Below are 144,179 nucleotides of genomic sequence, written 5' to 3' on the forward strand. Positions count from 1 at the left end.
TGGACCCTTTGCCCATACTCTCTCTACCCCAAACCCCACATCTTCCCAGGCCCCCCTAACCACTATTCTATTCTCTTGTTCTTTCAGTTCAACTTTTTAGCTTACATATACAGATAAGAACATACAGTATTTCTCTCTCTGTGCCTTATTTCACTTAACATTATGTCCTCCAGTTTCATCTATATTACTGCAAATGATAAAATTTATTGTTTTTTAACAATTGAATAATATCTCTTATGTTTATGCACCCCATTTTCCTTATTCACTCATCCATCAATAAATAGTCACCTAGTTTGATTTCATATATTGGCTGTTCTGAACAGTGCTACAATAAACATTGGAATACAGGTGTCTCTTTAAAATAATGATTGCTGTTCCTCTGGACAGATACCTGGTAGTAGGATTGCTAAATCATATAATAATTCTAGTTCTTGTTTTTGAGGAAACTTTATACTGTTTCTGTAATAACTCTACTAATTTATGTTCCCATCAACAGTACATAAGAGTTCCCCTTTCTCCATATCCACTCCAGTGCTTGTTATATTTTTGTCTTTTTGATAATAGCTATTCTACCTAGTATGAGATATTTCATCGTAGTTTTGATTTGCATTTTCCTGATGATTTGTGATGTTGAATATATGCTCTTTTGAAAAATGTCTAGTCAGCTCATGCATCCATTTTAATTTGCTTATTTGTGTTGTTATTATTCTGTTGTTGAGTTGTTACAATTCCTTATATATTTTAGGTATTAATCTCATGATGAGTGAATAGTTTGCAAATATTTTCTCTCATCCTGAAAGTTGTCTTTTTATTCCATTGATTTTTTTTGATAAAAGAAGGTTTTTAGTTTTGTTGTATTCCTTTGTCAATTTTTGCCTCCTTCCCTGTAAACTGGGGACATAGCCAAAAAATCTTTGCCCAGATCTATGACTTGAAATAGTCTCTCTGTTTTATTTTTGTACTTGCATAGTTTCAGATCTCCCCCGTTTAAGTTTTTCATCTGTGTTGAATTGATCTTTGAATATGGCGAGAGATAGGAATCAAAAGTTTCTTTATCCTGCATATAGACATCCAGCTTTCCCAGCACCACTCATGACTTTCCTTTCTCCAATGTAGGTTCTTATTGACTTTGTCAAAAATCAGTTGGCTATAAAACATGGATTTATTTCCTTATTCTTCATTCTGTATCTTTAGTATACATGTCTGCTTTTATGCCAGTACCATAGTTACTTTTGATTTGTTGTGTGTTTTGAAGTCAACTATTATAAAGACTCCAAGTTTCATCTTTTTTTTTTTCAGGTTTAATCATGTAAAAGCTTAGGATTGCTTTGGCTGTTTGGGATTCTTTCATAGTGCCACAGAAATTTTAGGAGTACTTTTTCTATTTATTGTGGTGGGTTTTCAATAGTATTTTTAAGGAGTTGCTTTGAATCTGTAACTTTGGAGGCAACTTTATTGAATTTATCATTGCCAACAGTTTTTGTTTGTTTTTGAAATCTAGGCTTTTCTATATAAAAAATCATGTCATATGCAAAGAAAATTTGTTTGGATGCCCTTTCTTTCTTCTTTTCTTTTTTTTTTCCTTTTGTCTTAAACTCTAGCTAAGACTTCCAATCCTCTATGGAATAAAAGTGATGAAAGTGAGCATAATTGTCTTGTTCCTTAGAGAAAGCAATTTCAGGTTGTCTTCCTTTAGTATGATGTATGTTGTGGGTTTGTCACATATAGCCCTTATTGTGTTGTGCTACATTCCTTCTATACATAATTTTTAGAGTTTTTATTCATTCAGGGATGTGGGATTTTTATCAAATGCTTTTTTTCCCTGTATGTATTGAGGTGATCATTCTATTGGTGTGATGTACTATATTTTTCAATTGGTTTATATTGAACTATTCTTGCATCCCTGAGATAAATCCCACTTAATAATGATGTATAATCTATTTTATGTACTGTTGAATTTAATTTGCTTACATTTTGTTAATTCTTTTTTGCATCTCTGTTCATCAGGTATATTGGTCTATGGTTTTCATTTTTTGTTGTGTACTTACCTGTTTGGGGTATCATGGTAACACTGGCCACATAGAATGATTTTGTCAGCATTTTCTACCTTTTAATATCCTAGGGTAGTTTTAGAAGAATTGGCAATGGATCCTCTCTAAAATTTTAATACAAAACTTAGCAGTGAAGTCATCTGGTCCTGGGTTTTCTTGGAAACCTTTCACTGCTTCAATCCCATTACTTTTTTTTTTTTGAAATGTTTAGTTTTTCTTTTTTTTTTTCATGGTTTAATTTTGGTAAGTTATATGAATCCATATACATACACATATGTATACACAAACATATACATGCATACACATCAATCCAAAAAACTCTTTCTAAAATTTGTTTTTATTTGATTGCTTCATAATTGCTTAACAAAATGGTATGTTCAAAGGTAAAATCAACCCTTTCAACCTTCCTTCCAACATCCCACCTTTGTTCTCATCCCACTTCAGTAAAAAAAAAAAAAAAATCTGGGTGAATCTTTCTGAATTTTTCTTATAGTTGATACAAGACTATACACATCTAAATATTTCTAGCTTCTTTTTTAACCAAAACAAATTCCATTATGATCATTTCTCTGCAATGATCTTTCATCATTTAACAGTATATGATGATCTCTGACAAGCAAAATGATCTAATAATTATTATTCAATATGTTTATGCATGCATCATTTACACACATATAATTTTACTGAAATGGAAGCTAGTCGTGTAGGTTTTGTTTCATTGTTGTCATTTTTAAACTTCCTCTAATTCAGTCCCATAACTTGCCATTCATTTCACTCCCAAGCTCAGAGAAGATTCCACTAAAATTTGCTGATATAATTATCCACAGATGTGAAGGGGTTTATTAGCTTTTTGAAAATGTAATACTTATGTGCCCTGATTTGTACGTTACTTTTATTGCTTAATACAACTTTCTGGTACACTTAAAGTCAGCTATGCTAATTCAGCCTTTTTAATGAGAACCTGATATTCCAAGTTGTTGATAGACCAAAAGTATCCTAACAATTCCTCTGTAACATTCTTTTTATGTTTATGTAGTCAACATCCCTTAGTATTTATCCCAGTGAATTGATTCCTGATTTGTGATGGGATATATTTACAAACATGACATTAGCAAATCTAAGAATATATGTTAAAATAGTAACAGATTATTCTTCCTTTAACAAAAGCTATAAGAATGTACAGTTTTATGATCAATAATCAGAATATATTTTCCTAACAGTCCTTCTATAAATAAGGATTACTGCCAGTCTGATAGATATGAAATGGTATTTTGTTACTACTTTCATGTGTATTCCCCTGATGAATGAGTTTTATCATATTTTATGATTATTCGCCTTTGAATTTATTCTAGTGTGAAGTTATTATCCATAATTTTCCAGTGTAGCTTTCTGTTGTCTTTTGTCTTTATCTTGTCAATTTGCTAATCACTTTTATGAGATTTTAGCCTGTAATCTACCATCCTCATTGCAAAATTTATACCAAGAGTTCCCCTAATTTGTGCATTTCTGCTCGTTTAAAAAGATTTCTCTATCTAAGGCTTTTTTTATCTGTAGCCTCCAAGGTTTACTTCTAAAAGTGTTATTACTTGAAACATCTGGAATTTATTATGTGAAGTAGAGATTCAATGTAGCTCCATCCTAATACCCACATATTTATTAATTAAACCACATTTTCTTCACCAAATTGATACTGTGTGCATAATTCTGCAAATAATTTGTAAATTTTTATTCTATTTTATTGCTCTCTTTTATCCCTCTAATACCACAATAATATGATCTGTTTTTCATATAGGCTATTTGCTAAGGCAAATCCTCTCTTAATAATTTTCATTTTAATGAGGCTGTTCTTTTTTTTTTTTTTTTTTTTTTTTTTGCAGATTTTAAAAGGCCGCCCAACAAGGCTTTATTTTTTTTTTAATTTTTGTTGGTTGTTCAAAACATTACATAGTTCTTGACATATCATATTTCACACTTTGATTCAAGTGGGTTATGAACTCCCATTTTTACCCCGTATACAGATTACAGAATCACATCGGTTACATATCCACTGATTTACATATTGCCATACTAGTGTCTGTTGTATTCTGCTGCCTTTCCTATCCTCTACTATCCCCCCTCCCCCCCTCCCCTCCCCTCTTCTCTCTCTACCCCATCTACTGTAATTCATTTCTCCCCCTTGTTTTTTTTTCCCCTTCCCCTCACTTCCTCTTGTTTGTAATTTTGTATAACCCTGAGGGTCTCCTTCCATTTCCATGCAATTTCCCTTCTCTCTCCCTTTCCCTCCCACCTCTCATCCCTGTTTAATGTTAATCTTCTTCTCATGCTCTTCCTCCCTACTCTGTTCTTAGTTACTCTCCTTATATCAAAGAAGACATTTGGCATTTGTTTTTTAGGGATTGGCTAGCTTCACTTAGCATAATCTGCTCTAATGCCATCCATTTCCCTGCAAATTCTATGATTTTGTCATTTTTTAATGCAGAGTAATACTCCATTGTGTATAAATGTTAATGAGGCTGTTCTTAAACAATTGTTTGTTTTAGGAGTTTCAAGGTTAAAAAAAAGTAAATTAGAATGGATAATTTAGAGGTAGGAGTCAGGGAGATTGATTCTTATGAGTTAATTTTTATCCTGATAAAAACTATTTTTAAAAGTACTTTGCAACTAGAATTTTATAGTAAACATGTTAACAATGGTTTCAAAGAAAGTAAAGTTAACATTGTAGATTCTTTCTTTGGGGTGCATTTCACATTATTTTTTAACTTAGTGGTATAAAGTAGGAAGAAGATTGTATGGAATTCAAAAGACTGGATCATGAAGGACCCAAAATGACATTTTTAAGAGAGAAGCTATGGTTTGTTAAGACTGCAGGTAAGCATCTTAGGCCAGAATGGATTTTTATTTGAAGCTTTAATTACTTTGGGTGGGTTCTCTCTTCCCTGTTGCATACCCTCATTCCTAATATATGATATTTAGAATCAAATAGTTCTTGCTTTTTTAATAAAAATTTGTTGGGCAATTATGATTTAAATCCTGATTCTGCCATGACATTTTTTTCTCAGAAATAAGCATGTGTGAACATACCAAAATAGGATAGCTTCCCCCTACTTTTCACGACTCTGTGAACAAATAAAATATCAAAGTAACAGTAAATGAACTTAAATTCTCCATCTGGTTTATTTACCAAAAATGTACACTTTTTTCCCCTTTAATTATCAAAACAGATGACTTGTAGGAATATGTTTACACTATATATTTTTTACTTAAAGTAAATGTCTTGATGTTATTCCTTGTAATTCATTGCTTACCCACCTGGTGGTACAAGGATGAGCTGTTGATGGATTATAGTCTAGTGGAGAGTAGGATTGTTGATTAACAGCAGATCCTTTTCTTCTTCTGAAAGGGTGTTTGTGCTTTTTATTATGGAAGATCCTGCATATATTCTGAGGTTAGGTGTTCTATGTCTCCTTAAACAGCCCTATTTCATTAGGACATCTGTTCTCTTTCTCTCCCTCTCTCTATCATTTTTGCTGTTCCCCTCCTTAGACATGTTGCTACTTTTTCTTTATGTATTCTGTGGGCTTCCACTTCATCTGCTGGAATTCCTTCAATATGGAATCTCAGATAATCAGTGATGGACGATGCTTTGTTGTCTCCCTTGTGGGCAATAGTACTCTGATCCCCTGTTCACTTGTGCTCTTCAAACCTTAGGGACAAAAAGAATTTAGCTCAGGTATTTAGTTACTTCTCGTCCCTTTGGGAAAAAAACATGGAGATCTAATGAATTCTTACTATAAATATCAATTCTCTACTTTTCCTGATGTTGCAGGATCAGTAATTCTAGGACCTAGCTCTTCCTAGAATTACTTTGTAATTTTTTTTCAGATATTCACCTGGACCCTTTCTCCAAAAAGTAGAGTACAAGCCCTCTAGTGAATTTTTCTCTAAATCTTCCATCCAGTCTAAATGGCACACTCACAAAAGATAACTAATTTATTTTTATATTGAGTCTAGAAGAAAATTGGGGTATATTAGGCTACTACATTTCTAGAAACCTTTTTATTCATTCATTCTATTATTTGGAATAAAATAACATTGTAATATGTATGGGAGACAGAATGGAGGGAATTTCTATACCTTATGCTCAATTTTGCTAAAAATCTTCAACCTCTCTAAAATAATAAAGTCTGTCATTTAAAATTAGGAATGAATAAGTAAACATATTTAAACATGATTTAAAAGTATAAAATGTCCAAGGGACTACCTGTATTTAATTGACTTGCATACATAGATTTGATATCTATACCTGTTCTTGATGGCATACACAAAACTGCTTTCTGCAAAGGATTTCTTCCAACATTACTGAAAAAGATAAACCTCAAATCAATTGCTAACACATAATTATTAAACTAAAAAGATATTTTTTTTAAAAAAATTATAGTATGCAACTAGACAGTTTTCTCTTAAATATGTGCCTAGGCAAATGTGTTCGTTCATACAAACATAATATAGAACAAAATAGTGCATCCTGAGACTATACTTCTAAGAATTTATAAATAAAAAATAAATAAATGAATTTTAAAAATAAAAAAGAATGGTAAAAAGGCACAAAAACTGCTTTTATAAAATTTATATGCAATCTGTATGACCCCATGTTAAGTTTTTACTCGATGAAGCCCTCAGAACACAGACCTCAGGTATTATTAGTAAAAAATTATTTGTCTATGCTCTGCTGATTCTGACAGTACTCTAGTGGAAGAACAGCCTTAGTTACCCCTTTATTTCTCCATGATCATTTGCATTTTATGTCTTTCTTTGTGATGTTGCTCTACCTAGGAGTATTTTTTGAAACCAAGAAACTTATTCATCATGTACTCTATTGTTTCTTGAAGAACACAATGAACATTGGGCAGATTAGAGAAAAGCAGAAGAAAATTATCTCTGGATTTTTAGAAATATAATTTGGCAAATATATGTATGATGTACCAACTTAAAATGTTTTCCAATAAAGAAAGAAACGTCTAGACAAAATTGTCTCATTATTGTGAATAGTGAATACAGATTACTGAATCATGATAATTTGTGTTCTAAATGCTGACTATGATGAATCAGATGAATAACAAATATGTAATCCGGGTTTTTAGAATTAATGTCCCTATCTAAAGCCATTCAAACAGATTTATGATACATGCCAAATACCTTCCAAAAGATAGAATGTGCTTAGAGATATTTTTCCTTAAAAAACAGATCAAAATAGAAAAATTAAAAATAATTAGTTTTTAAAAAGGTACTTTATATCTTTCAAATGTCCATTGTTTCCATTAGAATTTTTTAAAATCTACCAAAAGTGTGCTTTAATAGAGTAAGACACCTTGAATTTTGGATTTTAGAGTAATACATACTTTGTTATGAACTTTGACTCTCAGTGGCTCTGAACCTTGGTTAGTTCCTCATCCCCAGATGCTTATTGTTGGAATGGGTTCCTCAAGGTTCTAGCACAGGCACCTTTCTTTCTCCCCAGACTTCTTTATTTGCCAGTGATTCCCAAATGTGTTTCTTAAACCCAGGCCTGTCTCTGGAGTTCCAGATCCACAAGAGTAAATGGCAACTCAGGGTCCATGGTTGCATGTCTCAAAGAAATCTCAAATCCAACGTGTCCCATAGAACTCAAAACCTTTCTTCTGAAATGAGCATCTCTTGGAACATTGCACTGCACAATGGATATCATGTTCCCATTTTTCATAGCAAAATTTTAACTATTATCTGTCTTCTGCAGTTGTGTCTTCACAAATATTTTTTCCCAGTCTCATACTCTTTATACTGTCATTTGTGTAGCAGAAGACTTTAATTTTAATGAAGTCCATCCAGCTTATCAATTCTTTCTTTCATGGACAAGGATCTTAGTGTTGTATCTAAAAATAAACATTTGCCATATTCCAAATAATGAAGGTTTTCTCCCACATTATTGTATATAAATTTTCTAGTTCTGAATTTTAAGTATAATTATGTTGTCTGTTTTGAGTTTGATTTTGTGAAGTGTATGTATAAGGTTGATATGTGGATTGATTTTTTTAACATGCAGATTTATCAGCACCATTTGTTGAAGACCGTATTTGCTCAATTGTATTTCATTTGCTCCTTTATCAGTGATCAGAAGACTAACTAGTTCCATGTTTTGTTTTGTTTTGTTTTGTTTTGTTTTCTTATTTTGTTCCATTAATCTACTTGTCTGTTCTTCACCACACTATCTTTATTGCTGTAATTTTACAGTACGTTTTGAATTCAGGTAGTATCAGTCCTTCAACTTTGCTCTTCCCATTCAAAATTCTGTTGTCTTTCCACATAAACTTTAGAGTCAGTTTGTGAATATCCATAAAATAAATTTATGGGATTTTGATTATAATTGGGCTGCATTTTTAGATCAATTTGGGATGCATTCATATATTAAAAATAGAGAATCTTCCTACCCACAAACACAGTGTATTTCTCCCTCATTTAATTTTCTTGATCAGAGTTTTATATTTTACTTTATCTACATCTTATCCATATTATTTAGATTTGTACCAAAATATTTAATTTCTCAGTGCTAATGTAAATGGCATTGTATTTTAAATTTCAAATGTAACTTGTTCATTGCTGGTATATAGGAAAGTAATTCATTTTTGTATGTTGATATTGTTTCCTACGATTTTGTTATAATTGCTTATTAGTTTCTGTAGTCTTTCAGATGTTTTTCTGTTCATTCTTTCAGATTTTCTACAATCACAAATGTCATTTATAAACAAAGAGTTTTATTTCTTCCTTCAGAATACATATACTTTTATTTCCTTTTCTTGTCTTTTCATTATGTGTTCAATGACTTTCTTTTCCAGCAAAATATAGTGGCAATGACTGAACGAATTAGGTCAGTTCTGTTCTTTTTGTCACTGTGTAACAATACAAAATCTCACATATTATACATTAATAATATTTTTAAAATATTTTAAAATGTTGATCTATTCCATGATAAGAAACCAGGCTCCCTCCTGCAGATTACCTGATGAGTGTCATTTTTACTCCCAATTATTGGAGGGGACACCTGTAACTGAAACATTGTGGAAGTGGCTGTCAGCTGTTCACATGACAAATGGCCTGGAGAAAGAGGGCCATGTATCAATTGCCATGTATTCTGACACTGCTCACTGCTATAAACACAATAGTGGCCTCAAATTAGGCCTATTTCATGTCCCTAATTATGTGTTCTTAGTCTGTCATGTCAATCATCTTTGATCTCTACTGTTACCAAGCTGTGTACCTAAGATGTTGGCCTCATGAGGTGCCCTGACCTCTGCGGAGGCAGGGAGGGGAGACCTAAGTCACAGCTCATTCCCATGTGCCTGATGTCATCCTGGATGCTGGGTTCTGGGATCTAAGAACCAATTAATATTCTAAACTAGAAAACAATTATTTGTATTCACATTTGGCTCCAAGGATTTGGAACTTTAGTGGAATATAGGACAGGCCAACAGAGAGAAGTTACATGTATTTATTTTCCTCATGAGTTTCTGCAGATGGTCATGTAGAGTGACTGAATCTCTCACACAGGATGGAAAGAAATCAGCCAGATTCCCATGCCTGTATAAATTCCATACATCCATGACTTTGACAGGCTTTCTTTATTGAAGATGGCCATCCCATACATCCAGGTCAGAGTTCTGAACTGTGAGTCAGAGCAACATAGGCATAGGTCCCTTCCGTGAGAATGCATCATGGAGACTTGCACCAGCACTCCCAGAGACACAGACAGACAGGAAAGGCAGTGGAAGTTGCCCTAGGAAGACAGGGTTGCTGTGCTGAGGTCAACCTCATACTTCTGTGACACAAATGATACTTTGTTCTATAAGCTTAGGACACATTAATATTTTATAGAGAGAATGAAGAAGTGATGAAAGTCAGACAAATTATTAACATGTGTCTTTTCACCTTTAAATTGGGAATATCAATCCATATCTCATAGGTCATTATAAAAGATCAGTGTAAAGTGTAGGGTTGAGGTAATACAGTTTTGTAAATGATATCAGTTTATTTTCTTCCCAGACTTTGTATATGGGAAGAAGAAAGTTTTAGGATTTTAGTTACTACAAACTTAGCCTAAACTTCCAAAGTTATTATTTTACAATTCTGTAGAATAGAAGTTCAATACAGGTGTCGTTAAGCTGAGACATAGGTGTTGGCAGGGCTGTTTTCCACAGGAAGTCTCCAGGGCCTGCTGTATTCCCTTACCTTTTCCAACATCCAAAGGCCAACCCCGTTCCCTGGTTTATGTACTTCTTCCTTCATTTTCAAACAGAAGACTGACTCCTTCTCACACTTTTACTCTTATTTTTATCTCATCATTCTTACCCAGACAAGAAAGTTCCCTACTTTTAAGGACTCATTTTATTAGATTAGGCCTATTTGGATAATCCAAGATAATCTTCCCATTTCAAAGGCTTAATGGCTTCTCCAAATTCCTTTTTGCCAGTAATATATTTACACTAATATATTAGGATATATTTACACTAATAAATTAGGATCTGGGCATTTTTAAGTGTGAGTAATAATCTCCTAAATAAATAAAAATGATGTCAAAATTATTATTATTAGCCAACTAAATTTCTTCAATATTCTAATTTTTACAGTAAAAAATTAATAATAGCAAAGAAAGAAAAATGGATTTCAGACCCAGTGGCACACACCTGTAATTCCAGTGAGTCAGGATCTTGAGACAGGATGATTGAAAGTTCAAGGCCAGCCTCAGCAACTTTCTTAAATATCAATACCTATATTTTGGAACAAAAATATAATGAAACATTTTTTAATATAGTTTAGTTATCACAAGCACCTGCATTTATTTTTAAGAATAATTTTTATCTGAGAAATTTGGATATTTTGTGGTTTTTAATAATGATTAGCTTTTGAACGTTTTCCTTAATCTTTTCTTTTACTAAAACTAGGCATAATATTAAACTGCTTCTAGATCCTTTGCAAACCCAGGCTACAAAAATCACAGACCTGAGGCAAGTGATTATAATACATAGTATGAATTATTAATTTCCCTCTCCAACAGTGCATTCCCTTCATTGAGTTTAAAAAACTTCAGCACAAGAATGTATTATTGCAGCTTATCACTGTGGCATATGAGTCTCAAGTCATTCATTCTGAAAGAGTATTGCATACTACTACATTGTCCTGACTCAGGTTTCTGGAGAAAGGCCAAGCAGACCATGTGGTTTCTTAGTGTACAGTATGTCGATTCACAGACAACAACAGGATTGCGGTACTAATAGAGCCACAAAGAAATGTCATCCTTACAGCCATATGACATTGATTGGATTTTATAGCTAAAATTCTAAGGAATCACTGGGGCTACAAATTAAAAGAGGCAAACATTCTTTTTCTCATATTCTGCAGATAAGGAACTGTATCATCTACTGTTTTTATATTTACCCCTCAAGGGTAAGTTCCTGCCTAAAGCAATATCATGATTATATTACAGATAGCAACATGAATCTAATTTCTGAGTTAGGTAATTAGTATATACAGTTGACATAGTTGCCTTACAATGTGTTTAAATGCACCCTGGTTTTAAAATTCCCTTGTAACAAATTTCTTAATACTACTATGCATAATTCTCATGGTTTAGAAGCTACTTAGGATGGCTTATATAATTTTATCTTTGATTAATCCAGATGTTTTGCCCTTGATAAGGCAATTAATATTTACCAAATCAATTTTTTTACAAACAGAATAAAAGCACATTAACAAAATCATAACCATCTCAGGAAATTAATTTATATCACCTTTATGTCCTTGGAGCAGCTTGGCATACTGCTTGTGATTCAGCAATGCTCAATGAGTTTAAAAAGGTGCTGAAGATGCAACATCCAGTGTGGCAAGAAGCACAGGATTTCCTGGGCAGAGCACACTTACTATCCGCACTGTGGCTCTGCTTGCCTCTCCCTGCATGTCCACAGGCACACACTACTATGCTTTACGTAATTCATCTTGCCTAGTCCATGTCTTCATAAAAGCAAACTAACACTGGTCTTTGATTTAGATGAACTAAATCCTCATTCAGATGCCAAGTCTGGTCCTTAATAAAGCTGAGGAAAAAAAAAAACAATTGTACTTTCTGTGTATTTTCACCCGGAGACCAAAATCATGAATATTTATGATTTAGCCTATCTTCATAACTCATTAGAAAGTCAAGAGATTCTAAGTAAAAGAAAACAACAATAATAAGAGAAGAATATAAATACTGAATTTTCACTAAAAGTTTGACTCTTAAGGAAGCAGTCTTTCCAAAGTAACCACTTAGGGAAAATATACACATTGAAGACAACTTAAAATTTTTCAAACTGCACCTACATAGACATAGAACTTTACTGAGAAATGTGTAACATATTATTTTGAATTTATTATTTTACATTAATAATACTTTATCATACATACTTTATAGGGGAGAATGGATAATTTCAAATGGAATTCAGGCAGTTTTAAAATAAGCTCTTGTCTAGATTGAAAACAATAACCATGTTTTAATTTACCATTCCAATTGATACATACAAAAGTTCTTCTAAATTACATAAATGTATGTATGCCAAATGCAACTCAAAGTACTAGGTTGTAGTTTTCGTTGTTGTTGTTTTAAGGATTATACAGAGTTTATTGAATTAGATTTTTCTATGTACAACTGAGATTACATCTACATATTATTTTGCTGGTCTGTGTGGGTACATTATCTCTAATGAGTTTAAGATTTATGATGAATAGGCTCAATCATAAAAAACACACTAATTGTTTAAAACAGTAGTGACTACATTAATCTCCTCTTATAAAGCCAGCTTTGATTACAAACCACTAGTTTCAAAGATCAGACTCTGATTTTGAAGATGAACAAAGATACACTTTGTATGATTCTAAAATCTATTTTAGCCATTTTTTATAGTTTCAGTCTTATCAAACTACAGTGTATGGTCTTCAAAAGGACACTGATGAGGGGCACCATCTGGTGTCAGCTAAAACCAGACAGCTGGCTTCCTCCTCCTTTCCACCAAAACCTTTGGCCAAGAATTCTCCACATTAAAGACTGAAAGGACCTGGTGATACTATGACATCAGTCCCATCACTATTTGGAGGCAACAAAAGCGGCATATGTCCTCATTTAATTCTATGGCACTATGCATATTGCAAGTAGTTCTGAAATTAAAATATTTACCACTGAACTTAAGCATTAAGGGGCATGGATTGTCAGCTGAAATAAAGTCAGAGGTGTATAGGTAAATGGGTAGGTACATGAAAAGCCAAGCTGTTCCATCCAGCACCAGTGTATGTGTCTTTAACTAGATGAACTCAAGAGGCCAACTGCAGCAGACCTGCTCATTTCACCTTCCAAATCAAAACAAGACTAACAAGCTCAAGCTTGAGATATCTACTATGCCTAAGTTCTGCCAGTAATGAGGAGCTTATAAGCAAGCTCTCTACTCCCTCTGCACAACATGATGCATGCACCCTGCATGCCCAGCATCTGCACAGCTATAAAGGCCCGCACTGCCCAGATAACATGCATCAGGATTTCTTGTAGCTTCTTCACAACTAGAGCCTCACACCCCTCAGGATAAAGGTGAGAGGGATTGGCCAGGCTGCCATTGCATCTAATAGCAGACTCTCTGGAGCAATTAACAGGGATAGTCTAGTTTTGGGTTTGTTTGAACCAACCTGTATTCTCTCAGTCTGAGTAGTTACGAATTCCACAATAGCACAGCTGTTTCTGTACATAATCAATAGCCATGCTAGCAGCATCAGGGTTTGATTTCATTGTAGGTCTTATAAACTTTCTGCATCAACCTCATTTTCCACCTCTGCTTTGTAAGCATATTTGAAAATCATTACAATAACTTCCATGACAAAAAACAAGAGCAGGATGAGACAACAGTGGTAAGTCCACAGAGATTTTCCAGATTGTGGCACAGAAGGCAATTAGCACATGATGAAAAGCAGGGCTCCTACCTCTGTGATCACTACAGCAGGTATGAGAATGTACATATCTTCAAAGAAGTGTTCATAGTCATCATAAGTGATGAAGACATAGGCTCCCACATAGCATAAAATGCCTGCTGCTCCCCCAGAAGATAGGGGTTGAGAAAGACCATCAAGGTCTTGGAGGAGGCAATGCAGCACTGGGCCAATGTGGCTGCTCAGGGAGGCCCTGCTGATTGAGCAGAACAGTACTTACTGAGCCTTGTGGCAATCCTGGTGGCTTCTCCAGGCTAGGAACTGCTTGACCTGCTTCCTGTAGACTCCTTCCTATTTTTATTTAATTGAGATATAACTATACTGGATTGTAGTCTTTGGAGAACATGATGTTGAGTTAGGAATTCTTTTCCTGTCCTTCCTTTGTTGGACTCTGACACCAGACCATATCTGTAATCAGACATGCATCCTTCTTTGACATTTGCCTTCTTTTTTTTTTGTCCTACATGGACTGTTATTACTTCCTAGATTTAAAGTCATTCTTGGTTGTTTTTTAAAAAAAAGGAACCTATAGATTGAATTTTATATTAAAAATTGCCGCAGCCCGGCTGGCTGGGCAAAATAACCGGGGGGTGACGAACAACTTGTGTACATTGATACAGCAGGAGCAGGAGCTGTTAATTGTAGGACAACAGAGGTATTTATACATTCCACATAGCTTATCTAATTAACATAAACTCCATACAGCAGTCAACCAATAAGGAATCTCCACACTTAATGGCTCGCTGGTGTTACTTCACAAACCACTCCCTCTGGCAAAATGCCAGGCGCCATCCAGACTTGTTTACAGACTCTAACAAAAAAATTACCCCTCTCATCACGAGTCATATAATAAACAGAGGGAGATAACCACATTTTCAGTTTTACTAAGGTTCAGAGTTAGAATCAGAAAGGATGTTGAGTTTATCTTAATAGCAGATCAACGTGTGTTTGCTTGCATAAGAAAATGGCATAATAATTAAAATATTTTAAGTTTTTGTGCTCAGAAAAATTTAGACTCAGTGAGAATGTGAATAAATAACTTCAGAAGTCCAAAGTGACTTACATACAAATACTATTATCAATTCAGAACACATTGTACCTAAGTAAGTATGAAATTTTGGCTTTTGTTCACACACACACAAAAATATTGATAGTGGATTGACTGGTTTTATTAAGAATCAGACACTCTTCTTTTATTATAATATAAAATCAATTTTTAGGGAAACAAACAATTAAATTATGAAATGGAGCCCCACAAGAAAGGATGAAGAAAAAGAAACTTTGAAAATGATTGTCACATTTATTCTGTGGCTTTAGAAGAACTATATTCCCATATAAAAACTAATAATAATCTGCCCTTGTATAGACTGGCACTATTTAACATGCCTTTTAGTCTTTATTATATTAGATTTGAATTTTGCCATATAGTTCCTAAATTTTAGAAAAATTAAATAAAGAGTTTATTTTCATTGCACTTTGAAAATTTAGATAGCAGAGTGCTTTCCAAAGGTCTTATACATAAATGAATGTGGGTGTTTCTAAGCTTTTGTTGATATTAACCTTTATTTATTGTTTTTTATGTATTTCCTTGAATTACTTTAGGTGAGTGCTCTAGGGACTACATTCTCAACTTAAACATTCTAGTCACAGTTAACATTGTACTATTGCACATGAAATTTCAAAACTATATAGCCACATGGGGTTACTTATTTCTCCTATATTACACACACACACACACACACACACACACACGTGTGTGTAATGAAAGTGGGGTACATATTAGTTTTCCATGACTTTTATAATAAAGTACTGCAAATTTTGTAAATTAAAGAAATGCTAATTTGCTTTTGAATTTTGATCATCAGAAGTATGAAATGGTTTTCCCTGGGCTAAAAGCAAGGTCACAGTCCTTTCTGGAGGCCTCTAAGAGAGAATTCATTGTTTTGCATTTTCATCTTCTAGAAGCTACACTCATTCTCTTTGACTCATGCCCACTTCAACCTTCAAAGCCAGCCAATAGCTGTTCTAGTCTTTCTCAAATTGCACTACCCTGAAACCTACTTTACTGCCTCCCTCTGACACACTGAAGGAGCTTTATGATTAGGTTTGGATTCGACACCCTTATGATCCAAGAAAAAACAAAAATTCTTTTTCATGGTCTGATGATTAGTAACCCTAATTGAATCTCTTTCCTCAATTCTCCTTTGGCACATAATTTAACATATTCAAAGATTCTAATAATTGGGACATTGACATCTTTGGAAGGTCATTATTCAGCCTACAAGGACAGCTTAAAGTGCAAACTACCTTCCTTGCAATGTAGGCAGCCCAAATCTCAGTTAGCTCTTTTTAGCATCAGATAGACTTAAAGGAGTTTTCCCCACACATGTTGTTCAGACCAATCAAAGAATTGGTCAGGGTTTATGTATAGAATTCAGCACTCCTGCTCACAGGTTCTCCCACTTCTATGATCTCACTTGACTTTATCCTCTAAGTATAGTTGACCCAAACTCTGTGCTCACTTTCTTCAAGCTAGTAAAATTGTGCATTTGCTATTGAGATTATAGCTGCCCTACCTGTCAGTTCAGTTGATGAGCCACGACATATGGGAAATTCACCTAGTGTAATTGCTTCTACTGAGTGTCAGTTTCTTTCCAGTATCTGCTTTTGAACATTCTAGTGCTTTCAGGTATGTTTTCATTTTTGTCTCTGGAAATTAAATACAGTTGTTATCTACATAAGTTTGACCTGAGCTATTTAGCCCAACCAGAATCCTTGATAATCATTTTTAAATTTGTCAATGACCTTATTTACTTGCTTCAACATGTTAAAATTTCATTAGAACGATGTTTCCTTCTTACCTTACATCACCGCTTTAACACTCTATTTTGCATCATAGTAAATCTATCTCTCAATACCTGATGAATTTCTCCTGCTGCTAGATGTTTTTTAGGAAAATATTTTCATTGAAGTTCTACATATATAGTGAAATATTCACAAATCAAAAGTATATCATTTGAATATTTCTTCTCAAAATAAACAGATCTTGGTAGACAGCACCCAGATCAGGAAATAGGATGTTATCAGTACCACAATAACATATGTCACCTTCCAATCACTGTAAACCCACTTCCTTAAAGCTAATAATTATCTTGATTTCTATCACTATCACTTCTATTAATGGATTTTGATGTGGCACTTCCATACAAGTATATATTGTGCACTGGTCATGTCTATTCTGCCTTCTATCTTTTCTCACCCTCCTTTCTCTGCTCTCTTCCTCCACGACTTCTCAGTCCCTAATAGTTTCTCTTCTACTTTTGGGTCCTTTTTTTATTATTCTTTTAGTTTCCACATATGAGATAAATGTTTTCTCATCTTTCTGTGTTTGATTTATTTCACTCAACATTAATTCCTCCAGTTCCATCCAAAAACTTCACATTTGGATTTGATTTCATGGCTTCTGTTTTCTCATGTCTAAATCATTAGATAAAGGTTTGCATTTAAACAGTGATTTTACTGCCCAAATGGCACAGGTCTAAGTAAATATAGATTGTTTAGTTATGGTTTGTGATCTGGTTGGCCTCAAAAGTTCCATTAGCTGTTTCATTAAGTGTTTTTCTTCCCTGTTGTTTCTTATATCACTGCTAATGTTTTGCTCTTTCTCCCCTCCTACAATGTTAATTAGCCATATTAATTCATCAAATAAATTATGAATAATTTCTGACATTTTCTTTAGTAGATGATTTTGTTGCCATGGTGCTTTTAGCTTGGAAATTTCTGACATATTTTGGATTTCCTTATATTTTCTAGACTTTTAATTTTTCCTAAATAATGAAATGAGTTTCACTAAGATTAACATTTTAAAAATTCATTAAATATTATAAAGAACTAATCAAATTAATTAGATAATTTTTGTCTTATTGAAATTTGGCTTGACATGTGATTTTCCTTTACACATAGTAGTGAACCTTATTAAAGATAATTCTCAGAGAAAGAAACACCTGACTAACTAGAATATTCTTAGGTAGATAGAGGTGTGCAATACAAATCTTGGTAACAGGCTTTCTTAAAATTTTTTTGTCCTTATTGGCATTCGATATCTCTGATTATATTCTGTTTTCTTAGGTGAAAGTTTACTTATCTAAATTATTATTAAGTAGTTAAGATTTTTGAATGTTTCAGAAAAAAATAAATTATATAATTTTGCTAAGGACTAAATAACATGAAGCTCTAAAATATTACCAAAGAATTAGAAAAAAGACTCTGCTACTAAGCCTGTGACTATAAAATGTACAAAAGAAAAAAAGATGTTATTTTTTAATCAGTATTTTCTATTCTATGTAGTGAAGAATTCAATTAAATGCTTCTAAATTATACTATTTTTCATGAAGTTAGCTTTATTGCACTGAATATCAAGGTGAACTTACTTGTAAGGATTCTGATCAGACATCTGAAATCATATAGTCTAAAATACTAAAATATCACTTACCCTAAATAAATGTTAATATTTTCTGGGCAATTTCAATAAGTCCTACTCTTATTATCACAAGTATTCTTTTAGAGGTTTTATGAGACTAGAACTTTTAGATAATTTATCTAAGTCCTAGTCTGAGTATCAGAAATATTTTTATACTACATGATAGGTGAATTCCTTAATAAATTGCCTCTAAAGAAATAGAACCAATAAGACAGATATATAGATGATGTTAGATAGATAGATAGATAGATAGATAGAATTTATTATAAGGTACTATTTCAAGCCATTGTAACGACTAAGAAGTCCAAAGATCTCCAGGATAAGTCACCCTCCAGGGTGAGTCAGCAAACTACAAATCCAGGAAAACTGTTCAAAGTCTAGCAGAATTGAGACACAGAAAGAGCCAGAATTTCAGTTTAAGTCTCAGTTCAAAAGAAATCAGTTAGAAGGAATTCTCTTCCTCAAGGAAGACGTCAGCCTTTTGGATCTATTCAGGCTTTTAACTAATTGAGTGAACCAATCTAGATCAGGGAGGACCATCATTATTTACTCAGTCTAATGAGTTAAATGTTAATTGCATCCAAAAGTAACCTCACAGAAACATGTAGAACAGTGTTTGTCCAAACATCTGGGCATGGTGTGGCCCAGTGAGGTTGACACATAATTTAAGCATCATAGGTGAGAATGAAAATTTCATATTCTAATTCATATAGCACTTGATAAAATCAGTGCTAAAAGTGAATTCAATTCTTCATCTTCTAACCTATCATAAGTAAATGAATAGTAAAGGTATTTTTAAGTGTCTTCAGTGATTCTATATATAAAAAGCAATGAAACTATGTTTACATTGAAACATTTTATACTTAAAGGAAAAGGAATTGAATATTTGCTGAGCACCTTCTATGTGACAAGTTTTGTACATTAGTTCATAACTGAAACACATGTTTGAGTTTTGCATAATTATTTTAATAATTAAACAAAATCTGTATTCCAAGTAAGGATTTATAAGATTCCTTGTCAAAATTTTCCTGACAAGTTATCAAAAAATATTCAAGAAACATTCTTAGATTGCTCCAGCTTTTGTGTAAATAAATCAAACTATTAGAGTGATGGCAGCAAGATGGTGAAACAGGAAGCCTCAGAATTCATTCCTCTGATAAAATACTAACTTAATAACAATATATTATACAAAAAGTCAATGAGAACTCTAGAAACCAGTTAAGAAGTTGTCATGCCCTAGGCAAGCACCAAGCTCAAAACAACCATATTGAAACAGGGAAAACTCAATGAGCTAAAAGAGAACACAAATTTTTAAAACTAAGCAAAATCAGAGAAATGACAAATATACAAAATGAGAATATCAGCAGAGATAGAAACTATTTTTAAAAATGGAAATTCTGGAACTGAAAAATAATGTAACTGAATTTAAAAATTCACTGGAGATGTTTAATAGCTGAATTGATCAAGGAGAGGGAAGAATGAATGAATTCATCAAAGACATCATTTGAGCCAGGCGCAATGGCACATGCCTGTAATCCCGGAACTTCTGGAGGCTGAGACAGTAGGATCAAGAATTCAAAGCCAGCCTCAGCAAAAAGCGAGGCACAAAACAACTCAGTGAGACCCTGTCTCGAAATAAAATACAAAAAATAGGGCTGGGATGTGGCTCAGTGGTTAAGTGACCCTGAGTTCTATTCATGATACACGCCCCCCCAACCAAGAAGACATATTATTTGATATCATCAAGCAAGTGAATCAAAAAGAAAAAAGAATGAGGAAAACTAAAGAAGCCTAAGGAATTTGTGGGACATCTCAAGCAGTAAAATATAGGTATTACAGAAATTCCAACAGAACAGAAAGAGAGAGGGGCATAGAGATCATTAAAAAAAATGAAAATATCTGAAATATGAAGAAGAAAATGGAAATGTAGATTCAATATGCTTAATGGATTCCATATAGATGCCATTCTGTAGGAGGAACACAAAAGTCTATGCCTGGACACATTATAATTTAACTGTCAGCAGACAAAAAGAGAATCATGAAAGCAGTCAAAAGGTTAGGGGTAGGGTGTAAAAAAGCAGAGAAACAAAAGATAAAAGAAATAAATCATTTCATCAAGTACAAGGGAATGTACATGAATATCAATAGATATTTCAACAGAAAACTTATAGGCCGAATGGAAGCACCCAAGTATATGAAGCACCCAAATATATGAAGTATATCTTGTATTGGAAGGAGAAATAGAAAATAGCACAATAATAGTAGGAGATGTTGTTGTAGGGACAAGCAAGGCAGGGCATCGAAGATAGCAGGAAACAGTTTTATTTGGCTGCAGCCAGGTTTAGAGGGCACAGCTTTTGCTGTAATCAATTAATCCCCTGAACCCCGAGTTCAGGTAGTTTCAGAGTTTTATACCCAGCATGTAAGGGGAGAGGCTTAGAAGTTCACAGTCTGCAGAAGTTCATATAAAAGCAGCTTTTTCTTTCATTGTTTTGGGCAAGTTAACCCTTCAAGGACAACACCTGAGAAGGGGAGAGCTTCTTCTCCCCTCTTTTTCCTCCCCTGCCAACTGTTACCATGGAGCCCAATTGATAACTTATTTTAAAAATGTAGACATCTCTATGAAGCCCAGCTCAAGACCAGAGGCCTTGTTTGCACATTTCTACAAACTACTATACTGGATATGTTTGTGAAAAACTGGTAAGGGGGTGTCCAGCACTTGGAGTGCTGATATCTTCTCCGCCAGTGGCCAAGTAAAACAGGGCAACACGAAAATAGGAAGTTTATCTACATTGAACTCTTTTACAGAGACTCTTTTGCTGACAGTCCTAAAATCAGTCATGGTGAAGATTTGTGGAGAAGCCCAATTAAGACTTTTCTGTGGAGAAAGGGGGTGCCTCTTCAATTTCAGTGCTCCACTTTCAATAATGAATGGAACAACTAGAGAAATGATTAATAGAGAAACAGGGGACTTGAATATTGTGATCTAGTAAAACTAATAAACATATACAGAACATTCTATCCATTGGCAGAAAAATAAACATTCTTCTCAATGGCACACAGAACATTCTCTAGAATAGGTTATGTATTAAGTCACAAAGTAAGTTTTAAGTTTTAATAATTTTTTGGGGGGAGGGTGTGCAGGGCCTCACATATGTTAAGCAAGTTGCTTACCACTGGACCACATCCCAAGCCCAGTTCTTTTTTTTTAAGAGCTTTATGGTTATACATAGTAATTGAGTTCATTCCGATAAACTCATACTTGCATGAAAAAACATTTCAATTCTCAGCCCAAGTCCTAACAAATTTTACAAGACTAGAATTGTGCTAATTATCTTTTCTGACCACAGTTAAGTGAAACTAGAAATCGAAAAGAAAAGGAAAATTAGAAAATTTGCAAAGATGTGGGAATTTAATAACATACACTTGAACAACCCTATGGGCCAACGGAAAAAACTCACAATGCAAATCAGGAAATATCCGGAGATCAATGAAATAGAAAATATAATATATCAAAACTTGCACATAAAGCAAAATCAACACACAAACAAAGCAATTTATAGTGGTAAACATCTATATTTTAAAAATTCTCTAATAATCAACAAAGTTTACAACAAAAGTAACAAGAAGAAACAAAGCCCAAAGTTAACTGAAGAAAGAAAATAACATATAGAGGGTAGAAATGAACAAAATTAAGAATATAATAAAATGAAAGCAATCAATAGAAATTCATTTTTAAGAAGATCAATGAAATTGATAAACCCATAAGTAGTCTAAGAAAAAAATAATAAAATTAGAATGAAGAACAAGTGAGGAAATGCAAAAGGGTATGAAGAAACTTTGGGAAGTGACAGAAAATTCCATATCTTGATTATGGTAAGGTTTTCAGATACATTTTACTATTAAAATGCATCAAACTGTATACTTTAAACAGATGGCATTCATTACATATAGATGAAATTCAATAAATTGATTTAAAAAGGAAGATACACTTTTCACCAAGATTAATCAACTCTTCAAAAAATAACAATAAAGATACAACACAATGTGCAAAATATAAGTTACAGTGAAAAAAAAAAACATTTTCCTTAGATAAATAGTGGGTATTGGAAACCTGGTATGATCAAATGCTGTTTTATAAGTAAATTAACTGGGTTACTTAATACATAAGAATAAACTCTATCAAAAAATATTTCTACAACCTTTTCATTGGTACCCAAAACTAAAATTTGCAACAAGTCTTAAATGGCTCAGCTACATACAAAGTGTGTGTGTGTGTGTGTGTGTGTGTGTGTACATACATTGCAGAGGACCACCACATATGGAGGGCCAGAAAGACTGAGAGACAGAGTCAAAAATAGAAAGCAAATGTAGCAAAAACAGATAAGCTTATACGGGTTTTTGTTTTACTATTCCTCCAATTTCCCTTTAGTTTTAAAATATTCAGAAGTAAACTTTTGAGGTAAACCTTAATAAATAACTTACCAAATTTAATCAGTTTCCCACTGAAACCATAATGTGTAAGGGAAGGTTATACTGTGATATGGGTACATATTTTATAAAGCATTAAAGTAGAAGTATGAAATGTAGCAAGAATGAGGAAAAAAACATTGTGAAATAAGGAATATGGACTTAACAGATTATCAGCAAATTCCATGTGATCTCTAAATTTTCAAACCAGGAAATCTGATTATTAAATTATTTAAAAATATAATATTAAATAGTGACTATAAGCTTCGGCTCCACTGTCTCTTCCTTCTTATCCCTTACTAACTTCCTTGAAACTCAGTATCCATTATATAAAATGGAAAGAATAAAAGTACTTATACTTTAGGATTTTTGTAAAGATTAAATAAGATAATGAGCTTAAAGCGTTTAGCACAGTACTTAGTACAAAATAAGCATTCAAGAAATGTTGGCATCTTTGATTACTATTATTTTAGAAAGAACAGAAGGATGTATATTCATAAAATCGTGACTAAATTTATACTACAAAAAAAATCAGATTTTCCATCTTACCACCTGCCATTTCCCAATTATAATGAAAGACTCTTTCACTTTTAGATTTTAGGTTGTTCAAAAAAGACTTTGAGATTTCTAAAATACAAAAGATCTAATCTTATCAATGTAAGCCTAGAGAACAGCTCCCCCCACTCACACTCCAAATTAGGATGTTTTTAAACTAAGAAGATTTGGAGGTTTAAAAAAAATCTCATATATCAAGATTAGAAACACTATAAGGAAAATGCTAGGCAGTTGAAATGTTCTTTGAAAAAAGATTGTGCTCTTGATAATTCAGACTATAGAAAATTTGATTTTCATCTGTTTTGCTCAAGTGAGCCATGTTTGACAATCTGACATTTACCATTTGATTATTTAATGACTGGAAATATATTGTGCTCAGTAATTGCCAACCTGCTATCTGACAAGAGAAAATGAAACAAATGATGTAACATTATTGACTTAGATATGGTAGCCTTTGAATTTAAATCACTGGTCTTGTAGGGCATCTCTGTTGAAAATGTAATTTAGATTTTAGTGAAGTAATGAACATATCTTAAAATATCATAAAAATACTCTATAAAAATGTTCTGGTACCAAATTGTCAAAACACAACAATAACAAAATGATCTTATGATTTAATCGGAAGTCTAGATCTCTGTACTATGTATTTGTACACCCAGATTTGTACCTTATATTTATCTACATAATATGATGTTATCATTGAGACTACCTATTCAGGGTGATTCTTTTAAAGAGTTTTGGCATCCAAGTCAGTAATCCAAAATTTTCATTTCATTGATGCTCTTTGCAGCATCTGAAGGAAGCAAAAGCAATTCAAGATGATACTCAGTATTAACACACATAAAATTTACTACTTCTAAAATATATGCATTTATAATTAACCTTAAAACATAAGTGTTGGAAGAACATTTGAGAGAACATAAATTATTTACAACTTTGCAGATTTTATAAAACTTTCATATCTGTTATAGATCATTATAACAATCCTTTTGAGGATCATAAGATGACCTTTGTTATAAGTGTGTTTTCACAAGTTTGTAGAAGGAAAATATAAAGTATTTCTATGTTGTTTTAAAATATGTCTATTAGTTCACTGAAATGCAAATCATAATTTCAACAGAGATTCTTGATAACAATATTTGTGATCTAAACTTCAAAGACTATCATATCTAAAATTGATGTTAAATTATGTCAAGTAAGTAGAGAGACTAGAATTTTTGAGAGCTTTAATTAATAATTGGGAAAGAAGAGACAGATCTTCTTTACAGTAGAATTCCAAAGAATATCAGGAGATAGCTCCCTCCTCCAGAAGGTGGAATTCAGCTGCCAACATCTGCTTCAGGATGTGGTCTCACCTTTATTCTAATTAAAGGAGAAAATATTAAAAGGGAAAGATAGGAAATATACAATGGAGAAACCTGCAAAAACACTCTAAGTAATCAAGATAGCTCACCAGTAATGTCATCTGGATACCATGTACCTACTAAAATGATAGGATGAGAGAGGTACTTCTCTTGATTCTAAGTTATTCCAAAATAAATTTGTTTCAAAACACACACACACACACACACACACACACACATTGATCCTGGTGTGGGGGGCTACCCAACTCTACCAAAAATGAATAACTTTTTGAAATCTAAGAATACAACTTTGTGCATAAATACAAAAAAAAGGAATGCTTACAGTTGCTGATACTTTAATTTGTATTTAATTTGTTAAAATTATAATTTGAAGTAATTATTCTCAAAAATGTATAGCAAAAATCACATCTAATAAACTCTCCTATAAATCTAGTATTTTTGTTAAAATAAAAAAATATGCATTTCTCCCTTCTTTGAACAAGTGTTCAATTAATTTATGAATTTGACTGATTACTTTCTCCAATTAATTTAATTTATTAATTAATTTAATAAACCCAATTAATTTCATTTCTTTGACACTTTAAATTTCAGTTCTGAATTTTAATAGATTGTAATCCTTCAAGCATTTCAAACACTTAAGATGAATGATTTATTAAATCAAATAAACAACAACCTCTTAAATTCTGGTCCACTACTTATGAACCCCCAAAAGGCTGAATTTCTAGAGTATTAAAGTGTTATTTTAAACGTTACTTACAACAACTTCTCTTTCCTTACAGTTATCCATTTAAAATTATAAGTACAAAATATATGTCATTTAATCAATTTATCCTAAAATCAAAATTCTAATATTTATCAAACAAAACTTAAAAATTCAAATTGAAAAAAATCACAAGTTTAACATCAATCTCATTTCTTAAACACTTAAAACAATCTATCCAACACAACGGATTCTCTAATGTCAAATTCAACATTTACAAATTTAGTAAACAAAAACCACACACAAGTTATCATGAGGATTATACAACTATTATGGTCTAAATGTAGGGTATCCCCCAAAGGCTCATGTGTGAGACAATGCAAGAAGGTTTAGAGGTGAGTTATTGAGTTATGAGATCCTTAATCTAATTAGTGAATTAATCCTCTGATAGATTAACTAAGTGGTAACTGAAGACAAATAGGATGTGGCTGGCAGAGATAGGTCATTGGGGGCATGACTTTGAGACATATATTTGTATCTGGTGAGTGAAGTCTCTCCTATGCTTTCTGTTTCCATGTCCTGACCTACTTTCCTCCTCTCTACCCTTCCATGATGATGTTCTGCCTCATCTCAGGACTAGAGGAATGAAGTTGACCATGTATGTAGACTGAGACCTCTGAAACCTTGAGCCCCAAAATAAATGTTTCCTCCTCTAAAATTGTTCTTGTCAGGTTTTTTGGTCGCAGCAGTGGAAAAGCTGACTAAAACAACCACCTATTCCTAAACTTAATGTATGTGTGTTATATACCTGACTTCTATATTTTTTCTATGCTAATATATTAACATTTCATTATTGCAAATGGCTTGGGGAGTCATTTTCTCACAGGAAGTGGAGTGCCATCTCAGGCCAGATTCAGGATTCATGAGTAAAGAAATTAGCATATGAGAATTCGAATTCATCTGTCAGGATTATTTAGCCAGAACCTTTTTTAAATGAGCCATTTCTTATAATAATGAAACTTTCTAAATACCCTCTTTTTATTGCAAAAGTCTTCCATGACTTTTATTTGCCTGAATAGAATTGAGATTCAGTGTCCCCATGCACACTGCAATAAATCTGCTTAGTACCTTATTTGGTTTCTGAATCCTCTTTATGTTTTACTTTCTTATCTTGACAGACATCATTTTAGGTCATTTGACTGACATTTCACTGTTTCTCAATGTTTCACCCACTTATTTCATTTTCATGAAGGAATACCCACAAAATTAGCTGTTCCACTCTTCAATTATTCATTTTGCAATGTGTGTCAAATTCTTTGTTCTATTCATTAAGTTCATTAAGACATAATTATTTCAGGAATACTGAAGTAATAATCCTGTTATCAACTATACTTTTATCATTATTTATAATTAATCTCTTTAACTACTGTACAATTCCAGGAGGCAGTAGAATCACAGGCCATTTAAGTAAAGTTCACCTTCTTGTTAAGTTGCCAGTTCAACATGTATTTTCACTATCCCACTCAATATCTTTTATTTCCTGGATCTTGTAGGAACCTAATGGGAAAGAATCACTCTAACTCACATGAGTGCATTAGCCCCATCTTTGTTTTTCTTTTTCAGTTGTCAATGGATCTTTATTTTATATATGTATATGCAGTGCTGAGAACAAACCCAATGCCTCACACATGCTAGGCAAGCGCTCTACCACTGAGCCACAACTCCAGCCCTTAGCCCCATCTTTTGACAACAGCATCATTTTCTCTTACCAGAGATCATCAATAGCTCTGTGACTTCAGTTCTGATGATTGATGATCGGAGATGAATTGTCTCACTTATACAATTTTATTTAATTAAATAATAAGCCTAAGAGCAAGCATCAGAGAAATGATGTTATGATACATTAAAGGCATTGATTTGAAAAAAAAAGGTGGTGAAAAATATAAAATAAAATATGCTGCAAAATAGCCAGTTTAATTCTGTTATTGACATTTTCCCTAGAAGATTTAAATGACTGACTCCTTTTCATTTAGCATTTCTATTCCTTATGACCACTACAATGTTTCATTTTAATAGCTAGAACCATTGTAATGTTTGCTTGCTTCATGATTACCTTAAAGACAGCAAGACATAGCTGAAAAAACTTGAGCTACAAAGTCAGAGAAACCTAAGTTCAAATTGCAGAAATTTTTAATTAACTTTTTTAACCTTCGGTTTCTTATCTTTTTTTTTCACTGTTTGTTCTAATTAGTTATACATGACAGCAGAATGTATTTCTACTCATTGTACACAAATGTAGCACAACTTTTTATTTCTCTGATTGTACATGATTGCAGAGTCACATCATTCGTGCGATCAAACATGTACACAGGATAATAATGCCCATCTCATTCCACCATTGGTTTCTTATCTTTAACAAGAAGATAAAATCTAGCTTGAAGTAAGACCTCCATAAAGCTACCTAGTACAGTTACTGTTCTTCAAATGTCAGTACTGTTTTTTATGACCTTGCTTTTTGGCTTAAATTTGCTTTGGTTTTAATTATAAACAAAATGTTCTTTATTTAAGTGCAACATTTTTAAATAAATCAAATTAATCATATTATTGCATACTCAGCTTTATTGTGCTTTCATGTACACTGTGATGAAGAACACTTTGTTTAATCTGGGTCTTTGGGGCACAATTACAAATATTTTTGTGATGTAGCTGATATCACAATTGTTTAATAAAGAACAATTTGCTTAACAACACCTGTCAGGACGATTTTTAACAAAAGGATTTTTATGAATAATTGACCAGATTTCTAAAGGTAGAATGATCACTAACATGTTAAAAATGTGTTTGTGCACATACTTTTTATAATACACAGAGTTATTAGAATACACAGAGTTACAGAGCATTGGCTTCAGTACCTCCCATAGAAACCAATATCTTAAGATGCTCAATTCCCTCATAACCTATGCAACCCTCTCATATACTTTAAAACATCTCAAGGATGCTTACAGTAAATAATGTGATATAAATGCTGTATAAATGCTTGTCACACTGCATTTGTTTGGGGAATAATGACAATAAAAATATCTATTCAGTACAGATGTAGTATGGCTTTCCTAATGTTTTCCATTCACAGTTGAATCCACAGAAAAAGAACTCACAGATATGGAGGGTTGACTGCCTATGTATATCTGAAGAAGTCTCTTTCAACTTATAGATTTCACTGGAGATAATACGAAACCAAAATATGGCACAACTCTGTTTAGATGTCAAACCAGTGATTAAACCCAGATCTCTTGAATCCAGTTTGACTATTACATTATAATGATGTGGAATGTATATGCGTTAAGCCTTGCAGCCTTGATGTTTTTCTCATACATAGTTTCCTCAACCAGAATCATGCTGAGCAATATTTAATTAGTCAAATTTATAACTCCACTTATTAAATCTGAATTTTCTCTTTTTGGTATCCATTTACTCAAGTACAGAATTCAATTATAATTTGGATTTATATTTATTTGATTTAACTATCTTTTCAATAAAATTATGAAACAAAGACACAAATGCAAAGTGATAATAGACTGAGCTGAAAAAGTCATTTTACTTTCTTATTTTTATTATTATTTTTTATGTCTCAGGAGATATTTTTCTGCTATGAGAAGTGAATAATGTTTTGGCACCATTTGGCCTAAGTAATCTGGCACCAGCTCTGCACTACAGTGACCAGCTATATCAGTCTGGTCATTGATTCATCTTGTCATATCTTGTTCAATCTTCCTTGCAGACTGTTCCCATAGCTCATCTGAGTGGACCAGATGACAAAACTCAGGCCCAACTAATGAAATCAGATTTTCTCTTCTCTGTATTTGAATTTAGAATACAAAATTGTATTGGAATGTATTTGACCTGGCAGGTGATAAGTCTCAAGGGCTAGAACACTACTATTTTTATACATGTTAAAAAAAAAAACAAGACAGTAGAGTGGAAAGTAAGCCAATGTGCGCGGCAGAAACAGAATCAAGAGACAATACTGATTGGGGAGGGATGTGAGGAGCTGGCTCCTGTCCTGTATGTAGCTGCTCCTCAGTTGCTGATTCCTAAAACCCTCAAACTAGAATTTTATTTGTGCATGCCAGGAAATTGCCTTGACCTTCCTAATGTGTGTCTTTCATTATTCCAATTTGTTCTCTTTTATGCTTAATCTTATATGTTCACATGCACTTTTGGTTTTTGAAATTAAATGATTTCTGGAACAGACAGTATTTTGTTATATCACCTTGGAAAAGTTATAATCCTCTATCACCCTTAATTCTCTAAACTGCCTCAATGAAAAACCTATTTGTAGATATATTAGAGCAATTTATGTAAATAAGTAGATTATTATATATTTTTGTATATGTCATATACAGTGTAATTTATACTATATATAGTATAATTTTTAAAATAAATATTGTGTTAATAAAAAAACTGCTTGGGGGGCTGGGGATGTGGCTCAGGAGGCACGCTCACCTGGCATGCACGGGGCGCTGGGTTCAATCCTCAGCACCACATAAAAATAAAATAAAGATGTTGTGTCCACCGAAAACTAAAAAATAAATATTTAAAAATTCTCTCTCTCTCTCTCTCTCTCTCTCTCTCTCTCTCTCTCTCTCTCTCTCCCCTTGGCATTCAAAAGTGTAGTTCAGATACCAGCAGCATAAACATCAACTGGAGTTTAGTAGAAACAGGAAATCTTAAGACCACCCCAGACCTAAAAGATAGATAGATAGATAGATAGATAGATAGATAGATAGATAGATAGATATACGAGTGCATGTAATATATAAGATTATATTACATGCACTTTTGGTTTTTGCAATTAAATTACTTCTGGAATAGACAGTATCTTGTTATATCAGCTTGGAAAAGTTATTATCTTCTATCACCCTTAATTCTCTAAACTGCCTCAATGAAAAACCTATTTGTAGATATATTAGAGCAATTTTATGTAAATATATCTTCACATGATTTATATTCACCTAAAGCTTTAAAATTATGGGTAATTTTCAAACATTGTGTGAATGATTCTGTGTGTGTGTGATATATATGTGACCATACTATATGATAACCGAAAAATTTGCCCAGAACTCACTCTATACTGATTTACTCTAGTTAATTATTGACTATTAGTCTGACAATTAGTTAAAAACAAATAGAATTCTTTTTTATTTTAAATTTTTTTTCTAATTAGTAGAATGCATTTTGACACATCATACATAAATGGAGTATAACTTCTCATTCTTCTAGTTGTACATGATGTAGAATTACATGGGTCATGTATTTATATGTGTACATAGGGTAATAATATCCAATTCATTCTAGTACCATTCCTACCCTAATGCCCCTTCCCTTCCCTTCACTTCCCTCTGTCTAGTCCAAAATATCCCTATTCTTCCCTAACCTTATTGTGAATTAGCATCTGCATATCAGAGAAAATATTCGGCTTTTGGTTCTTTGGGATTGGCTTATTTTGCCTGGCATAATATTCTCTAATTCCATCTATTTACCAGAAAATGCCATAATTTTATTCTTCTTTAAGGCTGAGTAATATTTCATTGTGTATATATACCACAGCTTCTTTATCCATCCATCTGTTGAAGGGCACCTAGATTGGTTCCATAGTTCAGCTATTGTGAATTGAGCAGCTATAAACATTGATGTTGTTGTGTCATTGTAGTATGCTGATTTAAAGTCCTTTGGGTATAAACCTAGGATGACTGAATCAAATGGTGGTTCCATTCAAAGTTTTCTTAGATATAGCCATACTGTTTTCCATAGTGGTTACACCAATTTTTAGTCCCACCAGGAAAGTACAAGTGTACTGTTTTCTCTACATCCTCGCCCACATTTATTGTTGCTTGTATTCTTGATGATTGCCATTCTGAATGGAGTGAGATGGAATCTCAGTATATTTGGAAATAAATCTAACAAAAGAAGTGAAAGAACTCTACAATGAAAACTACAGAACACTAAAGAAAGAAATTGAAGAAGACCGTAGAAGATGAAAGATCTCCCATGCTTTTGGATAGGCAGATACCAAATAAATTAACATTGTCAAAATGGCCATACTACCAAAAGTGTTACACAGATTTAATGCAATTCCTATTAAAATCCCAATGACATTCTTCATAGAACTTGAAAAAGCAATCATGAAATTCATTTGGAAAAATACTCTTATTTCCCAAATAAGAATAGCCAAAGCAATCCTTAGCAAGAAAAGTAAAGCAGGAGGTATCACAATATCAGACCTTAAATTATACTACAGAGCCATATAACAAAAACAAAATAACTTTGGCCCCAAAGCACATTCACAGACCAATGGTATAGAAGAGAAGCCACAGAGACAAACCCACACCAATACAGTTATCTCATATTAGAAAAAGGTGCCAAAAACATGCATTGGAGAAAAGATAGCCTCTTCAGCAAAAAAAAAAAAAAAAAAATGCTGGGAAAACTGGAAATCCATATATAACAAAATGACATTAAACCCCTATCTCTCACCCTGCACAAAAATCAACTCAAAGTGGACCAAAGACTTTGCACTAGAGGGAGACCCTGTGCCTAACAGAAAACCAAAATCTCCACCATGCTAGCTTAGGAAGTGACTTCCATTATAAGACTCCTAAAGCGCAGGAAGTAAAATCAGAATCAATAAATAGGATGGATTCAAACTACAAAGCTTTTTCACAGTAAAGGAAACAATCAATAACATGAAGAGAGAGCCTACAGAAGGGGAAAAAAATTTACCATGCGCAACTCAGATACAACATTAATCTCCAGGACGTATAAAGAACTCAAAACACTTAACACCAAAAAACAAATAACCAAATCAGTAAATGGGCAAAGGAACTGAGCAGACACTTCACAGAAGAAGAAATACAATCGATCAGCAAAAAATATGAAAAAGAGTTCAACATCTCGAGCAATTAGAGAAATGAAAATCAAGAGCAAACAGAATTCTGAAAAGAGAATTGCAAAACTTTTTGAAGTAGGATTTTTTTTTAACTTGACTGCATTGATACATAATTTGACTAACATCTACTTATATCAAATATTTTTTGCAGCCTGGCTATTTTCTAATTACTATAAGCTCATGACTACAATTATATTTTCTGAATAACAATTTAATTTTCAGTTGCTCAGTGTCAATAATATAAGTATTTCTTGTCATATGCTTACATTAAAATCATTTCAGTTTGGGAGTTGCATATTTGCATAGATTTATCTAAACCTCATCTGTGCAACATAAATTTAATGAGTCATTAAAGGGAGCCAGAATAAATTAAACAGGTTGACTAAGTTCTATTTATGCAACATTGTTATTTCTCTGTAGCCAAAACTAAACATTTAAGAGCATTGCTGAGCTTAGAGATTTAGGTTAAGTATAATTAGTTAAATGCATGTATATATAGTGTATGGATTAAAAAGATGTGTACTATAGTTGGTACATTTTTTAATAGATGAGATAGTTGGCTAAAAGTATAAAGGGATCTGGTCCTGATGCTTTTACTTCTTGTCCAGTGATGGTGTACCTATGAAGATACAGTTATTAATCTAGAAGTCACTTATTTGGAACCCCCAAGCTGTCAAGCATGACCAAAGTATATAGGATCTCTGAATATCCAAATTGTTGATACCAAATCCAAAAATCAACTCTAGTACTTGTATACTATTCACATTGTTCATCATTACCCAAAAAACATTTTCAAGCAGTTTTATGTGTTTAATGCTTAACTTTGGACAATCCATTAACTTTTTTTAAAGAAAAAAACCCTCAAAGAATCTTTATTCATCCCTAGATGCCACAATTTTTCAGGCTATTATTTGAGCAGCAATTGGCTACTAAAATATCTGACTACAAAAAAAAAAAAAAGTGTTTTAGTGACCTGAAATCATTTAGTGATAGTACAAATAACCATACCCACACCAATGGCCCTCGAGGGAATTAATGCTTTGTAATATGTGACAGTAACCAGTGCTCTCTCCTGAGATTCCTCCTGACATTGCAGAAGAGACCCCCCCCCCCCTGTAGAACCCAAGTGAGGCAGCCATGGGTGTGCCCCCCTGGATTCCTGTGTTCTTGCTCAAGAGGATTCCAGGCAAGACACAAGAATTAGCCAAAGAATGGCAAAGTTTATTAAAGGTATAGGAAATGGGAAGGCGGGGGGGGCGGGGGGAGTACTCTCAAGGGAGAGAGTAGGTCCTCAGATGGAAGGACAGCCTGACCCTCCTGCTCTTCAGTTTTGTTGAAGTTTCCAGAGACTTCCATCCAGGTTCACCTCTTGACATTTGACTGACAGCAGAATTGCTGCAGACTTTCAAGTCCCAATTATACATGGTAAATGTCCAAGGCAAGGTCCAAGGCAATTCTGGGTCACTTTGACCCATGCTGACAGGTTTTATGAGGGACTTGTTCTTACCAATTTTACAATTAGAGGGCATTATCTTTATTTCTCTGACTTCTGGAAGCTGGAGTGTATAAGGATCATAAAAGGGCCCACCCTTCAGGGTAACTATTCTTCTGACATACATGTAGAGACTGCATTCCTGTTGCCAATAATAGGTTGTTTGCTGAGGAATTTGACATAACCTGTGGACCTAAATCAGGCAGGGCTAAAGGTAAGTTGCTTTTTAAAAGAAAGCATTTGGGGATCAGCACAGTGATCCCAATTTATAGTATTATTTCCTTAGCCTGATTCTATTTTTCCACCTTTCATGTCTGTTACCTATCTCTGAGTCACCTCAGAAAGTGAGTTAATATATAAAAAGTGCAAAGAAAAATCACTAGCACATAGCATGTAAGAAGGGCCACAGGAATGCTGGTCATTATAACTATTCCTAAGAGTTCGAAGAAGCTAGAGTGGAATGCTGTGTACAGCACTACAGGTATAGTGTCCAGCTCATGATTAAGGCTCAGTGCATGGTGGTCTTACTACTGTCACTGCTATAGAGATAAAAAGTGAATTAGGTATCAGTCCTGAAAGACTAAAAGGCTTTAAATTGTTTGCAAAATTCAAAATTCGTTTTAGAGTGTCTACTCAGAGGCAGCAGCACTGGTGAAAAGCCACAAATGTGGGTGACAGACTTGAAGTCACTGATGTGGGTTTACCTTTCACTGGTTAAAGAGCTGAACAAGATATTTGACTTCTGTATTGATAAAATATAGTGGAAATAATTAAATAAGTTAACATATACAAATATCAGACAGAGTAAGTACTCCACCAATATTAATCCTTACTCTTTTCTTAGAAATTGTTATTGGGACTGATTCCCCCACAATACAAAGTACGTTTTTCAATTTTACCCAATTAATATCAAAGTTCATTTTATAGGCAAAAGGGAACTGAGTTCAACTGAGTAATTTCTGTTCCTTATAGTTTTCAAACAATTATAATCCTTAAATTATTCATTATCTTGCAGATGAAGTGGGTGCATATACCATCTTACAGGTATTATTTAGAAAGCATTCATCATTTAAAGATTCCTTAAAATGAAGTTAAGACTTTAGTGAATTTTGGGCATTTTTCTAACAGTTGATAAAATTTGTACAAGTAGGATAAGGGTTAACAGTGCTGGCATCAAAACATATAGAGAGAAACAGACAGGTGGTGTGATGATTTAAGTGATTTATAGTAGTAATCAATTGAAGTCCTTCCAAAAGATGTATTTATAAGAAGAGCTTTCAAAATGTCACCTATATTGCTAAACTATAAATTCTTTTTTTTAAATAAAATGGGAAAGACAAACTGTTGTGAATCATTGATTCCCTCCTCTTTGGGACACTAATACTATGAAGGGAGAACAAGCTCTACTTGTCTTTCTGCTTTTTCCCAGGGCTGCTCTGCAGGGACCCCTATGACTATGTACTAGTCAATCTATTTTGCTTCAGGGACATTAACTGAAAGGGGCTCTACCTGTCCTATGCATATGCTAATATTAACAGCAGCAGCCTTGACATCCTCCCGAAGAGAGAAAAGAGTTCTAGAACCTAATCAGATTTCAGGGGAAGGATTTTTGGAGTTCATCTGCTATTTTATATAAAGGCCTAATGTGTGCCAGGCATTGTGCTAGACGTTTATCTTCATCTCATTATATTATATAGCCCAAGATAGAACATTCTTTCTATCTTTATTCAAATTGATTAGCTAAAAGAACACAAGTGATTTAAATTTTAAATAGGTCTATCTATCATGCGTGGCAATGATTTCTTAAATATTAAATCAAGAGTTCAGACTACAAAAATCAAGAATAAATAAATGAACCTACATCAAACTAAAAAGCTTTTACACAGCAAAGAAAACAATGAATGGAATGAAATGGCAATTTATGGATTGAGAAAAATATTTGCAAATCATATATCTGATAAAAGGTTAATATCCAAAATTTATAAAGAACTCATAAACTCAGTAGCAAGTAAACATGACCCAATTAGAAAAAGGGTAAAGGACCTTAATAGATGTGTCTCCAAAGATCACATAAAAATGGCCAACAAGTATAGGAAAAGATACTCATTCCTAATCATCAGGGAAATGCAAATCAAAACCACTCTGACCTCTTACCTCACAACCATTAGGATAGCTAAGTGTTGGTAAAGGTGTGGAGAAAAAAAGAACCACTGCACATTGTTGGAGGGAATGTACATTGGCTCAGACATTATGGAAAACACTATGGTGATTCCTAAAGAAATTAAAATTAGAATTACCACGTGATCCAGCAATCCCTCTTCTGACTGTATATTCCAAAGAAATGACATTAATGTCTGGAAGAGATATCTATACTCTTCATTTTCATGACATCATTATTCACAATAGCCAAGGTACGGAAATTACCTACATGTTCATCAATGAATGAATGGGAAACAAATTGTGATATACACATGTGCATGCACATATGCCCAAACACAATGGAATACTATTCAGCCCCCCAAAGGAGGAGAATGGTGAATGTGAAAACCACACATGAATGGGCAAGAAGGACAGTATGCAAAGAGTCATAAGCCAGACAAATATATATATTACATGATCACACTTATATGTGAAATCTTTTAAAAAAAAAAGTGGCAAAGATACAGAAATAAGTAGGTGGGAAGAAACAGAAATGTAGGTCAAAGGATATAAAATAGCAGATATATAAGATTAACAAGTCTAAAGATATAACATACAAAATGAGGACTATAGTTAATAATAGTACATTATATTCACAATTTTTCCTAAGTGACTATCTTTTGCCTAATGGATAACAACGTAATAAAAGTTTCACTATAATAACCATATTACAACATATGTATCTTATAACATCTTGTTGTATACCTCAAATACACATAATTAAGATTTATTTTTTAAAAAATAAGCCTTACTGTAGAATTGAAAAAAAAATGTCTATCTCATCTAACTTTGGGACTCTATAAATGAAGTGAAAATATTCCTGGCATCAAAATTGTAACTTTAATATTTTATCTGTTCTTCACTTTCTGTTTTACATCTCTTTCTTATGCACTTGTTTTAGAATATCTTGTCACAGAAATAGTTTGTTCATCTGAAAAGGATTTTGAAAGCAGTTTTGATTATTTTTCCATGAAACTAACAAGAGTTTTGCCTAAATCTGTTCATCTGTGCTAGTTCATAATATTGGTGGATATTTACTCTTGTCGTTTTAATTAAGCAAAGGATTTGTGTAGTGCCTTCTTCATATTTTCAAGTTCTTATTTCTATAGCAAATAATATTAAGCACTCTCTAAGGTGAATTTTAATCAAAACTGTTATGGATCTAGCTCTGTCATGCAGAGGAATCCTTATGAACACAGCGCTGAGAAACTGATAAAGGCTGCAAAGATTTCATCAAATAACCAGAAAAACAACAAATTCTTTGAAATTTAGTTAAGCTAAGGTTTCTGCTTTTAGAATACCCCACTGTGGTAATTAATATTTTTCTTGAAACTTTCTCTCAAATTGAAAATAATTATTTTGGGGGGGTACCAGGGATTGATTGAACACAGGAGCCCTTTTTAATTTTTTAACCACTGAGCCACATCCCCAGACCTTTTTATTTTTGATTTGAGACAGTTGAGACAGTTTCCCTAAGTTGCTTAAGGCCCTGCTAAGTCACTAAGGTTGGCTTTGAACTTATGATCCTCCTGTCTCAGTCTCCCCCAGCCACTGGAAATACAGATGTGCATCACCATGCCCAGCTAGTTTTACTTTTTCTGATTACTAAATCAATATAATATTATGGGCATAAAAATATGAGTGCTATAGGGATGTGTAAATAAGAATACAAAGTCCCTTATAGATCACCTCCTGAGAAATAGTCATTATTAACCGAACTTTTTGACTTAATATTCAGGTTATTTCTATAACTTAAGTTCCTCAACTTAGAATGGGGACTTTGTGTGGATCATTTTTTACAATTTTCACATTTTAAATAACTTACTTAATTTTCTTCAATTAACACATATCAACTGGACCTTGTCAGACAAGGTTATTCAATTTTGTCTGAAAACAAAAACTAAAAACCATCTTTAATTTCTTAATGGATATAGTGATCCCATGAAAATATTAGCTTATTACCTTTAGTTTATTAACTCATGTCAGTCCTGCAAGGATTTTATTTTAATTAGTATGACATATGGAACCTTTGATGAACTAGAGGGCACCAAATTTTCTAGCCTCAGTTCCCATTACTCTCTTCTTTCCTTCCTCACATTGAAAGCACACATATGGACTTTCGCAGAAGCAACAATTTTGCTTTTTTCACTCCTTATGTGTTCTTACACTCCTGCTTATGTTATTTCTTATTTTTCATTCTACCTTTCCATACCATCTTTCACCATCCTGAAATTCTTACTTGTATCTCATATTGAAAATTTTTCCTATTCATCCCTAACCAACTTTGTGATACAAATAATTTTATGTAATCTTTTTATGGCTTACTTTAGTCTGCTAAAATTGAATTATATAATATATATATATACATATATACACACACACACACATATATATATATATATATAATGTTTTCAAATATATACATATATTTTATATATATATGATTTATATATAAAATATGATATATATATAATTACTATAAGTCTAACATAGATTAAATGTTTTAGCAGTTTAAAAATGAATGAGTAGATGGACAGATCAATAGACAGATGATGGGTATATGGTTTGATAGATGAATAATGCATGAAAATGGATACAAATATGATTAGAAATATAGTTGAATGGGTTCAGATAAGACAGAGTGGAACTCCCTTTAAGTTTTCATTAGAGAACAAGGAGGCAAAAAATAAAATAACAAATGTAAGTGACCAAATTACAGTACAGTGTGACAAGAGCTCCAAGAGATTTCTATACAACTTTATACGTTATTTGTGGAATCTTAGAGTTATGGAATAGCAAAGCATGGAATTTATCTTAGTTCTTACAGTCCTAGCCCACCATTTTACAGAAGTTGAAAATGATACCTAGAAATATAAATTTACTTGAGGCCTAAGGTAAGACATTTAACCTTTAAATCCTTCAGATCATGCTGACAATTTTCCTACAGACAGAAAAAATGAAAGGAATACATTGGCATGTGACGTAAAGCTGAATCATAATTTATGTCTCAGGAGATTAACTGTTACTAAGATTAAGGTAGTATGTTGTTGTAATATGATTCAGTTCTTCTCTAGCATCCTAGATTTATTAGAAAAATTAATTTTGCATGGAAAATGACTATATTTTTTATTTACAAATATTTTATCAGTATTTACCATATGCTAGGCTTGTTGATATAGCTAGTTAGATATGGTATTTGACCACTTTCTTTTTTTTTTTCTCTTAAGGACTATTTCTTTTTAGCTTTCTTTAGATGCTCTTGATTTATATAAATATTTTATTTGTTATTCTTCATTATTTGCCTACTGAACTTATTCCTGTAAGAAATGGTGCTTATTAATAACATGGGGAGATTTTAGCTATATTTTAAAATAGATGTTTGGACATTAAGAGTTTGATTTAGAAGTTATTTCTGAGGCAAAACATTTTTTCTTGTGTATGTTTTTTTCTTTTTGACAAATACAGTTTCTTCAAACAGAAACTATTTACCCTTTGTTCTGAAATTGTAACAATATTCTATGGTAAGAAATAAAACATAGAGTATATGTAACATGTTACAGGAAGTGAGTGAGCATTGACATTAATTTCTGTAAGGGAATCAATTTGTATTTTCTATGCCTTTTTTTTTTTTTTTTTTTTTTTGAGAGAGAGAGAGAGAGAGAATTTTTTTTAATATTTATTTTTTAGTTTTCGGCGGACACAACATCTTTGTTTGTATGTGGTGCTGAGGATAGAACCCGGGCCGCACGCATGCAAGGCAAGCGCGCTACCGCATGAGCCACATCCCCAGCCCTCTGTGCCTTCTTTAAGCCTTCTAAACATTTCATTTCTTAAAATTAATATGAACAACTTCAGTAAACATCGCCCTTCACCAGTGCTAATCAAGCCAAATAATGTATTAAGAAAACCAAAACTATTTATTTTTTCAGTCTCGGACACAAAGGAGAAACTGTCCTCAAACTTTTATGTCATCTGCAGTGTTAATATACCACAATGTATTTTAAGTTTGTGTTCCTTTCACCACACTCAATACTGTTATAAGTCTTTCATTGATACAGCTTTTCAAAATACTTACTTGCCTCTTGGTAATGAGTTTCTTAATGTTTAGTTTTGTTTTTGTTTTCTTTTTATAGTACTGGGAATTGAACTTGGGGCACTCTACCACTGAGCTACATCCCTGGCCCATTTTTAGTTTAATTTTGAGAAAGGATCTGACTGTATTGCCAAGGCAGGCCTGGAGCGTGCAATCCTCCTGCCTCATCCGCCCAAGCGGATTATATGTGTACATCACTGCATCAGAATTTGCTTTCCTACATTTATAAAAATGAAAGCTCACGTAGGAAAAATAAATCATTTTATAATTTTCTTTAACATATTTCACATTTTAGTCTATATTTGGACTAAAACAGCATATCATTTCAAAGTGCAGAGAATGCATCATTGAATCAAAGAAATGAACGCTCCTACCCACATAAGCTCTGTGTGTGCACAAAAAGACAAATATAAGTCAAAATAAAAATGTTATTGTGTAGTACTTTAAACCGTATAAAAAAAAGGAAATATGGAGGATAAGGAAGAGCATACTGTTATAATTTTAAATAGCACAATAAGAGAAAGTCTCATGGATGGGGTGGCATTTAAACAAAGACCTAAAGGATGCTATAAAAATTAACCCCTGTGAATCCAGGGAAGGAACTTCTAAGGCAGAGGCATCAAAAAGTGCATTCTCTGTCTTTGTTAAGGTAATAGTAAGGAGGCCTATGTAGCTGGAGCATAGTGTGAGGAGTGAGAGGTGTTAGAAATAAACTCAGGTATTTGAGGGTCAGGTCTTATAAAAGAACAACTAAAAACTATTCTAAATAGTTGTCTTATTTAGTTGTCCTAACTAAAATGGGAATACTTGTGAGGTTCTGCCACAATGGATAGGCATCACTTGTGTTTCAGCAGGATCACCCTGACTCCAAGTCAATGAAGGTGTCAGAGGTGCTAGCAGGGAAACAATGAGAAGGACATAGCCACAGCCTGGATGCAAGGGACAATGGAGGACACTAGAGAGTTGCTAAAAGAGGCAGGAGGGATTAACACTGGTTATATTTTAAAAATTAGAGAAAATAACATTTACTGATAGACTAAATGCAAAAGGAAAGGAAGTACAGAGGGTCTCCAAGGGTTTTAGCCCAAGTAACTAGAAAGATAGCATTGCCACTAACTGAAAGAGAACAAGAGAAAAGGGGCAGGAATTTGGTTTTGGATGTGTTAAATTCAGACGCATGTTCAAGACCCATGGAGAAATTTTGAGTGGACAGCTGTGTTTATAAGTAGAGGATCCAAGGAAAAGATCTGGAGATACAAATTTGGAAGTCATCAGAACATATATACACACAGTGAGAAAAGCCAGGAGAGCACACATAAAGAAAGACATCCAAAAACTGGAACTGGGACAGGCAACAAATGGAAAAGCACAATATCAAGTATGACTTTGCCATAAACAATACTTACCCCTACAGCATACACAAAAGTCAATTCTGTATGGATCATAATTCCAAATATGTGGCTCATAATCCTAGATTCATCAAGAAAGTTAAAGCTGAACCATAGATAACTAGAAAGTTGTAAGACATCTATCTGATGAACAGCTTTTATTCTAAATTATCAATAAATCCCACAAAGAAATAGAAAAAAATAGATAATTTAATTGAACACATAATAAGCAAAGGACATGAACCAGTATTTCACAAAAAGGACTATTCCAATGGCCAATAGGTATAAGACAGGGTATTTAATCACATTAAAAAGCAGGGGGGCTGGGAATGTGGCTCAAGCGGTAGCGCGCTCGCCTGGCATGCATTCGGCCCAGGTTCAATCCTCAGCACCACATACAAACAAAGATGTTGTGTCCGCTGAAAACTAAAAAATCAATATTAAAAAATTCTCTCTCTCTCTCTCAAAAGAAAAAAAAAGAAGAAGAAGCCAGGTTGGGGGCTGGGGCTCAGCGGTAGAGTGCTCGCCTAGGAAGTTCCAGGCCCTGGGTTCGATACTTGGCACCACATAAATAAATAGAATAAAGATATTGTGTCCAATTACAACTAAAAAAATAATTTTAAAAAAAAGTAGGGGGGGAAAACAAGTTAAAATGACAATGTGATACCACTGCACATTTAATAAAAATGCTAAAATTTTAAAAGCTGATGACAGGAAGTATTAGGATGATGAGTGACTGGATATTTTGCACATTTCTGGTGAGAGTGCAAAAAGATTCAATCATTTTAGAAAACTGTTTGGCGGTATCCTTACTCTCTCAGTAAGCAATGTCTTCCCTGGTTATTTACTGTACAGAAACATGTACATCTGTATACTCTCCAAACGACAAATAGTTAAAGGTCCCTCCAGCAATATTTTTAATAGACCCAAACTGAAAACAATCCAAATTCTCATCAGGAATAGAACGGATAAATAAACTGTAGTATACTCATACTATAGAATACTATACATTTATATCATGAAAAGAATTAACTATGGTTGCATACAATAACATGAATCTTACAATCATCATGTTGAGCAAAAAGAAGCCAAGCACAACGGAACATACACATATCACATGATTGCATGCATATAAATTGAAATATCAGCAAGATAAGCTAGGTTGATGGAATTTAGTATAGCGGTCATCTTTTGAAAGGGTTGGGAGCAATAGTACTTAGGGGTCTCCAAAGTACTTCTCAGGTACCCAAAGAGTCTTGCAGCCAGATCTAAGAAGTGGCTTATGATATGTTCCCTTTATAAAAATTCATAAAGCTATGTAATGACAAGTTGTCTACTTTTCCATGCATTCTTATTCTCCAGTAAGAATGTTCAAAAACAGGGCTGGGGCTGTAGCTCACTAGTAGAGCATTTGCCTTGCATGCGTGAGGCACTGGGTTCGAACCTCAACACCACATAAAAATATATTTTGTCTATCTACAGCTAAATATATATATGTGTATATATATATATATATATATATATATATACACACACACACACACACACATATATATATATATATATATATATATATATATATATATATATATATACACACATATATATATTTAAAAAAGAAGAAGAAGAATGTTCAAAAACAAAGAAAAACACATTGGTACCATTTATATTAATTGTTGTCCTCTACTCATCCAACATTCTCTAATGAAAATCTGCCTTTTTCTTCCTGATTTCTCCACTGTTCTTTAATTAACTTTTTTTTCTTTTTCCTTGTGGCTATATAGATTGAGCCAACTTATAGTGAAAAAAAAATTGTGTTGTCTGCACAAAGAAATAAATAATATAATAATAAATTATAAAAAGGTTGTATGCCTCCTATGACAATACTGACAGCCATTTAAACAGCTTTTTTGAAATGGATTCCTTCTAAAGAATGGTGTTACTAATTGTCTATATTTTATGTGAATATGAGAACAATATAAATTTCATTCATTCTTCTTTCCTTAAGAAGGACTCAAAGGCAAAATCTTTTCTATTTTAAAAGCTTTCTGTTTAGCAAAATGGAAAAGGTCCTTCTACTCCTTCCTCTGAGGGAATTGGCAAAAAGATAGCACTTTAAAAAATTTAAAGTAAAGTTCTTAAAGTGTAAATGATGGTGCCTAGGGATATACATTTGGGTGATAAACTCCAGGGAAACAGGGATATGATACATAAGTCAAGATAATGTTTACTGTTGGAGTGAGATTGAGGGTGACAGAACAGGAACAGAGGGGCTTTGGGATGACTCGAAATGTCTAATTTATCCTGGGTGATGGCTACAAGAGTGTTTACCTTATAAAAATGTATTGAACTGCACATTTGGTTTGTGTTTTCTTTTAAAATAAAAAGAAAAATGCATAAAATGTTTAAATTCTCACTTGGAAAAATTATAGGAAAAAATGCCAAGATTGAGGATTTAGAATAACTTTTCAAAATCAGTCTTCTATAACTAGCGTTCTTGAATTTGTTTATTTGTAGGGTCTTATGAAACTGACCTACCATCCTGTTCTTCATCTTTGTTGACATTGTTCCATATGTGCTGTAAAAAGCAATCACTCTTAGGGAACTGGAAACAACAGGATTTAACAAATCATTAGAAGAATGCTATGCCAAAGTTGTTTTATCATATTCAATTTTGAAATAAAAATCATTTTATATTGACAGTCTGCTGGTAAATAATGCTGTCTACCAAAATGAATTATTATAGTTTTAATTAATAGGAATGAAGTTAATGACATTTTTAATCAAATAGCTTGTAAACGACAGAAAATGCATGAATTAAATTTAATTATGTTTTTCATAATTTTTTTAAAGTAGTTGTCTGAAATAAAATTGATTTGGAAAATCTTGTTAAGCCTTAGAAAATTCATCAGAAATTTTAAAGATGAAAACTACCATGGTAACCATTTATTCTAGAAACAATCATCACATCTGTCATGAGAATGGTATTCTAGTTTAAAAAGTGTGCAGGACATACCCACAAGAAGAATGAAGTAATTCAGACTTGGGGATGGTTCAGAAGACCTCAGAAATGTCTGTCTCCCAAATTAACAAATGAATTACAATTCCCAACAGAGAATATATGAAATGTAGCTTTTGAATCACCTCTTTAAAATCCCCTCTTCTCCCTGATGAGAAGAATCACAGCCTCTCGGAGAGGTGTTTCTCCTTTGCTAGAAAAGCAATAAAACTTCTTTTCCCTTTTAAAAAAAATGTGTGCAGAATAGCTTTTATTCTCAAAAAGCCTCTTTTAAGGAATAAAGAAAATATTAATTATTAAATTAAAGGCAAATTAAAACAAAAATTATTATAACAGAGTTAAAGATATGATTTAACTCTAAATCATTTCATATGATTCCTGAATAGAAAAATACTTTCTTAGCAAGAAGCAATCAAATAGCAAAGAAAGACAATAGTTTTTGATAAGGGTTTTAAACCAAAAGAAAAAAGTATCAAGTTACTATATATTGGAGTACAAATTCATAAGTTTCTGGAAGCAATTTGAAGTATGCACTGAACTTATTCTTTTGAATTTATGTTCATATCATTTCAACTAATACTTGCATTTCAAGGCATCTATCCTGAGGAAATAATCAGAATTGGGAAAAGTGCTTTTTCAAATATTTCCAGAAGTGTTATCTAATACATTGAGAAGATAAAAGCATAATAAAAGCATAATATCCTCTCTATTGAGAGATTTCCCATTAGAGATATTTTTCCAAGTTACTTGAAATTTTGCATTTTCTGTTGTAATACTTCTGGTACAGTGATACTTCATATAGAATATCTCAATAGATACCATTATAAGGAGACAAAAAGAATTAGATGTCTCTAATTAAAATGCCAGTACATTTTCAGGTTTGTGGCGGGGGAAGCCATATTTTTAAGTTATTGTTACAAAATGTTTATGCAGTTGACTAGAGTTGGCTCATCAGGAAAGTTTTCTCAGTATCTCATCCCCAGAAAAATCCAGTTTCTTTACTCAGATATATTCTTTTAAAAATTCCCCAGTTAGGATAAATGTTGCAGCAATATCTGAAACATGATGATAAACAATTAATTTCCAAGAACTATCTGGTAACTTAAATGTATTTGGAAGCTGTAGTGCTGTTGCTGTATTTTGAATTAAGTTAATTTTGAGAGAGAATTTTAGAAATATTTAGAGTCATGTCCATTTCCCCTTCTGAAATCCCATTCCCTGACTTCCATGGGTCTTATCTAAATTGCACCTAGCAGACGCTCAATCAGTGTCTGCAGAATGAATGGATGAATAAACTAGTGTGGATGTTTGTGAATCTTTAAGATTGAGTGCTCATTTTTTCAAGCAGAGACTTATTTTTCAGTTAAATTACCTTTCACCTGCAAAAGAGAGATTAGTCTTAAAGAAACTCTCATATGGAATTGTTTTACTTCGTCCTTTCTAGGGAAATTAAACTAATTAAAGTAGAACTTCATGTCCCTAAATAAGAACATTAATATGCATTGAAAATGTTCACATAGATTCTTCTACAATTCAGTGGAGTAGTGCACACTATTAATGTTCTCAAATATCCAGTTCTCTTCTGCTTCTAGGTATGAGGAAGACTATTCTTCCCAAGCCCTTGAAGTTAGTATAGTCACATAACTAATTCCTTCAAATTAAAGGTAAGCAGTAACTAGCAGGAAATACTGGTGCTCAAGTACCCTGCTCTTCAGCACTACAAAAGAGATATCATATGAAAATGGAGTGGTTACATGGAAAAGAGCCCCCAGGGAACTCATATTAAACCTGGACCATGAGCTAGAAATAAGTTTTGTTGCTATAAGCTATTAAAATTTTGGTGCTGATTGTTGCCACACTTTGACCTAGCCCATTTGCTTCAAGATACCTCTGTTCAGTCTCTATATATAAAATCTTCAATATCACACATACTTTCACTAACGGTGGTCAAAAAATACGTGTTAATGATATGCTTTATTTGCCTAATGTTAAAGTTGAACAATGCATTGATATGTCTTTAAATAGTCCAATGCATCAAGTAATAACTTCCCTGTTTCCCTTTAGAGGCCTACTAGTGGCAGATGCTTTGCAGAAATTCAAGGGCCCTGGAGATACAGAATCAGTCTCTATCTGAAGGATAAGCTGCATAAGACAGAATTAAAAATTAAGATTTCCCTAAACGTGATAGAAAGTTTTTGTTGTTGTTTGTTTGTTTGTTTTGTGTATGTGTAATGAAGCTGAGCTTGGAATGTAGGGCTAATATGGTAGCTCCATGGTGTCTTCAGAATCCAAGTCCTATCTTTCTGCTCTGTTTTCTTTGGTTTATGACTTTATCTTCAGTACCAATTTATTTGTCTAAAAAAAGGTGCTGTAGTTCCAGGCCTGAAGTAGAAGAAAATTACAAGAGTATACTATCCAACTTTCTCTAAGCAGCTTTCTGGTTCTTCCTGGAAATTCCCCATGACACTTCCTGTGCTGCATCTTATTAATCAGAACTTGATCATATGAACATACTGAATTGCAAATGTGCTATAGAAATGTGGTCTTTTATCTAGAATTAAAAGGGGGATGGATATTAGGTGGCAACTAGAATCTGTGTCATATTCCTGCCACGGTTTCTATCCTATGTTGACTATCCTAATTATCTATATAAATATTCTTTTAACTCATTAAAATTTTAACTTCTATTCTTCTCATCTTTCACTAAATATTGATATTATTTTCTTAAAAATGTTTACATTTTCTCTTTTCTTGATCAATCAAATGATCCTTTTTTCATTTCAAATCTTTTTAGCATCTACCACAACTTGAAACTTGTCCAAAAAGAAATATTATTCCCTCTTGCTTCTTCTCTTCTTTTTTGATTAGATCTTTTCTTGGGTTTTTAATTTATTCTCTTACTACCTCACACAGGATCCTCTGTAGCTCAATGATTTTGATATAATTCTACATATTATAAATGCAACTAATTTTTAATTGCCAATAAAAAAAGTGAACTTAACCTTTCACATTTGAAAATAAGCTACAAACAAATGGCTGTTGCCAGGGGATGGGAAGGAGTCGTTAAAATTCAGAATATACCATTATCAAAATATACCATATATCAGAATACATTTTTGTATTTTTGTTAACAGCCTATATCAAAATAGAAAATGACACTGAAGGTGTTAAAAAAAAAAAAGCAGAACCCCTACAGACCCTTGGTAAGAATGTTAATTAGTTCAGCCATTATGGAAAACAGTATGTAGATTCCTCGAAAAACTGAAAAAAGAACTACCATATGATTCAGCAGTCCCACTACTGGGTATATATCCAAAGGAAATGAAATTAATATGTCAAAGAGACATTTGCACCCTCACAATTTTGCAAGACTGAAAAGAGATGAAAACAACCTAACTGTCCAACTGATGAACAGAAAAAGAAAATGCGGTACATATACACAATGGAATACTATTCAGCATAAAAAGAATGAAACTCTGTAATTTACAGAAACACAGATGAAACTGGAGATCCTTATGTTGAGAAAAATCAAACAGGCACAAAAAGACAAGCACCATGTGATCTCTCTCATTTGTGGAGACTACAAAAGTTGTCCTCATAGAAGTTGAAAGCAGAATGATAGTGACCAGAGCCTAGAAAAGTAGAGAAGGGTGGGAAAGGGAAATGCTGATGAATGAGTACTTATAGCCAGGAGCCGGAAGTTCTGGAGTGCCATTGGGCAATAGGATGACTATAGATAATGGTAATGTACTGTGTATTTCTAAAAGCTCTAAGAAAGGAGTTTCAATGTTTTTACTACAAGGAATTGATAACTGAGGAGATAAGTATGTTTAACCTAATTTAAACATTACACAATGGATACATGTATCACAATATCATATGGTATTCCATTAATATATAATAAAAGTTAAGTTTTTATATTTCAGTTAAAAATTCAATTTCATCTAAATTTTTAAAATATTTATTAAATTAAAGCAGGAATTACTAGCGTTAATACCACTTGAAAATAATGCCTTTCAAATTAAACTTGTTATGTCTGAAAAAAATGTACAAAGATAAACAAATAACAGAGCATCTAGAGTTTAAGTATATGAAAAGTTAACTGTTGCTACCCATGCCTGTCCAACAATCTTCTTCTAAAGATTGCTCAGTAATATACTTTATTTCAGGATCTACTGGGAAACACCGATTAGTTAAAGTTGACCAAAATACTTGGAATGCAACCACCATTTGACCCAGCTATCCCACTCCTAAGTCTATACCCAAAGGACTTAGAAATCAGCATACTACAGTGACACAGCCACATTAATGTTTACAACAGCAAAATTCACAATAGCTAAACTGTAGAACCAAACTATATGCCCTTCAACAGATGAGTTGATAAAGAAACAGTGGTATATATATACAATGGAATATTACTCAGCTTTAAAGAAGAATGAAATTATGGCATTCACAGGTAAATGGATGGAGCTAGAGAATCTCATGCTAAGCAAAATAAGCCAATCCCAAAAAAAACAAAGGCCAAATGTTTTCTGATAAGCTGATGCTGATTCAAAATGGAAGTGGGGCAAGGGAAGAATGGAGGGACTTTGGATTGGGCAGATGGGATTGAGGGGAGGGGAAAGGGTATGGGGGTGGGAAAGGTGGTGGAATGAAATGGACATTATTACCCTACATACATGTATTATTGCACAAATTGTGTGACTCTGCAGCATGTACAACCAAGGATATGAAAATTTGTGATCCATTTGTGTACTATGAATCAAAATACATTCTACTGTCATGTATAACTAATTAGAACAAATGAAAAATAAAATAAAAAAATAAAGTTTACCAAAGTCTAAGAATGGGAAAAAGAGACAATAGGGCGATGGTTATTGTTTCAGTGACTTCTGCTGTCACTGCTTTTGCTAGAAGATAAAAGAGAAAAATGACAAGGGAGTGGAGCAGTAGTTCTGGGCCTTCTAGAGAACACTCCGAAATCTTACCTAAACTCTCCCCTATCAACAAAAAGCTGGTCCCATGTGTATATGCCACAACTCTACGTGGAAACAATCACCAGCAAGTGCACAAAGGATGTAGTTGCATGAAGTGTTTGAAAGAGAGCTGACCTGCATTTCTCTGACTGCTAGAGATGGTGAGCATTTTTTCATGTGTTTGTTGATTGATTGTATGTCCTCCTCTGAGAAGTGTCTGTTCAGGTCCTTGGCCCATTTGTTGATTGGGTTATTTGTTATCTTATTGTTTAATTTTTTGAGTTCTTTGTATACTCTGGATATTAGGGCTCTATCTGAAGTGTGAGGAGTAAAGATTTGTTCCCAGGATGTAGGCTCCCTATTTACCTCTCTTATTGTTTCTCTTGCTGAGAAAAAAACTTTTTAGTTTAAGTAAGTCCCATTTGTTGATTCTTGTTATTAACTCTTGTGCTATGGGTGTCCTATTAAGGAATTTGGAGCCCAACCCCACAGTATGTAGATCGGAGCCAACTTTTTCTTCTATCAGACGCAGAGTCTCTGATTTGATATCAAGCTCCTTGATCCATTTTGAGTTAACTTTTGTGCATGGCGAGAGAAGGGGATTCAATTTCATTTGGTTGCATATGGATTTCCAGTTTTCCCAGCACCATTTGTTGAAGATGCTATCCTTCCTCCATTGCATGCTTTTAGCCCCTTTATCAAATATAAGATAGTTGTAATTTGGTGGCTTAGTCTTTGTGTCCTCTATTCTGTACCATTGGTCCACCCGCCTGTTTTGGTACCAGTACCATGCTGTTTTTGTTACTATTGCTCTGTAGTATAGTTTGAAATCCACCCTAAGATACCATCTCACTCCAGTAAGATTAGCAGCCATTATGAAGTCAAACAACAACAAGTGCTGGCGAGGATGTGAGGAAAAGGGTACTCTTGTACATTGCTGGTGGGAGTGCAAATTGGTGTGGCCAATTTGTAAAGCAGTATGGAGATTCCTGGGAAAGCTGGGAATGGAACCACCATTTGACCCAGCTATTGCCCTTCTCGGACTATTCCCTAAAGACCTTAAAAGAGGGATACTGCCACATCGATGTTCATAGCAGCACAATTCACAATTGCTAGACTGTGGAACCAACCCAGATGCCCTTCAATAGATGAATGGATTTAAAAAATGTGGCATTTATACACAATGGAGTATTACTCTGCATTAAAAAATGACAAAATCATGGAATTTGCAGGGAAATGGATGGCATTAGAGCAGATTATGCTAAGTGAAGCTAGCCAATCCCTAAAAAACAAATGCCAAATGTCTTCTTTGATATAATGAGAGCAACTAAGAACAGAGCAGGGAGGAAGAGCAGGAGGATAAGATTAACATTAAACAGAGACATGAGGTGGGAGGGAAAGGGAGAGAAAAGGGAAATTGCATGGAAATGGAAGGAGACCCTCATTGTTATACAAAATTACATATAAGAGGTTGTGAGGGGAATGGGAAAAAAAAACAAGGAGAGAAATGAATTACAGTAGATGGGGTAGAGAGAGAAGATGGGAGGGGAGGGGAGGGGGGATAGTAGAGGATAGGAAAGGTAGCAGAATACAACAGTTACTCATATGGCATTATGTAAAAATGTGGATGTGTAACCGATGTGACTCTGCAATCTGTATTTGGGGTAAAAATGGGAGTTCATAACCCACTTGAATCTAATGTATGAAATATGATATGTCAAGAGCTTTGTAATGTTTTGAACAACCAATAAAAAAAAGGAAAAAGAAAGAAAGAGAGCTGACCGCTGAAGAGAAAGCTATCTCCTAGAACAAAAGAAGCCTGAAAGAAAGGGAAACATAAAACACTCCATGTTGATTACAGAAAAACATTAATTCTTCTCTGTTCTAAATAGAAAAATAGCTTGATTACATATTTAAACTTAGCGGTCCATATCATGAGTGTTCCCAATGAACAGAAGTTCATGAAAGGTAGACAAAATAATGTGTCTTACAAAAATCAGGCCTTGGGCTGGGATTGTAGGTCAATAGAAGAACACTTGCCTAGTACATGCAAGGTCCTGGGTTCGATCCCAGGAAGTGCAGTGGAAAAAAAAGAGAGACTTATATGATCCCTATAGTTATACACACACACACAGTATATGTACATTTTAGAAACCCCAAGTGGTAAATTACATTTTGAAACCTTAATATCACTCCATGCAGAATTATCTGCTCTTTTAACAAGAAAACAATGAATATGAACATTTTTAGTACACTATTGATTTGCCTTTCTAACCATTTCCGCACATACTAAGGTTTTCAAATACCTCAACGGAATTATTGCATTTATTCATTTATGTATGAAACAAATATTTACTGAAGTCTACTGAAGTGTACCTAGTGTAAAGTATAATGCTAGCTACTTAAGATATAAAAAAGAAGTTTATATAATTGTTCTTCTCACATGTAGCAGTAAAATCACAATAAGTTGAATACACATTAGTGTATCAGTTATATAATCTTATTGATGATTCATTTTATTGATCATGAAATGTATAAATAATCTCCACTAATGTCTTAATAAATAATTTTGTAAATCATTTTCTGTGCCTTAAATTATATGTGCAATTATCAGTAGTTCTGATAATCTTCATTTATTTCTGATTGAAAAACATATAAGGATTATTCAGCTGTATAGCGAAATTTGTGTATTGAATATGCTTTATTGGATGACTCTATCAGTTCTAAGCAATAATATATGTGGCTTTTTGGATCACTTATTCATATACTATTTTATATTTTTTGTTTCTTGACCATGTATGATTACCTGTATCTCTAAAATTAATGTTTTCACTTGTGCAAATACATTAGCTCATAGTCAATTTATGTACCAGAATCAACTGCTGCTATTTTCCATGGTGCAATGAAATCACCCTACCCTCTGACAACAGTGCTGAAAGGAAGCACCTTCCACAGATTTAGATTCACCTCATTTTATGTTTGGATTTTGGAATATTCATTCTCTAATTTACCCATTCACCTTTTATGAACTTACTTTTCCTCCTGCAAGATAATAACAAGGAAAAATCCTTGTTCAACTTGAGAAGAAAAGAAAAACCCTAACTTGTAAAGAGGGAGAGAGTAATAATCACTCCATGTGTGAAGGAACATGTCAGTCCCACTGTAATCCATATGCTGCTAAGAAAGTCATGAGGGAAAAAGAGCTGCCCCAGTCCAGTGGCTCCTCAGGGCCGCTCTATTGGTAATAATATAGTGAACACACATGCATTTTGTTGGCAAGACAGCAATGTCTAAATTCAGAGAAGGAGGACTGCTTACTTTTTATATCACCTTGTCAACTTAGGAGGTAAGCAGGGACATATGGCATGATGGATTTAAAAAGTAAGGACTTGGGTTGAACACGAATCACCCAAGGGGTGGGGAAACAAAGGTGAACAGTGAAGGTGCTTCCCGTTCAGGTGATGTTGGCAGCTGCATGAACATCATAATGACCAACCCTAGGAGTAGGACACCCTTGCCACCTGGCATGTCAGTGACAGAGAAAGTGTTGTGGTTCTCAGCAAAACAGTGATGAAGTTTAGTCATCAGGGCAAAGCTTCCTCCTGCTACTGACTCCATAACAATATAATTACAGGCAACTGCCATAACACATAGTGGCAATCAGGTTATCTGTAACTAAAAATCGTCTTCAATGTTTACTACAGTTTGACCTTGAATGTTCAAGCCATTTAATTTCTCTGTTTCAGGAATAATAATGGTAGTATTTATTTCATAGGCTCAGTGAGTTTAAATGAATTAATCGTATATGTAAAGTATTCAGAACAGTGCCAGGTACAGAACTATTTCTGTATACATATGAACGACTAATACTATCAATTTATATGCATACCAATACATATATGAAGCTTTTTGTTCATGTTTTATAAGAACAGAGTCATGTCATACACATTTCTATGCCTTTATGTTTTTCTTTGTAGAGAATAAGATCTTCTAGAAATTCTTCTTAGTCAAGTAGCTTCAACATCTTACATTTAATAAAAATACCATGCCTTGATCTCTCTTTAAATAATACTTTCCCTCTGCTTGAAAGGCATGAGCAAGTCCTTTTCTCTGCCAAGGTATTTTCTGCCTTATAGTGAGAAAACATTATTTCCTGGGGCCAGCCACACATGACCTTACTGTCATCAGTTTCTATATTTTCACCTTAAATTTCTACTGGTCAGCTCCCACAGTCTCAGGGAAAATTATCCCTGCTATAGGTCATGTAATAAGAGCTCCTTAATCTTTTACCCACTGTCATGGCCTTCATCTCCATACTACTTTCTGATCCACAAGCTATTCTTCAGTGAGTTATCTTGACCTACTTAAACCCTGTCAAGTTACTATCACATCACATCAAGAGAATAAATGGGAGGGAGAGATAATGTAGCAACAGTAAGAGCTAACACATATTGGGAGCTTCCTACCTGCCAAGACCACATAGAATTGTACCTGCTACTGTTGTACCTCCAACAGACATTGTTGGTGTTCCACCTGGATCCCCTAGGATCACAAATGCCCTGTCCTCTATTCCCATCCCAGCCTCTGTTTGCAGGCCTGCCATGGAACACCCAGAGCTGCTTTGTCTCTGTGGAGAGAACCGGAAGTCCTCCTCACCCCAAAGCAAAAGACAGTGACTGAACCAGGCAGGGTCATGCAGCCCCAGCTCCTGTGCCTAGACCAGGATGACTCTAGGATGACATTTACACCATGGCCTGGCTTATGAGATTGGGCAGAAGCTCCCTTCAGTGGAATTTTACAGGAAGTTGTATCTTTGGTTTCTTCCCTGAACCCCCGACCCACACTTGCTTTATCTAGGAATAACTTCTCAATATTATCACTTGCATACAAATCTTCCCCTCAGGGTCTGTTTCTGAGAAACACACTATGAACCTAAATCACTTCACAGTTTCTTATCTATTTTAATTTTCACATCAGCTCTAAGAGGGAAGTTAAGCAATTTAGCCATGGCCTTCCCTAAGAAGTACAGAGTTGGGCTAAAGATTCAGTATGTCTGAATTTAAAGCTTATGCTCTAAATTATGACTTCTTGAAATGATTATTGATAAGGACTTGAAAACTCAGGAGGTAAAAGAAAGGGTGTGTGGGTAGCATATTATCTCTTCCAAACTGTGGTGAATGAGCTATATCACTAACAAAACAAACATGTTTGTGTCCTTCCACAATGTCAGAATTCATTGAATAACAACAAATTCACAAGCTACACCACTTTCATCAGGGGCAGTTCACAGAATACTGTGGGTCAGCTGACAGTCATAAGTAGGACACACACAAGTTCTTTTATTTCAATATTAATTTATAAAATCTATAACACTGAAGTCACACATCATACTTCACATAATAATGCATGAATAGGTCACAGAAAGACTTAAGAAAGGGTTACAGGATGCTGTGCCAAGAGAACAGGCAAAGAGAGATATGAATGCAGAGTCAAAAAGTCACTGTAGGTTGTCAGATAAGGATTTTAAAGAACCACTTCCACAGAGTTACCAAAGCTAAGAGTTCAGAGTGAGGAAGTTTCAGTCCCAGACTGTCAGCTTGAGGTGTCAACTTGGAGAAAACCATGTGTGGTCATCACGGGCAAGACAAACTGCACTCTGCTGAAGCTGAATGAAGACAGTAAGTCAGAGGTTTGTCACTGTGACAATTTACCTGGGCAAGGCTCCTCCTGATGGGTGACCAGGTGACAGGGTCAGCACACTACTATGTTCAGTCTTGGGGAGGCTCCTTCTTTTATGGGTCTTGAGTGAAGACTTCACATCTGATGAGATCTGATCATACTGGGAAGATGTGGTTGTTTACTTGTACCAACAAGGTATGTAATCATTCTTCCTTGGCATTTGTACTCAAAATGCAATAATTTACGGCAAACTACTGCTTTATAAATGGAGTAACTCAGGTTTAGGCACAGCCTGAAAACTGCTATTCTACTTATCTTGGAGTAACTCAGAGAAGGGCTCTCTATGCAAACCCATGTCCCCATCTCTCACTTACAAGCTCCATCATTGTGGGAATTCTGCATTGCACTGACTATTCCTCAAGAGTCAACTTCACTCTACTGTCCTCTCATAGAAAAACCTAAAGGAGGACAGGCAGTTAAATAATTCCATCAGGATGAGACTCTTGTAATTGGCCTATCCACATTATGAATTTTCCACTAAGTCAAATTGCTTCACTCAGGAAAGAGACATATACTGGAATTGGGAATTTACAACTTAAAAATTCCTGTGTTAAAGTATTCTACTATATGTACTCAAAACTAAAATTTAGAACTACCAAATAAACTAAGAACAAACTCTTGTACTGTTTCATTAATTTTCTATTTGTTGAAAAATCATGAGTGTGAGAGATTTCATTAAATTTCATTAGAATTTGATTTAATGGACTGCAAATGAAATGCTTAGGGCAAAGAAATAACTGTCTTTAAGAAAGTTAGACTTCATAACATTTCCCCACATTTTAGGAATTTTTGATTTTTTCAGGTGTCCATTACTTACTCAAAATAATGTATTAATATTTTGATGAGTTTAACACATGAAAGATTTTTAATTCAGTATGGTAAAAATTAGTTTACTGTCATAACTTTTTAATGTATAAAATTAAGCAAATAAAAGTGAATAATTTTGAAGAAACACTATAATATACACTATTTTATCTAAAAGGCTAATTATTTTTTCTGTCTTCCTTTCTAATCTGAGTCTCCATGACTGCTTGAATTTCAACTTTGGAATTACTCTTCCAAAAAAACATCGTCTAGTCACTGACCCCAATAGACAATATAATAGGGTTTATTTTTTAAACAAATTAATTTTAAATTAATATTTTATTCTTTTTTATAATATTTCAGTGAGATCATGACCACAAACTGGAGGTGAAATCTGTGATGTTTCTGACCATTTTTGCAGCAAAACTTCCAAAAAGATGGTAAGTTACAAAATACTGTATAAAACGGAAAACTAGAGTGAATTTCAGAGCCTTAAAAATATATAATTTAAAGTAGATTTCATGCATGAAATCATAAAGCATAAAGCATAAGTTTTATTTATCTAAACCATACAAGTTCATTCATTTGACCAACATGCTCACCTTGCTTAAAAACAAATCATAGTGCTAATTACAAAGATTTTATTTATTCTTCCTAATAATCTGTGGTCAGTTTTTGTAATAAAGGTATCTTTAATAATCAGATCTCCAGCACAATATGAAAATAAATAAATAAAGCAAGCAAACAAAAAGATTCTAAAGAAATATGAAATAAGATAGGTTTATTCACAAAACTTTTTTAAAGAGAATTATGGAATCTTAATTTATTAATATTTGTGAAGGTATTGGTATATATTAGTTAATATAAATTATGTAAATATTGACATTTGAATAACAATCTGAGAAATAAAACTTGAAATCAGCACCAGTGGGAGTCAAAGGATTAAACTTTATCTTCTGTAATAAAATTTGTTATCATTGTAAAAAAATCATTTATACCACACACACACACACAAAAAAAAAATCTGTTGTATCTTTCAATATAGGCCTTATGGTTGTATTTTTTGTGTGATATAGAAGGTAAAGAGATAAAGCTAAAACTGCAATGTCCATAATTTTTCCTAGTCCATTAATGTATTTTGTTTTTAAGTTCCAAGAAAAATTTTAAGAAGTAATAAAGAAATATAACCACAAGAAACTGTAACCTTTCCACAAAGAATGTAACAAAAATAATCAAAAGTAGTTTTCTGTTTATAAGTGCAAAATGACCCAATACAGACCTCAACAGATTCAGGGAAGCTGTTTATTCATTCACAGACTCAGACATCACAGGGGCTCATTTTCTGGATGCGAAAATGACTGTGGGTTACAGAAGGGGATTTCAGTTTTATAGGGTACAATTAGGGTAGTTTAATCATTCGAAACTGTGGATGTGCCATTTGGACCTTCAGGGGCTAGTTGTGTAGTTTAAAACTTTAACTCAGAAAGGCAGTTGCAAAAAAGTTGAAACTCATTGATTCTTGGAGAGATGGGAGCCCAGATCCCAAGAGATGAATACTTAAATTTTGCCCATTGCTTTTCTTTCTCCGGATTCATTGTCTCCCAGAATTTTAGTATTTACTGTGTCCCCATTTAGGACTAATTTGCAACAGGGGAAGATCAAAGTCCAGAGCCCAGCATTCAGTATCTCCCTGTTCCTGCAGGGCCCATGGGTATTGGGAAAGAATTTATTGGGAGGTTACTGCTTGCCTAGTTTTCCTCCCTCCTCCCAGTTTGGTCTCTTTGCTTTTTTTTTTTTTTTTTTTTTTTTTGGGGGGGGGGGGAGGCTGCTTTGTTTTTCATAACACTTCAATAAGAATAAAACAAACAGATTTTTCTAAACCTTTCTAAAACCAACTGTTGATTCACACCAAGAAAGTGGTAGGAATATACCTACTATGTATAAATGAAAATATAAGTGATAATTCACATACACATGTTTTTAAATCTGAGGAAAATGTGAAGAAGAAACAATAGGTCTCATCCTTAAATATTAAGTAGTTAGTTTTATGATTCAATGGCTATGCTGAAAATGATTATGAATATTTTGGCTTTAGGAACACATTTTACCTTTCTCTTCAAGTTTTTCTTTCAATGAGTAGCTTCAAACCCCTTTTAAAATGAACTCTGTACTTAGAAATCAGCAATCTATAGTATTATTTAATACTGGTGGCCCCAAATTTAGGGTGGTATGACATGATTTTTTTTTTACTTTACAATAGTGCAAAAGGAATATGTATTTAGTAGAAATCATATTCTGAATTTTCATCTTGTTCCATATGCAGTACAATACTTTCTTGTGATGATAGATGGCAACTGTGAACAGGAGCCTCCAATATGACAGTCAACACAGATTAAATGAGAAATACTCTTATGGCATACTGTGTTGCTAAGCTACAAAGTTCAGTAGTGTTTTAGTCAGCTTTTGCATGCCTGTGACCAAAACACCCAACAAGAGCAACTTAGAGGAGAAAAGTTATTGCTCATGATTTAAGAGTCCATGATCATCTGGTTCCATTGCTTTGAGGCTGAGGTGAGGCAAAACATCATGGTGGAAGGGTGTGACTGAGGAAGGCAGCTTGGGACCTGTAAACAGGAAGCAGAGAAAACTCTGCTCACCAAGGACAAAATAGAAACCCCCAAAGCACTCCAGTGACCTATTTCTCTAGCCACACCCTTCCTATCCAAAGTTACCACCGGGTTAATCCTTATCAGGTTACAGCTCTCAAAATCTAATCATTTCATCTCTGAATATTCATGCATTGTTTCCCACAAGAGCTTTTGAGAGACAATTAATATCTAAACCACAAGTAGGTTACACACAGGAGTATATTTTCAACTTAACAATAGGTTTACCAGGACATGACTGTCTCCCCACCCCCACCCCACAGAAGTCATGAAGCAGAGTTTCTGGGAGTAGGGGGTGATGCTGCTGAGGATGTAACCAGGGTCTTCTTCATGTTAGGTGAGTACTCTACCACTGAGCTATACTCTTAGTTATACAATTATTTTTGCCTTTGAGGTAATATTAATGTCATCATAATATTTTCTCTTTGTCATTCATTCAATTTGCAATTTGTATTACTAGAAGGACTATGCTAAATGGAGATCTTTTGCTTTCAAATTGCCTTAAAATTAGATGCTTCAGTACAGGGAAAATTTGGCTTCAATACATAATTAAAGATAATGCAATTATATATAGAATGCTAAAATAGTTCTCTTCTAATTGACAAATGAAAAATAAATGCATCCTCTCAAAGCCTTAAGTTGTGATTGTAAGACTAAAAGGAAATTGATACTTTGTTTTTATTCAATAACTTTAGAATTATTGTCATATATCCTATTACATAAAATGATAACATTTAGAAAATTAGGAACATTTATGTTAGCTATAGCCATATATGTCAAATGCACAGGAAAATATGAGAGAAGCTTTATAATTTGCTGCTTAAAAACTTGAGTTCCTGGAGTTCAACCAGCCAACAACAGTCACTCTCTGGTTGCAGGTTCTTGGTAAAATGAGATAATAATAAAACACCTGCTCACTAGAATTTTGGTGGAGATTATTTGAGGTGCTGTGTATGAGAACTAAAGTGCTTGACACAAAGTAACTGCTCAAAAAATATTAGCCATAATCATATTATTATAGTTTGTTTATTAATAAGTCTAGTTACTATTGAATTTGAGTATTGAAATGCTATATTTTCCCCCAATTAACCCAAATAGAATTATGTGAGGTATTCCCTTAAATTTGGATTATCAGGATCAAACCTGCCATTAAAAAAATTTATTAAACCTCTCATATGCATGACTTTGTCAAAGAATGCGCAGAAAAAAGATTTCTATATGGTATTACTAAGCTTCTCAGAGTCTTACTTCCCTGAAAAGCTCCATTTAGAAAAGCATTATAAAACACTAAGACTCATCCTGTCATCCTAGAGGAATAAAGAAGAGTAAATATAGGAACTTTCTATTCTAAAGCTTTTGAATTTTATGGTTAAATTTTAGTTTGACCAATTTCACTATTTTACTCATTTTGACTGGACTGTCCCCAATTTTCAGAGCAGCCTAGTTGGTTATTATCATACTGTCTGAAAACTAAGTGAATTTAAAAGACCAAAAGTCAGCGATCCTTGCTTAAAAAGGAAAAGGTTATAGAATAAAGAGGCTTCAAGACATTATAGCCTCCAAAAATTGATTTCTTTGTCCTGTTAAATTACTTCTCATTATATCCATTTATGCATACATTTATAGCCCTAAGTAAGATAAAGATTTGGAGAAAGCTGTATTTTGGCTCTCCTGGCAGTTAATATCCTTTTTAATATACTGTTCACTTAATATTTTTATTTTGGAACTGTCCTGTGAACGTTTTAGTGTCTAATGTTATGTTTGCTTTTTGATAGCAATACCAATAGCCACGTTATAGAATCTCACTTTAGAAGTATTAAACAGACCTCAATAATCACACTCTTAAAGCTGGGAAGCACTAAAACACTAGTCTGGGTATATTTACTAAGGTCTGCAAAAAAGAAAGTATATTTGTTTCCAGATTAGTTTTATATATTATTCTGTTTCAAACCAAATTGTGTTTCTCTTAAAATTCCATCAGTATTTATCTTAGCACCGCTATTAGGCATGAGAAATGATAGTTATTATTAAATAGAAATCTCTTTAAAAACGGGATTCCCAACTTGATAAGACATGTTTGTATATTTGTACTTCAGAGACAAGTTTGTGGACACACACACATACACACAACAGAAGTCAATGATATTGTCAAGAAAACAAAAAGATCTTTTATGAGGTCATTTTTAGCACTGTCCTACAAATAATTCCATTCTAATTGCTAAGACATGACTCATTACTTAAGTGCTTCTACCTCTGACAGCTCAGTCAGTTACTAATGGTGGCTTCAGAGTTGAGTCTACATCTTAAGAGGATCATTTTAAGATACAAACCCATGCCTCTTCTGTTCAATCCTTAAGGAACCTGTTCTCTTTCATAAATCTAGGCTCCTGTGAAGGCCTTCAAATTCCTTCAAGCCTCATAGAGATGAAACGGGGATGGGGAGGGTGTAATGTGGAAAATGAAATAGTTCCATGGCAGGTTAAGAAGCCTGGATGAAAGCCAGAGTCATCTCTCTTCTGTGCCATGGAACCAGGAGGACAGCTGGTTCTCTTCCTTTCTTATGACAACTTGTAGACTTTTGCCCTCTATGACTTCAAAATCCCTTCCCTCTTGAAATCTGTACCATTTTCTTTATAGCAACTTTCCGGAAACCATGCTATCTATAGACCTAAAATTCAAAGGCCAAGGGTCATAAGCTTTTTTTTCCTTTCCTCCCATTGCTTATCAATTTTGCTGGGAATTCAAAATATAAGGCAGTATAGCCTCACAGTGCCCAATTGTAACAACTTTCATGAAATTCCATTTATCTTTTCCCAAAGTCTGCCACACCTGGGACTTCTCATGCTCCAATCTAAACCATTGAAAATCTAACTCCAAAAGCTCATGTTCTAAAACCAACTTTTATTTCCTTCTTTGAACTCCTCATTCATATATATATCCTACCATTGACTCCTGGTCTTTCAGTTCATCAGGATGTCTCTGATTACACTTTCCTCCAGGTTGATCCTAGACCTTAAAACCAAGAATGTCAGTTGAACATGCTCAAACCCTCATTGTCTTCAGTTCCCCTTGATCAGGATTCAGCCTTGAAAATCATGGGAAACCCTACCAATTATATTTTTTTTCACTCCTGTGCCAATATCTCTGAGTGTAAGAGGAATCAATTATACAGCAATCTATAAATTCAGACTATACACTTTTCATACCATTTTTACATAGTACCAAGTTCATATTATTTATAACCACCTTAGTTAGCATCAAGAACAACAAAAATGATGAATTAGAGTATATTACATGACAGCCACTCTATGGTTTAGATGTTCCATTTTATTAATTCTCTCAACAACCCTCTGTGACAGACAATGTTTCTATCCTCATGGTAAAAATGGGCAGTGTACACCCAAGGAAGTCAAGACCACCCAATAATAAACACTTACCAAAAAGTATCAGTTACTTACATTGAATTTTTTTTAAACAGCTTTTATTTTTAGAGCTAACCTACACTGACACCTCATTGTCACCAAAGAAAAAAAACACTGTTTACATTAAGGTTCATTCTTGCTATTGTACATTCTGTGGATTTAGATCAATGTACAATGAGTGTGTTCCACCAATATAGTTTCATGCACGGCAGTTTCACTGCCCCCCAAAAAATTCTCTGTACTCATCTATTCATTCCTCATTCTCCCTTCAATCTGAGAAATCATCATCTTTTTACTATCTCAATTGTTTTGTGTTTTCCGGATGTCATAGAGTTTGAATCATATAGTATGTATTCTTTTCAGACATGCTTCTTTAGTTTGTAATATTAATTTAAGGCTCTTTCACATTTTTTCATGACTTGATAACTTACTTCGTTTTAGTGATGAATACATGTCCATTGTCTGGATGTGCCATAGTTTATCCATTCATTTACTTAAGGGCATGTGGTTAATAATTTTTTTTTTTTTTTTTTTTTTACAGTGGGTAACCTAAAAAACAAAAAGCCCTGGGTTCAATCCCCAATATGGTGGAGGGGAAAGTGCTATCAACCTCAATAATGTAAAAGTAAAAATTCTGAAATACAGGCAAAAAGGAATCTAGCAGATTAACAGATATGTAAATATCCTCATTTTACATAGTGGAGAGTCCAAAAAGGTTTTTGTTGTTAATGAAACAAAAGAGAAAATTGATAGGATATTACTAAAAGCCTCAAAACTAACCAATGAAAATTTTTAAATACTAAAATATGCAGGCAATCTGGGACTTAGGAGCTGAGATAATGGAGTGAATAGACTAAATCATCTTATAATAAAAAATCGACAATTTATTTCTGAATTTATTTTTTTTAAATTAGAGAAACTTATTAAGCTTTCAATTCCTTTTCATGTTTTTAACTCCATCCTAGATCATGCCTATATTTGTGGATCTTCAGTTTTTTTTATGTTCTCCAAGATAACCTGGCTCTATTCCATGCTATTTTCTGCTTGATGAATATTCTGGATGTGGGTACCTCTGCTTTATTTTATGCCTAACTCTGTTTTGTGTGGAAAGGGGCCTTACTTTATCTTCTTAATAATTTACATAAGATAATTATATCAATTTAAAATGCAAAATTGTTTGCATTTTAATACTTGTATACACCCTGAATCTATTACTATGATCAAAATATACATTGAAATGAGCATTAGAAAATTCCCTGGGTCTCCTTGCAGTTCTTTCCTATGTTTATCCCTGGAGAGAAACACTGATCTGCTTTTTGGCATCTATACTACTCAGCATTTTATGAAAATCTTAGACAAAATGTTGTAAGAAAAATAAAAACAGAGACACAGAGACAAGATGCAGAGGCAGGAAAGATGGCAGAATGGCCGAGAGGCAAGCTGCCAAGCTTTATTTATATCAATAAGTTACTTTAGGTCATTGGTATCATTAGTACATATTGTTCATTATATCACTAGGCAAGTTACAAACCTAGCAACATTATGCAGCTTATTCCTCCGTTACATACTAAGTTGCAATATTGCAATGTTAGAAGCTTTGTGTAGCTCTCAAGAAAGTCCATTGTATAAAGTTACTGTTATATGGACAGGTTTAGGCTCAGTAAAACATTGTGATTGTCTAACAAGAGAATTCCTCTATTCCCAGGAGCAGTGTGCCTGAGATCAAGGTCAAAGCTGATAAGACTCTAGTGGCATTGCCACAGCAGCTAGACATAGCACACGGATTAGTTATCTTACTAGTTCCTAGGAGAAACTGCAGGGCATTCTAAAGGTAGGAAACAGAGTGTCAGTTGCCTCCTGGGAGTTTGCTCACCAGAGGAACACTCCCTGTATATTTCCATGGTCAGAATCCCTACACAATGTAACCCTTTTTATGTCTGACTTCTTTAACTCAGAATAAAGCGATTCACCCATGTTGCATGTACCTGGTTTACTGCTCTGAATAATCAGTAGTATTCATTTGCATGAATGACTTGTCTTGTTTACCCATTCACCTATTGATGAACATTCAGATTGTTTCTGGTATAAGGCTATTATGAATAAACTAGATTGTATATTCATGTACATAGCTTTTTGTGGAAATATATTTTTCATTTCTCATTGGTATAGATCTAGAAATTAAATGGCTGGTTCATATGACATGTGTATGTTTAATTTTTTATTAATGCTAAATAATTTTCCAAAGTAGTTGTACTATTTTATACTTTCATACTTAGTGCATGAGAATTTCATTTGCTTCATATCCTCACTAGCAACTTGTATTTTCATCTTCTTTGTGTTAGCCATTCTAATAAGTATGATCTGGTATTTCCTTATCATTTTAAATTAGATTTCCCTGATGACTTTGATGTTGAACCATATACCTGGGATTTGTGCTATTCAAATGTCTTCTTTTATAAAGTATCTATGTTTTTTGTTCCCCTTGAAAAAAATAAGTTATTTATCTCCTTGAGTTGTGAGCAATCTACATAAAGTCTGCATACACATATTTTGAAAATTTTGTCTTATAATTATTCTTTCCCATTCTGTGCCTTGAGTTTCTTAATAGTATTTTTCTGAAATCAAAAAGCTAAATCCTTGATAAAGTTCAACTTAATGATTTCATTCTGCTAAGTACTCGGTTTTTATCCTAGGAAAGTTTTGCTTAATTTAAATTGCCTAAGGTTTTCTCCTTTGCTTTATTGAACCCATTTTGTAGTTTTAACTTTTATGGGTGTGATAAATTTCATGTTTGTTTTGGTATCTATGAAGGGTCAATATTCATTATTTTTCACATGGATAGCCAAGTGTTTTAAATACATGCCTTTCCCTCAATTGATTAACTTTACACTTTTAAAAAAATGAAAGATATACGTGGGTTTATTTTTAGGCCCTTAATAGTATTCCTGTGACTTACATGTCTAACGTTTTAACAATACCACTGTGTCTTCATTACAATAAGTTTAGAATAAATCTTGAACTCAAGAATTATACATCCCTAAACTCTGTGATTTTTAAAAACAGCGTTAGCTTTCCATATAAATTTTAGAGTCAGCTTGCCAATTTCTAAAAACAATCTCACTTGAATTTTTCTGGGACTATATTGATCGGATAAATTTGGGTATAACTGACATCTAAATTTTACTACTCTTCAAATACATGTCTTTCTATTTTTTTTAAGATCTTCTTTAAATTTCTCTTAGCCATATTCTATAATTTTCAGAACAGATGGTTTGAATATTTTTTGTAAAATTATTTCCCAAGTTTTTTTTTCAGTGTTCTTACATGTGACTTTTTAAAATTTCATTTACCAATTGTTGGTAGTATATAAAACTACAAGAGCTGTTATTAACATCTACCCTGTAACATGGAAAAATTGGCTTATAATACTTGTTGATTTTCAGATTCTTGTAGATTTTCTAAGTAAACTGATATATCATCTGCAAATAATGACAGCTCTAACTCTTCCTTCCAATACTTATGAATTTGCTGCTCTTGTTGTTTGGATTTTTTTTTTTTTGGGGGGGGGGGATGTTATTTGGCTCTTTTTTGTTTGATTGGTTGGTTTTGATTTGGTTGTTTTGCTTTGCTTTTTTGCAAGGTCTTTGGCATATATTGTTGAAAATGAATGGTGAAAGCAAGCATCTTTCCCTATTTCTAGTCTCAGGAAAGTAGCACTAAGACTTTCTCAAGGAAGTGTGATATTAGGTATAGATTTAAAAAAAAATAGATGTCTCTGTCTAATGGAAGAAATTCCCTTCTCTTCCTACTTTCCTGAGAGTTTTCAGTATGAACGAATTTAAATTCTGTTAAATGTTTACTTCTGAATCTATTAAAATTTTTCTTTTCTCCTTTATTCTGTCAGTATGTTAGATATATTACATTGATTGATTTGAAAATGTTAATGCAATTTTGCACTCTTGAGATAAATCTCACTTTGTCATGATGTGTTATCTTTTTTAAATATTGCAGGATTCAGTTGCTTACATTTTGGCAAGGATTCTAACATCTGGGTTGATATTGGGCCTTTTAGTTTTGTGTGTCTTTTCTAGTTTGTGTATGAGATATTGTTGAATTCACAATTTAGTTTGAAATGTTTATTTTATATTTACTGAAAAGTTTGTATTAAATCTATTTTTAAATTTATATTTTTTTCTTTTTTAAGTGTCTGGTAGAATTTACTTGTGAAATCATATGGAATTAAGAGTTTTCCTTATGGGAAAATGTTAAATAACTCAACTTCTCTGGTTGATTTAAGGTACCTCAGGTTATTTATTTTAATTTTTTTAGTGAGGTATGGTGATTTGGGGCATTTGAGGAAATTGTTTATTTTATCTAAATTGTCTAGTTGGTTGAAATGTTCCTAATATTCTCCTATTACCCTTTTGATACCTATATGATTTGTATATAAATTCCAACATTCATTTCTGATATTGATAAATTGGTTTCATCTTTTATTTTTTTGTGACCAATATTAGAATTTTATCACTTTTCCTGATCTTTTTCAAAAAATTTGGACTCTATTAGTTCTCTTTATTTTTACCTTTTTTTCATACTAATGTCTGCTCTTTGTTATTAACTTCCATTTTCTTAGATTTAGTTTATCCTTTCTAGTTTGTGAGAATAAAACCTTAGTTCTTTGATTTCTAATATAAGCAGTAAGCCCTAAATTTTCCTCTAAGAACTGTTTAGTTATCTCCAGAAATTTTGATATGTAGTATTTTTTTTCTCATTCTCTTCAAATATTTTTAATTTCCCTTGCAATTCCTTCTATGGCCAATGTGTTGTTTAGAAGTATGTTGTTAATTTCCAAAGACAGGATTTTACTAAGCATCTCGTATATATTCTATAATTGAGTGTTCTGCCAAAGCCAATTAAACCAAGATGGCCTTTCCTCCTATTTATTTATTTATTTAATCTACTGTCCCATCATTGCTAAGAGAGAGGGGATGATTGCATTCTTCCTCCCTAATGCACTTGTGTCCCAACTGCTCGACAATTAGAGGTGTTCCCCCAGAATTCAGTAATAAAACTCTTCTTAGGGCTGGTGTTGTGGCTCAAGCGGTAGCGCGTTCGCCTGGCATGCGTGAGGCCCAGGTTCGATCCTCAGCACCACATACAAACAAAGATGTTGTGTCCACTGAAAACTAATAAATAAATATTAAAAAATTCTCTATCTATAAAAAAAAAAAACTCTTCTTAGTTTATGCTTTTTCCCTTGGCTATTTTATCCACTGTCATATTCTGCACTGCCACCTCCATGCATTTGATATATGGATCTTCTTTTTCAGCTCTGAATCTTCTTCTAAATTACATATCCATATTTGTAACTACAAGTTAGCTCAAAGTCATTCACACTGAAACTACTGACTTGGGTTAAAAATGTACATATTGTATTATAGTTGGACATGTTGGACACTCAAACTGAAAACAATCTCTCACTCAAACTGAAAACACTGATATTTGAGGAAGGCTGTAGCACTTAGTGGTTGGACTGCAGATTCTAGAGTAGAACTCATTTCAATGCCTGCAGAGTCACAATTTTTTCATATGTATGGTTAAGACAGTAAGAGTGCCTAAATTCTACTATTATAGGAGAATTGAGTGAGTCTATAATGCTATTCATTTAAACTTTGTTATTTTTAATTCTTCTTGCTTCCTGCATCTATTCAGTGCCACAGCCTGGCACTTGGAGTCCTTTGTGTTTGCAACCCAATGTTAGTGTCACTGCTGTGACTTTAGTATTTGCTTTTAAAATAAGAACCTTTATATTTTGTTTTTATAACAAATCTAATAAATTATCTTCCTCTAATTTTGCATGTTAACAAAAAGTTCACATCCAAAATTTAAAAATAGTTTGAAAAATATTCTAGTTATATCAAGAAAGTGGTAGTTTATGAGACTTCCAACAGTGTAGTAAGAAACAAGTATGAGATATATAAAAAAAAATGCATTGATCAAAAGATTTAAGATATTGATTTGTAGATATTTCATGCTGTTTTGATAATGTGATTTTCTAATGTGATTTTCTAATGGAATAATTAAATCACTGGGATGTGATGTGAGACCACCATGGTTTCTGCAAAGATTATGAATTTTACAGACTAAATAGGAATGACTCAGTAAGCTAACTAATGAAATAAGTACATATTTTACCCCACATATTTCACCTCAATTGAATACAAATATCATTCAAATAGGAAGAGAGCAAGTTTTAACTTGCTCATGTTTTATCTCAAAAAAAAATTCTACTTGGCAGAGATTTTTAAAAATTGGCTTTGTTAAACAAAAAGCAACATTAACACATTTTCTTGACTTTATTTTTTGTTTGTTTGTTTTTTGGTACTGGGAATTGAATCCAGGGGTGTTTAACCACTGAACCACATCCCCAGTCCTTTTTATATTTATTTTAGAGACAGGGCCTCCCCAAGTTGTGTAGGGCCTTGCTAAATTGCTGAGGCTGCCTTTGAATGCACAATCCTCGTTCCTCAGACTTCTGAGCCACTGGGACCACAGATATGTACCAGGGCTTTTTCTTGACTTCTTTACAAACATTTTTATGCTTTCCTTGATCCCTGAAAACAATGGTTCTTAACTTGGCTGCACATTAGAATCACTTGGGTAGTGTTTTAAAATCCCAATGTCCATGACACACTTCAGGTCAATTAAATCAGAATTTCTGGTGCTGAAAGCAGGATTCAGTATTTTTTAGAGGTCCCTAGATAGCTCAATGTCAGGCAGCAAATGGAGAATGGCTGCTTTGTCACCACTTGATAAGCTTTCATTTATCTCTTTGGATGGTTATCAACTGACAATTGGAAAACATCCTAGATGAATCACCAAAAGAAGCAATCATTGAAGTATCAGAAAATAGTAGCTGTTCAGGTGATTAATACAGAAAAGAATCAACTCTATTTTAGAATAGTAAATGAAACTGAATTCAAATGGATTCTTGTGGGTTAGAAAAGAATATGAATTTGAAGCCTACAGAACAACTTCCCTGTGTGGCTATATATGTATATGAATTCAGTATTTTCTCATTTTGTAATCTGAAAAATCAAAAAGTAAAGGAAATAGTATAAAAGAGAGGAGATAGAACTGGAAGAGAATTGAGAAGTTTACACAAAAATTCTACCGATTATGGTAAAATGTGCTAAGGTTGCCAAATAAAATAGAGAATACCAAGCTAACTTTGAATTTCAGATGAACAATATATATTTTATCAGTTCAAGCATGACCCATGCAATAACATAGATAAACTAAAAAAAAAATATTGTCTATATAAAATTCAATTTTAAGTATTCCATTTCTCTTTTTGTCTGCTTTGGCTAAATCTGGCAATCTCAAAGAGCCAAATATCTAAATTGCATAAAAAATAACACATTGAATATAAGCAACAAAAATATATAACATTTTACCATTAAAATGTTGATATAGAATGAATAAGGAAAAAAAGAGAAAGAGGCAATCTGAATTTTTGCAAAGAGTTGATAAAAATTAAGGGTCTCTTTGGGAATTCAGAATAGTTGATTTGGCAGCAACTTAGAATGGTAATGTTTAAGGGAAAACAGAAAACTAATAAGCACATCCTAGATATAGTTTGCATTATCTATTCATGGAAATGGAGCTTGATAGTATGCTAAGTAAAGTAGCTAAAAAAGCTATTTTAAACTACAATTTATTTTTAAGTCATAACACACAAACAACTTGTATTTGAATAAATGTAAATTTTCTTTAGCATAAAACTATAGGCAAGCTAAAAGAAAAATTCATGTGCAAAAACAAAATATGAAATTTCATTACTTTTAAGTCAGCATATGGGAATTATAGTCAAATAGCTATTCTAAATTTAAGAAAGGAAACTAAATGTATATCCATTTTGTTAACTAATTCATTAAAATGTAATAGTTTTTTTAATACATAATAGTTTTTTTAATGATTCTTTTCTGTATTAATCACCTGGACATTAGCAGAATATAAAGTCTGAAATACTTTTGAAGACTAAGTAATGTAAATGGAAAGCATAGCTCAACATCTTACTTTATTATCTGTACCCCTCAGTTTTATCTATACTGAATTCTGGAGTATCTACTGAGAATAAAAGTCATAAATACAGAACACAACTGACAATTTACTTATTTTTTGCTTGGAAAGATTGCTTAAAAATAATTTTAAAAATTAAATCAATTGATAAAATAATTAAATTATTAATAAAAACGATGTAAAAATCAAATTGTTTCCAAATACCTCTATAGATGGAAATGTGTGATTTTGTAGTTCAGAACAAGAACTTCTGGGTATATGATCTTTCAACCTCCATGGAGTTGAAATGACTTGAGAGAAAGCATCTATGCTTGCTCCTCAGAGTCAGGGATCTTAACCATCTCTAAATTTGTGTCACAGTTTTACCAACCCTATTAATAATGCATGTGTTTTATCTTCCCAACTGAGTCATAACCCCTTTGGAAAAAAGGACTGTGCTTGGTTCTTCTTTTTCATAGCCCCAAAGCACCAGGTTTCCTACTTGGTAGGACTTCTTTAAATATTCAGAGATTAATACTGAGAAATCCAGTGAATTTTTCTTGTTTTAACTTTGGGCCTACAGCGTAGGCCCATTTTCTTCCATCCCTTCCCTTTCTTACAGCAGTACAGTAGTTGGGTACCCAAACCAATTTCTTTTCCCCCAATACCCACACAAGTCACTTGAAGTTGTTTCACCCTAATATTGATTACATCGTAGGCCCATTTTCTTCCATCCCTTCCCTTTCTTACAGCAGTACAGTAGTTGGGTACCCAAACCAATTTCTTTTCCCCCAATACCCACACAAGTCACTTGAAGTTGTTTCACCCTAATATTGATTACATCGTCGAACATAATGATTACAGTTCTCTACTTACTTCTACTTAAAGATTTATATCAATTCTCATAAAAGAAGCAAGACAGGGGGAAGAAAGGCCTGTAAAAAGACTGGCATGATAAAAAGCAGATTAATTAGAGTAATTTCCTCTGGGAAATTATAGTGCCCTGGTATAGACTGACCAATACAAAATGACCATGAGATGAAAAATCAGCCACATTCCAAAGATATTAGCAAAACAGTGGTGCTTGCCCCCAAAATCATGGCCACTGAGTATTGATTTGATATAGTTTTCTTCCTACCTTAGAAGAATGCCAAGACACTCAGACTTTTTTTCAGGAAGCTGCTAATTACAAATATGGATTAAAAGATATTTATAGAATTTTATAATACAAACATGAAAATGCAGCATAGCCCTTATCCTTTCATCTGGTCCTTTCATCTTTAATTGGGTCTATAAGCTAAAGTAAGTATTCTACTAACTCTGATGTCATTTATTTACTCTGGCTATAAACATAGTATTAAAAATCATCAACAAGGAGAATCAATAATATAATAATTTAATACTATAAATTCGGCACTTAGATTTACTTGACTAGTTTGGAATAATTGCCCCTTTTCTGAAATCTTTTTATGGTCCCTCTCCTCTCTGCCATAGTTCCTAACTCCAGTATCCTAACAATGTCTGACAACATCTTCCTAAAACCACACCAAACTCTCTCCTCAGAACAGTCAGGGAAATTCTGAGTGAATTAGCTACTAGAGAACAGAAAGGTTATAAAACTCTGAGGCCAGTATTTCATATGGTTTGGTATGCAAGCAGAGACAATTAGTAAAGGGAAAAACAAGCCAAGAAAAAAATGTGCATGAGAGAAATCACTGCACTGCAAAGATACTGAGGCAATCCCCCTTTTCTGTTCCCTTCCCAGTGTCCTGAGTGACCTGCCATGGCCTCACATCCTGTCTCTACAATACAAGATCACCTGTTGATGACCTCCCTTTCTTAGACTAGTTTCATTGGATTTTCTTTTGGATAAGCAATCATTTACTTCATAAACCCATATTAATTCAGTTAATAACATGAATTGCAACAAGTTTGGATTAGTGACATGCATTTCTATGCAAATATGATACATTATACTGTCTTCTAAAAAGTTCCAAAATCTGTTTGATTGTCATTTCCTATGAGTTTTTGTACTATTCACTTATTTTTTCACATGTATTACAAAACTAATCTTCTGTCCAAGAGAGATGAGCAATGTTAAATTATGTAATAAAAGAATGGAAATTAGAAGATAGAACCAGTTCATATAAAAGTAAGCAAGATTTGGAAAAAGACATGTCATTTCATTTTGAACTTTTCATACAGCCAAAAAGCATTTTCATAATATGTTAGTTTCTTAAAAATGAAGTTTAGACAAACTCCAAGGATGTTAAACAATGATGTCTTTAGAATAACTTGTATAGCGCACTATGAGTAATAACTTTTGCAAGACATTTTGAGGATATTAAATGAGGACAGAAGGATCTTTTACTCAACACTAATTTTAGATGACTTGTGTAAAATTTAGCCTGGGGATATTAAGGCAAGTGATATCCATACACCCATGAATTATTTTTCAAATACATACCAAACATTGATAACTAAGGCTATCTCTACTCAGGTTAGAGCCACATCTGCTGAAATTGCCAACATAGCAGCCTCTTTCCTTAGCTTCCCTGCATCTCAGATGATCTACTGAATTCTTTACTAGAATGTTCTCTGAGACTCTTTATTATGTCTTCCTCCTCCCTGGTATGGTAGGACTAAGGAGAGTATCTTTGTTCATTAAGGATGCTTTAACAAAATAACACAAACAGTACAAATTTATTTCTCACAGAAGGTCCAAGATCAAAGCAAAGCAGATTTGGAGTCTGGTGAGAACCTATTTCTTTAAAGATAGTCATATTCTCACTCCAAGTACACATGGTGGAAGAGCCAGGAGGTCTTTTTACCTTTTTTTATTTTTAAGTGATACATTAAAAACATAAATAATATACATATTAATGGAGTACCATATAATGTTTCAAAATCCTTGCTTCTAGTTCTTTATTACTTACCTAATAATTAAAATAATTATACACATTGTATAATATTTAAATTAGGTTAATCATATTTATCTTCTCAAATATTTCATCATTTTTATGGTGAAAATTTCCAAAATCCTTTCTTCTTGTTCTTTGAAGTATACAATACATTGTTATTATCAGTAGTCACCCCATTAGGCAATAGCACACCAAAACATCTTGCTCTTATCTGATTTCAACTTAATACCGGTAGCTCAATCCTCCTTCCCAGGCTTTGATACCACCTTTCTACTCTCAAGTTCTATGAGATCAATTTTTTTATATTCCACATGAGTGAGACAATGTGGTACTTGTCTTTCCATGTCTAATTTATTTCACTTAACATGATGTTGAAGGGTTTTGAATCTCTTTTATAAGGGTATTAACCTCATTCATGAGGGTTCCTCCCCCAAGACCTAATCACCTCCCAAAAGCTCTACCTCCTAATACCATTCCTTTGGGACAAGGTTTTTAATATATGATTATTTGAGGTGACATAAAAATTTAGAACACAGTAGAGAGGCATCAGAACTCTTTTATAATTAACTTCTGAATCAGGCTTTCTCCTACTTTTGTGAAACTTTCCATCCAAATGTAAAAATTGATTGCTGAATATTGTGTTTTGTTTCTATTACATATTAAACTTCATATTTGTAAAATAATGGTCTGTCCCATAGACATCTTTTGCATTTTGTGATTTCTTATCATTCTTTATGACAATTGACATTTGACAAGAAATAGTAAATGAATTAAGTCTTAAGTTGACAACTCAACCCAAATGACAAAACTTTATTACCTACCTAATAATTAAAATAAATACTTTCTGCTCAATTTGATTATTTTATATGCTTTTCAAAATGCATAAAAGATAACTGCTTTGATAAGGCTTAGATAACTTCTCAAGTACTTAACTCATAATTAATTATTCTGCTTGCTGAACCTACAAATGAGGTTTACTTTTGAAATTACTTAAATGATTTATTGACTTTGAAAGCTCCTGATACAGTACAATGACAATAGTAAACTAAATTATCCTAGTAATAAATTAAATTTAAATAGAAATAACATTTATTGTATTTAACTCTTGCTTATAGTACTCATGTTTGTGATTTTTAAACCCCATTGAGCAAAAACTTCAAGCCTTTGATAATCAGGTATATTGGAAACAATAAGTAGATATTTTAGATGAATTTAGTTTCCTGGGTATTATTACAGACATTTTATCAGAGCAGAATACCATTATGTGATCCAAGTAGACTTTGTTTCAGAAAGCATATTATACTGCAGATGAGTAGAAATATGGACATGTACAAAAAAATGTGACAGAAGAGGTCATAGTCCAAAAGGATTCCCATATTGACATCAGTCCCTTCTGGCAGTGTGCAGAGGGCAGAAATGAGATAAAAGGTCACCTTCTCCACTGCCCAGCCATCTCCATCTCTCTGCTCCTAGCTCTTTTCATCTTCCATTCAGCAGCCCTTAGAAGTCAGGAGGCACTATCTGCATTCTGCAATTCTGCCTCACACCCTTTGACTCTTTCGGCCCCTTCTGCCATGCTACACTAATTCTCTGCTCCCATAAAACTCAATCTTACTCTTTACTTTTTCATAACACTTAGCATACTACTTTAAAATCTGGCTTTAAGGTGAGAAAAAGAAGCTTCTAGGAGAGTGCTCAAACAGCACCCTGGAGACTTCTGTGAACGAAAGAAGGGCACTGAGGGGTCATACATATGGCATACATGAGACATCCAGCTGCCTCACCACAAACCCGGCAAAGGTGGCTGCCTTGGGAATGGATCATTGTTCAGATGATTAAAAAATATATATTCATTTGATAAATATTGATTGAGCTCCTACTGTATGTCAGATACTATTCCGGTAATGTGCAATGTATCAATAAACAAAACAAAGAATCCTGGACTCAAGCCAATTCCTCTAGTAGGTGGAGACAGACAAAAACATTCATAATAAATAAGTATATATTACAAGGGATTATAAATGTTAAGAAAAAAAGAAAAATTAAAGCTGGGTTAAGATGAAGAAAGGGATGCCATAAAGCGGATGAGAGGTAAATGTAGGTTGCAATGTGAAGTAAAATGGTGGAAATTTGATCAAAGATTTGAAGGAAGTGATGGCATTTATTAGCCAAATAGTTATCTCAGGTAAGATGCCAGGAACAGCCACAGCAATCGTTCTCCTCAAGCCTGCATCAGGATCTCCTGGGTCAGCGGTTAACATAGAGATTGCTGGAATACACTGCCAAAGTTTTGAGTTCAGTGTATTAAGGGTGGAAATAAGACTTTGAAATTTCTAGAAGACCACAGGTGATGATGTTGCTGGTGGTCTAAGAATGACACCTGGAAAATCACTAAGCTAGAAGAAAAACCCAAGGTGAGAATGTGCCAGAGATATGCAAATATTTCTCTGAGTGAAGTGACTCTAGAGTGATAAGTGCAGAGGCAAAGGGTTGAGCACTGGAAAATTATGAAGTAAGGAGAAAATTTTAGTGATCAACTGGAGAAGAGGAAAAGACATACAAGTTCTGGATAAAATTATCACTTTCTCTTAACCAATCTAACTCACCATTTCATTCAAGATACTGCCTTTTCCCCTTGGGGTTTAGTCAGCTTTTCACCACTGTGATGAAAAGAATAATTTTAGAAGTGGAAAAGTTTGTTTGCAGCTCACAGTTTCTGAGGTCTCAGTCCATAGATGGCTGACTCCATTGCTCTGGGCTTTAGGTGAGGCTGAATATTATGGTCAAAGCATGTAGGAAAGCAGTTCAGAACCTGGTAATAAGGAAACAGAGAGCTCTGTTTATCAGATACAAAATATAAATACCAAAGCCATACCCCCAGGAACAAACCTCCTTCAGCCACACCCTACCTGTCTACAGTTACCACCAAGTTAATCCATTCAAGTGGATTAACACATTGATTAGTTTTAGGCTCTCATGACCCAGTCATTTCACCTCTAAACCTTCTTGCATTGTCTCATACATGAGCTTTTGGGTACCACTCATAACTAAACCATAATATTTTGCAATCTAAACTGTCTTTAAATTTTAATAACATGTTTTTTGTTTTTATTTTTGGTTTTTTTGGTACCTGGAATTGAATCCAGGGTGCTCAACCACTGAGCCACATCCCCTTTAATATGTTTTGTTTAGAGAAAGGGTCTTGCTAAGGTGCTTAGGACCTCGCTAAATTGCTGAGGCTGGCTTTGAGCTTGCGATACTCCGGCCTCAGCATACCAAGCCACTGGGGTTATAACAGTGTACCACCATGCCTGCAATAACACAATTTATTTAGCCCAATATATCCAAAATATTATTTCAGTATATAAGCAATATAAAAATAGTGATAGAGATGTTTTTCTCTATTTTTTCAATCTAAATTTATTTCAACTGATGTCTAGCTATTTTCCTTCTACTATCCTCAACTCACTTGTTACATTATGCTTCCCCCACAGCAAGATATGTCAGTTATCAATGTTCCCCTTCCACATTTACTATGATTACTGAGCATTTCCAAAGAAAAATTACACTGTTGTATAGACTGATGCCTATTGAACTTTTAAAAATACATAGAATTATTTTATTTGCCTTTTCTCACCTTGCTTCCTACAATAACTATGCTGTACATTCATCTTAATCTTTGTGACCCTGGCTTTTGCCTTCTCAACAAATGACACTGTCTCCCATTCAAAGAGAAAACAGAATTTATGAGATGTGAAAACCCTGAAGTTCCTGCCAGTTCACACTCCCACCCAATTCATACATGATCACACATTCACTGGCTATAAACTTATTGTCTTCACTTATCTCCTTTCTTCTGCCATAATTCAGAAAGAATTTATGCATAGGCTTTTTCCCACATGCACACAATGTAATAATGTAATTTGGCCAATATCATTCCCCAGCACTTCCTCCCTCCTTCCCTGACTCCCACCCTCTCGCCACTTTCCTTTATTAATCTCCTGTTGATTTTCATGAGATCCTCACCCCAATCTCCACTTTTCATTTCCTTTTTTTTTCTCTAGTTTCCACATTTGAGAGAAAACGTATGACCCTTGACTTTCTTGGGTTTTGCTATTTGCTTAATATAATGGTCTCAAGTTCTATTAGAAGGACTATTTACAAAGATGTGACATGGGTGGAGGAATTATAATCAACAGTTCTAGGCATTCTGCCTATGTACTATGGCAGGAACTTAAATATCTGATTCATAAATGACCTGGACCCAGAGACATGTCTCAAAGACAATAATAACCACCAGTGCCACTTTGAAATCCTGTACAGCTCTGGAGCAGCGGACAAAAGCAATTGTTCATGCCTTTGCTGCCACCTGGCCTGCCTATCAGACAACCAGGGCAACCAGCTTCTGTGCACATAACGACATACAGGCCATACCTCACACCTCACTGGCTCCAAAGGGCACCATGTTTGCAGAACTAATAGTCTCAAGTACAGCAGATCTCTTAACAAACAATATCATTCATCATGCTGAATCCTCCCTTAGCATCCCCTGAACTAAAGCAATTATATCCTAAATCTGCCTAGCCCTTAATATTCTGCCAAGATTTTTTTCATATTCTATATATCCATTATCATTTCACAATAAAAGGACAATTTTCAACATTTTGTCTTGATTGATTGACTTGAGTTAATGAGTTTATTTCAGACTGTGGATCATTCAATTTACTGCTTATTATAGTTTTTAATATTTCATTTATCAGCTGGTAGGGAAACATTTCACTATTTTTAACAATAACTGTGACAGTTAACATTGCTACTATTATACCACAGAAAACATTTATATGCCCACAAATTTTTTTAAATGACTGCCAGAACACATTTATCTCATCACATTGCAATGATTCATATACATAATTTTGAGCTCACTGAGAAAATGTTACATGCCATTTTGTACAGAGTGCCAACTGTAATACTAGATACAAATAAATGTTTGCTGATAGGTGTATGTCTCTTTTTCTCAGCTACTGATAAATAAATTTACTCCCTGATGACATAAGCTACTCTTTAATGCTTATGTATCACATACAGAATCCACACACATCGCACTGCTTAGTATTTGTTGATTGATGATCAAAACATAGGAAATGAATCCACAAAAGCAGCAGTTACATTCTCCAGAATTATGTAATTCCATTCATATGACTCTTCAGATTGACTCTATGCTAACACAACTCAGTAGTTTACAGACCATCATCATTTAACCATGTCATTTCTGAAATATTCAACATGATCTATAATTTTTTATAATTTTCTCTCTAAAACATTTGACTTTTATTAGCATAGGCTTCAAATGTACTTATTTATTAAAATACTTTAATCTAGAGATAATAATAGTCACATAGAACAGTAATCAAATGGAAGAATTGTAAAAGTAAATATAAGTAAAATATAAATGCATAAAATATAAGTAACAGTCTAATGCCTGTCAAATGCTGGTAAAAAAAAAAAAACAATACTAATAAACTGAATGAGAACTTGTTTTGTAAGTTAAAAAATGCTAACCCAAAAATCTTGAAGAAGAGAAAAAAATATTTAGTAGCAATTTTATCATTATACTAAAAAGGTTAAGCAAAAGTATATGAAAAGGAGTTCACTTTCTTGGGATTCAAACACAAACAAGTTTCTTATAATTATCTTGGTGCTGAATCTCAAGATGTTAGTATGTTAGTCATTTCATCTCCTGCAATTTGTATCTTTGTATTCTATAGCATTAACTAAACCAAACTAAGTAAAATGAAAACAGAAAATATAACCACCTTATTTAAAATCATGGTCTCTTTAGATTTTATATAAAACCAGGGTGTATTTAGGCTAAACATATCACCATCACTGCCTGTCTTATCCAAGCATAAAAGTTTAAGTTATTTCTCATTTTTAGTTGCTAGCCTTGGTTAACCAGCAGACTGAAAGACCAGATTGCATTTGAACAGAACTCCAAATTATAGCTATATAACATCTGCCCTGTACCCAGTGCTGAACATTCTATGATGTCATTATTTAAAATGGAAAATCAACTGTCCCAATTCAACTGAGAGCAATTAGCACTCACACTATGATAGTAAACTTCTGCTTTGTATACCAGCCTTATCAAGCCATGGATTCCCAATAAATGTCATTGTTAATCATTTGTTTTATTTGTGATACTTTGTTAATTAGGCAATTCTTTCTAAACTGACTTTATGTAAAAATGTAGTTCATATATAAAGCCTAAAGGAAATCAAAAGAGAAAAAGGTACATTAAAGATGAAAGAACATACTTACAGAAGAAAAGAATAAACATCATGATAAAATGAAGTACCATCATTAATTTAGCTTTATTTGCATAAAATATAAGTAACAGTCTAATGCCTGTCAAGTGTTGGTAAAAAAAATAATAATAAAGAAAAAGATAAGTGGGGAAAGGATTGTAGTACTTAAAATTGTTTAAACCTTAATAAGCTTAGCTTGGTTAAAAATTATAATGCACTTTAAAAACCCTGAAGTTATTAAATCAAATATAATCACTAAAATTAAGTATCTTTTAACATCAAAACCATAACTTTCAATAAGTTTTAACACATCCTAAGCATGTGACATTTTTTCCAAATAATTTACCATGGTAATTTATTCATGTTTGGGAAAAATTAACTATTTTCAACATCTCATTTTGAGATATACTTTGTCCAAACCCAAAATATTTTATTCCCTTGATTAAGATATTTACCAGATTGTCAATAATTAACTAGTTTTATAAATAATTTCCCTTACAAATAGTATTAGAAAACTTAATATTAGACCATGATGGTACTATGTACACCACAAAATGAGAACTGGAGTAAAAATAAAAATCATACCTTATTAGGTCTATTCCATGATTTCTGCATTGCTTCCCACGATCCTACAGATGGAGATTGCTAACTTGAAATTATAGGTAATCAATATAAATATTAAGTTTCTTAGACTTCTTAGGCACCTTAGGGACTTATATTTAATTTTAACAACATTTTATAAGATCAGACTTTTAGTATCTTCACTTTGCAGTTAATGATGCTGAGTCTTTGAAAGTTGAAGTGACTTTCCTGAGTTCACAGTGGTTAAGTGTGGAAGTCAAGGCTGAAATGAAATGAACCTCTGCTTAACTTGTGGGTTTTATTCACAGTATTGTGCTTGATAGGTGCTCTGGTTAAATGTGTTTCCCAAAGCTCCTGTGTTAGAAACTTAAGCTCCATTGCAAAAATATTGGGACATGGTGCCTACTGGAAGGTGTGTAGGTCAAACATTCTCTTCCATCATGAATGAATTAATGCCATTATTGGAACAATGGCTTTATTATAAAGGCAAGTTTGATTAATTCTCTCTCCCTCTCTTGGCCTTTTATTCTTTGGCATGGAATGATAGAGTAAAAGGCCCTTCCTTGTCTTTTGATCTTGGACTTCCAACCTCCAGAATTATAAGAAGTAATTTTTGTTCTTTATAAATTACCTAATCTATTGAATTCTGTCATAGCAGCACAAAATGAACTAATACAGTAATAATAAGGTGAAGTCCCAATCTCAGGATAAGCACAATTTCTTATTGCCTTCATAACCCACTTATACCATATGTCCCCACCCCTCCTCCACCCTCCTACACACTGCTTTCTCTCTCTTTCAGTTTCAGCATGAAATCAGTACAGCTTATACATGCCTATGTGCTTCCTTTTCTGTAACAGGTGTTTGTAAGTTTATTTCACAGTGTTCATTGAGCATAGTGCAGTTTTTCATAAGATTGTCATTGTTTTGATTTAATTATTTTCCCAAGTGTAGCAGACTATTTAGCAGAAAACCAGAACCAGAACCACTTGAGATGTATGTATCATGGTTTGGATATCAGGTGTCCCCCAAAAGCTATTGTATTGATGCAGAAACATTCAGATGTTAAAAAAAAAAACATTGGATTCTGAATATTGTAACCTAATCAATCCATCCCAGCTTGAATGGACTGGATGGTAACTACAGGCTGGGGTGTAGTGGAGGAAGAGGATCATGAAGAGCATGTCCTGGAAGGGTTCATCTTCCCCGTACCCCTCACCCCTCTGCTTTCTGACCCTGCCGTGAGCTGAGCAGCTTTCCTTCCTGGGGCCCTTCCCCTATGACGTGCTGCCTCACCTGAGTGCAGAGCAATGGAATTGTCCATCTATGGACTGAGACCTCTGAAACCATGAGCCCCAAATAAACTTTCTTCTCTAAGTTGTTCTTGTCGAGTATTTTGGTCATAGTGATGAAAAAGCTAACTAAAACAGTGTGTGTGGGGGCTGAGGTTGTGGCTCAGCTATAGAGCACCCGCCAAGCACTGCGAGGCCCTAGGTTAGATCCGCAGCACCACATAAAAATAAATAAACAAAATAAAGGTATTATGTACAACTAAAAAATATATATAAATATTTTTTAAAAACAGTGTGTATATACACATACACAGTTTCATATATAGATATAGACACATAAACATGTATATATGTATATATGTATATATGTATATATATATATATATATATAAAATATATATATATACACACACATACAGAAATATGTATATAAATTTCACTTAAAATCAGAATTATTCTCTTTCTAAATGTTAAGATGTGGCTAAACCCACCTAGTAAATCAATAGATTACACGTGAATGTCAATAACTACCAAGGAATGAACAATCTTCTTAATAGAACACTCCTATAAGAATATTTATATTTCTTGAGAGTTGATTCATTTGCCCTTTGATCATTCCAGAAAACTGGAAAAATGTGAGACTGCCTCCCTTTCCAGGATAGACTTGTCAACATTCCAGCCAATTACCCAAATCCTCATCAAACACTACGATCACTCTAATAATAAGAAATGGGGAGATGAAAAGTTAATTTCCAATACCCATCTGGCAATATACCTGCTTATATCAGACTGGCTCTGGTTAGTAAAACAACCACTCAAAATATTACTGAAATAAAGATGTTGAATTAAGATATTAGAGTTAAAATCCATGTTGAAAAGATAGAGGACAAAGCAGGAAAGTCAAAACTTACTTTCAATCCATTTGCCTCCTAAAGTCAAAGGAGCAGACACTGAAGTTCCTCAGCCTAAAGCCCTGAAGTAGGTGATTCTCACAGGCCTGCCTGGGAAGTGGTACAGTTCCCAAAGTATACATACTTTTCCTAGGGAAAAGTCCCAAATACGGTTTCTCGAGCACACAGAAAACCTGTTGTCAGGATCTGCCCACATATCTGAATACATCCACCATCAGTCATCAGTCATCAGTCCTCCTGTTCTTCGCCTCCTAATCTTTATGAGAATTCCTCTGAAACAATACAGAGAGGGGCATTCTGGGAAATGTAGTTCTGGCTTCTTCACATTGTAGCAGTATTTAGGAGCTCATAGTGAGGCTGAATTGACAACAAACAACACAGCATATTCCCTGTGTTAACTCAGCTTGAGTTCACATGAGATGTTGGCTTTGGCTAATTGACATGTGGAAACTAAAAACAGCAAGGAAATTATTTGTGAAAAACTTTTAGTGGATAAAGAAATAGGAAAAAGAAAATGTATATATGGCAATTAGGGACAAGATTCTATTAACAAAAGGCTGTGTAAAGCTTTTATGTTGACCACACTCTGCTGTAAGCAAGTCTCCATCGGAACAATAAAGTTAGAACAATCCTTAGTGTTTTCATATCCAGGCCTACAGTCATTAACTGTGATCCCCAAGCTCTGAACATAACCGTAAACTCTCCATTCCTTCCTTTCTTCTTCTTTTTATTTTATTGGTTGTTCAAAACATTACAAAGCTCTTGACATATCATATTTCATACATTTGATTCAAGTAGGTTATGAACTCCCATTTTTACCCTGTATACAGATTGCAGAATCACATCTGTTACACATTCACGTTTTTACATAGTGCCATACTAGTGTCTGTTGTATTCTGCTGCCTTTCCTAGGTTTTTTTTGTTTTTTTCATTTTTGCACATCTCCTGAGACAATATTATTCCTGAATTTCATCAGGGCCTCTAACTACTAAAACATGATGTGTTTTTGCAACACATCACAGTCTCGGGTCTGCTCTTCTCTGAAACTAGCACTGATTCAGCACCCCCAGACCCTCACATCTCCCTTGGCCTTTGACACTTCCTAATCCAATCTCTTTTTCCTCACAATATAATCCCTAATAGAGGATTTTTTAAAAATACCAATTTTATTCCAATTGCCTTTCCAAGATTCCGTTTCCAACTGTACCCTAAGACTGCTCTGAATCTTCTGCTCAGACCTTCCTCCATGACAGTGATAATGGTCTTGGAGATCAGGAACGGGTCCTTGTACCCCAATGTTGAAGATTAAACACCTGAGAAATACTGAGGCAAGTGCAGAAAACAAGTTTTATTTAAGAAAAGGACAGTGATAGACTTATCTGAAGAGAAGGGGTCCTAGAGCTGGTGTCTGTGGCATGGAGTGGTCTTGTCTAATATATCTTATAGAACCCCCCTTTTAATCATTGCCTTCTCTTTCTTTTTTGGGTATGTGTCTAGGGGCAGAAAGGAGCGGGAGCACAGGAGTTAATCATTAGCAACCCATTTGCTGGGGAGTGAAATCACAGAGGTTAACTGTTACCTATACTAACTACCTAACCTTCACCCTCTGCACTCCTCTCTTCAAGCCATACTTCACTGCCTGCACTGCTCCCTCTGCCAAAACACAGATCTTATGCTTCCATGTATCTTCTTAAATATTTCTCACTTCTAGTTACCCTCAAAATAATGTTCAATATCCTTATCGCAAGAAGCAAGCCCTTCATTGTCTTCCAGAGTGAACTTGCCTCTCTCACCTCCAACCCCAGTCCCAATGTGTCTTTGCATTATTTAAGTAGCACATCATACATCACAATACTACATCATACATCTGAATGCATCTTGCATTTTTATGTCTCTGCTTTTACTCACACTTATCCCTCTATCTGTAAAGGCTTTTATTGTTTTACATGGTGTTTTAGTCAGCTGTTTTATTGCTGTGACAAAAGACTTGATAAGAACAATTTTAGAGGAGGAAAAGTTTATTTTGCACTCATGGTTTCAGAGGTCTCAGTCCATAGACAGCCAGTTCCATTGCTCTGGGCCCTAGTTGAGGCAGAACATCATAGTTAAAGAGTGAGGTAGAGGAGACTGCTCTGTGTTACAGATCTGGGGCTTTCCAGAAAACTGAAACTGCTGCCAATGTCCGGTACCGCCCGGGAAGATTTTTTCCACCCACGCGGCTTCCTCTCGGACCGCCGAGCCAGCTCCTCCCCCGGAACTCCCTCCTACTGTACTTCCCCAACCAATGGGAACTCTCCAGGAGTCCCGTAGCCGGCCTAGGTGAACAGCAGGAGTCCAATATCCATATGAATGCAAATCTTAACATAATCATATCATCTCAATGGCTAGCTGGCGTCACCTTTCAACCAAAATTGCCATGCATCATATACTTGGCTCTTAGCATCTCCCCCCTTCTGTTTAAGTAACAAGCAATCTGGCTAGGGACCGTGCCTGTTAGGTTTGTCCAATTCAACATATGGTTCTTACCCGTCATCGGAAAACTGACTTTTAGGCGTCAGCCTCCTGTCTTAGGTTGATACCACTGCAATTGGATCATACCCGTCACTGACTACCGGTCCAGCATATAGCCATACTTGTGGATAGGCCTATGTACCAGTGGGGGGGTGAGGTTCTTTGCCTCACCTCTGTTGGCCCCCAAAATTGGCCTTGGTGCTGGTGGGGGGATGAGGTTCTTTACCTCACCTCTGTTGGCCCCCAAAATTAGACCATCACTAGTAGAAGGGAGGAGGATACAGAAATGTCATGACACCAAGTCAATTCACGGCTCCTAGGAAAAATTACATCACTGGTGACACATCAGCAAAGATACGCTAGCACTACCATAATTCGCTGCATCAACAAATAGATCACAAAGCATACAAGTGATACATAGTCCAGGCAAGTTCTGTAAGCAGTTCAAAGTAGAGGAATCTATCAATATGTCCATATCCTCCCAAAATAAAGCATACAAGTGATACATAGTCCAGGCAAGTTCTGTAAGCAGTTCAAAGCAGAGGAATCTATCAATATGTCCATATCCTTCCAAAATAAATCGACTCATTGATTGAGCATTACTTGTTGAGTTATAAATCATTGATGTATCAGCTTACACGGTTTGTTGTGATAACTCTCAAAGAAGTTGTAGTTTCGTTTTATCTTTGTCTTCACCGGCACTGGGATGAAAATAGGAATTTTGACAATGATGCTAAAAAAAAAATATGTAACATTTCAACAGGTACTAAGAAAACAATATTTAGAACAATTTACATTATCCTGAACAGAATTATTAAATATAATGAAAAGGAAAGGTGAAAGTAAACAAACAGATTTGTTAACCTTCTATTTGTTCATATATTAGAACAATCCTCAACAGCTGTTTACCCAAATTAAATTAAACTATTAAAATCACGTGAATAATAAAAAAAAAATTTTTTTTTTGGATCCATGTGCATGAGCGCCCCTCATATGTGAAATATGGACATACGCACATACAGACATACAACACAAAACAGAAGTGTGCACACGTAACATATAACACATAAGACAATAGTAAAGGCCTTGTAGCTTTACCTAGGTGAAATCTCCATTGCAATGTTCAAAAACTCCACAGTCAAAAAAACTGATCAGAAAAAACATTAACCTAGGTCTGTATGAGCTCAAAAATAAAATAGAACTTTATGATGTGGGAAAAAGCAATAATAAAATAGATATTGAAAAAAACATCCTGGTTAATCACTGTCACAGATGTAAGAATAGCCAAGCTGGAGATCTGGATATCAGCTGTTATGGATTTGAGTGGAATTATCTTCCTTTTGTTCTGTAGGAGCTGTTTTAGTTAGTCTTTCTGGAATCCAAATCGGCTGCTGTTCTTCCTGTGGAAAAACACAAATAGAGCCCCGACTCCAGACTATCACTGGGTCAGGACCTTTCCATTGTCCTGTTAGAATATCTTTCCAAAGTACCTTAGGCTTATGTACATTTTTTGGATACAAATGTTTTTCCGCAGCACTAAGCCCTGATGAATCCAAATTTAAAAAGTTTAGAGTAAAAAGGGTTATTTTAAGTTTATCTTTGGGGGATATATACCCCTTTCCAATTCCCTCCTTTTGTTTTAATAAGTACATTTTAATAGTTTGATGAGCTCTTTCAATTATGCCTTGTCCTTGTGGATTGTATGGAATTCCTGTTATGTGAGTAATGCCAAATGATGAGCAAAATTGTTTAAAAGAGGTGGACGTATAACCAGGACCATTATCGGTTTTTAACTGTTTTGGAACGCCCACAGTGGCAAAATTTTGTAAGCAATGAGCTATAACATCTTTAGTTTTTTCTCCAGCATGAAGGGAGCCCATCAGAAATCCGGAAGAAGTATCAACTGTAACATGTAAATATTTTAATTTTCCAAATTCTGGCAAGTGTGTGACGTCCATCTGCCAAATATGGTTAGGTATCAGTCCTCTAGGATTGACTCCAAGATTAACTTGTGGTAAAAATGTCACACAATTTTGACATTGTTTTATTATATGTCGGGCTTGTTCTTTAGTTATTTTAAAACGCTTTTGTAAAGTATTAGCATTGACATGGAACCTTTTATGAAAATTTATAGCTTCTTCTATTGTGGAGAAAATATGTATGTCATGTGTAGTTTTATCTGTTAACTCATTGCCCAAACTAAGGGCTCCAGGCAATCCTGTATGTGCCCTGATATGTCCTATAAAGAATGGATCTTTTCTGTCCCAGATTAGACTTTGTATAGTAGAAAACAAAGAGAAAACAGTAGAAGAAGGGGAAATCCTACCAGCATCTTCAAGGGATACTATAGCATTAACTACATACTGACTATCAGAAAATAAATTAAATACAGAATTTTTAAACATCATAAAAGCTTGTAATACTGCATTAAGCTCTACCTTTTGAGCTGATTGTTTGGGTACTAAAAATGTAAAAGTTTGATCAGGGGTAACTACTGTTGCTGTACCATTATTTGACCCATCAGTGAATATATTTGGAGCATTCATGATAGGGGTTTTTTTTGTCATCTTTGGAAAAACTACAGGATGTTTAGACCAAAAAGACAACAAAGGATTAGACGGTAAGTGATTATCAAATGAAACATTAGATTTACACATGATTATTGCCCAAGTATTTAACTCATTAGCTAATTCATCAATTTGATCTATAGTATATGGAGTAATAATTTTATTGGGAGAAATCCCAAACACTCCCTTGGCTGCTTTTATTCCTTTGAGTATTAATTGTCCTACAGCCTCAGGATACCTAGTAAGAATAGTATTAGGAGAATAAGATAAATGTATCCACAATAATGGACCTTCTTGCTAGAATACTCCTGTAGGTATATTTTTTGTTGGCAGTACAATAAATAATAAAGGCAAACTTATATCAATTCTATCCAAATGCATATTTTCCATATATGTTTCAATGATTTTTAATGCCTTTCTTGCTTCAGGCGTCAACATGCGGGGTGAATTTGGATCTGATGGACCTTTTAGAATATCAAATAAAGGTCCCAACTCTCCTGTTGGTATGCCTAGATAAGGCCTTATCCAATTTATGTCTCCTAATAACTTTTGAAAGTCGTTAAGTGATTTGAGTTGATCTACTCGTATTTGAATTTTGGGTGGACGGACCATGGTTGAGGATAATAAAACCCCTAAATAATTAATTGGAAGATTTAATTGTACTTTATCTATTGCTATCTCTAGATTATAATTTTTTAATAAATTTGTAAGTGTGGCATAACATTCTAGCAATGTGTTTTTATCTTTATGTGCCAATAACACATCATCCATATAGTGAAATATTTGTAGTTCAGGATTTTGATTTCTAAGTGGCTGGATTGCTTTGTTAACATAAATTTGACACATAGTTGGACTATTAGCCATCCCTTGAGGGAGTACTTTCCATTCATATCTCTGATTAGGACCTTCATGATTTAGTGCAGGGATAGTAAATGCAAAATGTGGACTATCCTCGGGATGAATTGGAATTGAAAAAAAACAATCTTTAATATCTATAGCTAAAACATACCAGGTTTTTGGTAAAGCAGACAATTGGGGAATCCCTGATTGAGCAGGTCCCATAATAACCATCTCATTATTAATGGCTCTTAAATCTTGCAATAATCTCCATTTACCAGATTTCTTTTTAATGACAAAAATGGGAGTATTATGGGGAGATACGGAAGGTTGTATATGTCCCTCCGCTAATTGTTGTTTGACCAGGTCATGGGCTATTTGTATCTTTTCTTTAGTCAGGGGCCACTGAGGAACCCACACTGGTCTTTCTGATTTCCAAGTAATTTTGATTGTCTCAGTGGCCCTTTCTGAAAACCCAATCCATGTCTATTTGTTTCTTGATTTATTTGAATTGGTGCTGTCATACCTTGTTCTTGTTCTCTTAATCTTTCTTCTTTCCTAAAGCCTTGTCTAGCCCTAGTAGTGGGCGCATTAGGATTGATGTTATTTGTTAATGTCAAACCTAATTGATCTAGGACATCTCGTCCCCATAAATTTATAGGAAGATGATCCAATACATAGGGCTGTATAGTTCCTTCACATCCTTCAGGATCCTTCCAATCTAATACCATTGCACTTCTATGGGGATTAGTTGCCACTCCTAGGCCTCGAAGCGTTTGAGTGGCTTGTTGTAATGGCCAGTGTTTTGGCCATTCTTGACGAGATATTATGCTAAGGTCTGCACCTGTATCAAGTAGCCCATTAAAGTCATGTCCTTGAATATTTAGTTTTAGCATTGGGCGAGAATCTAGATTTAAAGACAGCATAGCCCAATCTACACCTGTGGAGCCTAATCCCCTGGAACCTCTTTCTACAGTACGACTGGAAAATTTATTATGTAGGCTGGGTATTATTAATAACTGTGCTATTTTATCTCCTGGTGAAATTACTGATATACCTCTTGGAGAACTAGCTATAATTTTTATTTCACCTTCATAATCGGGATCAATTACCCCAGGACTTATCATAAGTCCTTTTAGTGTTGAAGAACTGCGTCCCAGTAATAAGCCTACTGTTCCTTGGGGAAGAGGTCCTTTTACTCCTGTGGGAATGATTTGAACTCCCATCTCTGGAGTTAGTACTGCTCTGGCAGAGGCGCAGATGTCCAACCTTGCGTTCCCTCTAGTTTGTCTGATGAGGGATTTAATGGATAATGCGTCCTGGGCACTACCTTGATGGTGTTGCTGGGTTCCTCCATTGCCCCGTATATTTGTGGTTTTGGGCCCCGGAGCATTGGGCCTTCCAGTCCGTTTTTTGGCAATGGAGCCTGATGCCTTTCTCCACGATATCGTGGGTAAACATTTGGTCCTTGTCTGTTTTTTGATAACGGAATACCTTCTATGGTGGTTTGAGAATGGCATTCATTAGCCCAATGTTTCCCTCTACGGCATCGTGGGCAAATACCCGGTATTCTATTCCTTTGATACCTAGCCTTGTTAAACCCTCCTCCTATGGGGCAACTCCTTTTAAAATGTCCTGTTTGATCACAATTATAGCATGTTTTTGGCCTGGCATCTAAAGCCTGTTGTACTGCTGCTAAGACTTGCCTTTGTTCATTAATGTCTCTACATAATTTAATATATGTGTTTAAATCTTCATGTTTCCATGGTCTGATGACCTCTCTGCAGCAACGATTTGCTTGGTCATAAGCCAGTTGTTTTATAAATGGCATTGCCTGTTCTGTATCTCCAAATACTCTAGATGCTGTCTGAATAAGCCTATCTACAAATTCAGCGTAAGGTTCATTAGCTCCTTGTATTACCTTAGATAATTGTCCTTGTAAATCTCCATGCCCCTGTAAAGTTTTCCATGCCCTAACTGCGTCTGCAGCAATTTGTGCGTATACGCCAGGATCATATTCAATTTGTTGCCGTTGACCCTCATAAGGTCCTTTTCCTAATAACATCTCTAGATTTCTTTGAGGGTAACCGGCTGTTGCATTTTGCCTAGCTGTCTCCATGCAAAATTCCTCATTGGCAACCTTCCATAACAAATATTGTCCTCCATTTAGCACAGATCGACATATGTTAGCCCAATCTGCTGGCGTCATGTCTAAGTTGGTAATGGATTCGACCATGCTCACAGTGAAGGGTGCTTGCGGCCCGTAGGTTGTTACAGCCTCTTTTAATTGCTTCACTGTTTTGAAATCTAAAGCACGGTGAATTCGTTGCCCTCCTGCCTGCTCAAGTACAGGGCATGCTAATCTTTGGGGTCCTGCCTCAGGATTCCGTCCATCAACTACGGGAGTTGAGGGCCGCTCAGCTGTAGATGGAGCTGTTGGTTGAATTATGCCCTCTGGTGATAGAACGGGGTTAGTAGCAGCCTCCTGTTGTAATTCCCCGCCTGATGGTTGTTTTTCCTCTAAGCTTTCTTTCTTCAAATCTTCCTCTGTCTGACTAGCTTGAGAGACCTTCTCTTTCGCTTGACCTAACATGTTTTCTACCATAGTCTGGACTTCTAACAATTTACTTAACAGTCTTTCGGTTTGTTTTTTACTAGTTTCTAATCTACTATACAGGTAATGTAACCCAATAAGATAGCATAAAACAAAACCGAAACAGAATGAAACAAAAACCGAACAAAGAATAGTTGTATCAATTTTCTCTTTCTCAGGGCCGAACAACTTCAAACCTTGAGCCAACCAATTTTCCCAGTTTGCCTGAGAAAATTCTAGGGATAGGCAGCTTGAAACAAAAACAAGATAAATCAAAACGAGAACACATTGTTTTTTGAAATGGTCACCCATTTTGTTGCCTTCCCTCAGGGGCGAGCAATTTTACTCACCTCCAAACTTCAGGCGTTCCCCGTGCGGGCCACCAGTTGCTGCAGTCTGGCTGGGCACAAAATCACGAGCCACTCAAGCAGGAACAAAGTTTATTTTTTGAAACTGCCGCCAATGTCCGGTACCGCCCGGGAAGATTTTTTCCACCCACGCGGCTTCCTCTCGGACCGCCGAGCCAGCTCCTCCCCCGGAACTCCCTCCTACTGTACTTCCCCAACCAATGGGAACTCTCCAGGAGTCCCATAGCCGGCCTAGGTGAACAGCAGGAGTCCAATATCCATATGAATGCAAATCTTAACATAATCATATCATCTCAATGGCTAGCTGGCGTCACCTTTCAACCAAAATTGCCATGCATCATATACTTGGCTCTTAGCACCCCCCAGTCAAATCCTAATTCATGTGCTCAAGTCAGAACAATATTAGACATGTCACTCAGAGTAACAGACATGAGTTTATTAAAGGGAAAGGAAAAGGGAAAGGGAATACTCTCAAGGGAAAGAGTGGGTCTCCTGAAACAGGAGAGGGACCATGCCTTTCCTGCACTCCAGTTTTATGGGATCCCAAAAAAGTTTTCAGAGAGTCTTGCCCTGACTGATAGCAGGATGACATCAGACTTTCAAGTCCCCACTGCCTAAACTTTCTAGGTCACCTTGGCCCATGCTAACTGGTTCTAATTGGATTCTTAATGACAAATTCTTACAGATTTTGTGGTTAGGAGGAATTATCCTTATTTCCCTGAATTCCAGGGTATGGTCTATGAAAAGGATGACAAAAGTCTCCCCCTTCAGTGTAATGAGTTCTTTTATCACCACTATTTCAGGCCTGCATTTCTCCTTCAGATAGCAGGGAGTTTGTTAATGAATGAAACATATCATGTCTACTTAAGGCAGGGCTGCAGGTAAATTGATTCTTGTAAAAGAAAGCATGTGGGGCTCTATTGCCAGCTAGCCAGACTTGTGACCTGCATTCACAAGAGCTGGCTACATCAATAACTAAGAAAATGGCAAAAGAAGCACTCTACACACAGAAATACCTTTTGCTTGCAGGAATCAGGGACGGCTCTCGGCCTTAAGAATCCTTTGGAAAGACAGAGAACATGCCTGAAACCATCCTATATATTGAGGGGAAGACATTCGAGAAAGTTCAACCCAAATGAGGCAAGAGATTGGGTTTCAGGGAGGTGTAGCCCAGTCTCATTGGGTGACGCCCACTCCCAGAGCTTCATTCCCCTGACCAGCAGAGGTGCAAGCAGCAGAAACCAGTTCCACATCTCCATTGCTCAAGACTAAGAGTGTGTGCTCATCTCCTATGTGGCAGCTCCTGACATACCCCCTTCTTAATTTATAAATGCAATTGGGGGGTTATAATTTCCAGTCACTGAATTTTTGGTCCAAGGACATCATGACCTACTATTAAGATGTGAAAAGAATTAGTAGAAAATATATCATTTGAATAATATACCATGTAGAATATTTCAACATATTTTTAGGATAAAAGCCATTCAATTAACTCTGAAAGATCCAGGTTATTATTATTACTCTGCCAAAAACTCATCAGAAGATTTTTAATCTTTTCCCAATTTTATTGGGAAGCATTGTATTTGGCCATAGTAACACAGACATATTTATAATTAGCATGGCATTGAAGCCTTTCCTTAAACCATAGAGAGTTCATTGCATTATTTATTACAGTGGCTTCTAGAGCATTCAACTTAGTTTCAATCCTTGCATCAATATTCATCTGACTATGGAGGAACTTGAAAGAGATTTAAGCCAAATTATTAAGAAAATTTACATGTTGTAAGTTTTAAATATATAGCTACAAAGTCTGTAATTGTAGAAACAATGAATAAAATTAAAGTAGTCACTTCAAGGATCATGAGACCAACAGCTTGCCTAGGTCTGATTAATTGGCATGCACCTGTTTCAAACAAACATTTACTTCAGCATACCATGGTTCTGAAATGGTAGCTGGCAATAGGACAAAGGAAGGTCAATGAAAGATCAGTGTCATTTTCCTCTATTATAATTGATGACATAGTTAGACAAGTTGCATGTTTTATAGGCTTCAGGATATTTATTATTCTTTCTCTAATTCTCACATTTAAAGGCTCAGCACAATGGGTCCACTTTATAGAATTATTCCCTTAACCTCAAGTTGCCACCACTCACATCTGTCTGTCCCCTATCATCAGGATATCACACCAGGAAGCAGAGAGAGAGTTCCTCACCAGGGACAAAAGCACACCCCCAGTGACCCACCTCTTCTAGCAACAACCTATCTGCCTATGTTATTAAAGCCTATGGGGTGGAGTGGGGGTTAATACATGTAATAAGTTAAGGCATTCATAACCCAATCATTTCACCTCTAAACTTTCTTATATCATCTCATACATGAGCTTTTGGGGGACATGTTATATCTAAACTGCAACACATGGTTTGATTAATTCTCTCTCCTTGGCATTTCCAGAACATTATGCCTTCATAATGCCCTCATTTCTTTTTATAATTGATTATAATTATGTGTTCAGCTGTTTCATTACCATGTCTATCTTCTTAAAGTCAAGAACGGTGTGTTGTTATTTTGTTGTTGTTGTTGTTTTTGTTTTGTTCTTTGGTTTTTTTTGGTGTTAGGTTTTTTTGATGGGGAGGGGGTGATAGATACCTTTTGTAGCTATCAGATCAATCAGAATATAAATGGCACTCAATAAAGAGTTTTTAAGAATAAATGGGGCAGGCTGGGGTTGTGGGTCAGTGGTAAAGCCCTTGCATGTGTAAAGCACTGGGTTTGATTCTCAGCACCACATACAAATAAATGTATAAAATAATGGTCCATCAACAATTAAAAAATGTATTTTTTTAAAAAAAAGAATAAGTGGGAACGATATAACAAGAACAGAAAGGAAGTCTCAAAGTTGAAAAGAGTTTTTAAAAAAATTAGAAAATCCTGAGAATACATTCCTCCTATTACAATCAACACACGTAGACATGGCCACTACCCTAAATATTTATTCTATTGATATTTGCTTCCTTTAAACACATTTCTCACTTTATAACAAAATCTTTATCGAATAGAAAAAGTAGTTACTTTATAGACTGCATGACTAGAATAGAGTTGTTAAATAATAAATCTCTTTAGAATAAAATGGTGGTTCAGAGAAGGTTTTGTTTCACCAATGATTTATGTTGTTTTTATAGAGAAGTTTATTAAACTTCTATGTCTCTGTTTTCCTATTTATGAAAAGATAGACAATAATTGTACCTACCTCATAGGTAGCATTAAGAAATAAATGGCTTAATACAGTATCTCTGTTAGATAGCTAGTCAGCAATGAATAGTGAGCAGGGAAAAAACAATGAAGCCTGACCCAGAACCACAGGGAGCCTTCTGATACATTAGCACCTCAAAGAAGGAGGCTTGGAATGTTAAAACCTCCCCCAACCACTGTTACATTCCCTTGACACTAGAGACTAGATCACACCCTACCAGATGGCCTAGACTTTCCCTGATCACCAATATCATCACAACTACCAATCACCTGAGTCTCAGAAAGAAAGTTGCTGAGGGATTTTCAAAGGATGATAAACCAATTAAAGGGGCAGGAAATCCAGGCAAAAACGGGGAGAATCAAATTCCTCTGTGAGCACCATACCATCTCTTAGAGGCAGTCCATGAGGTTCCTATGCTGTCAGTCAAAAGTCAGAAGGTGGGCTTGGGTGGGACTCTGGAAACTTCCTGGAGCGCCCAATAAAACTGGAGGGCGAGTTCTTTTCTCTGCGAGGATCACCTTCTGCCTTAAGAGTGTCCTTTTTTCCTTTCCTATTCCTCCTAATAAATTCATACCTGTTACTCTGAGAGACATGTATGAAATCTTTCTGGCATTATTGCAAGAATTGGGATATGAAGAGGAACCTTCTCATTGCCTCATTTCACAGAAGGCCCATTCTCTGTAACACCTATAAAAGCAAACACTCAGAAAAGATGAATATTATTATGAATTTAATTGAAACAGTCAACTTATAGTTTCTCATGAGGTCTTGATGGAACTGAATTTTACTATCTTGCCTCTTTACAATGTTATTATAAAAACCATTTGTATTACACACATACCTGTGCACACATACACCTTATTCACAGTAGAAAAAAAAATAAATTATGCCTCTAGAAGCTAATAGTTTAACCTAAGTACAAAATATATGGACATCAAAATCAAACAGATTACTGAATATAAACAAATATTTGATAAAAAAAAAATACGGTGTATAAACAAAATAGAAAATGCACCAAGTGGCTAGATCAGCAAATTGGCAAATATTTATGCAGAGTAAAGTCTAGAGAATTTTGCTCTCTGCTGTTATCAGGAAGATTGCATATAACTGCATAGACTACAGCCTTTACACAGAGGAATCTTGACTAATTCCTAGGAAAGACATTTGAAATATAGAATGTTGTCTATGTTCTAAGAGCAGGAGAAGCATGAGTAACACAGTCTGTGTCCTACGATAAAGAGGTGGGCCTAACTCTATGAGGACACACAGTGGGAACTTTAAATATAAAGGAATGGGGCTGGGACTGTGGCTCAGTGGTAGAGCTCTGGCCTTGCACTTGTGAGGCACTGGGTTCCATCCTCAGCACCACATAAAAATAAATAAACAAAATAAAGATATTGTGTCCATGTATAACTAAACACACACACACACACACACACACACACATATATATATATATATATATATATATATATATATGTTACATTATATATATATAATATAACATATATAAAGGATCATGAAGGAATCTGGTCAAATATCATGTCTGAAGATAGATGTTTTATTAAGTTTCTAACTGTAATAGTAAGGAAAAAAGTCAAATGAAAGTGAAACCCTATTGTGATTGACTACATTTGTTGTCCTATTTTCTTGTTGAATATGACAATTGGAAGATTAATTAGGTTTTAAATGAAATACTGGAAGATTTCTGGTAAACTGCAAAACTATATATGATGCATATGACAAAAATTTTGATTTTTTTTTCCTGGAATTAAGTACCATTTTATCAAGGCTAGTTTAAAGGCTACAATGTGAAACTTAGAAAAATCCGTTGAATTATCAAATAACTCAATTTCTAGTTTTAAACTGGTTCAATTTCCCATAGTAGTGATTTTTATTATAGAAACTCACATAACCACTTGCAGTTTCTCTCACTTAATTTGCTTACCAAAATACATTTCAGGGTCATCTCTTATGCCCAAACTGTGTATAAGGCAAATTACTGTTGAAAGTTATTTTTGTTTATAATGTGGAAAATGTCAACTCTTTTAAATCAACTCCCATAACACTAAGTAAACATCATTGCAAATAAATTATCCAATTAAGAAAGTATCCAAGGGGTATAGCTCAGTGATAGAGGTCTTATCTAGCATGTATGAGCACCTGGGTTCAATATCCAGCACTGCAAAAATAAATAAATAAGAAACTATTCTGTTTTTAGATTGAGAAAATAGTGTAAATTTTTTAATTAAAGAATAAAAGAGGATTGGAAGTAAAAATTAATTAATATACCATGCTTCTAATATATCTTCATTGCTTTGGAGAAAGCATTTCACACATAACCATTATCTCCCCAACCCCCTCCAAAGAAAAATGGGTTTCCTGAGAGAATCTACAAAAACTGTGAGGTCTGCTAAGCTCCTTGACCAAAAAGCCCACTTACCGAGGTAAATTAGCATATCTAGCCTTCTTTGGTCATTTTATGAAATTAGGAAAATATCTGAGTGTTTAGTAGTCTTAGTGGATATAAGTACTTAATTTGGTTTAAAATATAAAATAAGATTAGTTGGAGTCAAAGAACCATAGAGTATTACCCCTTATAACAACTACATGTATGACCAAGCATCCTGTTTACAAAGGTGAACTTGCCAGAGAGGAGAGCTCAGAATGGCACTCACCCTGAAATGAAAGTTATTCTTCTTTATAAGTCACCATTGTGGTGACTATGTTACCTTTCTTCTGAAAGAGGACTCTCTACCCACAGCTTACAATCATTGTTTTAGTGTATGTTATTCTTAATTAGAAGTCAGATAACTGACAATTCACAAGGGCCAAATTATAGAACTAGCCTATGTGTCCATCAAAGGATGAATAGAAAAGACAATGTGGTATATACACACAAAGGCATTTTACTCAACCATAAAGAAAAATGAAATTATGTCAAGGAAAATGGATGGAATTTGAGAGCATTATTTTTTTTTTTAAAGAGAGAGAGAGAGAGAGAGAATTTTAATATTTATTTCTTAGTTTTTCGGCAGACACAACATCTTTGTTTGTATGTGGTGCTGAGGATCGAACTCGGGCCGCACGCATGCCAGGCTAGCGCTCTACCGCCTGAGCCACATCCCCAGCCCCATGAGAGCATTATATTAAGGGAATAAACCAAACTCAGAAATCTGTCAATGGTCGTATGTTTTCTCTGATATGTGGAAGCTAGAGAAGAAAAAGAAGATGAAAAGTAGAGGGGGTGAATCACACGAAAAGTAAAGGGAGATCAAGGGACCAAGGGAGGTATGAGGGGAGAAAAGAAAAAATACTAGGGAACAATATTGACCAAATCATATTGTCATGTTATATGCATGTATGAATGTGTAACAATGAACCCCACTCTTATGCATAATTATAATACACCAATAAATAGTGAAAAAAGAAGAAAAAAATAAAAGCAATTAGAGTACAATCAAATAAGATTAATACACTTTATAAGGTAGTTTTTCCCATTAGTTTTCCTCTCTTTCTTTAGTAATTCTTTAGGAATTACTTAGGAAATTTTGTTATGAAAAGAAAGAAAGTAGAAATCTAAATCTATTCTTTGTTATAATTGTTACTGTACTTTCCTCTTCTTTAAATTGATTTTAAAGTGATAATGTCTCAGTAGTTGAAACTAATAATATCAAATACTTCCTAAGAATATAAGTAATCATTCACGTGATGTGATTAAATATATTATAGACCACATTGGAAGCCCACATACTCACCATTTGACTTGTGTTTAGGTTAAATTTAATTTGCTCTTTCAGATACTTTTTGAAGCCAAGTGCTGCTGCTAAACAAATTGAGTGGCAAAAGAAATTTAAATACCTGCTATCCAGAAAATGGGTGGTTATCTATTGTATGGTTAAGTTGCTACATTACTTATATTATATTATATTATATTACTTATATTATATCTACATTACTAATAACCACATATTTTTAAAGCACAATTAAGGCAACTCTATATAAAGAATGGAGTCTAAAGTCTACATGGAAATATAACTAGTGGTTCTCAAATTAGGGAACCTCAGATCAGCTGAAGACTTATTAAAACACAGATTGTGGGGTCCCACTTCTGGATTTTGTGATTCAGTAAGCCTGGTGTGAGGTCCTAAAATTTACAATTCTAACAAGTTCCTAGGTGATGATGATGCTAGTGGTCCAGGGAGTCATGTTTCTCAGCATAATAAGCATAGTTGTCCTCAACTGCTTAATTTTTTCAGTGCTATGAGTTTCTCTCCACTAAGGGCAGCTACATAGCTTTTCACCAGTACTCTTTCTCACATTCTTGTTTCCAGGAGTTTATCAGTAAATTATGTTAATCTAATTTTTCTTTGGGTGTTTCCCTATTTTTATTGCTGTCATGAATGTTTGACCACATATATCATTGTTATAATGGGCAATGCTCTATGGTTCTTTGACTCCAACTAATCTTATTTTATCTTTTTAAACCAAATTAAGTACTTACATTCACAAAGACTACTAAACACTCTGACATTTTCTTAATTTCATTAAATGACCATAGAATGCTAGATATAATAATTTTTACTTACTTCCCTTTATGTAACTTCTATATCCTGGCATAAAATATATTAAATTTTCCTGTACTCCTATGAGCACAATAATAATGTTCTCAATGTAACTTTGAATTAAGTATAAAATTGTTTATGATTTTGAATACTGCCCTTAATATGATGCTTTCTTATATTACATTACACAGTGCATAAATAGATATTAATTACATGTGCTTTTAAATTTTTTCTGCTATAGACAAAGAGAAAAATGTATGATTACTACAATTTTTTAAAAGCAATTCTATAATGGTAGATGGTTTATTGAGTAATTTGCTAGTTTACTCATAAAACTCTTTTTATGTGAGTCATATTTTGAGAAATGTTTTAAAAGTTACCTATTTGTTATTGTTCTTATTGGATTTGTTTAATTAAATGAAAAAAAAAAATAAAGTTTGCAATCCGAACTCCATTTTTTGAATCCATAGAATATTCTGGGAAAATATACACATATACTTTTTAAAAGGTTACTCTTAAAAGGAAGAGAAAAATTCTCAACGCCTTCTCTGAACTGTTTTTTTCCCCTCCTTTGTTACAGGTATCCATATTTCAGCTATATTAATCTTTTAAAACAAAAAAAATGGATTTCTTAAATTCATCTGATCAAAACTTGACCTCAGAGGAACTGTTAAACAGAATGCCAGCCAAAATTCTTGTGTCTCTCACTCTCTCCGGGCTGGCACTGATGACAACGACCATCAACTCCCTTGTGATTGCTGCAATTATTGTGACCCGGAAGCTGCACCACCCAGCCAATTACTTAATTTGCTCCCTTGCAGTCACAGATTTCCTTGTAGCTGTCCTGGTGATGCCCTTCAGTATTGTGTATATTGTGAGAGAGAGCTGGATCATGGGACAAGTGGTCTGTGACATTTGGCTGAGTGTCGATATTATCTGTTGTACCTGCTCCATTTTGCATCTCTCAGCTATAGCTTTGGATCGATATCGGGCAATCACTGATGCTGTTGAGTATGCCAGGAAAAGGACTCCCAAGCACGCTGGCATTATGATTACAATAGTTTGGGTTATATCAGTTTTTATCTCCATGCCTCCTCTATTCTGGAGACACCAAGGAACTAGCCGAAATGATGAGTGTGTCATCAAGCATGACCACATTGTTTCCACCATTTACTCAACATTTGGAGCTTTCTACATCCCACTTGTATTGATTTTGATCCTCTACTACAAAATATATAGAGCAGCAAAAACATTATACCACAAGAGACAAGCAAGCAGAATTGCAAAGGAGGATCTGAATGGCCAAGTCCTCTTGGAGAGTGGTGAGAAAAACACTAGACTGGTCTCCACACCCTACATGCTAGAAAAGTCTCTATCTGATCCATCAACAGACTTTGATAAAATTCATAGCACAGTGAAAAGTTCCAGGTGTGAGTTGAAGCATGAGAAATCTTGGAGAAGGCAAAAGATCTCAGGGACAAGAGAACGCAAAGCAGCCACCACCCTGGGATTAATCTTGGGTGCATTTGTGATATGTTGGCTTCCTTTTTTTGTAAAAGAATTGGTTGTTAATGTTTGTGAAAAATGTAAAATTTCTGAAGAAATGTCCAATTTTTTGGCATGGCTTGGTTATCTCAATTCCCTTATAAATCCACTGATTTATACAATCTTTAATGAAGACTTTAAGAAAGCATTCCAAAAACTTATGCGCTGCCGATGTTAGTTTAAACAAAGTTTATCATTTTAGGGTAGAGTTTTTTTTATTTTGCAGTAGAGTAACTAAATGAATGCTAAATAATATACCATTAAAAACTTTTAGAGGAAATATTAAAACTGCTAAAAGGATAGAATTTATATTTCATTAGAACCATTAATAGAAAGTGTATTGATTTGATCATTCCAATCAAAATTAGAAAATAATTTATACAGGTTATAAATAATATTTTGCCTATTCAATGTATCTAAAATGCTAACTGGAAAAAATATGAGTATATTATATTAATGACAATAATTTTCCAAGTTTATATCTTAAACAATTATAGAAGAATTTTCAGTAAATAACATACTTCCATCCATAATTTCTATATACTCCTATTGTTTTATTATATAATCCTTTATTTTACAGAAAAGATATAATTTTACAATGCACACATTTCTCCTTCTTAACCATTTTTGGCCCTTTTCCACCTTACCCTGAGCATAACAATTTACTTAGTATGAATAAGGATCAATACTGTCTTTTTATTTTGGTGGTAAAGAGTAATCATAAAGTGAATTAAGTATGGCAAAATAATTCTGAATAATGAATGAGTACATTTTAAATTGTCTGTTTGGTATACGTTTCTAGAAGAATATTATCTTAACCATGTAGTATCAACATTTGAAATCAAATCCTCACCCAAGGAGTGGGAGGAAATTATAATTTCCCCTTGTTTATTTTAGAAGCAGATTTAAGGCACTAAACATTCTAGGTTTTTCACCATACTTATTATATTTCCAATCTCTTATTTAAAACAGAAAATGCATTTCACTTCTATTAATGTTAATTATCTCAGTTACTAACTAAATCTGTCACTTTATACTTCATCTCCATACCTTTGATTTAAATATCATTTTCTTTTTATGAGAGAGAGTGTAATAGGAACTCTTACAACTTTCCTTTTAATTAAACCACCTCTAGTTTTCTGGTTGGTGGAAACAAATCATCTTTGAGAAGGCTCATCATAAACCAAGACTATTTATAAAACAACATATACCTTTATTTTTGAATCACAATTTTGTACTTAAAAATATACTTTGCTGGGGGAGGTGATTAAGAGAGTGTTACATCATTTTTAAATATATCTATGATACATTACTCCTAATATAATACATATTTACAGTTTCCATTTTATATAAGACACTGAGATATGTATTAAATAGAAGATACAGGAAAAAATAAAATACAGTTTCTTCTCTTCATATATGCTCATAGTCAAAAAGAAAAAACAATACAATGAAAACTATGATAGAAAAGAACAAACAAGGATTTGGCAAGAAAGTTATTTACATAGTTTTGATGATACAGAGAAAAAATTGATCACATCTGGTTGAGAAAAGAATGGGAAATTTTCATAAAGAATGGATCTAAAAGTGGTGTCAGATAACACCAGGGTTTAGGCAAGAGAAATGGAAAAGTGCTCTCCAAGTGGAGGCCATATCAGAGCTCAGGCTGTGTCATGCAAGTGTTCATGGGGCATGTTCATGAAGTAACAATTAGTTTGACAGATATTTAGAGCAAAGGAGATTAAAGGAAACATTGGGCATTGTTAATGACTGGCTTTCCACATTAAAGAAGAAGAAGAAGAAGAAGAAGAAGAAGAAGAAGAAGAAGAAGAAGAAGAAGACGACGACGACAAGAAGTCTACTATCAATTTATGAATTTATTGTGGTCATTGAGTGTTCACTGGTACTTTTTAGCAGAAGTATTACAGTTTAGAACAAAAAGATGAAAGAAAAATTTGATTGGGTTTGAGCTACTGGATATAATGGCTTTTTGTTAGAAAGCAAACTGATAATCCAGGCAAGAGCTGATGAAGTTCTGAACTCAGTTCTGGCAATGGAAATCAAAAGGAAGAGACAAGTGAGAGAGGTCTATAGGTTGAGTCTACAGGTTATAGCAAACGCTTTAATAAGATGATGAAGCAATATAAGTTGGTGAGATAAAGTTGTCATTAACTGAATAAGAAACTCAACAGAAAGGACCTATTGATGAAATGATGATTTCTCTTGGGGATATGTTAACTACATAAAGACATATCAGAGCTCCTGGGCATTGCTATCCACTTCTGGCCCAAGCAAAAATGACAGATGAGTTTTCTCTCTCTGACCACAAAACAACAGATATATCAGGCTTTGGGCCATGTATTTTGTCCTCACTGTGCTTTCTTAAAGGATCCATATGCTTTGTTCAAGTTCAAAGCCCGGGGTAGTTCTCATTCTCTTAACATCTCTTTCCCATCCTCATGTACCAATTTTGATTCTGTGATTGATTCATTCAAAGAACTTGAAAAAGCTAAAATGATCTGTTAATTTATTTTCACTCATCTCTTACACACATACACAAACACACACGTGAATTCGTGTGTGTATGCGTGTGTGTGTGTGTGTGTGTGTGTGTGTGTGTAAAAGATGGGGAATTCTAAGAGACACAAACCATCAACCCAAAAGAACAGATGAGGGCCACAGAATATAGATACTGCCTTTTGATTTGAGTTGTATGAAAGCTCTAATCCAGAGAGATTATGCCACAAGTGACAGGGAAATCTAATATTCCTTTGGAGTTCAGCAAAGAATCAAGTTTACTATTTCTCTCAGTGTGTTTCCATTTTTTTAGTTTGAAGGAGCCACAGCACATTGCAGTAATTCTCACTTCATCTATGTGTTTTCCCCATAAGCTGAGGGTCCATACTGATGCTGCCATCCCTCATGAACAAATATGAGTAATGTCTCTTTAATATCTTTAAATGGTAAGGAATGAAGGAGCTAATAATCTGCAATTTTCACTTTATTTGAAATTTATCCCAAAACACATTTACTTAACATGATATATTTCCCAGAATATATACAATTTAGTCTCTCAATGAAATATTTTACAAGTTACTAAAAGCTCATGATTTTTACAAATAAAAAATCTATAATAAATAAGATAATATAGCAATTCATATATTTAACTAATAAAGTAGAGCAAGAAAATATAAATATCATAGAAAGTGATTAAGTAGGAGAAATAAAACTATACTTCCTGATAGAAAATTTATATAGCAATACCAAAAAATTAAGTGAAGAATTTATTTTTGATATCCTCCTCTGTATCTTTTCAAATGACGGATGTGTGAAAATCAAAGAAAGTCAAAAAAGAAGTCAAACAAATGGATACTAAATTCAGTAAAGCAGACTATCTTTAAACATAACTATGCACGAATTTTGCTTAAAAATCCACTTCTGCTGTGAACAGTGCCCAGGCTTATTTTCTTTTTGTTAATAGGTTTTTTTGTTTTGTTTTGATTTACAACAGGCCCATAGCACAAACAGCTTTATCCAGGTAGTAGCATTTGATGAGTTGATCCCTAAGTAAGACCAATTTTATTTTTGAATTCCCAAAACCAATCTTCCTTTTCCTTTTCTGGTTTGTGATTCCCCAGCTATCTATGTTATCTATGTTATGTCAGTTGAATCGATTACAGACTACTTCCCTTAGTAAAGCACAATCCCCGTACTCTTAGGTTCAGTTTTAATCTTGTTCCTCTTACCCAAGTTTTTTTTTTTTTTAATCAAAAACAATAAAGAATTAACTGGAAGTCAATTACTAGAAAATATGTTGATTTGCTCCACAAAATATCATGAAACAGGAAATAATTATGCAGTTTTTGCTAAAAGGCATTCCTCTATTTCAAGGAAGAACCGTTTTCTTGTGAATAAAAAAACAAAATTACTTTTGACTTATAGGTCAGAAAACCAAATTTATTGTATTTCAACAGAAAGAAAATATGAATAATTTTTTCCTTAATATATTCCAAAGTCCTTAAAAATAATCCTGCTTAATTCAAAATGTGTCCATATTAATTTGCTTCAGAGATGTGTTTCTAATATCTTCCTAATAACTAAGGTGATTAAATGTAGACTATTTTGCCAAAAATTATTTTTAAAAGCAAATTAGTATTTTTATCATAAATAAAATAAATATTTTCTTGTGACATTGTGATACTTTTTCTTGGTCTTTTCACTCAGTACACTTTCCCTCATTTTTTAAAATGAGGAAAATATTGCTGAAAAATATTTTCCAACATTATAATAAATTTGGTTGTTAATATAGAACATCCCTACAAAATGTGGTAGTATTTAAATTCCACCTAAGAAAAACAGATTTTTTTAAGAATTTATCATCTGGTCAAAAATAATGAAGTTCTGTTTAAATAATATTAAAGTCTAATATTATCTTTATTAAGAATAACAACAAATCATGTCCAAGCAGTCTTTCATTAGAGCTTGTGTTAGATGCAATTCCAGCTTTTCTCATAGAAGGTTTCTACCTCTGCAAAGACACTAAAATAATATTATTCATTTATGTGGACCCAGCAAAGCTTGACATGTCTTTCTTCCTATGCTTTTCAATCTTTTCATTAAGTTACAATAGTATTCCTAAACATAATTATATAATATAATTATGTGATAGTAATGATGTACACAATGTAAGTATAACTTTTAGGTGTGAATATACTAAGCTGGGTCATTTTGTGTGCCATTTTGCAATGCAAACTGACATTAAGAAACACTGATTTGGGGCCTAGCATAGTGGCACACGCCTGTAATCCCAGCCACTTGGGAGTCCGAGGCAGGAGGATCACAAGTTCAAAGCCATCAATTTAGCAAGGCACTAAGCAACTCAGCGAGACCCTGTCTATAAATAATATATAAAAAAGGGGTTGGGGATGTGGCTCAGTGGTTAAGCACCCTGGGTTCAATCCCTAGTACCAAAAAAAATAAAGAAAGAAACACTGAATTGAGGGGGAAAAAATCAATCTTAACATAGCACACTATGGAGCTTGAAGATGAAATGGGAAGTTGAAGCAGAGTACTTCAAATTTCGGATTTTAGAAATTGTGTCTGTGAGTTCAAAATGGAGCTCAAGAATCTGGGTCTTTAGCAAGAATCTTAGATTATTCCAATGAAAGTGGAGTCTAGAGATTTTATTTTTGAGCCCACAGCTTTAAAGCTCCTTGCTAGTTAAGTGTTTTGTGGGACCATAGATATGATAAGTAAAAATGAAATTTCCCCACCATTTTACTGACTCAAAATCCCAGAAAACATCTTTGCTACTACATGAAAAGTACCTAATGCAAAACTGTATAGAAGCAGAAGTCAAAATCATATCAGTGTTGCTGAGAGGATTATAAAACATTGGGTTAAAAACAACTATTATAATTTATTCTCAATCAGAATACGTTAAAATTTTCTAAAGCAAGAAAGTTATTCATTACATATGAAGCAACTGTTTAAAGGAATAAATAATTCTCTACATTTGAAATTAGAAAAGACTCACTATGAATCCTGATTCTTTTGCTCATCATTAACCTGATACTCAGCAAGTTTGGTTTTATACTGTTTTCCCTCAGACTACAGTTGAAAGACCCAGGAGACTGAGTAAAATTAAATACTCTTTAAAAACGGTGAAGGACAAAAAAAGGAAATTACCATTATCATCATCATTATTCTCTGTAGTAAGTCTAGAATGAGTTAGTAAACATTTATGTGGAACACAGCTCTGCATTGTGTGCTGCTTTCTGACTCAAGAGAGAATCAAATAAGTAGTTGGTGGCTTCCTCCTGTAGAGCAGTACAGCCCGATCTGAGCCATGGAAATGCCACCCTGAGGGGACCCACTAGTCTTTTCTCTTGCTCCATTCTACCATTCCCATTCCTAAAAGCCTGCCTGTTTACCTCTGTAGGAAAATACAATGCGATCTGTCTTCCCTATTAAAATTATAACTACAGTTATTCTAGCATCAATTTCTTCTAGTGATGAATTTGGAGATGATTTCTCAAATGTTCCAGGATTAATGTTTTATTTTAATCCAGTAAACAATAAAGGGGAAATTTTTAGTTAAAATGAGAATTCTAAGTTAATTAAAATAAGAATACAGGCTTGATTTTTAAGCTCTATTAAATTTAAGAAAAAACACTACTAGTTTTTATGAGAATATTGACATTTGAAGGAAATAGTGATGGTTCCGTGTTGCTTGTTACTTTACATCCAGATTTTCTTGCTTGACTTTTAGGGTCATAGAGTTAATAACAAAAAGATATCACTCTCTGAGAAATCGTATTTCCCACTATCCTCCTTGACCCTAACAAATATTATCTTCTCCAATTTGGTCCCTTTCTTCATTATTCTTGTAATGTGTCTTTCTCCTTCTTGTCACCATCAGTTTTCCAGTTTTGTTTTGTTTTTCCTCCTACTTGAAATGCCTCCCACCACCTTGATATTAAATAATTTATCCTTCAGATTAAATTTTACTTCCTCCTTGAAACGGAATTTCTATTGTGTTTAAATTCACACAATATCATCTCCAATAATTCTTATTTTAACTTTCCCTGCTTTCTTTACGAGTGTTTGCTTTTTATTCCCAATAAAAAGTATTGTAAGTTACTTAAGAGACATGTGCTTATGTCTCTAAATATCTTTTTCATACCTTTCAAAAAAAAATTTTTTTTTGTAATGGGTATTGAATCCAGGGGTAAATTACCACTGAGTATATTCCCAATTCTTTCTGCATTTATTTTGAGACAGGGTCTTACTAAGTAGCTAAGGGTCTCCCCTAAGTTGCTGAGGCCGGCCTCAAACTTCAAATCCTCTTTCCTCAGTCTCCTGAGTAGCTGGAATTATAGATGTAGGCTACAGTGTCCAGCTTCCCAATAGTTTGGAATATGATCTTCTATCCTACGTGAGCTTGGTCCATTTCACTGTGTTCTAGTAACTAAAATATAGTGAAACAGCTGGTTTATCCTTACCCCATTTTTAAACGTACATTCTTCTTTAATATTTATTTTTTAGTTGTAGTTGGACACAATATCTTTATTTTATTTATTTATTTATTTTTATGTGGTGCTGAGGATAGAACCCAGGACCACGAATGTGCTAGGCAAACTCTTTACCTCTAAGCCACTACCCCAGCCCCTTTACCCCTATTTTTAATAAAAATAAATACAAGTGTGTTATTAGAAAAACTGCTAAAACAGAAAAGCAATCTCTATTTTTCAGTGATTAGAAAATATCTTACTGAAAATGAAATAAATGAAAGTCATAGAACACTAATTTTCCAAATACATTTATTTATAATGATAAATTTTAATAAGTAACTTATTATTCATTTTATTATTCATCATTAATTATATGTACAATATATAAAATGCTTTCAATTGCCTATTCCTTGAAGTTGAAAATGCAAAATGTTCTTCAGTTTAAAAGGAACAGTTCTTACTTCTTGAGTTATTCTAGAACTCCATATGTTCAAGAGCTGTAGAAGCAACATTTCTTATCAATCTCCCTTAGATCAAGCATCTTAAGAGAGAAAAAAATAATTCATTTCCATACCCACTTCACCCTTGTATATGATTATGGTACAAGTATTATCTGACTGAGCAAACACAGAAATGTCAAGTCTTTTAAAACTGTCCAACTCTACAGCAAATAACTGAGAATTAGTCCAACCTTTGGAATCACATAATAATTGACTACCAAATTGTATCTCTCTCTTGTTCTCCAAAAAGGTGGTCATAGTTTTCCCTTCATCCAAAACCTCAGGTTTTAACTATATACTTCTAAAAAGAAAGAATAAGAGGAGAATTTCAAGTTCATAATCTCTTGCGTTTCTATTATACATGGTGTTTCAAAATATGAAACTGAACTCAATAATGATATTTTGTTAAGCTTGGTTTTCTTTTCTACTATATCTTCCTATCAATCTAAATGTTGAAATACTATCTATTGTAGTTGGCATATTTATATCAAAATAACTCCAATTATAAATGCATGCACATATTGGGAATCTTCTGTCCTTTTCCTTATTCTTGTTAGTATATCATATGAAAAACATTTGAAGTTTGAAGTTTGGGGTTAGTTAGTAGACTTCCCTTATTTATATTCTCCATTGAATAATGTCTCAAATAAAGTTATATGTATTTGCCCTTAACCTGAGCCAGTGCATTTTATTTCTGAAAATCTTCCCACTGATGAAAAATAATATCTATAAGTTGTTACCTTAGCATTAAAAACACATGAAAAGCCAGTTAGATTTATTTTAACAATTTTAATATCAATTGCCCAAACTATAGAAAATGTTCAAACAAGAATTTTAATAGCCTATGAAATGTAGAAATATACTCAATTTGTTGCTGTTAAGAAGGTGATAAAACTAAATGTATGCTGGAATTGAATGTTGCTTAACCCCAAAGCATTAAAATGTGAAATAAACCATATTCTTCAAATAATGAGTGTTCACTTCAACTTAACTTAATGATTTCAAAATATCCTATAACATTCTGTTAAGAAAACTACAAAGAAAGAATAAGAATGTGGAGCCAACATGGATTTTAAGTGTCCAAGAGTTTCTCCATAGTGTTTTTGGCAGCTTGAGCTTTAGAGTCAATGTCCCTCATTTTGGTTATGAGACCTATGATCACTTCCCTTCTGGTTCTTCATCTAACTTCACAAAAATCAGATCGTTGACATTCTGATTTTTAAAAACTCAATGCAGAACAATTCATTCTCTCTTCCTGAACTAAATAAATACAATAGATTAGTAAAATAAAGTAGTAAATGTAGTTACCAAATACTATTACTAAATAATATCAGAGTACCAATGTATTTTATTCTAATTCCCCTCCTCCTCCTCCTCCTCCTCTTCTTCTTCCAGTCCTTCTCCTTCTAATTGAAAGGAGTAGAATTTATTCGTGTGTGAAGAATAAAGACAGAACTCTTGCAGGGATAATAAGAGGGAACCTGGTTGGGGTTGCCCTGACTCCCAATCTTAACTCTCCAATTTTGAATGTAATTACGTTGAATTGTGTATTAAATTTATAAAAACAGTTTCTTTCAACTTTTTCCTCCCAAAATAAATCTTGACAGACAAGGAAAGAATTGGCATTTAAGAGGATACAAAAAAAGGTCATACATGCTGGTTAAATAAATAATATGTTTGCATATATCCCATGGAAAAAGTAATATGTTCATTAATTATTCAGAAAACTATGTTAAGGGGAAAATAGGACAAACAAACAGTTGCACCTATTCCCAAATATTTATGAACGGTCATCTTACTTCCTGGAGAAAAGGAGGGGTGTTTGGTTTTGTTTTTTGTTTCCCCCTTTCACCTCCCCTTTCGTCCTTCCCTTTCCCTCTCATTCTGCTTTTGATTCTGCTATCATGTTAATACATGCAGCTGTGATTTAGAATACTGCAGCTTTAGAGAGCATCAGCAACTTGATCACTCAGGTATGCAATGAAATCAGGAGCCAAAAGCCTAATTAGCTCTTCAGACATAAACTCACCATCACATCTGCCCCCTGGTTCTCGCATTGAGCGGTGATAGCGTTGGTGTTAGGTTTTTTACAAACTCATTTGCTCTTCACTCACGATTTTATGCCTTTGCAGTTTTTGAAAAATTTAAACAAACACAATTTTTATTTTTTCAGTCTTGTAGTTTCTGTATTTGAAGACATTTGACGTTAGCATTGTTTACACTTGGTCTCATTCCTGGCACCTTATTTCCACATGTGTATGTTGATTTTCTTCTCTACTCTGAGCTTCTCCTTTTCTTTTGAACTTTGTAGAAATTCCCTCATGGAGGATGGGCATTTGCTTCTATCCAGTGACTGGGCATTATCAGTGCTGCATCAATTTAAACTAAATTATTGACTTGAGTTTCTTTATATATCTGTGTTTAATCCACCACATAGTGTGAATTCAGCTTACAAACTCAAATGACAGCCAGATTCTGGTTATAAATCTTCAGGATAAATTCTTTCCACCTCCAATCAAAATCAAAGTTCAGTGCTCAAGTTTCAGGATGGTAAATTTTCTTTTTTTTCTCAACTCCAGATTAGTATCTGGGTTCATTTTTAATGGAGTTTGTGTCTCATCCTTGGAACTTTAACAACTAATGTTTTAGGTCATCTGAGCTGAGCTAATGCATTAAGGCCAGAGGACAACATCAGTGTTTCTCTCCCAGTCTTCCTGACTTAACTTTGTTAGCTTATTTGGGGTCCAAGTAGTACAGTATTTTTATTTGGCCAGCATTTTCATGCATTTAGTATTTTTACTCAACAGTTTTATTTATTTGCAGCAAAGAATCTGTTTAGGTACTTAGTTTGCCATATGAGCAGTAATGGAAGTAAAATTTCTCAAGTTTGCTTTTTCTTGTGCATTCATTACAAGTATCTCAAGTTTTACTCTATTATAATTTATCCCTTGTTTCTGATATTATAATTTCTTTATTATATCTATAATTATGTGTTGGTTCTCAGATTATTTTCTGATTTCTGAAAACTTCTTTTAACCTGTAAATTTTAATCCTCTTCTTTTTAGCTTTTTTATTGAGTTATTTTATTTATTACATTATTACTACCATAAAATATTCATCTGCTTCTGTGGTTTGCATTATGCTTACTTCTAGTTTTTTGCATATTATGAATGTCAAGTTTTCTTGGTTCTTTCCTTCCATTCTAGCTTCTCTCTTTTTTCCTTCTTCCCAATCTTCTTTCCTTTCTTCCATCATTCTTTTTTCCATCCTTCTATTCTCCCTCTGTTTCTTCTATCTTTACTAAAGTTTCATAGTTGCCATATCATTTATTTTTACCTTGATCACATATATCATCAGGTATTACTTCCCAATTAAAGGTGGCATATAAATTTTCCTTATGTCACTTCCCATCTTATCCATAACCAGCTGGTTTTCCCTTCAAGAGGATGGCAAGGTTGGAGCCCTGTTGTGGAGGAGTGTTAGTTACCCTTGCTGAAGAGTTCTTTTCTAAAATCCATTTATAAGATTGGATTGGTGTCATTAAATTGTTGCACAGTTCTTTTAAAGAAAGTAAGCTTATTGGCCTTTCTTTTCTTTGATGAATTTCCAAGAGGACAAATGGAGTTGTATTTTGGGGGGTTTCTCCTTCATTTTTCTGGGCTACCTACTTAATTCCTCAGTTTACAAATTGCCAAATTAGATATTTATGAGAATTTTTAGGACACTCTAGATTCATTTCCCCAATAATTTTATTCTGAAAGGTGAAGGGTTAAAAATTATAATACACCATGACAGTATTTTCTGTTTCTTTCATGGCCCCATTTCTTTTTACTTTATTGTATTAGTTTTTAACTTTTTATTTGTTTTGTTGCTGCTGTAAGTTTTCTCTTCTCTCTTATTTTGTTAAATTTTTGTAATTATTTATCTAATCATCTCCCTAGATATTGGGGAGTCCTGTTTCATTTCACTGTTATTACTAAATTAAAATTTGCTTTTAAAAACTATTCTACAGAGCTGGAGATTTGGCTCAGTTGGTAGAGTGCTTGCTTCACATGTACAAGGTCCTAGGTTCAATCATCAGGATCACAAAAAAGAAAACAAAAATCCTGCAATAAAAATAATTATTCTTTTTATGAACAGCTTCATTTTAGATAATTAGTCTTATGGAAAATGCATATGATAACAGTAATTATCCTATTAAATTATCACCATCCATGGAAGAAGACACACTCAGAATGAAATATAAGAAATTTTTTTTTTGTTGGGCTGATACAATAGCCATGAGGCAAGCTAGAATGCTCAGTATCCAGAGTCAGTTAGCAGATCCTCATTGTCTGGAAGAAAGCTCTAGAAGTTCCAGAGGAATAAAAGTTACCAAAAGTACATTTTACTACTTTTTCCCACTGACAGCCAGTCTAGCACTTATTTTCATTTTTATAAAGTATCTGCAAAAATCTTACTTATAGCAAGAAAAGCTTTCACTGTTGATTTTAGGTAATTGAACATTCATGCTTTGATGTTTAAACATTTTAAAATATAGGGATTTGCGCCGCTATTTGCTGCCCTCTGCTGGCAAATCTAAAACTCACAGAAAATAATGGAGTTTTGGGGTCTGGCGGGGGACCCCTTACCCAGTTATGTATTTTATGTATTGTTTGACAAGGATACACTCTAAGAAGTGGGAAATTTCATCACTGTGAAAACATCTAAATGTACTTACACCTAGATGGAATAGCCTGCTACACACCTAGGCTGTATGCTATAACCTATCGCTTTTAGTTTACAAACCTATACAGTTTGTTACTATACTGAATACTGTAGGCAACTGTAACCCAATGTAAGAATTTGTCTATATAAATGTACCTTAACATAACAGGTACAATAAAAATACAGTACAAAAGATAAAAACTGGTATTCTTGTACAGGACACCACCATGAATGGTACTTACAGAACTGGAACTTGCTCTGGGTGAGTCAGTGAGTGAATGGAGAGTAAACATGACATTAGTGTGCACTAGTATCAAATTAGGCATTATTTTTCTTTCTTTGGTAATAATTAGCCTTAGCTTACTATAACTTTTTACTTCATAAATTCTTGAAATTTTAACTTTTTGATTCTTTCATAATAACACAACTTTAAAAACACATTGCGTACCTATACAAAAATATTTTCTTTCTTTATATCCTTGTTCTTTAAATTTTTTCTATTTATTTATTTATGTATTTATTTTACTTTTTAGACTCTTTTGTTAAAAACTAAAACAAACACATGCACTAGAGTCAGGATCATCAATATCACTGTCTTTAACTTCCACCTCCACTTTTACCTCCACCTTTTGTCTGCCTGGAAGGTCTTCAGGAGCATAAAGTGCCTAGGGCTATGATCTCCTCTGGTAGCAAAGTCTTCTTCTGGAACACCTGCTGAAGGACCTGCCTGAGGCTCTTCTTGAAGAGATGTCATTTTTTTTTTTTCCAGAAATGAATCTATGGTGGTTTACTTGGTTTATTTCTTTTGATTGTTTTTGTTCTGTTTCCTCATAAATTTGCTTATAAGCAGATATTACATCATGAACATTCCTCTTTATTAATGAAACCTTTCTGTGTAGGCGTCCATGTTTTTGAACATTTTAAGGAGAATTTGAAAGTCTGCAAAAGTTTCTTCTACCTTTCATGGTGTTTTTTTTTTTTTTCTCTTGCAGTTTTTATTTTCTTGTTTGTTTTTGGTCTTTTCTTCAGCTGTGTATTCACCAGGCAATAGGAATTTTTCAACTCTATAATAATCTTACGGGACTACCGCCATATAGGCAGTTCATCAATGACAGAAACATCATTATGTGGCACGTGATTATTTTCTAATGCAGATGTACATTAGCAACCTTGAAACAAGAATGCTTATGAAACTGCAAATTTTTATTTCTGTTGTATAGATGCCAGGCAACTAGGAACTATTACATTTTGGATGGCTAAGAACAAGGTGCTTGAGATAAAAGTTATTTGTTGTTTTTCTTTCTTTGTACTGATGACTGAATCCAGGGATGTTTTACTACTGAGCGACACACCAGTCATTTTTATTTTGAGACAGGGTCTTGATAAGTTGCTGAGTGTCTCACTAAATTGCTGGAAATGGCCTCAAACTTTCAATCATCCTACCTCATCCTCCCAAATCACTAGGATTACAGGCATATGCCACCACACCCAACTCTTGATTTGGTTTTGATTGTCAAATAGCAGCATAGTTGAATACATAGGCCAATATGCAAATCATTACTTAATTTGGTCCCCCACCCCCACCCCACCCAGCATCTTCTTTCCTTTAGTTGTTTCTCCCTCATTCAAGGAAACTTCCCTGGAATAAATGCAAATATTGGCCTTCAAGTTCAGAAAACTTAATGCAAAGTAACCTAGAAGAAATTTAAAGAAATATTTACTTTTCTCATTCAAGCTCTCCAACAGAAAAGGTGTCAAGTATGGGGGTAGATGATAGTGATATTGCCAGTTACTGGTTACCTTGATGAGTCCTGCTTCCTCAAATGTTGAAGTATAACACCAGCTTCTCCAGGGTGGAAGAAGGGGACCCAGAGGCAGAATCCATGGGATGAAGAAGTCCTGTCTCTTTTATACATCTAAAGTTTCACTTATTCTCCTGTATTCTTCTCCCTTATCTTGTTCATTTCTCTGCATCCTGCAGAGTGACTGGGGATGTTAGTGGAATGGCCAGGTATTGATTAGCAGCTCCCTGTCTCCTCAGGAGTTGCTTCATTAATAACCTTTTGGGAAGGGGGAGTATCAAAGAGCTCTGGAGATAAGAACATTCCAGTCTCCCAGGGAGAGTTTCCAACTTCCTGGACTCAAATCAGACTCCATTTTCTCCATCAGACCCAATTTACCTAGCTACACTAGCTACCTGTCTTTAAATCTGGCTTTAATAGAAAACTCCAGAGATGATGAAAGTGAAAAGTTTCTAAGCCTACCTTTCTTTTGAGATCCTGACCAGCTGAAATTTTTCTATTCCACAGTATGTTCTAATCCAAAGTAATAACATGATAATATTTTCTATACAGCTGCACAGAATATAGAGGCAGAAAAAAATCTGATGCAGTTACGGTGAATATCCTATGGCCTGTGATGGCACTGGAGTTATTCCCAAAGATCCCAGATAGGATATGGAAGCCTGAGATCAAGTGCAAAAATGAGACTGAGAAAGAGTGCAAGTACACCACTACCCTCCCAGGGCCATTTGGGATGGATGTAAGGAGAAGTCACCACAACAAATTGCATCTTGGTTGTACCTGATGTATTTTCATCTTGGCTGATACTGATGTCAGCATAGGAAGAGTACTCATGGATACCATATAATTTGAATTACATTTCAAAAATTCCAGCATAGTATTGCTACAGATCAAACAACAGCGGTGTGGCCTTTTCCCAAACCAAGGATGGAAGAGTGTTAAGGACAGCAGTTCTTGAATTTGAGGAAAAGCAGAAATCACTAGAGCAATAGAATTTACTTGGAAATAACTAAGCTCTATCGCTCATAGAGAAAGACGTCTTCAGATAGTTCACCCAGCTACTATAAGAAAAACATGTTAGATTTTTCACATAGGCATTTGTGGTTGGGAAAATTCAGTGAAAGGATCAAAAGAGGTTACTGAAGAAAACTTGCCAGTGCTAGAACTTGGCATTAGTCTATCCCATCACTAGTCTCAAAGGTTCATGCTCTCTGGGGTTTATTATTTCTCCTGTGCTTTTCTATCTAGCCCCTCCCTTATTTCCTAATAACTTTCCCCTGCTAAAGAAAGCACATGTAGATGGTTGTCATATATTTTGTTTATCAGTTGTCTCCAGTACTTAGAATGGCTCCTGATTTATGTTTATGTTCCATAAATTAACATAAAATAATTTTTTTAAAGAAACTAAGTGGCTAAAGCTCAGATGAGAAACTAATGTTTTGAGAGAAATACCAAATGGAGGCAAGATGTTACTTTGAGTCTCTCCTCGTTAATGGATTCTAGCTAATTTTTGTGGATACCTCATAAGTGGAGTTACTAAGACCCAGCTTGAAAATTTTGAGAATCACTATTTAGCCATCAAAAGATTTTACCCTTAGCATTGTATTTTAAATGTTATAATTTTTCGTTTTACCTTTTGAACATCCCTCTCGTTCCCAATATCTCTGGCTTTAGCATCAGTAAGAAGATTAAGGGAAAAGAGTCAGGGATGTATACTAAAGAGTCAGGGATATATACTTAGGCAAAAAAGAAGAAGAAGGAGAAAAAGAGGGGGAGGAAGTGGTGGAGGAGGAGGAGGAAAGTTTTCAAATTAATTTCAGGTAACAGTTTATTATTTCAAACAAACATTGTTATTTGCTGCCCCTTACTGGTAAGATAGTAAAATTGCTAAATCTCATTTTTACAGTGTAGTTCTTAGCTCTGACATTCTGTAGCTCATTTGCCACCAAAAGACTTGTACAAGTTGATCATCTCAATTAAATGAATACCATAGGGGAGGAGTCACTTAGTAAAGACAATTTTCTAGCCTTTAATTTGGGTAACTATAGAAAAATATTACATAAGAAAAATACTAAAATAAGCTATATATATATATATATATATATATATATATATATATATATATATATATATATAATGCACTCTCTCTTGATTGAAAATATAAAATTTGTCATTGGAAACAAACACTGTTCGTTATTTCCCTTGAAATGGCAAGCTCATTTCATTCATCTTTGAGAAATAATCTGTCAAATACCCATGTCTAAATAATGTTATTGGTCTGCAGATAAGTAGTTCAAGTAAAAATGGCATTCTATGAAAAGAAGCAGTTATTCAGTTGCAATTGAAACCAGAGCCCAAGTGATTTTCTCAAGATAACCATCATATTTATTATTCAGCAAAAGCCCTTTATGCATACTTCCATGTCAACACACAGAGCATTAGCAAGGAGCAGGACTAAAGGGCTGGGAAAATGCTTTGGCTGGTGCTTAAATAAACCACAACCTTCTGAGGGTTTCCAGAGCTGTGGTGATTGAACCTCTGGATGCAGATCCAGCAGTTCTACCTTAGCCTCTATTACTAGTTAATAAGCCTAGGAATTCTGGTTCATAGAGTAATGGACTTCAACCTCTCATACCAGGCTGACTAGTCATGGAAGACTTTTATCTGGGTATGAATTGGCCATGGCTTTACCAAGACAGTGATCTAGAACTCTAGGCTAACAACTCAATGTGTGGTTTCCACTGGTGTACCTTCAGTAAACAACGTAGGTCAGAGGGTTGAATTAAAATATGCATCACCAGGCAATGGACAGAAAGGATTTAATTTTGGGCCCCAAATTAGACAATATTATAGATTCAAAAACAATGCTGAAAATCCAGTCAAGACAGCAAGATACGGTTGTAAGGAAACGTGAACAATGAAGTCAAAAGTCAAGGGAGGGGAGAATACGCATAAGACAAACAATTGAAGAACCAATGTGTGGTTAAGAAACAAAAGTTTCCAACAGCACAGGAATTCAGGCAATCCTCTCTGTGTGCTACCTGGCACGCATTTGAATATGGCGCCCTAAAGGAATTCTGCAGGACTGCAAAGAACAGCTAGACAGGAAAAAACAACAACAGAAAGGAAATAGAATTAAAAAAAAAAAAGTGGCCCTGAAATAAAGCCATAGTCAGATGACAATTTCAAAGACATGCAAATGCTATCTTGTTTTATATATACATACTGTTTTATATATGCATTGTGTCCTGTCCTGAGAGAATTTTCTGCCTCTCCCCTTCCCTTAACAATAAACTGCTGAAAGTGTAATGCTGTCTCTACTTCCTTTTTTTAAAGCCAGTTCACACAAACTTTACCCATCACATTCTACCGAAAACAGAATCATGCTAGGTAAGCCCATGCTAGCATGTGCTCTGCCACTGAGCTACAATGCCAACCCCTCCCAAAGCTTTAATACTGAACGGGAAAAGAAATGAAAATCACATGTCAACATCCTTGGTATCACTTTCCCCAGAACATTATGTAGCTGACATAACATTGGGATTTTCACCCTTTTATTGGGGGAGAGAGGGTAGCCCAAGTCCTACGCAGGCTATGAAACCAGGGTTACTCAGGCAAATTGGACTGGCATGAACAAATCACACAAACACAAGAAATACCTTTTTCAGGGTGTTTCAGGGCGGCACCTCTGACTCAGCTGTAAGCTCCCACAAGGAGGGCAAGAGAAAAACAAGGGAGGCAGGTGAGAGAGAGGGAGCACGCTCCCAAACCATGTTTTTATTGAGAAGAGCTGTTGGATAGAACATTCCATCCAAAAAGGTAAAAGGGTAGTATTACAAAAGAACAAGGAGGCAGCCCACTCCCATTGGGTAACCCCACTCCCAGAGTTTCACTTCCCTGCAGAGCAGAGGTGAGGTCCACCTGCTTTCCTGCAGGCAAGCCAGTTCCACACCTCCATCTCTCAAAGCTAAGGGCACATGCTCAGCTCCTATGTGGCAGCTCCTGACAAGAGTGTATTGAATAGAATTAGTCATACAGTGTGTGGATCAAAGCAGAAGGCAGATAACTAACTAAAATTAGAAAATTCATCATATTTGAGTAAGCTTACCAAGTTCTGGTGAATCCCTCTACAAAAGATCATTGTGGAAAGATCAGAATATCTAGATTCATCCAACATACTGATAATTTCTAGATAGAAAGAATGCACTACAAGCACTCCGGTGGCTCTGAGCAAAAGTTTGCTGCTGTACAACAGTTATGTGACACCTGGTAGCTCTGTGGTTTTTGTGGACATGGAAAATAAGCTATGAGATCAGAAAAGTAACACCACTAGAGTGAAAAAGTCAGAATGCATATGAACATAGAGTTAAAACTGAGATGCAAATAAACATAATCACACCACTACAAACCACATTTCTCATAACATGTCCCCAAATTTTATATTGGTAGGCTGAATACCTAAAATTGGAGAAAGTCTTCAGACTAAAGAAATAAAATCTTTTTATCATAAATATCAATAATTGAATCAATTGAAATGGGGAGTAGCTATAAATTATTAGATGCTTCATCAAATACAAATTACTACAACTAAACATAAAAAGTGAAGTTAGGAAGGCTCTTAATGTTTTACTGAATCAGTATGCTTTAATATAAAAATAAACAAGTTGGATGGAACTGGAGGATGTTATGTAAAGTGAAATAAGGTGCAGAAAGACAAATACTGTATGATCTCATTTACATGTGGAATTTGAAAAGCTGAACTCAGAGAAGTAGAGAATAGAGGAGGGGGAAGGAAAAAGGATTGGGAGAGGGAGAGATGTTATTCAAAGGGTATAAAGTTTCAGTTAGTCTAAGAAATAAGTTTTAATGATCTGTTGTGCTGCATAGTGACCACAGTTAGTAATAATGAATTGTATATTTCAAAATTCCTAAAATAATAGTTTTAATGTTCTCATCACACACAAGATAAGTTGGTGAGGTGATGGATATGTCAATTAAGCTTGACTTCATCTCCCAATATATACATATGTAGTTCAAAACATCACATTGTACTTCATAAATATTCACAATCACACGATTAAAAATAAATTTTAAATAAAAAATAAGCCTTGACGTTGTATTTGCAAAGAACATTTCCACAATACATCAGGTGTTTAAAAATAATTCTTATGTTTGTTTGAAATACGCACTCTTCAGTCATCTTTATAAACTTTCTTTTATAACCTACAAAAAATATATATAAATTTTTGGTGTCTGAATTCTTAACTTTCTGTGTTTTGTAAAGCATAACACCCTGAACTCAATGAGTCAGAAACCACTAAGAAAGCAAACAGAAACAACATAACCAGTACTACCAAACCTGTATCATAGTTATGATCTATGGTGGCAAAATTTTGTGTTTGGTAAACTATGAATGGATTAAAGACATAATGGTACAGTGGCGACAGCGGCGGCGACAGGATGAAAACAAGTTCGACGCCTTGAAAGATGATGACAGTGGGGACCACGATCAGAATGAAGAAAACAGCACACAGAAAGAGGGTGAGAAGGAAAAAACAGAGCGAGACAAGAGCCAGAGCAGTAGCAAGAAGTAGAAGGCTGTTGTTCCTGGACGGCAGAGCATCCCCTGCGGTACAACTGTACATTCTGGTACTCCAGGAGGACCCCAGGCCGTCCCACCAGCTCTCAGAGCTATGAACAGAATATCAAGCAGACTGGCCTCTGTGGAGCAGTTCTGGAGGTTTTATAGCCACATGGTACGTCCCGGGGACCTGACAGGCCACAGTGACTTCCATCTCTTCAAAGAAGGAATTAAACCCATGTGGGAGGATGATGCAAATAAAAAAGGTGGCAAGTGGATTATCCGGCTGTGGAAGGGCTTGGCCTCTCTTTGCTGGGAGAATCTCATCCTGGCCATGTTGGGGGAACAGTTCATGGTTGGGGAGGAGATCTGTGGGGCTGTGGTCTCTGTCCGCTTTCAAGAGGACATTATTTCCATATGGAATAAGACAGCCAGCGACCAAGCAACCACAGCCCAAATCTGGGATACGCTTCCGCACGTGCTTACCCTACCTCCCAACACCATTATGGAATTCGAAACTCACACCGACAGCATCAAGGACAATTCAAGCTTTCGAAATACAAAAATCACATTGTGAAAGTACGCAAGCTGGCAATAATCCTTTTCTGTATGTGTGTGTTTGTCTGAAATGGATGTAAGGCCTCTGCCAGTCCTTCTGTCTACCCGCCGAAGGGTCGTCAGTGAGCCATGTGCTCCCCTTTTGCACTCATTCCTGGAGGACGGATTCCGCTAGACACCCTCCAGCATTGCTGACTTTATAAAGCAGAGATTTGGAAAACGTGACTTTGTAATAGACATTGTTTTTAGGGACTTCTGGGAGGGAGGAGTGCAGCCTTTCATTTTGCTGTGTGCTGTCCAGATGCCTTCCAGGCCCTCTGTTGAGCTCCTCTCCTGCTCTGCGAAGGGCTTTGTGACCACGTGGACAGACTGGAGCTGTGGATGAGCATTATCAGTAATATGAATGCCTGTGCATCCAGGAACAGCTTCTGCAGAGTTCCAGAGTAACTGAATGCCTCTACCAGCTCTGCCACCAAGTTATTGGGACCATTTTGTTTCATCCTCTCCCCCAGGCCACCACTCTCTGAAAATGTGTTATTTATGTGATGACTACCCAGGGTTTTTTTGTCCTCTCTCCTGCCTTAGGCCCTCCAGTTTCCCTCCTATGGGACTCTCTCCTCCTTAGGCACTGCTGCACTTAGAATTATAACCTCGTAAGAACGCTGGTTCTACTGGCATGGCTTAGAGAGTAACTTAAGCTTGAGCAGAACCCAGTTTGAGGGAACTAGATGATAATTAGATCCCAAGCGTGGATTTGGCGCTGAGGGCAGTGATGGAAACATTTTCCCCTGTGAGCAGGGTGTGTGTGGTGCCAGGCCTGTTTCTATGGGTTCTTGTATGCCCCTCACTGAGGAAGGGAAGTGACAGCTGGCTATTGCCAGGTATTAACAATTAGTGTGTATATTCTACAACCCTGGAGAAAAGGTGACCTTGCTGAATGATTTTTTTTTTTTTTTTGCATGGCTATGCCTGTCTGTGGTGGTTGGAAAACCTCCTTTCAGTCCTCATCACTGGGAGACATGTGCTAACACATGATGCCCACACAGAACTGGTGAAGGCCACTGCAGGTATGCTTCTAAAACAACCAGTCCCTCATCAGAGAAGGTATGTGGGGTGACCCCAGAAGGACCGAAGCCAGGGAGGTTAAAAGAGCACCTAGGATTCAAGTTAAGTAATGAGCAGGAGTCTTCCCACAGCCTCCGAGTAGCACTGTCTTACTTGGCTCTTGTGGAGCAGAGATCACAGTACCTTAAATTAAGGCCTCTCCTTAAAATGTATCCTTGAAGCCTGAGGGATCCTTGGCCAGCTGGTCTTAGGAATTATATGAGAGTAACAGGCATTCCCGTATTGTATTTATCTTACTCTCTTCCAACTTTCCAACTCCTGACCCCCTCAAATCACCACTGGGAATGCTTCCTGAAAACAGAGGATTACAAGGGCCAAAAGGAAGGTGCTTCCATTACAAATGTTAGATCCAAGAAGAAGAAGATCTCACTGTGATTGAAACTCCAGGAATATGAACAATGCATTCTGCTGTACAGACGATTGTGAAGGGCTCAGGCAAAGCCAGGAGCAACATTGGCTTTAGTGGGGAACAAACGCTGCCTCTGGAGATTTGAATAGACCCCAGGAGGTCTTCACTTTTACCTAAACTCAGATTGTCATGTAAATTCCAAAGAGAGCAGACATTTGGATTTGCCTGCCTTTGGGTATCTACTTGACTGTTGTGTGCATGTGGGTGTGTGAGGACCTGTAGCAACCTAGCATGCTGGTCATGTTAGCCCTGGAAGACCTTTATTCCCTCCAGAACAGTTCATGCTGTGACCATAAACCATAACCATGTCACATCTTGGCAAATCAGTGTTTTATGAGTGGGAGTTGGTCAGGCCTAGTGCTTAGGTATATTGTCCATAGTTTAGCCGTTTTTTTTTTAAAGATTTTTTTTAATCTCCTTCGTTTTCTAGAGCTGCTCATATTTCCCCTTCCTTTGGTCATTGTAGTATTTGACAGTTTTTTTTTCCCCATCAAAAATATGCTGACCTTTTGTTGGTTAGAACAGGCTCATCCCTGTTAGGCAGCATCTTGCCCCAGCGTTCTCTCAGATATTCTGCCTAACAGCATAAGTAATAGCTTGAATAGTCAGTTTATCCAAACAACCCTTTTTTTTTTCCAAACTAGCTTAGAGGTCTCTCCATTTATTTTGACTCCACAGGCCTCTGATATGCCAAAATGTGACAAGGTTATGGTTTACAGTCACGGCGTCACCTGTTCTGGAGGGAATAAAGGTCTGCCAGGGCTAACATGACCAGCATGCTAGGTTGCCACTGGAGAAAGGTGAGTCACAGTTGGGGCAGCTCTGTCCAACCCCTTTTCTGGGGCTTCTCTTTGAAATTGGCTCTTACTCCTCTCCGGTGCCCTTCTCTTTGTACCCTCCTGTTCATATGTGTGTGTTTTCCCTGTGACACTGGCAGTGGCAATGATTTTCCAGAGAGAAGCTCATGGCCCACGGAGCTCCAAGAGTGAACTTCCAAATACTTGCCAGTGAGGAAGGAGCAGAGGCTGTGACAGGGGATGTGGTGTTGCACTTTCAGAGCAATTGTCTGCCGCGGTAATAAATGGAAATACCAGCAAAAAAAAAAAAAAGGCATAATGGTAAACATTTGCATTCTTTTTATATGATAAATATAAAATATGCTATGAGGGCTGGGATTGTGGCTCAGTGGTAGAGCACTAGCCTAGCACGGGTGTGACCCGGGTTCAATTCTCAGCACCACATAAAAATAAAAAGGCAGTGTGTTGTGTCCATCTAAAAAAAAAAAGATCCTCTCTCTCTCTCTCTCTCTCTCTCTCTATATATATATATATATATATGTAATATATGTATATCTTTAAAAAATTTTTTAAAAATATGCTATGTAAGTCAGCAAAGGCTACAGTAAAAAGAACATATAAAAATCATACCAATTTTGAGGGACCAAAATTAATTTCGCTGTAAACCCTGAGGAGACAGAGAATAGGAAAAATAGACTGCTGGATAATATCCTTTCACTTCCACGGAGACATTATCAGCTTTTAATTCCTCTTAGCTGGATTGTTACTTAAACACCAACACAACATGCACTCACTTAATCTTGTCAGTTGTGGCCCCCAGAAGCAGACACCATGATGAAGGTTGACACAGGCTGATTACGCCTGTAATTCCAGAGGCTCAGGAGGCTGAGAAAGTAGGATTGCAAGTTCGAAGCCAGCCTCAGCAACTTAGTGAGGCCCTAAGCAACTTAGTGATAACTTGTCTCACAATAAAAAATAAAAAGGTGAGGGTGCTGGCTTGTGGCTCAGTGGTTAAGCACCCTTGAGTTCAATCCCTGATACCAAAATAAATAAATAAGGCAAGGAGATATGGGTGCAAGATAAGGAAAAAAGGGAGCAGCAAGAGTAGGCAAAGATAGTCTATAGTTTACAATGCACATCTGTCATCTCAGAAAGTGAGGAAGGAAGACTGCAGAGGAAGAGCCTCAGACTATGGTGCAACTCTAAGAAAAGTTCAGTCAGCTCAATGGAGAGCTCTAGTGCATAGATCATTCGTAGAGGAGGAGTTTCCAATTTGAGAGGAAATTGCCATACTCTAGTACTCTTGTTATGCTCAGTCACTAGTATCCTTGTTGCATTTAGTCTCTCCAGGGAGCTAATTGGAAAGAGTTGGAAGCTGTCAACTCACTATACTCTTTGTGACAAGCTTTCTCTTGAGAAGAGATCTAAGTGGCATCCCTACTTCCATGGCTGACACAATTGCCATTGAAATTATAGTGACCTTCGAAACTTGTTTTATTCTTAACAATAATATAGCCTTTGAATGCCAAAAAATGTATTATCTTAGTAATATGAACATTTTTATCTTGCAGTTATTGTGAAAATAAATGATATACAAGAAAAAAAAAATACTCGAAAAGTTTCCAGGGAGATGCAATAAGACCATCCATAAGAATTCAAAAGCAAGGATTAAAATGACTTCAGGCTTTCTAACAGCAACAGCAGAAGTACAAGGACAACAGAGTAATATTTTCAAAGTGCTGAAGGAACTTTGAATTAGAATTTTTAATCAAACTAATCATTTAAATATGAAGGTAAGGGGCTGGGATTGTGGCTCAGCGGTAGAGCGCTCGCCTAGCACATGCAAGTCCCTGGGTTTGATTCTCAGCACCACATAAAAATAAAGAAATAAAATAAAGGTATTGTGTACAACAAAAAATAAATAGATAAATAAATATGAAGGTAAGAAGATAAGAAGTCTCAGAAGTTTAATCACATACAGCCATCATTGAAAATACTTTTGGAAGAAACATCCCATGAAGAAGAGAAAAGAACAGTTAATAACTTTTAATGTGTGTGTTTTTTTTAAACTCTACCCCCCAAAAAGAAAAAAAAAAGTGTAAAGAAAGAAATGAAAAAAGGTGATCAATAGGTGCTCTGAGATAAACTAATAAAAATGTCAACATAGTTCAAGATGGGGAAAATTGGTAGGAGTTGAAAGGGGCTAAGACACTGATCTTTTACAAAGAACATATTCATTTTGTGTTAGGTGAGATTTTTCCAGAATCATAACCTCCTCTGGGAGACATAGAGTACCTCTTAGTGTTGTTTCATTCAAGGGGATATTTACTCACCAACTCTTTATTGATTGAGGGCTATTTCCATGGGCAATAACTCCCTAAAGAGTCCAGTCTACTCTACATCTGACTAAACGTCCTCCAGAGACTAGGAGATTCTCTGGATAAAGGTCCCAAGCTCTTTAAGGAAGAAATAATTGTCATATATGATTGTCTAGTCTGCTTTCTGTTTCTGTAATAAAATACCCCAATAAACCTTCTTGATTCCAGGCATACTTCTTTGACTCTTCAGACCACAGTTTCTAACCCTGAAAATTTCATATCAGGCAAGTGCCTCTGTTAGATCTGTGGCAAGTGCCTCAAGTCAGATGGCATCACTTTGGCAGGAGTGCAAGACTGGGAGATTCAGAGGTCAGCCCCACTCTTAATAACAACTCACTCTCACAGGAACTAGCCAGGTCCTGCCAGAGCTATATCCATCTCTTCTAAGGGCATCCACAAAAACCTGATCACCTCTACTAGATGCCATCTCTTTAAAGTTTCCACCACCTCTCAGCATTACCACACTGAGGACCAAGGTCCTAGCACATGAACTTTTGAAAAGCACAATGAAATCCTATTCCAACCATAGCATACCAGAAACGTAATTGCATAGGGACTATGTTGTAATTGCTTTAGCTGCATGTTCTGCACTCTATATACAATGCATGATCCATAGTAATTCCCTCTGTCTAGTCACTATTCTTCAATGTAGTAAACAGCCACAATTTTTAATAAAAATTTAGAATACAAAAAAACAGAAGGTGAGTCTGAAAACTATTTCTATCTGAGGTTAAAAATATACAGTATGATATCACTATTACTGATTAATTATGATATGGTGTTATATTTTAGATACGTGGTATCCCCCAAAAATTCATGTGTGAGACAATGCAAGGAGTTTACAGGTAAAATAATTGTGTGCTGAGTCTTAACCCAATCAGTACTTTAATCTCCTGATTAACAGGGTGATACTGTAGGCAGGTAGAGGGTGGCTGGAGAAGGTGGGTCCCTGGGGGCATGCCTTTGGGGTATATATTTTGTCCTTGTTGAGCAGAGCTCTCTTTCTCTGCTTCCTGGGTACCTTGTTGCCAGCTGCTTTCCTCTGACATACTCCACCACGATGTCCTGCCTCATCTCAGGCCCTGAGGAATGGAGTTGGCCATCTATGGATGGAGGCCTCTAAAACTTTGAACCCCAAAATAAACTTTTCCTCCTCTAAATTTGTTATTGTCAGGTCTTTTAATTACAATAATGAAAAAAAAGCTGACTAAAACACATGGAAATTATATTTTATATAATGTAAAGATCATGCCCTTTCATAGAGCCTCACTAATGGACATCTCTGAAAGATTGCAGATTTGCTTTCTGAGTCAAATTTTCTTTGGGCTTTATTTCATTTTTCTTGTGAGCAAAGTTTGTCCACCATATTCCCAATCCCTAGTGGATTCAAGTATTTATTCAATTTAAAACTTCATGGAGGGGCTGGGATTGTGGCTCAGTGGTAGAGTGCTTGCCTAGCATGCATGAGGCACTGGGTTTGATTCTCAGCACCACATAAAAATAAAATAAAGGTATTGTGTTCACCTACAAGTGATATATATATATAAACTTCATAGAATATTGTCATACCAAATGAGTTACAGTGATGAATGATATGCAGTGTTAAAAAGTCAAGAGTTTGGCTGGGCATGATAGCATGCGCCTGTCATCCCAGTGACTCCAGGCACTCAGGCAGGAAGATCTCAAGTTCTAGGTCAGCCTCAGCAACTTAGAGAGGCCCTAGCAACTTACTAAGACTGTCTCAAAATAAAAAATTTAAAGGGCTGGAGATGTAGATCAGTGGTAAAGTACCCCTGGTTTCAGTCCCTACTACCGGCCCTTCCCCCAAAAAAGTCACTAGATGATTCATCAATAGAAAATACAGAAATCTTGTATTTCAAAATAGTTAAACAAAATATATTTTTTCTTATAAATCTTCGAGGTATGTATTTCTATATTTCTGAATTCTTAACATTTATTGAGATCATACAATAACAAATATTTTCCTAGGAAGCAAAAAAAAAATTTAAATAGGTACTCAGAAGAATAAAAAATTCCTTAAATCGCATCAGAATCAACTTTATCAATACAAAATATTTTAGAATTTCATATCTAAATAGGAAAACTAGAAACCACAGAAAAACATAGAGTAAATAAAATACTGAAATATCTAAAAAAAAATTATCATGTCTGATCCTAAAGCTTAGCTTTCTATCTATGCTTTTAATATTTCAATTACCTTTTTTACTTTAAAATATTTTAATGATCTTTAAAGTAGAAATATCTTAAGATATTTTAAATCAGGATCTAAATATTTATTTACTTATGCTCCCAAACTATAAAGATTCTTAAAAAGATATTATTTACCTCTGTTTTTTTGACACTTAACAGAACACAATAACCAAATTAATTATTCATGCATTTTCTATTTTTTTTTCAAGATTTGTGATAGTGGAAGAGTATTTGCTAATCTAATCCTAAATAAATCTCATTTTCAAAAAAAAAAAAACCAGACATATTTAAGTTTGGTTATCAAGTCTGGAACACAGATAGAATAAAATGTTCCTTTAGGCAAAACTAGTTGTGTTCCAAAAATCTTGGCTTCAGGATCACAAGTTATTAAGGCTGTAATTGGTCTTAAAATAGTTCATGAAAGTCACTTGTGTTGAAAATATAATTTGCATGATTTTGTACAGTGGGAATATAGTTAGTACTCAGTTCATACTTCTGCATGAATGAAGTGCCAACATAAGTGACTATAGCATAACATTTTCTTTTAAATATCCTTCATTGAATTCTTATATCTGGAAAAGTAACAGGGAAATTCAGGAGGTTGGAAGAAGGGCCTGGAGGATGGTATAGATGGGGCTCAGTGAGAATTCTGTCTTCTGTTTTTTCAGTTTTCCCTTGTAATGCTCCTCATCTTTCCTGTAATAGGCCTTTGGCTGAATATGTGCCAGGAGGTATTGTCTGTCTATGAGAGTAGAGATTATCTGACTTTAGTGAGTGTGGTAGATCACATGTAAACACACACACATGTGCACATTCATGTTAGTAACTGGGCTACTGAGAGTTTACTCTCATTAGTTTCACTTTCATTTTCTCACGGTGTAATGGCCCAATTTGGCAACTCTGCACTCTGCTGGCACCAACTGCTCTGTTTTACCTTTTTAAAAACCTTCTTAGCAAAAGAAATGGCATTCTCTACCAAGCCTTTTATAACATGCCTATCTAGGGCTTATGCTAATTCTGCATATGTAATTCACATGGATTTTTGTGGCCTAGATTTTAATTAACAACATTTTCCTTGTTCTCAACATCTCCTCTCACTGTGATTTTCAGAACATGATTTGTCTCATGTCATTTGTCTTCAAGCGTATAGGGCAGTCTTCTGATCATTCTGCATTTCGGTAGCTTTTCTGTATTTTGTGCTCTGTTCTTATAACACACTATGTGTAGGTGAGACCTTACAATGCGTCAAGTGTGGAGCTAGATGGTTTTACTTATTTGATTTGATTTCTAAATTCCTCCTCTATCCATGAGTTCATCAATGCCAGAATCTGTGACTTACCTATCTTTGTATCTCCAGTGACTGGGTCAGAGCTGAAATATGATGGGCATTCAGGAATTATTGAAGTGAACAGAAAGAGAAGCAGATTGGAACTTGAACCTGGGAAAAATTTACTCTAATGGTCAAATTCTTTACATCCTAAATGTTTATATGTCATATTTATTGCTAAGTTATTTTATGGCACATGCTTTTTATGTTTATACTTGTTACTAACTTTATAACAAGATAAAGATTGCTCTCATTTTATGAAGAAGACGAAGAAGACAAAGAAGAAGAAGACGACGAAGAAGACTACAACACATCTATTGCTCAGAAAATTTGAGTAATTTGCCTAAGGTGAAACAGGATCAGTATAATTGGTAAAACTAAATACTGTTTCAAAAGTCTCAGCTCTTTTATGTAAGAAAATAAAAGTGGAATTTCTCCTGCTCTGAACATGTTGTCAGTCATGGAAGCAGGAATATTTGGGAAGAAATTGCCTGTTTGGAAAAAAAAAAAGTTGTTGGAATTTATCTAGTAGGTCCTAGATTCCCATTGGACAAGGATTTCTTGTCCTCAGACTGGCATGCAGCCACCCCAAAATAGGAAAGTAAAGATCAAAAATAAGCCCAGCAGAATTCCTATAGATGAAACATTGAAGAAATCATGAAAAAGACTTAAGATTAGAAAATCTGATTTCATAAGCTATCTCCCCAGGATGCCACACATCAAATAAAACTTCAGGGGGAAAAAGGACCTACTTCTAAGAATCTTTAGTCATCTTGTTCTGTTATCTATTGCTGCATAACAAATAACTCCAAGATTTAGCAGTGTCAAGCAACAATTTTATTGCATTTCATCTTGCAATTCTGTGGGTCAGGAAGTGGAGCAAGTCTGTGAACAGACTCTTCTGCTTCATGTGGGAATGATTGAGTCAGTGGGTTTTATACAACTGATTGGTGTGGTGGCATGGAAATTATTAAAGATCATCCCCTCACATAACAGGCAACTTCATAGGAAAGGCTGAACAGAACTGAGTCCAGCTGAACAGATCTGTTGACCAAGGCACCAACATGTGACCGTTCCAGTATGATGGTTGTGAGGTAGTCAAATTTCATATAATAACACAGCGTTCCCATGAAGATTTTCAAGAAACAGGCAGTGGAAGCTGCTGATTTCTTTAGGTCTGGTTCTGTAGACTAGCCCAGTAAAACATTGCTTCTGCCATAATCTATTGGTCAAAGAAGTCATAGAGTCCACTATGTTTTAAAGTGAGGGAACGTAGATCTTCTCCTATGGATAGGAGGAATTTCAGGTAATTGTTAATCCACCACATGGCCCAATTTAACTGTGAGCAATTTTTGCTTGGAGATGATATACTTCAACATATTTTCTTCAAACCCACAAGGAAGAAAAATTTTTTATTGTTCCTCTCTGTTCTCAGATTACTACTCCTATATCACATTCTACCTTACCTTATGACTATAGTATGGTATGTTTTTTGTCACTTCTTCTCAAATTTACTCTAAGACACTTATACTCAAGTTGTTTGTACACCGGTATAAATAGTAATTCAGGAAGAACTTGCATAATGCCTATAGTTGTCCTCCTCTTTCCTTCTGGGCCTCCAATTGCTCAAGTACGTCTGGAGTTTTTGTTTTTCTAAAAGCTGGTTGCACGTGCTACCATTACCAACATTTTCAGCATCTCAGGAAACACTAGAATTTTTCTCATCATTACATCAAAAAATATTTTAGAGACTACATAGACCACACTTGTCATTTCATGGAAGTAAAAATTGAGGCTCAGAGAAGTTTATAGGAACTCATTCAAATCATGTAAATAATTTATAGGCAAGCAGAACAGAAATATTACCCATAGCTTGCTGTTCTTTAGTTGTACTGACCGCCTATATATTTTGTGTTGGTATTTTCTACAAAAGGAATTTTATTAGGTAACTGAAAAGCAGAAACTATTTTAAAATGCCAAATTAACCTAATCCAGAATATTACCAAACCATAGAAACTACTGAATTCCTGGAAGGCAAATTTTTTAAAACTTAAACATCTATTAATCATCTATCAACATCTGTCTTATAACACAATCCAAATGATATTCATGCTTCTCATTTTTTAAAAAACTAACTTTTCCTTCCGAAGTCCTGTCTTGTCTCTCTCCACTTCTTTTCTAATACCATTAATATCTATAATTCTTATCAGTCAAAAAATTAATAGCAGAAAAAATAGAGGATATCAATGAAGCAAAAAATATGCTTCTTTATACATATCAGCAAAATTAATAAATTTTATCAAGACTTATCAAGACAGTTTATTAAAATCAGGAATAAAATAAGAGTATTACTCAGACCCTAGAAAAATTAATAAGATTATAAGGGAATGTGATGAACAACTTTCTGTTAACAAACTAGAAAACTTAGATTGACAAATTCCTAGAAAGGCACAAAGATGACATCAGGGGGGGAAAAAGCCAGAAATTTAAATATAGCATGGTGAACCATGATTAGAAATTGTGCACACATGCACATACACACACACAAATATACATCAAATATACAGATATATAAATGATTCGCTCATAAATAGATAAAATTAAGAAGAAATTTATTCTCTCATAAGTATGAAGAAATCTATTGATTATTGAAATGCTGAAAAAATTATCATATATAATATAATAAGGACTCTTATTTGACCAAACAGAACACAGGTGTGTGGAATGAAGGTGTGTATCTTTCTATGATGCTAGTACTATCAAATTGAAAGAAGGAAAACATTTACTACTCTGAAGACCTACTATCTACTTCTGTAGAAAGAAATCTTTCTTGATGACAAGATACTATCAGTATTTCCTCCTACCTTTGTGGAACCTCAAATTCAGCCCCTTGAACTCCTTTTGTTTTGTGGCTCTTCTTTTCTCTAGAACCCAGGGTTGAGCCAGCAGTGGGCTGAATGGAAGATTGCATGAAAGAGGATAACATTCACCACCCATTCACCTTCCCTCAGTCAGAATTCCACCACCTAGAGAAGTAGGCTGGGAAATGCAGTACAGCCATACACAGGTTTGGTGAGTGGCAGTCGTTCTGTGCCACATCATCTTGTGGGTTTTGTCAGGTCTGTGTAGTTTAATGCTGTGGAATGACTGTGTTCCACAAAATTCATATGTTGCCATTCTGATACCTGATGTGATGGTATTAGTAGGTAGGGCCTTTGGGAGGTGACAGGGTGACAAGGACAGCACCTTCACAAATGGGATTAATGTCTTTATAAGAAGAACACAAGAATGTGCTCCTCTCGTCTGCCACCATATGAGGATATGGCATAAAGATGGCCATCTGCAAACTAAGAAGCCTGTCCTCACCAGAACAAATCTGCCAGCACCTTGAAGCTGGGCCTCCCACCCTCCAGAACTGTGAGAAATACTTATTTCTTGTTTAAGCTAACTGTGAACAGAATATACCCATAAAAAATAAACACACACAAAAAAAATGTCATAAATTTTAAGGCAATATGAGTGCCTGTTGGGGTCTCCTTAACTATTCCTCTGTTAAAAAGAGAAATTAGCTCTGGTGTAGTAATGCAGGCATGTGGTCCCAGTGGCTCAGAAGGTTGAAGCAGGAGAATCCAGAGTTCTAAAGCCAGTCTCAGAAAATCAGCAAGACCCTAAGCAACTTAGCAAGACCTTGTCTCAAAATAAAAATAAAATAAGGCTGGAGATGTGGTTCAGTGATTAATTACTTCTGATTTCAATCTCTAGTACCAATAAAGAGAGAGAGAGAAATTAGCAAGGGGTAGAAGGAAGATATAATATTTTTTATCAACACAAAACTACTCTTTTTTATTTTATGATTGTGAAATCTATTGGTTCTTTACTGTAAAATTGTAAAAATGTTTGATCTTCTCAGCATTAGATTAATATATTGTTTTCAAACTTTTGGTAAAATTTTAGAACAGTTCTTTTCAACCATACCTAGAGTTTTTAAAACTATACATCTAATATTCTTTTAATAGAAAACTTTGACATATATTGTAATGACCAATATATTTGGACTTGTTCTTGCCATTCATATTTTGCCTTTTCCATTACTTTTTTTGGTTTCTTTATGGGTTTGTTTGATTGATTGAATTTCTAAGTTTCGTGTCCATTAATGGGATTGGAAGTTGCTAGTTCCTGTTCCTGTATTTATGTACAAATTTATAGTTTTAGTAATATCTAATAGTTACAGCACCAACTAAAAGTTATGATTTTTTTAAGATGTCTTAGTACATTCTTAAGTTTTACTTATTTTTAGATTTTCTCTATTGTTTTACTCCACTCTCTAAAATTTTGATATCAGGAGTTTTATAACCATATTTTTCCATTTTTAAGCATTCTACATCAATAATACTAATACTGAAATGCATGTTTGTATGTGCTTTCTTGTATAATTTCATATATTCTGCTTTCTTATATTAATTTAAAGCTTTTCTACCAAGTATTCTCTTGTAATTATTCCAGGGAGATTTTGTGGGGGATAATTTTTGGAGACTTTTCAGGTCAGAAAGTTATTCATTTTTGATCTCACAACTGAATTCTAGCTTATGTAAGTATATATTTGAAATTTCAAAATAATTTATTGTTGGCAGTTGGAAGAAATTGGTCTATTGACATCTAATACCATCCAATGCTATAGCACTGCCTCTCATAAAGAGTCGTCTGAATCATGAGACACAAAGCAAGGAAATATCATGCACACACTACTTTACAGTATTTGCAATGCATCCGTTTTTTTATGGATAGTGTTCTTCCTTTATAGAAGCTTTTATAAATTCTTCTGAGTCCTAAGAGTCCTGAAACTTCACAACTAATTGTCTATAACAAAGTTTTTGGTGTGTTTGCTTTTGTTTTGTTTTGTTTTGTTTTGTTTTTATCTTAACATTTGGAGCACCTTTAAAAATCTTAACACTTGTGATTTTGGGAGTTATGGAAATCTTTCTTCAATTACTTATTTAGATATCACCATCATTTCTTCTTTTTCTGACTTTCTGATACTTTAATATGATAGACAATATCCATGTTAAATGATTCCTTCATGTTTTTAAACTTTCAGTTTTTCTGGTTATCTTTTCTTTGCCCGTTGCTTAACTAGTTGGGAGAGTTTATAACTTTAACTGCCAAACACATCACTTGGTATTGACTGTTCAACTTTATTTTTTATTTTTTATGAAATACACTATCCTGTTTGCTACCTTTTCATTGAAGTCTGTTCTTTTTCTTGTGGATATAGTACCTCTTGTGTGATACATTCTCATAATAGTCAATTTTTTACAATGTCCTCTTTTAGTTCTTTGGATCACCTGATTGATCATTTTGGTTAATGTTATCAATACCTTTGGTTTTGTCTGATACCTGGAAGAGTTTTTTTGACTGATGCACTAAGTCAATGAGTCAAGATTTTAAAATGTGTTGAATTGCATCCTCTAAAAATATACACTGAAATCCTAGTCCTAGTATTAGTAAATGTGACCTTATTTGCAAGTAGGGTCCCTGCCTAATGGTGGTTTGACTTACCATTTTTCAACTTATAATTTTTTTTATTTTACGCATGGTGTATAAGAATATATATTTAGTACTAAGTCTAGGGTAGTTTCTATATTTTGATCACTAAATCCATTCAGAAAAGTATCATCAATGAAATGGGCCAATGTTATGATATTTTGTGGAAGTGAAAAGCAATCAAAATCCCTGTGAACAAAATTGTGGCATGTGGCTAAGAAGAAGGAATATGAAGGTGCCTTGATAAATAAAATCAAACTGTTCCTTATGGTCTTCATTGACAGGTATGCAGAAAAAAAATCTTCCAGATAAGTACATACTCATTATTGGGGTTGTGTTAATTTACTCAAGTAATGAAACCACATTTGTCACAGCAGTTGCAATTGGAGTCACAATCTGGTAAGCTTATGATGACAAACTATTGTTCTGCAGTATTCATCTGTCTTCTGCACAGGCCAAATAGGCAAATTGAATGAGGATCTGGTAGGTATCAGTACCTTTGCATCTTTTAAGCCTTTGGGGGCATGAATATCCATAATCCCTTTAGAAAAGTGAGATTGCTTTTGATTTACTATTTTCTTAGCTAGAGATCATTCCATTTAGCCTTTGCTACCATAGTAGCACTTACTGCCTGGATCAGGGTTCCAACATCAGGATTCTGTTAGCTGCTGAGTATGTCTGTTTCAACTATATACCCTAAAACTGGGAAAATAACCACAGGATGGATGCAGGAACCCAGTAGATCCACTGTGAGACAGATTTGAACTAAAACTCCACTAATCATCTGACTTCGTAAGCCCCCACCTTCAGCTGCAACATATTAACAAATTTGGCCTGATGGTACTTTAAATCTTTTTCATCATTATCTCACATTTTTATTGTCCATTTCCATGTGTTCCATAGGTTCTTGCTGATGTAAATTAGAAAACTCAAGTAGTCCTTTAAAGTGTAGGGCAAATCTTCATGTGAAACACTTCATACATCACCTATAGGAGTGTGCTGGTTTTGAGTCTAATTATAGGTCTAGTAGCAAAGAAGAGTGGTGGGAGTGGGTCCCTAGGAAAATCAGGACCAGAGGAACACCAGTTGAAGAAAGCAAGTTGCATCAAGAGGGTGATGAGAATGTAAAGGGCCAACACAAGGAATTAAAAGAATCATTCCATATTAAACCATATGAAATTTATCCTCATGCTGCCACAACAATGCACCACACATGACAAACTGGTTTTCTTTCTTTTTTTTTCCCAAGGTATTATTGAAATGACAAAAGGGAGAACAAACCAATGAAAGTGTCAGGGACTATGCTTTGAAGGCTAATTGAGTTTTTTTTTATAATTTTTATTGTTGGTTGTTCAAAACATTACATAGTTCTTGATATATCATATTTCACACTTTGATTCAAGTGGGTTATGAACTCCCATTTTTACCCCGTATACAGATTGCAGAATCACATCGGTTACACATCCACTGATTTACATATTGCCATACTAGTGTCTGTTGTATTCTGCTGCCTTTCCTATCCTCTACTATGCCCCCTCCCCTCCCCTCCCCTCTTCTCTCTCTACCCCATTTACTGTAATTCATTTCTCCCCCTTGTTTTTTTTTCCCTTTCCCCTCACTTCCTCTTGTATGTAATTTTGTATAACCCTGAGTGTCTCCTTCCATTTCCATGCAATTTCCCTTCTCTCTCCCTTTCCCCCCCACCTCTCATCCCTGTTTAATGTTAATCTTCTCATGCTCTTCTTCCCTAGTCTGTTCTTAGTTACTCTCCTTATATCAAAGAAGACAGTTGGCATTTGTTTTTTAGGGATTGGCTAGCTTCACTTAGCATAATCTGCTCTAATGCCATCCATTTCCCTGCAAATTCTATGATTTTGTCATTTTTTTAATGCAGAGTAATACTCCATTGTATATAAATGCCAAATTTTTTTTATCCATTCGTCTATTGAAGGGCATCTGGGTTGGTTCCACAGTCTTGCTATTGTGAATTGTGCTGCTATGAACATCGATGTAGCAGTGTCCCTGTAGTATGCTCTTTTTAGGTCTTTAGGGAATAGACCGAGAAGGGGAATAGCTGGGTCAAATGGTGGTTCCATTCCCAGCTTTCCAAGAAATCTCCATACTGCTTTCCAAATTGGCTGCACCAATTTGCAGTCCCACCAGCAATGTACAAGTGTACCCTTTTCCCCACATCCTCGCCAGCACTTGTTGTTGTTTGACTTCATAATGGCTGCCAATCTTACTGGAGTGAGATGGTATCTTAGGGTGGTTTTGATTTGCATTTCTCTGACTGCTAGAGATGGTGAGCATTTTTTCATGTACTTGTTGATTGATTGTATGTCCTCCTCTGAGAAGTGTCTGTTCAGTTCCTTGGCCCATTTGTTTATTGGGTTATTTGTTTTCTTATTGTTTAATTTTTTGAGTTCTTTGTATACTCTGGATATTAGGGCTCTATCTGAAGTGTGAGAAGTAAAGATTTGTTCCCAGGATGTAGGCTCCCTATTTACCTCTCTTATTGTTTCTTTTGCTGAGAAAAAACTTTTTAGTTTGAGTAAGTCCCATTGGTTGATTCTAGTTATTAACTCTGTGCTATGGGTGTCCTATTGAGGAATTTGGAGCCTGACCCCACAGTATGTAGATCGTAGCCAACTTTTTCTTCTATCAGACGCCGTGTCTCTGATTTGATATCAAGCTCCTTGATCCATTTTGAGTTAACTTTTGTGCATGGCGAGAGAAAGGGATTCAGTTTCATTTTGTTGCATATGGATTTCCAGTTTTCCCAGCACCATTTGTTGAAGATGCTATCCTTCCTCCATTGCACGCTTTTAGCCCCTTTATCAAATATAAGATAGTTGTAATATTGTGGATTGGTTTCTGTGTCCTCTATTCTGTACCATTGGTCCACCCGCCTGTTTTGGTACCAGTACCATGCTGTTTTTGTTACTATTGCTCTGTAGTATAGTTTGAAGTCTGGTATCGCTATACCGCCTGATTCACACTTCCTGCTTAGAGTTGTTTTTGCTATTCTGGGTCTTTTATTTTTCCATATGAATTTCATGATTGCTTTCTCTATTTCTACAAGAAATGCCATTGGGATTTTGATTGGCATTGCATTAAACCTATAGAGAACTTTTGGTAATATCGCCATTTTGATGATGTTAGTTCTGCCTATCCATGAACAGGGTATATTTTTCCATCTTCTAAGATCTTCTTCTATTTCTCTCTTTAGGGTTCTGTAGTTTTTATTGTATAAGTCTTTCACCTCTTTTGTTAGGTTGATTCCCAAGTATTTTATTTTTTTTGAAGATATTGTGAATGGAGTGGTTGTCCTCATTTCCATTTCAGAGGATTTGTCGCTGATATACAGGAATGCCTTTGATTTATGCGTGTTGATTTTATATCCTGCCACTTTCCTGAATTCATTTATTAGCTCTAATAGTTTCTTTGTAGACCCTTTTGGGTCTGTTAGATATAATATCATGTCATCCGCAAATAGTGATAATTTAAGTTCTTCTTTTCCTATTTTTATGCCTTTAATTTCTTTCGTCTGTCTAATTGCTCTGGTCAGTGTTTCGAGAACTATGTTGAACAGAAGTGGTGAGAGAGGGCATCCCTGTCTTGTTCCAGATTTTAGAGGGAATGCCTTCAATTTTTCTCCGTTCAGAATGATGCTAGCCTGAGGCTTAGCATAGATAGCTTTTACAATATTGAGGTATGTTCCTGTTATCCCTAGTTTTTCTAGAGTTTTGAACATAAAGGGATGCTGTACTTTGTCGAATGCTTTTTCTGCATCTATCGAGATGATCATATGGTTCTTATTTTTAAGTCTATTGATGTGGTGAATAACATTTATTGGTTTCCGTATATTGAACCTTAGCCTTGCATCCCAGGGATGAATCCTGCTTGATCATGGTGCACAATTTTTTTGATATGTTTTTGTATCCGATTTGCCAGAATTTTATTGAGGATTTTTGCATCTAGATTCATTAGAGATATTGGTCTGTAGTTTTCTTTCTTTGAAGTATCTTTGTCTGGTTTAGGAATCAGGGTGATGTTGGCCTCGTAGAATGAATTAGGAAGTTCTCCCTCTTTTTCTATTTCCTGGAATAGCTTGAAAAGTATTGGTATTAGTTCTTCTTTAAAGGTTTTGTAAAACTCTGCTGTACACCCATCCAGTCCTGGGCTTTTCTTAGTTGGTAGTCTTTTGATGGCTTCTTCTATTTCCTCAATTGATATTGGTCTGTTTAAGTTGTCTATATCCTCCTGACTCAATCTGGGTAGAACATATGACTTAAGAAATTTATAGATGCCTTCACTGTCTTCTATTTTATTGGAGTATAAGGATTCAAAATAATTTCTAATTATCTTCTGTATTTCTGAATTGTCTGTTGTGATATTGCCTTTTTCATCCCGTATGCTAGTAATTTGAGTCCTCTCTCTTCTTCTCTTCGCTAGCATGGCTAAGGGTCTGTCGATCTTATCTATTTTTTCAAAGAACCAACTTTTAGTTTTGTCAATTTTTTCAATTGTTACTTTTGTTTCGATTTCATTAATTTCAGCTCTGATTTTAATTATTTCTTGCCTTCTACTTCTTTTGCTGTTGTTTTGCTCTTCTTTTTCTAGGATTTTGAGATGAAGTGTGAGATCATTTATTTGTTGGTTTTTCCTTTTATTAAGGAATGAACTCCAGGCAATGAATTTTCCTCTTAGAACTGCTTTCATTGTGTCCCATAGATTCCGATATGTTGTGTCTGTGTTTTCATTAATCTCTAAGAATTTTTTAATTTCCTCCTTGATGTCTTCTATAACCCATTGATCATTCAGTAACCTATTGTTCATTCTCCAAGTGATGCATGATTTTTCCTTCCTTCTTTTATCGTTGATTTCCAGTTTCATTCCATTATGATCAGATAAGATGCATGGTATTATCTCAACTCCTTTATATTGTCTAAGAGTTGCCCTGTGACATAATATATGATCTATTTTTGAGAAGGATCCATGTGCTGCTGAGAAAAAAGTGTAACTGCTTGATGTTGGGTGGTATATTCTATATATGTCAATTAATTCTAGGTTATTAATTGTATTATTGAGTTCTATAGTTTCTTTATTCAACTTTTGTTTGGAATATCTGTCCAGTGGTGAGAGAGGTGTGTTGAAGTCTCCCATAATTATTGTATGGTGGTCTATTAGACTCTGGAACTTGAGAAGAGTTTGTTTGATGAACATAGCTGCACCATTGTTTGGGGCATATATATTTATGATTGTTATGTCTTGTTGGTGTATGGTTCCCTTGAGCAGTATGTAGTGTCCCTCTTTATCCCTTTTGATTAACTTTGGCTTGAAATCTGTTTTATTTGATATGAGTATGGACACTCCTGCTTGTTTCCGAAGTCCATATGAGTGATATGATTTTTCCCAACCTTTCACCTTCAGTCTATGTATGTCTTTTCCTATCAAATGCGTCTCCTATAGGCAGCATATTGTTGGATCTTTTTTTTTTTTTTTTTTGATCCACTCTATTAGCCTGTGTCTCTTAATTGGTGAGTTTAAGCCATTAACATTTAGGGTTATTATTGAGATATGGATTGTTCTTCCAGCCATATTTGTTTATTTATGTTACTTAACATGATTTGTTTTTCCTCTTTGATTATTTTTTTCCCTTTACTATACTACCTCCCACTGTTGGTTTTCATTGTTATTTTCCATTTCCTCTTCCTGTAATGTTTTGCCCAGGATGTTTTGAAGAGATGGTTTTCTAGCTGCAAATTCTTTTAGCTTTTGTTTATCGTGGAAGGTTTTAATTTCATCTTCTATCCTGAAGCTTAATTTCAGCTGGATACACAATTCTTAGTTAGAACCCATTTTCTTTCAGCATTTGAAATATGTTGTTCCAGGATCTTCTAGCTTTCAGAGTCTGTGTTGAAAGATCAGCTGTTATCCTGATTGGTTTACCCCTAAATGTAATCTGCTTCCTTTCTCTTGAAGCTTTTAAAATTCTCTCCTTTTTCTGTATGTTGGGCATCTTCATTATAATGTGTCTAGGTGTGGATCTCTTATGATTTTGCACATTTGGCATCCTGTAGGCTTCTAGGATTTGGGATTCTGTCTCATTCTTCAGGTCTGGGAAGTTTTCTCCTATTATTTCGTTGAACAGATTGCTCATTCCTTTGGTTTGGACCTCTATACCTTCCTGTATCCCAATGACTCTTAAGTTTGGTCTCTTTATGTTATCCCATATTTCTTGGATGTTCTGCTCATGGTTTCTTAAGAGTCTCGCTGAGCTGTCTATGTTTTTTTCAAGTTGAAATACTTTGTCTTCATTGTCTGATGTTCTATCTTCTAAGTGTTCTACTCTGCTGGTAGTATTCTCATTTGAGTTTTTAAGTTGGTTTATTGCTTCCTGCATTTCTAGGATTTCTGTTTGTTTGTTTTTTATAACCTCTATCTCCCTGTATAGTTGATCCTTTGCTTCTTGGATTTGTTTATGTAATTCATTGTTGAAGTTATCTTTCATTGTCTGATTTTGCTGTCTAATGTCTTCCTTGAGACTCCAGATCATCTGAAGCATGTAAATCCTGAATTCTTTATCTGACATTCCATCTGCTGCAGCTATTACCTCTTGTAATGTTGAGTTGAACTGCATTGCTTGTGGTCCTTTCTTTCCTTATCTTTTCATACTGCTCGCGTTTCTTTCTGCTTGGTGAAACTGTTGTGTTATTGAATTTTCCCCCTATATATTTATATTGCTCTTGTATAGTTGCAAAGTCTCCCTTGCAGGGGCAGGCGGTGGCTGTGTTCCTCCTCCAATTGTGGTGATCTGTCTATCATGCCGGTGGGCCGCTGGGCCCCTTCTCCAGGTTGCGTGGTTTGCCTACCTTGCAGGCAACGGCTGGGCCCCTCTTCCAATGGGGTGATCTGTCTACCACGCCAGCGGGCTTTGGGCCTGTTCTCCAGGTTGCAGGTCTGCCTACCTTGCAGGCGCGGGTGGCGGCTGTGCCCCTCCTCCAATTGGGGTGATCTTTCAACTAGGCTGGCGGGCCGCTGGGCCCCTTCTCCGGGACGCGCGGTCTGCCTACCTTGCGGGCGGCAGCTGGGCCCTTCCTCCAATTGGGGTGATGTGTCTACCACACCGGCGGTCCGCTAGGCCTGTTCTGCCGGTCGGTCGCAGGTCTGCCTGACAAACTGGTTTTCTTATAGAACAGAAACGTACTGTCTGACAGTTTGATAGTCAAGAAGTCCAAGACCACAGTTTCACCGTGGTTGATTCTTTCTGAAGAATCTGAAGATTCTTTCTGAAGGCAATGAGTAGAATTTCTTCCATGCTTTTTTCCTAGTTGCCAGTGATCTCCTGGCTTGATGTTTCTTGGCCTCTGCTTTATCATTCTGACCTCTGCTTTCACATTCACAGAGTGTTCTCCTTGTGTGCTTGTCTTACTCTTTGTCCGACTCTTCCCTTTTTATAAGGACACCAATGGTATAGAATTAACCGTCCACTTTACTACATTATGGCCTTTTCTTATTACATTGACAACAACCTTATTTCTAGAGAAGGTCACATTCTGAGGTACTGGAGCTTAGGATTCAACATATAAATTTGGGGAGCACACAATTCAACTTATAACAGCTCCCTAACTGATCTGATCTCAGAATGTCAGTAATTGGGCATATTATACATCTTTTTCAGGCCTCTCCCTTCAAGACTAAAGAAACTGAAAATATTAGATCAAATATTTTCAAAAACTGACTTTTGGCATTTGTCAACAATTGTGTTTGACTTTCAGTTACCCGTGGCCAAGTCTCACCTATGCATCCAGGGATTCCATTTAGCTATTTACTCCTTCAGTATTAACAAGCACCCAAGTAATACTTAAATTTAACATTTCTAATAGGAAAGAGACAGTGAAAGAAACAGAAATAGAGGTCCTAGTCAGGTGGGCATGGTGGCACATGCCTGTAATTCCAGCAGCTAGAGAGGCTGAGGCCATAGGATCATGAGTTCAAAGCAGCCTCAGCAAAAGCGAGGTGCTAAGCAATTCAGTGAGATCCTGTGTATAAATAAAATACAAAATACGACTGGGGATGTGGCTCAGTGGCTGAGTGCTCCTAAGTTCATCCCCGGTATTCAAAAATAAGAAAAGAAAGAATAGAGGACCTAGAGGAAATGGAGACAACGCTGGAGCAGAAGAAAGCTTTTAAAAGTTTATAATAGTTACAGAGAAGTAAAAGAAAATACTATAATCATAAACCTAAATGGAATGCTATTAAAAGTAAATGTTCAAAAAACAATAAAGACATCTTAGAAATCAAAAGCAGAATAAAGTAAACGGAGGAGTGTAGATGAGCAATGTAATAATATAAAAATAAAATGATATATTTATTTTTAATTCATTTATTTTTGTTAAGATCTTCTTTCCTCATCCTCTTTCCTTGTACTCCAATCAGAACTAGCTTTTCTCTAGACCATGCAGTGGTAATCCTGGGATGACTGTTTTGATGCTTTTGTAGCAGTAAATATTTATATTATAAACATAACTTAAAAATTACATAAAATCACATTATATATTAGCAAAGATTGAGAAAAGATCTAAATTTCTTAATCTAACTTGGATCTTGAAAGACTGTATAATGCTGTTATTTATATTTTTTGAACAGTGCTTTCAAAATTATCAAAGAAAATTATTTTCAACCTGCTTAGTCAAATTTTCTTTTTAATTTTTTTAGTTGTAGATGGATACAATACCTTTATTTTATTTGTTTATTTTTTTTTATTTGGTGCTGAAGATAACTTGTGTCAGGCAGGTGCTCTACCAATGAGCCACAACCCCAGCCCACCAGATTTTCAATTAAACATGAGAAGGTAAAAAGGTCAATTTTAGTTATACTTTCCATGTATTTTTTTTCTTAGGGAGCTTTTTAGTGTGTGTTTAAGCCAAGCAATCTATTAAGTAATACATAAGATATGGGGTACATAGGCTGGGGATATAGCTCAGTTGGTAGAATGCTTGCTTTGTATGCACAAGACTTTGGGTTCAATTTCAAGCAACACACACACACACAAGATATGGGAAACAAGAAAGAAAGGATCTAGCCAGAAAAGCAGTCAGACAAAGAGATATGCCAAGATTTCCATTATATTGGACCCAGAGAAAAATGCATTCAGGTTTGAGAGGAAAAATAGAAGGCTGGGAAGAAAGATCTTCAGAAAAATAAGTTAAATTCATAGAAAAATAAGTGAAAATATGAGCTCAACACACACACACACACACACACACATATATATTTATATATCCATTAATATAAAAAAAGACTGTTGTATGTCACTACTACACTGAGGAGCAAAGAACTACTATTGTGTCAGGAAGCAAGAAGATTCTAGGTGATCCCTCAGTAGGAAAAGAATACTTAGAAGAAAAAGTTCTGGAATAACAATCTTCTTGGAAAGGAATAGATGATAAATGGTTATCAGGCTTAGAGTTTCAATTCTGATCTGATACTGATTTCCTAAAGTAGGAAATTGAAAT

General features: G+C 34.7%; 1 protein-coding gene and 2 pseudogenes across 2 annotated transcripts; 2 read left to right on the forward strand and 1 right to left on the reverse strand.

Annotated features, from left to right (window-relative positions):
- Nucleotides 1-13,509: 13,509 nt before the first annotated feature.
- LOC114087810 (tetraspanin-3-like) lies at nucleotides 13,510-54,369 on the reverse strand (annotated as a pseudogene).
- Nucleotides 54,370-56,698: 2,329 nt separating this feature from the next.
- Nucleotides 56,699-100,938, forward strand: Htr1f (5-hydroxytryptamine receptor 1F). 2 transcript variants are annotated; one of them, XM_071615800.1, is made up of 2 exons: nucleotides 56,699-56,749; nucleotides 99,745-100,938. In XM_071615800.1, exon 2 carries the CDS (start codon nucleotides 99,787-99,789, stop codon nucleotides 100,885-100,887), a length of 1,101 nt encoding a protein of 366 aa, XP_071471901.1. In that variant the 5' UTR covers nucleotides 56,699-56,749; nucleotides 99,745-99,786; the 3' UTR covers nucleotides 100,888-100,938. The 2 variants fall into 2 exon arrangements, with proteins under 2 accessions (XP_071471901.1, XP_027785073.1); XM_027929272.2 differs by lacking the exon at nucleotides 56,699-56,749 and adding an exon at nucleotides 59,214-59,312.
- Nucleotides 100,939-118,932: 17,994 nt separating this feature from the next.
- On the forward strand, nucleotides 118,933-120,889 carry LOC114087717 (eukaryotic translation initiation factor 4E type 2 pseudogene; annotated as a pseudogene).
- Nucleotides 120,890-144,179: the final 23,290 nt, after the last annotated feature.

This window comes from Marmota flaviventris, chromosome 8, assembly GCF_047511675.1.
Source record: "Marmota flaviventris isolate mMarFla1 chromosome 8, mMarFla1.hap1, whole genome shotgun sequence".
NCBI classification, from domain to species: Eukaryota; Metazoa; Chordata; class Mammalia; order Rodentia; family Sciuridae; genus Marmota; species Marmota flaviventris.

Coding starts and splice junctions, on each gene's coding strand:
- Htr1f (XM_071615800.1), top strand. CDS start 99,787: ATGGATTTCTTAAATTCATCTGATCAAAACTTGACCTCAGAGGAACTG.